Here is a 144,179-nt window from a genome sequence, read left to right on the forward strand (position 1 = left end):
GAACAAACAGTTTCCTGATACACTTTCAGTCACTCAGAAATTCGCTCCATAAGAATTGTAAACAGATATTGCTTTCATTTTCTAAAATTCACAGAGCTATTGAATTGACTTGCTTATTAATTTCGCCCCACGCACGCTTCCATAGAAGGAAGCTGCGTACTACGACAGAGCTCCCGTCACTCGCTTCCACGCAAGAACAGAAGTGTGGCTTCCAAACAAAGAAATTGACCGCACGTAAAAGATTGCGTCCCAACAAACTGCTCTTCAAAGCTTTATGTCTTCAACAGATAACCTATGTATGTGTCGAAACACTTGTCCACACTGTAAACTCAGTTTTCCCATTACCGCTGCTCACAAACTCCCAAGGGGATTAACGCTGCTCAAACAGTTCAAACAACAATGCGCGATAGTCGCATTAAGGCAGAAATGCTTTCCAAAGTCTAATTAGCACTGTTTTGGGTACTAAATACTACGTTTCCACTCTGTGCATAGAGACAGTTCTTGTTCCTAAAATCGATAAATTTCCAGACTAAAATCCAAATTCAGTGACTCAAAACAAATACATTAGACTTGCAGTAACTCGCAATAAGCTGCGCTCCTCCCAGATATTAGTAGACAGCTGTTCACTTCCAGCTTGATGAAATATTCAGGCTTCCAATGTTTAAAACGTGGGTATGCCTAAAGGAGTTAATTAAAACATGTCTGTACCCTCTAAGGAAATTGATGAAAGGCAGTTTAGAATGGAATTCCAGGACAATCTGCCCTCTACATTCTAAATTGGATCCCTACTTAGGGGATCCACCATCTTGGCCTGGGTTCGAGCCCAATCCACCATTTTGAATGATCAACTCTGTAGATCGCTGAGAAAAAGCATTAAGGAAAACAAACAGCCACTTAACATTGCACACAAAACTACAACCCTCATACTTATGCGCTATACTGCATGTCCTAGTTCTTTACCTAACCCTTCCCGCATGAACCCTGATGTCCCTGACATTGGTTGAGGCGTATTTTGAACTGCAGTGGCTCTCTCTGGCCTTACCTTCCTTCCTGAGGGCAATATTACTTGCCCCAAATAAATTACCTCTGTCTGACAGTATTGCAATGTTTCTCTGTCCACTTTATACCCCTTCTCTGCAAGCAGGGTGAGGAGAGTTATTGAGTCTCCTCGGCACTAGTGCTGCAGACTAATCATCCACGTACTTAATTACGGTACTGGACACATGTACATTCCCCAAATCCTCTGAACCACCCTGTTAAAAATACTCAAGAGATTCGCAGTACCCCTGGGGCAACGTTGTGTGCTCGAATCTCTGACCACAATACGTAAATGCCATGTCAAGGCCCACTAGGCTGATGACGGGGAATAGTCATGAGCATGTGAATCCATGCCAGACCCCATGCTGGAGAACCTACCTCTATCCCTGATGAGTACAGATTATTCTCGACGGGAGCTACTTTTTTTTTGCCTCACTTCTGTACCCAGGTGTCCAGCCCGCCACTAATGCAAAGTAGTTGCAGCTCACCAGATACGAGCTGCTACAGTTGGCAAACTCAATAGCAAAAGGTTTGAATCCAATTAAAGACGAGATGAGGGTGCTAGGCCTGTTGGCCCTCCAAAACAGGTATGTGTTGTACCTGTTAACGGCTATCGAGGGAGAGGTCTGTGCCAAGTTCGGGAGTGGCTGTTACAAAATGATACCTGGTGGAGAGGCTTTGAATGGACATTAAAAGCAGCCATTACAGAGATACGGTACGCCATGAAAAGATGGCCAGTGAAGTTAATGGAGTGTAATCAACTGGTTGGCTGGACAGCATTTCTGCATTCGTACCCACCTGGCATTAGGGACTGTTTTGAGTGACAGTCCCCGCGTTGGTACTCATTCTCATCACCTTCTGCATCATTAAGAACATTGTTAGATTACATAGTAAGAAAAAAGGACAGTTGATGTTTAAGTGTTGATAAAAAGGATACTGAAATGAAGGGTGGTAATAAAATAATTGGGGAAAATGAAGATGGGGATCCTGATCGGTGGGTCTTTACACAACCAGCAGACTTCAAGAATTATCAACAAGTGTGGATCTAATTCCTAAAGGATGGCACCGGGTGTATATGGGTGAGGGGAAACTCTGGATGTTTGGGAGGAGATTGGGGGAGATAGGACAAACTTGGAAAAAATGTGGATTCACAAAGATAAAGTAGCAGAGAGGGACGGGAGGCACAAAAAGAGTTAGTTATTGATAGATCAATAAAATGGGGAATAATGTAACAAAAATGCCATGTTCTGCGCAGTGAAAAGGTGCGCACGTATCAATTGTGAGAGTAGCACTGTTAAAAGGGAGTGTGCTCCTTGTCGTTACATAAGTCAAACCCAAAATAAAAGTAATTTACATATAACAGAACTGTAGGGACACAGGTAAGTATAACTAAACTTAGAGGCAGATTAAAATGCTGTAAACAGGCTGTGTTGCCTGCCTCTGCAGCCAACATGTATTAGCTTTTATTAATCTGCAACAAAGCCGCAATGGCTTGTAACACATCGGGGGTCCCACAATCCAAGGCTGGTATGGCAAGAAGCAAAACAACAGTTATTTTTTGAGGTCACAGATTAGAACCCAGGGGTCTCGGCAACAGGCATGGAGAGCATAACCATTTAATAATTCAAAATGATTTGTTAAACATGATTTTTAGATGGAGTCAAGAGAACCACAGAGGTTTCAAATTGCCCCTTAGCACATTTCACCTGGGAAGAAGGTCAAAGAGTTCTTAAATATGAAACATTTGTAGAGCAGTACCTCTGTGGTTCAAGGCTCTGGCAGCGTCGTGGTATGGAGCGCTTCTCACGAGAATTTAGATTAAATGACCAGGGCAGATGATAGATTAAATGACCAGGGCAGATGATTAAAGTTCTGCTGGTCATCCCAAAATGTTTCAATGAATTGTCATTATGATGTGGGAAAGGGGGGTTGGATTGGACGTCACATTTTTTAATTGAGGGCGGTGTGGGAATGTTTGTGGACCTAATTACAGAGCATAATGTATGTTTTTCTATAAGGGTCTGATGTACGAGCACCAATCAGCTTGGTGTGGGGAGATTTTTTCATGTTGCAAAGTTACTAATGCTAATCAGCTTTATTGTTATAAAAGTCTTAGATTTAGGGGTGTTTCTTTAACAGTGCCTTTTCATGCAGTTCTGTTCCGCGCTCTGTTTGAATATAGCTGTCCCAGCTGTGTCTGGGCCCTGAATAAACATGCGTTACCTCTTGCCAGCGTACACTCCTTTTTTGATTACTTTTGTAATTTTGTATTGGTGATTTCCGAGGCGACCCCCGAAACAATAGTGTTTGGCAGAAACCTGTGCAGTTCACTCTGGGACCACTGCAAAAGATTTAAGACTACAGGTGTTTGACAGTAAACCCACTTGGTAGCAGTCTGTACCACACAGATTATCTTGGTAGCTGTGGCTGAGCAGTCAGACTTCCCTCAAGAAGAGTTAGGCAGTATACAGAGTATTCACAATAGGTCAAAAGAACACAGTAGAACAAGCAAACACTGACCAGAGCTTGGTGTAAAAGAGATATAAGTATTTATTTAAAACCACATCTAATAAAACACACAGGCACGAATATTAAGCAATTCAAAAACACGGTCACTAAAAGATATGCACTCCCTTAAAAGGATATTAGACAAGTCTTAAGTAAAGCCCGACTTATTTTCAGACAGCGGTGAGCGCTTAACGCAGATGGCACTCTAATAATTCGATTTAAAAGGGAGAGAAAGGCAGAGCATAAATTGAAACAGATCCCAACGCTTTCAAAAGAACACAGCAAGAGAGGAAGGCAGAGTCAAACCGTGAAGTTAGAGTTCAGAAAGCTGGATCCACTTTAAGAGGATCAGAACGAAATGTGTCCCAGGTCACATGGTTGAAAAGTGCACAAAAGTCTCGAAAAGGTTCAGAAAGAAGTTGGACCAAAAGAAAGGGACCAGTTAGATGGTCAAGGCGGCCAGCCCAGTCCAGAAGGTTAAGTGATTATTATTACCTTGTAGCAATCTTTAGAAAGGGAGGCCTGGTGGACACGGTACCTTAAAGTGGTGAGAATACTCCAGCGAGGGCAGTTGTTCCTGGCAGCGGATGCAAGTCAGTGCTTCGTCCGGGGGAAGAGAGGATCTCGTCAGGGAGGAAGACGAGATCCGTTGCACTGCCAGGGAAGAAACCAGCCGCGGAGTTCTCAGTTAAAAGGAGCGGTCCTCTTATTCGCGGTCCAGTGGTAAGTGGCTATCCGGTTGCCGGGGTGCTTGGCATGGGCAATTCGACCACAAGACGTCCTGGGATGCGAGAAAAAGAAGGTAAACTGGTTGTGCCCACCAGTCAGGGGAAGAAGACTCTCCAGCCAGGAGATCTTCTCTGTCGTCGGGAAGTGGTGAGTCGGTTCTGCAGGGCTCCACCGGTGGTGTCGTCGTAGCAGGTCGGCTCAGCTTCTCCCTCGTCGGATTCTCAGGTCCTGTGGCGACTTCTGAAGTTCCAGTCCCAAAAGCCCTGCTTTTATGCAGCACACCCCCATTCACTCAGCCTAGCTGTCAATCAAACATGCTAAGTGGTGAGCCGGCCGGCTCACCACTTGGGCCAATCACACAAGAGCGCGACTTGAGTTACCAAGGTAACTCAGTCCAGGATGCCTAAACCTCCTCCCACACCCCCTGTGGTACCCAGACAGACTGGCACCACTTTGGAAGGCTTCTGTGGTGAAGCCCGCCAAAAAGTGGAACAAAGGGCTCGACTTGAGTTGGAGTCACAGAAGAGAACACAAACGCCATTTTAGAATCGAGTTCTGGCAAAAAAATACCAACCGGCGAATTAATATTAAATAAATAAACCGGCGGTCTGTTCGAGGCTATGAGAATTAAATAATTAAAGTTGGTAGCCTCGAACTATAGGAAAATCCCATAGAGATATATTGGCGGTCGAATATAAAAAGTAGTATCCACTGCCACCAGCCAAAACTCGATCAGGGGGGACGGAGACGTGCCCCCTCGACTAACAGACCCCGGAGCAATCGAATTGCCCCGACCAGTACGTCCACAATATGAGGGTTTGTACTGGTTTCTGTTCATAATTTGGGACTAGTAAAGCCAATGGTGACTTTACATGCCCTGGGAGACAGGAGTCAGTCCCAAGGTATGGAGTCTATGGTGGGGTGTCACTATGACACCCCTGTGTCACTGCACTGAGGGTGCTGTGTAACACACATAGTAAAAACACATGAGATCCTGTGGAGTAAAAGACCCCATAGCCCATAAAACACATTAACAGTCAAAGGAACCCCTCAAATCATGTCCAAGAGTGTGAAGAAGAGAGACTCACTCTTGGCAGGAGAAGAAAACAAACTCCAGAAATCCAGCAAAGCTGCTGGGGGACTCACTAGGTTAGGAAATTCAGCCTAAACAGAGAATTCTCCCTAACAAATAGCATAGACCACAAATATGGATCTACAAACGACACATGGAGCAAGGGAACACTGGGGCCTAGGCAAGGCCACTTGCCTTATGAAGACAACGCCAGAGGCAGTACAAAGAGGATCTCCCAGGTTCCCACTCTCTCCAGCCTTGTGTCTATAGTCACTCCTAAAATTGAAAAACATTGTTACTGCTTTGGAAATACAGGTTTATTAGGAAAGAAAAACTATAAAGTTATGAAGAAGAAACAGGTCAACCTCACACCCATATCCATGAGCCAAACGATAAAATAGTCAGAGCCAGTTACCAAGAAACCCAGGATTGCAAGTGCTCGGGGCAAGATGGTCCATAGACCTTGCACGCCTCTGTTCACACAGGTGCATGCATTTTGATTAATTCACAAACAGCAACTGAGAAAGACACAGCCCATGTAACAAGTTGATGGGGCATAAGCAACAAACTTATGGATTCCAAGAGAATATAAACTTTCTGTCCTTGGTCTTCGAGTGGGGCCTCACTGGCTAATACATTACAGCTGGTGAACTTGTAGACCGCTGGCGTCGCACCCAATAACAGATATGTTGACATTAGTTACATAATTGTTCCTACTCAGGGAATTATATAGACTCCAACACTGCAGAACTATAGAAGAAACACTGGAAAGAGGGGCCATTGGTGCTAGAAGATGAGGCACAGAGTTGCAGAGTAAAGCAGGGTGCGGCAAGGAGGAGAGAGAGAGAAGTGGAGGAAGTGGAGAGAAAAGCAGAAGAGGTCGGAGAGAAAAGAATGGGGGAAGTGTAAGAAGGGACAAGGTGAATAGTGGAGCTGACAAATGTGACGAGAGCAGAGGAAGTGAAGAGGGAATGGAGGAGGTGAAGAAATGGACAGAGGGGCAAGAAGACTGGATTGGGAGGAAAGAAAAAGATGACAAGTAAAAGGTGAGAATTGTGGAGGGCGAGGAGGGAGAGATTAAAGGATTAAGGGCTTGCAGTCAACAGGAGGTCTTGAGAAGTCCCAGATGCTGATGTATCTTAACCAAGTTTGTTTTTTGTGTGAAAAAGAAATCTACTCAACTTTTACTTGGATTTCAAGTCTTCCTCTGAAGTGGCTTATATTAAAGGCATTTTAAATCAGGGTCAAGGAGGGTCAGAAGCCACTGCTGGTGGTGAACGAGGGTCAGAAGCCACTGCTGGTGGTGAAGGAGGGTCAGAAGCCACTGCTGATGGGTCTGTTGTCTCCTGTGGTAGGATGACCCCTGGCTCTCTGGTTGAATGATAATGATTTTTTATATAGTATTTTCACTAACACGCTTTACAAAGAACATAATTACATACAATATCACCCAAGCGAAGTTGGTAATCGTTTATTGACCTTGGGAGGAGGAAAGGCTGAGCTGGCTTTGTGGGATTCGAATCTGCGACCTGCAGGTCACAGACAGATTGCAGCAGCTAATGCTTAACCCACTGAGCTATCTTACCAGCAAGAGGTGTGGGGGATGAGGAACACAGGCCAAACAATAGTCAGAGATCGGTTGCATGGCTGTTATAATGGATTTCGAGAATCTGGCCTGGTGGGCAGATTTTAGGAGGCCACGCTAGTTATAGTGAACAGGGAATTCTGAGAGATTCAATCAAGGCAGCAATGGAGAGCAGTCCAGGCTATTCTCAGGAGAGAGTGAGGGGAGGCAGAGGCCCTCAATGAGCCCACACAATATAAGAGACAATAATTCAAGTTAGACAGGAATATATAAAAAATACAAATATTTATTCCAGGTCGTCTACACACACTGAAAAACTAAACTAGCAGATGACACTATCGCAAAATACTCAATATAGTAGACTCTATAGTAGACTCTGACCTCCCCAACGGCACACTGGTCAACTCCGGCTCCAAACCTCCAATAAACCAACCTGCAAAAAAACCAACGCATAGGAACAAAAGCAAACTGTCACATAAGCCTATGACGGCGGTAGTCACATCCGCCAAAACGATCTCGTCAAAGAAACATCAAAACCCAGCGTCTGGCTCTTACAAAATTAACAATCAGCACAAAAGGGGCATTTCACAGCAGACACAAAGAAAAAAGGGCCACGCAAAACTCGCTCTATCCACCCCGCGTCTGTCCAATGTTCTAATGAATTTTTTCAAAACACAAGGAAAAAGAAAACCGTCTGCTGACTCTGAACTATCAGACGCGGAACTCCTGGAAGCTTTTGACGAGACTTCCCCATTGCTCAAATCCATGGAAAGCCCAGCTCCCACTGTGCCTTACTCATTCTCAGTCGAGCAAACTCTGCCTCTAAGTCCTCCACTGCTTGGTCTCGCACTGGACGCACAGACTGTGCCTCATCCGGGCTCTGACGGCCCGTCTGCTGACACTCTGGTCGACCCTTCAGACCTGCTGGCGAGGTCTCAACCACCACCCTCCCCGGGGCGGTTGGTGTCCGCGAGCGCAGACCCCTTAAACACCACCAGATCGTCACTTAAGGGCTTCACGGACATTCTAGAGCTACTACAACCAATAGCAGGGTCACATAGAGAAGTGCTTCCCCACCTGCAGGCAAAGCCCGTTCTATCTCTTGCCTCGCCCAAGCCCAGCTATCCAGTCCCTGCATCCCAATCCTTCTGCCGGGATGTCCCCATCTTCGAACCAAGACTGCCAGCTGCAAGACCATCGTCTACGCAGGACGTCGGATCCATCAATTCCACTCGTAGACACTCTCTGGCGAACCCCATATCTTTGGGAATTAGAGACACACCACTGAGGACGGGAAGAAGACAGGACCTTCCTCCATCGCCCCATAAAGAGTCCCCTAACAATAGAAAGGATCTGACCACGATCATGTCAGCCATAACCATCGCCATGGCCCCGTTCTGCAAGCTGTACGAAACGCTAAGTGATGTTTCAAAAGACAACACGGCCATTTTGGCGAATATTCAGTCCAAACTTACCTTCTTAGAAGGATACATAACAGCTATCGATTTGAAGTACGACCTAACGCATTCAACAAGTCAGGAGGCAGGTTCTGGGCCGCCCATGACCACAGCCCCCTCATGTTTGAAAAAAGGTTTCGCCCAAAACATACGACCAGACAAATCAACTCAGACCTCTCCTCTGATAAACTTCAACGAATTGGTCACAAAACCTGTGAACAAGCGACAATCATCGTCAAGCTCAAATACGACCATACCTAAGAAAGTGCTAAAATTAGCCTCGTCGGATCAACCACTTGGCCTAGCCCACAAACGGACCCAACGAAAGGATGAGTTGGGAGTGTTGCCGATCAATCCCACTCCAGACGTGGGACCCTCTGTTTGCGGTTTCACTAGCGCGACCTGCGTAACGGCCCTACCCAAGGCCCTGGCCCCAACAGAAGACCCCTCAGACTCAAGTCTTATACTGATGGAATCATCTGACGACGTTCAAGCAGTGCCTGAGGCGGCCATCTCCAAAGGCATTCCACAATCATCACCGCTTGCCGCAACCCGTAAGCACTCAGAGGGCCTCCACCTCCAACCAGTGACGACTCAGAGTCCCATTAAGCCCACTCAGGGCGTCGACAATGTGGACCTCCCAAGACACTCGATTGTCACACAAAGAAGTCCAAGTTCAAGAACTAGATCAGCAAGATCGCCTGTGTCAGGCACCTGCCCATCCCGACAGCAACCACCAAAACAAGCTGATAACACGAGGGCCAACTCCACCCGCATCTTCAAGCTAGAACAAATCTCTAGCAAAGACAAATACATCATCCTGAACAGAAGAACTGTACTAAGGATAATATCGTCTTTACCTTCCCTAAAGACTCTAAACTCGGCTGATTTCAAGTGGATTGAGCCCTACCACAGAGACAACAAGGCTAAAGCCTACCTCCACATTTATTCCTCCGCAATACAAGACATCTGTCGTCAAGCCGGGGAAGACCTAAAAGCCCAAGGCTTGTGGATTTCGGAACTACCAACTAGGGATCCCAAGCTCTTCAACAGAGAAACACATTATAACAAAGGAAGGTCAGGTGCCGTCACTCCATCTACTCGACACGACAACCGTAGAACTGAACTGAAATCTCACTTTATACTCTCACCCGGGCCATCGAAAACGTGCCTAGACCCACCTGCTCGCTCGACACGACCAGTCTCTGAACATCCCGAGCCAAACTGGTCACCACAGAAAAGTCAAGATACCAGAAAACAAGACTCCGCTAAAACGCGTCCGTCCTATTCTCAAGCCCTCAGACCACGCCGGGAGTACAGAAAGCCTAGCTGGAGAGACCAGTCCCCGCGAAGAGTCCGGCTCACTTACAGTCCCCGAGCCCAACGCAAACCCTCCTCGTCGACGGCTAGTGCAAACTCGACAACTGCACCTGGCCCATGGGAACGGATAAAAGAGGCCCTATCATTAAAACGTTCCAGATAGCAATCATCAAAAGAACCCGATACTCAACTCTACCAAAAGCCCTTATCTTTGGCCTCTTGGAACACCAGAGGGCACTCCCATCTAACCGATCACAACGCTGTAGACCTGGGTCAATTTGACATATTTTGCCTCCAAGAAACATGGCTCCAGGACAAACCATCTATGGACGGTTACGACATCGTGATTTCACCAGCCGTCAAAGGCCGACTAGGTCGTCCATCAGCAGGCCTCCTGATTGGGATTCGGTCAGATCATAATCTGAAACTCATTAAAACAACGGCAAGATCCTATGAGGTGTTGGCGGTCTTAATTGAATGGAACCCGGCATACGATTCCTTGACATCACAAGCTAAGCCGCCTTCATCCTTACAGCTCGCTCTGCTCACCACCTACTGGAATCCACAAAGGTCTTCGACATTGCTTTTTTGTCAAGCTATTGCTGAGGCAATTGATGAGATTCTTAACGAATGGAACACCCCCTATGTACTTATTTGCGGGGACCTTAATGCGAAATGCAGTCTACCACAAAACATTCCCCGAAACTCAACCACTGTTACAGCAGCGGAGCTCAGGGGCCAAGCCTGGATGACCCTGATGACATCAAGAAACCTGCACAACGCAGCTTGGATCTTAAAAGACCAACCACAGCTACCGACCTGGGAGAGAAATCGTTCTACAGCCACTTTAGACTACATCTTTGCCTCCCAAGCACTGTGTGCAATTATTCAAGATTTTCGTGTAGTCAAAACCCTACCAAGTGACCATAATATGCTAACAGTATCCTGGCCTTCTACTGGCCGCATTGCACAGAGTTACTTGGCACAGGTCGAAACGAATCCCCAACTAACGCGCCTCCGCTTGACATCGTCTAGCATCAAAATGATTACGCAACAGCTTGTCTCAGACATCTCGTCAGTAACAGATTGCGCTTCATCACCAAGGCCAAACTATTTACCTATGCTTCTCAAACACACGCATCAGATGAAACAACGGCCGGTGTCCGCTATAACCCACACCCATCACTATGACAAACAAATAGCATTCAGGAAAAAAGCACTGAGATTACTCAGAAGACGCGCCAAGGCGGACAACACCACCGCTGCATGGGCTCGATGGAAAGACGAAAATACAATCTACAAATCATGGATAAGAGCGCGTCGAGCGGCACTCTACCAGCACGACGCTGAATCCATGACGAGAGTTTTAATGTCGAAAAAAACCGCAGACTTCTGGTCCCTGGTAAACGCCTCCCATGGCAGTACAACCTCTACCTTGATCAACGCTGTCCCGGAACAAGTCTGGGTCACATTTTTCACCAATCTTTTTGCCAGCCCGCCCTCCGACATCAATACGTCTTTTGATACTACGGCCGCCCCTTGGATTGACCTGTCTATTCCAGCAGACATAAGTGCGGCCATTCTAAAATTAAAATCGTCACGAGCCCCGGGCCCAGACGGATTGACGAACGTAGACCTAAAGAAACACCATCTGGAATGGTCCAGCTTTATCAGTATTCTGTTTGACCACTGCCGATCCACTAGAATGATTCCAGTATCGTGGTCCAAAGCAATCATCATCCCAATTTTTAAGCAAGGAAGCAGGGAAGCGCCTGAAAATTATCGTCCAATCGCCTTACTGGATATAATAGGCAAACTTTTTGCGTCTCTCCTCCTGATCCATTTCAACCGATGGGCGAAACAGGCCCCCTGCAGTGACCCGTTCCAACTAGGCTTTAAGAAAAACAGCGGTACAGCATTAAACATCCTTATACTCACCATTCTGAAAGCCAAAATAAAACAAGGGTCCCCCACAGTCTACGTGGCTTTCATTGACCTCTCTCAGGCATTCGACAAAGTGGAGAGATGCAGACTGTGGAGAAAGTTGGAAAACTGGAACTGCCCAAAAGATGTGCTACTACCAATAATAGCCCTTCATACCAACAACAGACTCAGCGTCCGATTGAACAGACAGGGAGCACTGTCTAAAGAAATCCCCGCTCATAGAGGAGTCAAACAAGGCTGTCCACTAGCCCCGGCCTTGTTTGTGGCTTTCCTGGGGGACTTTAAAGACGCGGAAGCTCACGTCCGAAGCTTCCCGCCAAAGTTTGGCAAAAGTTCACTTTCACGCCTTCTCTACGCGGACGACATGATTCTGTTCGACCAGACCCCGATCGGCCTCCAGCGTCAGTTGGACAATCTAGAAACCTACATGACCACCAATAATCTCCAGATTAATCAGTCGAAAACGAAAATTATGATCCTCTCCAGATCGGGCCGCTCCAAGAAAAAAACACATCCCTGGTCAATCTGCAAAACCAATATTGAAGTGGTCTCGCACTTCAAATATCTAGGAGTGACTTTCGATGGCTCTTCGCAGGAACTCACAATGCAACAGCGTCTGTGGTCTAAAACCAAACAACTTACATCACAACTAAGAGCGATTGACAGAAAATATGGCAAATTCTCGCTAGTACCGGCCATTAATTTCTACAAAGGTAAAATGGTACCAACCCTGACCTATGGCATGGACGCTATGTTCACTGTTCCACCCACACTGTGGCGGTCTTTGGAAGCCTATATTTGGAAATCACTCCTAGGCCTACCCACCGCCATTCCAATCGAAGCTATCAGACGGGACCTGGGTCTGGTATCACTAAGCGCCACCGTCAGTGGGTCCTCATTGGCCCTCTTCAGGAAGACTCTTATTAAGGACGACCTGCCTATCGTCAGCTTCATCGCCCAAGAACTTGAGTTATCGAACTGCAAGGCCGTCAAAAAATGGACCCTTCTTCAAAAAACCAAACTCGAAGATCTGCACTGCACTTTAGACGACCTGATTCTAAACCCGCAAAGAGTCAGTGAAAAATTGAAGCTACAAGACTGGATCAACACTTCTGATAAAGCGGCGGCAACTAAGTTTCTCAATCATCTTCCTCCGACCTTTAACAAACTGAAACTCCCAATGGCATACTGTTTGAGATTTCCGGACAAAAAGCTGCGCACTATATTTCTAAGAGCGCGCTTAAACCTGCTTCACACGCGGGAAATCTTAGCAATGAGAAGGTTGGCGTCCGAGACTACATGTAGACTGTGCAAACTTCCGGACTCTACTGAGACCGTGCGCCACCTGCTCCTAAATTGCTCTGCTTTATCCCAAATTCGCACAGCGTTTCTATCTCCCCTATGGCTTGACTCGATACTGATTGATGAGCAAACATGGTGGTATCGCTTGATATCTGGCGAAAAATCCCGCTGGGCGGTTGCGACAGCCAAAATATTGGAGGCTGCCTTCAACAAAATCAACGCGGCAATCTAGGCCGTTAAGACTAATACTGCACACGACACGCTCTGATCTCTTTGACGTTCTTGTAAAAATCTTTCTCTTTGATTACATACAAGTAAATAAAAAAAAAAAAAAAAAATACTCAATATTAAACATACACATACATTCACCATAGGTTCATAAATGCATTAAAAGTCACTTCATCAACAGGTAAGTAGATGAAATGCAGTAATGATGGAACCAAGTCACAAGTGAATGTCTCTAACTTCAGCAGCCCAATCCCCAAGAAGAATGGGGCCTTATGTACAAATGTCGCAGGAGCCACAATGCTTTTCACCAGAATGAGTTTTTGCAGGTAAGTTTTAATTTACTTGTGTTGGTAATAGTAACCTTAATATTACCCAGGTTTGACAGCCAAAAGGCAGTGGAATGGAAGATTAGGGTACACAGGGACGTATTCCCAATGTTATGTATGGAGGACACGGCGCCCCCCACACCCTCTCCCCTAGCCTGTAACAGCAGCAGCTTGGCATGGCATGGCATGGCCTCCTATGCGATTCCCTGGCCTGGCAGGGCAGGAAGATGGCCAAACTACATTAGGCCAAAGAACAAGCAACATCTTTGTGGCACAGCCATTTAAGGGCACTGGCTGTGTTTAGTATCCATACATGGTAAACGCGAATGTGCAAACTAGCAATACACTGCAGTGCACACTGGGAACAATGTATCTGCTGCCACCAGCTTGTCTTCAGGCATATAAAAGTAACCAGAACTCCCAAGTGCAAAAAGTATCCCCATTGCACTGCATTGTAAGATGCTGTTTGCAATGCTAAAGTCACAAAAATGTAAAAAGGAAAACAGTTTCCCCAGTACTGGCAGTCTGAAGAATTGAACAGTTTCCCCATAAAAGGAATTAGCGAAAGGCCAGGGAAGTGAAGCAGAGGGCTTCACTGCCCTGTAAAAAATCAGGACGGGTTAAAAAATAAAGCAAAAAGAATAGGGGCGGGGGGGCGACCACAGACACTACAGAGGGAAAGTTTCCAGAAGATAAATCTTTCCTAACAATGGCAAGATAATAAACTTTGCTGTGGCGTTGGATGCCTTGAAATTCTCCAAGCATTCACCCAACATTTGAGCTATATACGGATTGGCCCGATCAAAGTAAATGTCCAGTCCTTTGGTTTGGATGTCGGGAGAAAATCTAGGAGGTTTGCATGGAAGCGTTTTAGGACCATTGGCCGTATCTTGGCCAGCCTTGAACAATCTGCTTAGCTGCTCCTTCATCCAAAGGCAGGTGGTCTGAAAAGAGTAAATCTCTGGGAGCAAGTGGACCATGACTTCTCTTACCAAGTCAGAAAAGGTGTGGGAAGAAGGGGTCCGAGTACCAGAGGTGTACTGTTATCAAAGCCATGCTCCCTGAAGCAGTAACAATGTGAATGAAGGCAGCCAATTTCTTACGGTCTCTGGCAAGAGGGAGGTTCAGAAAGGACAGCGTGGCACATCAGGGATAGGCGAGCAGAAAGAAAGCTCAGTCTGGCGGGTGAAGCTCGGGGTTCCTCTGCTTGGTGTCGCATAAATCTGGGATCGAGAATGGCTTCTCCCAAAGTGCCAGAACCAGTTCAAGAGAGTGAAGCTCAAAGACAAAATGTATTCTTCTGGGAGGCCCTCTTGGAGAATATCACTTACTGCTCATAGGCAGATGGGGCAAGTAAAGGAAGGATACCCAAACAATGTAGGTACTGACTGCCCACCGGACTCCACCTCCAGTGATGGGGAGTGGTGTCCGTGTTCAGAGGAAGGAGAGCTCTTGGACTGGGTCCTATGCCTCATCTTTTGTCCTTCTCCCATTCCCCCAGCGTCAGAGACTTCTCTGGGGCTCTGGGAGTAGCGGCACCGAGAGAGGCCTTGCTGTTTCTGTGGAGGACTGAATACTTTGGTCAACTTTACCCTCACTACCGTATGATACCTACTCTGACATGGGCCACAATGACTGCTGTAATTATCCACTCTCATTCACCAGGCACATCGCCTATGAGGAGCCAATACACATATTTGCTTCTTCCAGTCCTTGTAGGCTTTGTAGCTCGAGACCTTGTGGAAGACATGGTACAGCAATAATGTGATTGGTATTTTTCCGAGTGTAGCGCCTGAGAGCAATGAATAATGGAAATGAGGCAATGGGATATAGGTGGCACCATAAATACCACTCGTGATGTCACCTGTGGAGAAATAGGCATCCAACCAGATTTCGTGGAACTACAGTGTGACCCCTGTTGGCTGTGAAAAAGCTTCAGATTCCAGTCTGTGCCTAGCAAGCTAGATCTCATCACTTATTAAGGTGCTCATCACATTACATAAATCCATCAGGCTTCCCTCCTGTACGGGTCCTTCGATGTTTGCTCAAAGATGAGAAGTCAACAAAGCTCTTCTTCATCTCCGCATTCACAAGGCTTCTCTGTGAAATGAAACAGATTATATTTTGTCGGCTTTGACTTCCGAGTGAAGCTGTTCTATTTCTGCACACTGATGGGGTTTGGAGCAATGGTGAAAGCTCCAATACCTACTCAAAGAGGATTCATACAATCTATTTTTGCATCCCTTGCAGCCATAGGGCTTCACCTCTGTATGGATTCTCTGGTGTATAAGGAGATCTGGTGTTGTATGGAATATTTTCTCACTATCAGTAACACTGCTATGGTCGCTCCACAGCATGGGTCTTCTGATGTCTGTGAAGACTTGAGTCATAACTGAAGGTTTTCTCACATTTGGTACACTTGTATGGTCGCTCCCCAGCATGGATCTTCTGATGGTTGTGCAGATGCGTCTTTCGAGTGAAACTTTTCTCACACTCTGTACACTGGTATGGTCGCTCCCCAGTATGGCTCTTTTGGTGGGAGTATAGATTAGACCTTCGAGAAAAGCTTTTCTTACACTCAGTGCACTGATATGGTCGGACCCCAGTATGTATCTTCTGATGGCTGTAAAGATGTGAGCTATACATGAAGCTTTTCTGACACTCTGTACACTTGTACGGTCGCTCCCCAGTATGGGTTCTCTGATGGCGGTACATACTTGGGATAGTAGCAAAGGCTTCCCCACACACTGTACAGTCATAGTGCGCCTTCCCTATGTGTCGTTTTGTGTGTACAATTAGACTGGATCTGTGTGAGAAGCATTTCCCACAGATGGTGCAGGTAAAAGGTTTCTCCTTTGTGTGGATCCTCAAATGTGCAAGGAGTTGGGAGCGCTCGGTGAAGGTCTGATCACAGAAGCTGCATTTAGCGGGGTTCATATGTAGGCTCTTGGCTCCATTTCCTATACAAGAAGCGGAAATTACAAGTATTAGTTTATGTCATTGTACAACCTAAAACGCTGTAAATACCCCGACAAGTCTAGACTCGGTGGCCAATTCCTCAGGCAGGTATGCTCTACTGGTTTACAGCTATAAAGAAATAAACATGTCTCTGTTGTCTGCTGCTACAGTGGACTGAGTAAAGGATTTATTTGCAGTTCTGCCGAAGTCATCTCACAATGGAAATAGAAACAAATGCCACTTAACTTCAAATGGTAAAATCTTTATTCTGAAATAATTGAACATGCCTCAAAATAAAATGACTAAAGTTACACCTTGTACTAACAAAGCATTTGTTGCTAATTCTACTTTCCTGGTAAGAATTGTGACACAAGTGAGTTAATCTGCAGTAAGGAATGTGCGTGTGCGCCCTGGGCCAAGACACTGCTGAATTCACATGTTTTTTGTGACAGAAGCTGGACAATGTACTTTCCTTCAAGGAGCGCCACCGGATGCGCCATTTTCGTCTGAAGCTGGGAAAAGCGGAGATGATAGCATTCTGTACAGAGAGATTTTCCAATATGCTGGAAATGACAATGCATTACTTACCGTAAAAGCATTTCTGATGGTTGTATCTGCTTAGATTCACATGCTGTGCATAGGTCCGACATCCAGTGGTCACTGCGGAGTATTGCATTTTGTTTTTCGTAGTCGAAAAGGGGACGTCGACAAGGCGTGTCTGTAACACTATCCCTATAGTGACGTGCGTTGTACCCACAATCCCTCACGCGTCGAGGTCCCTCTGTTTGTATTTTTCTGCCCTGAGGGAGCCTTATAGACGTGAGTGAGTACAGAAAAGAGAGATATAAAGGAAGTCTATGTTCCTTCCATCCGAGCGGGGAGGAAGGGTGGGCGCATGTGAATCTAAGCAGATACAACCATCAGAAATGCTTTTACGGTAAGTAATGCATTGTCTTCTGATGTTTGTTAATCTGCTTAGAATCACATGCTGTGCATAGACTAGCGAGCAGTACCCGGAGTTGGCGGTGGGTTATGAGAAGGAACAGTAGAGAAAAGATGTCTTAATACTGCCTGTCCCACCTGGGAGTCAGATCTAGAGTGTGCATCTAGACAGTAGTGTTTTGTAAAGGTGTGCACAGAACTCCAGGTAGCCGCTTTGCAGATGGACTCAAGGGGAACATTTGCAATGAATGCTATGGAAGCCCCAGTGCCTCGAGTGGAATGTGCTCTTGGCTTGAAGGGTAGTTCTCTCTTAGCAAGAGTGTAACAGAGAGTGATGCATTGAACAATCCATCTAGATATAGTGGATTTTGAGACCGCATCTCCTTCTCTTCCTGCTGCCACCGAGACAAAGAACTGATTAGTCTTTCTCAGTGGTCTGGTTCTTTCCATGTAGAACATGACAGCTCTGCGTACATCTAGTGTATGCAGACTTTTTTCTCCCGAGCTGGAAGGGTTTTGAAAGAACGTTGGTAGTTCTATAGTTTGGTTTACATGAAATTTCGAGATGAATTTAGGTGCAAACCTTGGGTGTGTGCGTAGAACCACTTTATTTTTGTGAACTGTTACAAAGGGGTCTAGTACAGAAAGAGCCTGTAGTTCACTTACTCTCCTAATGGAGGTGATAGCTATTAGGAAAGCAGTCTTAAGGGTGATATCTTTAAGAGTTGCCTTGTGCATGGGTTCGAAGGGAGGGCCCATGAGTCTGGAAAGTACCACATTTAAGTCCCATCCGGGAGCTGGGTTAGCTATCGGAGGGTGTATCCTTTTTACCCCCTCCATGAAGGCTTTGATAACTGGTATCTTCCACCACGACACTTTAAGTTGGGAAGTGGTGTATGCAGAAAGTGCCGCTAGGTGGACTTTAATGGAATTGAATACTAAACCTGAATCCAGTAAATGGGTCAAGTATAGAATAATGTCAGTAGGAGAGCAGTCAACTGGGTTGATGCTAGTACCTCTACACCAGATAACGAATCTTTTCCATTTGCTAGAATAGCAGTGTCGAGTATTAGGTTTTCTGGCTTCCCTGAGGATGTCCATACATCTCTGTGGGAGTTGTAAATGTCCAAATTCTATGATTTCAGGAGCCAGGCTGCTAAGTTCATGGTCTGAGGGCATGGATGCAGTGTCCTGCCCTTGTCTTGTGACAGCATGTTGTACGGGCAGGGAAGTTTCACTGGGGGAGATAGGGACATCTCCATCAAGTGAGCGAACCAAGGTTGCCGTGCCCACATTGGGGCCACTAGTATCATGGTAACCTGCTCCTGGTGCATCTTGTGCACCACTTTGTTGAGAAGGGGAGTCGGGGGAAAGGCGTAAACAAATTTCCCTGACCATTGAATCAACAGACCGTTCCCCTTGGACTGGTTCTGGGGGTACCTGGAGGCGTAACTTTGGCATTGTGAGTTCTCCAGGGTTGCGAACAGGTCTATTTCCGGGAATCCCCATTGCGTGAAGATGTCTAAGACGATGTCTTCGTGCAATTGCCATTCGTACTCTTCGGGCAGGGGGAAGTCTCTGCTGAGTTTGTCTGCTAGCAGATTGAGTTCCCCTGGTACATGTTGTGCTAGTAGGAACATGTTGTGTTTGAGAGCCCACTTCCATATATTCTGGGACAGCTTGGACAGTCCTGGAGAGTGAGTGCCCCCTTGCTTGTTGAGGTAGTACATGGCTGTGGTGCTGTCTGTGAGGACCATCACTGTCTTTCCTTGTAAGTGTTCCTGAAAGGCTTTCAGTGCTTTGAACACCGCTAGTAGTTCCAGCAGGTTTATATGCTTGGATGCTAAACTCGGAGTCCACACTCCGTGTGCCGTTTGATGGGATAGGTGAGCCCCCCATCCTGTAAGGGATGCGTCTGTGGTTAGAGTGGCTTCCACTGCGGGTGTGGCAAAAGTTTTCCCTAATAACAGGTTTTCTTTTGTCCACCACCGTAGCGAGAGAACCAAGGCCTGCGAGACCACCACTAGATCGTCCCATTGTCCGCTGGCCTGACACCACTGGCTGTAGAGCCACTCTTGCATTGGGCGCATGCGCAGGCGCGCGTGAGGTACCAAATAAATACATGACGCCATCATCCCTAGCAAGCGCATTGCTTTGCGTACCGTCACCTCTCGGCCTGCTACATAATGGGGAATTTGAAACAGCATGTTTTGGACCCTCTCGTTGGAGGGGAATACGAGGCCGTCCCTTGTTCGAATTAGAGCCCCTAGGAATTGTTTGGTTTGGCTGGGGTCTAAGCTGGACTTCTTTTCGTTGATGGAGAAGCCCAGTTGGGACAAAAGGTCTACGGTCTTTTGGGTATTGGAGAAGCATGTTTCGTAAGAATCCCCTGTTATGAGCCAGTCGTCGAGGTAAGGGTATACCGGGATGGATAATCTGCGCAGGTGGGCCGCTGCCACTGCCAGTACTTTCGTGAATACCCTTGGTGCAGATGCTATCCCGAAGGGTAGTACTCTGAACTGGTAGTGTTTGTCCTCTATTTTGAACCTGAGGTATTTTCTGTGCGATGGCAACATTAAAATATGAAAGTATGCATCTTTCATGTCCAGTGTTGTCATGTAATCCCCTTGTGATAACAGTGGGATTACCTCCTGTAAGGTCACCATACGAAACTTTTGGGGTTTGACAAATATAGTTTTTAACGATGCCCTGGTTTACCAGTGTGCCCTCTGATATTATAGCTAGCAGGCGAGAACGCAGAGGTTCAGGTGCTTCCTCTGCTTCACTGCGCAGCTTGTTCCACTGTGCATCTGCGTAGCTAGCTAAAAGTGAGTTGTTATTAGCAATTCTAGTGGAGAAGGCGGCGGAGGTCGTGATTCTCTTCCCCAGTGCGTAGAGTTTTTTGCCTTCTTTGTCTGGAGGTGCTTCACTAGTGGATAGTGGCACCCCTGCTCTTTTTCTTGTGTTGGTAACCACAAGGGAGTCTGGAATAGAGTGTCCTCTGATGTATAAAGGGTCAGAGGATGAAGGGCTGAAGAGCTTTTCTATTCTAGGGTTGACCCCTCTTACTAGAGCTGGGTTAGTAAGGGAAGGAGAAATTCTTCTTTTAATAGAAGCCAGGAGAGGAATAGATTGGCTAACAGGGGCTTTTTCTTTGATGACTTTTTCTACAAAGTCGATGTCTGGAAGAGTTTCCCCTGTATCAATCTCAAAATGCGCTGCTGCCTTGCGCAATAGTGCATTGAGGGAAGGTTGGTCATCTATGGGAGAGGAGTTCCCGTGTGAATCCTTGAGAGGAGAAGGGAGAAAGGCATCAGGGTCTGAATGTACTGATGGGGATTGCCAAGGCTGCACTGACGGTGAATGCCAGGGCTGCGAGGTAGCTGTATCCTCTTCAAACCCTGTAGGAGTGGTGTAAGGATCTTCTTCGAAGCCCTCTTCCTCAAGTTCTACCTCTTCTTCTCCACCCAAACACTCCTCATCTTCTTGGAGGTATTGCTCCTCCTCAGTGAGGTCAACCAGCCTAGGAAGCTTGACTATAGGGTCATCCTGTGGCCATTCTCTTTGTCTTTTGTGAGTGGGTGGGTCTTGGTTTCCTAGAAACCTTTCCATTTTCTCCATGCAAGAATGGAGTCTTTCAAGGGTCTCATGGGGTACCCCTGAATAGTCTAGAGGGGGAAAATTAGTGTTTTCGCCTTCGAATCGTTTCGAACGCTCCCACAGCGTCGACGAGAGGTTCCCGTCTCCTTCTGAAAAGCCTTCAGGTAGTTCGGAAGCGTCCTTTGGAGAAAGGGGCAGTTCCTGGCTACTTTTGTGTTTTTTCGACGCGGTATTCGACGTTTGTTTCGTCGTCCGCGTACGTTCGTCTTCGGCGACAATTCTCGCTAGGCTCTCGGCCACGATTTTGTCCGTTGAGGGCTTTGGTGTCGACGTTGTGTGCGTTGCGCGTTGTACCTCGACGGTCGCTCTATGGAGCGTTGCGTCGGATGTTTTTGGGGTAGCGCCCGTGTTAGATGGAAGCCCAATCGCTGGTCGCGGCTGCGTTTGCGGGTGGGGCTTGTGACCTTTACGGTCTGCGGTAGACGCCGGAGTGCCCTGCGTCCCCTTCGGCGCTGATGGATCCTTCGTTCTAGACGAAGAAGAGCCGTGGGTAGTGTGTTTAGCCTTATGGGGTTTGTGTGCGTCCTTGTCGCCGGGGTGTTCATCCCCATAAGCAGGGCGTGAGCCGAGCCCGTCGGGGCCGGGGACGGACGACGAGGAGCGTGAGCGCTCCTTCTGGGGGTTCATGACTTCCGTAACGGACGTCGAGTTATCGCACTCCTCGTCACTTTCAGTAACAGCGGCAGCGGGTGAGGAAACTGACTTCGACATCGCGTAGTCTGCCCACCTCTTAACCCTACGTTCTTTAAGAGTCCTGGGTTTTAAGAGCTTGCAGGCTGCGCAGCTGTTCTCTATGTGATCGAGGGGTAAGCAACGATTACAGAGCTTGTGCTTATCTTTCCAAGTATATTTGCCCCTGCAGCGTGGGCAAAACTTAAATGGTGTCCTCTCCATAGCTGAGGCAATAATAGCTGGCGATAACAACCCCAAGGGAAAGAAAAGGGAGAAAGAAAGACATTCTCAAAGAGAAGAGACAAAGTTCTAACCCCCACTCTCCCTACTGTAAGTTGGCCGTCGAGGCCAGGCCACGTGTTCGGCAGCGCCGAAGGATCTCCTCCGCTCTTCCTCTCCGTCGAAAAAAGTTCGGCGGAGAAACAGCTTCACAGCTAACGTCGAGGGGGAGGGATCGTTACCAGTATATTAAGTTATGACAAAAGGACCGAGGTCCGTGGTAAGTATAGCAATGTCTCTCTAGGAGCTCCGCGAAAGGCGACCAGAAACTGGGCGGAAAAAAACAATCTGAGGGACCTCGACGCGTGAGGGATTGTGGGTACAACGCACGTCACTATAGGGATAGTGTTACAGACACGCCTTGTCGACGTCCCCTTTTCGACTACGAAAAACAAAATGCAATACTCCGCAGTGACCACTGGATGTCGGACCTATGCACAGCATGTGATTCTAAGCAGATTAACAAACATCAGAAGTTATGTTTCTCTCAGAAGGCTCTGGAAAGATGGCAGAGGTCTGTCAGAGGAGACGCTGCGCACCCGGGTAGGATTGGGGTGCTCTGCTGATGTATGGGGATAGGGAAGTGCATACAGCAAGATGGTAAACGAGAAGGAAGAACAGACCAGGTAAATCAGAACAAAGGAAGAAAGGGCAGACCCCAATGGTGAGCCAGAAGGGATGGGAAACATGCACTGGACAATCAATGAGGAATCCCATTAGGGGTGTATACACAGGTTGGACCAGAGACTTCCCACAGAAAGAAGGGAAGGTTTAAGTTACGTACCTGTAACTATTGTTCTCCAACATGGGTCTGGCATGGATTCACATGTTCATCAATATCCCTGTCATTAGGCTGGGAATCCTCGGTAAAAGAAAAAACTGTTTTACTTTCACTTTAAAACTGTATTTCTCCTCCAACTAATCACTGTCCTCTGGGTCTTAGTGCCCTCAACCAATGACAGTCCTCTCCCAAACCCCGCTGCTGGCAGCCAATCTCAGATTTGGTAGCACATAAAGTGGCAGTATGACCAAGAAGAGCCGCAGAGGGGTTGGAGGGAGGGTTCGCATGTGAATCCATGCCAGACCCATGCTGGAGAACAATAGTTACAGGTAAGTAACTTGTTCCTTCTCCAGCATGGGGTCTGGCATGGATTCACATGCTCATGAATACAAGAATACATAGCAGTACACATTGCACAACCATGGGAGGTGGCAAGGCTCACCCGAACAATAACGCTCACCCCTGGAACAGACTCACCTCAAACATACCCGTGATACCCGAGGGTCTGGGCGTATAACAAATGGAATAAATAAATAAACAAACAAACAGGTTGTGTAGCACAGCTTGGCCGACTCAATACTTCTCCCTGGAATCCCTGTCGACGCAGTAGATTCTTGTGAAGGTGTGCTTAGACCTCCACGTAGCAGCCCTGCAGATGTCGAGCAAGAGCACAATAGAGAGAAACACTGTTGTTGCTGCAATGGCTCTGGTGGAGTGGGCTCTCAGCTGGCCTGGAAGGGGTCTGTTAGCCAGACAATTACAGTGCATGATGCAGCAGAGAGCCACCTGAAGATGGAAGCCTTCGACAAGGCCTTTCCGTGATTCACGGGACCAAAATTGACAAACAGCTGAGAAGTCTTTTGTAAACTCTTTGTGCGTGCCACATAAAACTTCAAGGCATGAGCAACGTCCAGCGAATGCAAGGCCCTCTATGCTGGCAAAGACGGATTCGCGAAGACTGGTAACGCCAAAGGCTCATTGAGGTGGAGCTCCGATGGCACCTTTGGAATAAAGGTGGGGTGAGTACGCAGTACTACCCTTGAAGCGTGGAAGGACAGGCATGGCTTTTTGCAAGAGAGTACCTGGATCTCCTCGACCCGCCTTGCCAAGGTGATCGCCACAAGGAAAGCCGTCTTCCACAATAGGAACTTGAGCGGAGCCTGATGCGTCGGCTCAAAAGGTGCCCCCATAAGTTTAATCAAAACCACACTCAGTTCCCAAGCCGGGGCAGGAGCCTTCACCGGCGGAAAAGTCTTGAAGAGCCCTTTGAGGAACTCCTTGACGAGTCGGTGTAACCAAGGGGAAGGCCTACCCGGCGCCCTGGTGTAACAGGATATGGCGGCTGTGTGCACCTTGATAGAGGCATGAGCCAGTCCAGCCTTGGCCAATGAAATTAGGCATGGCAGGAGCCGCAGGGCTTTGACACGCAGAGGGGTGATCTTCTGAACCCAGCACCAAACGGAGAAACGCTTCCACTTATGGCATAGCAAGTCAACGTTGAAGAGGCCCTGGCGAGAATGTCCTACACTCTGCAGACAAAGCATAATGTCCAAACTCTAGGGCTGCAGAAGCCAAGCCCTGAGGCTCAGCACAGCTGGGTCCTGGTGCAGAATCTCTCCTCCCTCTCTGGACAGAAGGTCCGGAAGTCGTGGCATCTTTAGAGAAAGCCGCTGACAGACTTTGACGGTGTGGATACCAGATTTGTCGCAGCCATGCCAGAGCGGCGAGTATCATCCTGCAGTGACACGGTCTGAGTGCGCTGGTCACTCGTAGCAGGAGTGGGAGCGGAAGGAAAAGCGTATAGGAACAGTCCCTCGCAAGGGAACGAGAACGCATCACCCATGCTCCTTGGTCCTGGCAAAGCTCCCACTCACAGCAAGAACATAGTTCCCTGCTGAGTGAGTCTGCAATCATGTGCTTTGTGCCGGCCAGGTGAAAGGGGACGAGAAACATGTCCTGATGAATGGTCCAGTGCCACCGATCCTGGACCTCTGGAGAGAGCTGGAGAGCACGTCCCACCCTGCTTCTGGATGTAGAACATGGTGGTGGTGTTGTCCGTTAAGATTCTCACCACCTTGTCCCTCATCAACGGAAGGAAAGATTTGAAGGCCCAGAAGATGGCCCAAAGCTCCAGGATGTTGATGTGAAGAGTCTTTTCTTCTGGCAGCCAGAGTCCTCTGGCGTGCAACTGTCTGGTATGAGCTCCACAACCTTCCAGTGTAGCATCTGGGGTGACTGTCTCCAGGTAAGGAGGGACTTGGAAAGGGGCCCCTTGCGTGAGATGAGAGTGCACGCCCCATCATTGTATCGCTCCTCGGAACTCCTCGTTGAGAGGGATTTTGTCCGTCCAGGATCCTGAAACTTGCAGCCATTTCGCATCCAGAAACTCCTCGAGAGGCTCCATCTGTAGTCTGCAAAGTGGGACGAGGTTGATGCAGGAAGACAGCATGATCAACACTGACCTGGCAGCTTGCACCACAGCTGACTGCACTGATAATAGGTGCTGCACCTTTCTTCAGGATCGCTACCACACTCTCCTCCGAGGGGGCTGCTAGGCAAGCCACCGTGTTGAGTTGTGCCCCCAAAAACAGTGTGTTCTGAGATGGCTCCAAGCAAGACTTTGGATAATTTATGGAGAATCCCAGGTCCCTAAGCAGACAGACAGTTCTTGCCGTGTGCTGGGACCTCAGGCTTGAGAAGTGCCCCAAAGTGCCTCAGGTGCCAGCCTTCACCTGACTCTGACTGTGGTCTCAGCCACAGCCAGGAAACACTCTTTGAATCCATCATGGAAGGAAAGAAACTGGACGCTCTGGGGAAGAGAATTATGTATACGGCGGCCAGCACCATTAAAGCTCCTAGTGTGCTGACCATTTTGTTCGCTACGAGCGGGAGCTTTGGTATAAGCTGTGCCTGATTCTTGAATTCCTGCCTGTTCCAGGAGGGGGGAGGTGGCCTCGGACCATGCCATCAAAGTGGCGTGGACATCGCTGACACTGGATTTCATCAGATGGGTAATGGGGTGTCCCTTTGTCGGCAGGGATGGTTGAAAGCCACCAACTTCAGGCCGGACGATCAGTCTAAGGTGTTGGACATGCCATTCGACGGGGAGTACCTGTTTGGCAAGGTGATCGACAAGTCTCTTGAACTCATCAAGACTGACACAGACGGCTCATTCACTGGGTACCCTGCAGCAACATCAGTTGCCGTCCTTTTGTTCTTCGAGGGGAAAACCTGGCAGGTCCTGCAAGGGCTACTCTGCCCCTTATCGGCAGCCTTCCTGTTACAGAACGCAGGAGGCATACAGAGGCCGCTTGCAGGCATACGGCAGCGGAGTACAGCGCTGGTGCCACCCGCAGGGCAGGACCCCAGCACCTAAGCGCCTCTGAACTGGCCATGGACTCGGGCCCCCACTCGTGCTCCCCAGTGGGAGGCCGGCTGACTAGGTTTGTCAGTGCATGGAAGACCATCACCACCGACAGATGGGTGCTGGATGCTCTTGGACAGGGGCATACCTTGGAGATCCAGCGCAGGTGTCCCCGTATTTCCCCTGTAGTGCATCAAGAAGAACACGCGGTGCAGCTGCTACAGGAGGTCCAAGCCATGTTAAAGAAGTGGGCGATAGAGCCCGTCCCGAAACACATCCAGGGCTATGGGGTGTACTCTAGATAATTTCTGGTTCAATAAAACACAGGAGGGTGGAGGCCGATCCTGGACCTACGACACCTCAACAAGTACCTGATGGCCTAGAAGTTCAGGATGGTTTCGTTGAAGCACGTAATCAACCAATTGGAGGCATGCGACTTCCTGGCGTCTCTGGACTTGGAGGACGCATACTTCCACATCACCATCCATCAGAAACACTGCAAGTTCCTGCGGTTCAAGGCTCTTCCCTTCTGCCTGAAATTGGCCCGAGGGTCTTCACGAAGTGCTTTTCTCCAGTGGCGGTGCATCTTCATCTCAAAAGGCATCCACGTCTACCCTTACATGGACGATTGGCTGATTCGAACTCACTCCCATGCTCCAGCGAGCTTCTCAGCTCTTCTCAAGCCTGTCTCGCTTGGCTGATGCAGTGCTTGGGTTCTTCAACACTGCTAGGCCTTCCTCCCAGATATCGTCCAGCAAAGGAACGGACATGATGGTCCTCCTGGACTTGCGTCGTTGATAAAGGAACCCTTCCTTTTTTCTCGTCTCCTCAGGCATTGGTTGAAAGTGATCGGATGCCATTGATATCATCCAATGGAAGGAGCCATCCTCGTCCGGAGGAGAGGCCCTGTGCGGGTCATCCACGCCTGCTGGCATGAAGTCATCGGCCTCGTCGGTGTCCGTCGCTGTGTTCGCTGTATTTGTGCCCATGTGAGTGGCAGGATCCCCTGTTGGAGTCAAGTCCTGAGGTGGAGGAGGTGGTGTTGGCTGGCACCTTGGACCAGCAGGTTCCTTTGACTGGTGTTTGAGCAGTCCTGGAGGACTTCCAGACAGAGCCGGGCCTGGTGTGCCTTCTTTTGGACCCCCGCAGGTGGGGCGTCCTCAAAGGACCTTGACTTCTTATCCGAGGGAGTTCCATTGTGGGACCGGCCGTCCCTGGGGGAAGCCTGATCATGCCCAGAGGCCGAGTCAGAGGCCTGACCCATTTTCTAAAGATTTTTGTAAAATGTATTTGTAAGACAGTCAAAACATGGAGATCAATGCAACTTGGTCAATTCATTACATGCCAATGGTACATTTGTTAATATAGTGGTATCGGAATAATTAGTCACATTACATAGTTCTCAGATGGTATATGGGGACATGGTCTCAATAGTAGCAATGTAAAAAATAAGCAATATTATGTCTTTTAGTCGGTTTGTGGGAGAAACATTTTGGACAAAGCTCTCTTCACATTCGTTCACATATATCATGTATTTGATCCAGCAGTTCAAAGTGGGAGCAGTTTTAGCTTTCCAGCATTTAAGTATATTTCTTTTTACCACCGCACAGGCCACATTGAATAGTCTGCGTGTTTTAACGCGGACCTTTCCAATGTTTCCAAGTAGGTATTTGATTTGGGAAAGGGGAATGGGGATATCAAGGATGTCCTCTACAGTCCTGGCCACCTCGCTCCAGAATTCAAGTATATGAGGCATGCCCAATACATATGAAAATAGTCTGTCTGCTCAGCCGAACACGTGCAGTCAGGTGATATGTTGGACGAGAATTTGGCAATTCTTTTGGTAGTGAGGTGTAGGTGGTTCAGGATTTTGAATTGGATCAATCTTAAATTGGCAAAGATTGACACTGTTTTGGTAAATTGACAGTATTTTGCCCACTGCATTTCGTCAATGGTCAAGCCCAGGCCTTGTTCCCATACACCTTTCAAGGAATTGCGAGAGATTGTGTATGGGTCTGTATTGTATTGTACAATTTAGAGGTTCCCCAATTAATCCCGTTAGGTGTCATAATATTGGTCATAAATGGGTGCATCTCTGGTCGTCCCGAAAGGAGGGCCATCGTCCACGGAATGCTGCCCTCATTCTGTAGAAGGGACCGCAATGGCCCGTGTCCTAGCTTTGTCATAAGTCTGCTAGTGACACAAACTTCCCTTCGGGGAACATGCCACCTATTGTTTAGCTGCCCGGGTCACATGTAGGGGCTATCCCTGGGTAACACCATAAGGGGAAGTGCTACTTTAGGGTAAACTGATGTTAAGCCTTTTAAATATTCTGGCCCACACATTTACAGTGGTCTTAACAGGGTCGAAAGAACTAGTATCCGAATAGCGGACAGAAAATAAGGCAGAGCAAAGGTCGGTAGGGGATGCAGCATACCTTTCTAGCCGGAGACGAGCGAGGTCATCCGTATCGGAGAACTAGTGTCCCACATATTAGGCTTGCACGGCCAAGTAGCAAACCTCAAAGTCAGTTGCAGAGAGGCCACCAGTATTGTATTGTTCGGTTATTTTTGCCCACTCATTCTGGACGTCCCTCCGCTCCAGACAAACGAGAAGACCATGTATTGTAATGTGGAGAAGAAAACCTTCCCAGGCCATGTGGGTATGTTGTTGAACAGGTATAACAGTTTGGGTAGAACAATAATTTTCAACAATGATATGCGCCCATAGATTGATATTGGGAGGTTGTTCCAGAGTTTAAGCTTGGCTTCTAGTTGATATGAATATAGTTTGTGATTTTTTGCATACAGAGATCGGTGAGCAATGGATACTAGATAGCGGATAGATGCCGGGGACCAGTGGAAACCCATTAAGTCTTCAGGGTGTGTCATGGCTGGTGTGAGTGGTAATAATTCAGATTTGGTGTGGTTTATTCTATATCCGGAGTATACTGAGAATTCGGGGACATCTTTCATGACGGGGGCCAGGTTGATTTCAGGATCACAAATGTACAATAGGGTATCATCAGCATACAATGAGATCAGCTATGGGGGGCGATCAATACAAACTCCTCTATGTAAGTGTTTGGAACGAACCAGTGCGGCAAGGTATACAAGTGTGAGGGCATAAAATAGGGGGGAAAGAGGGCATCCCTGTCGTGTACCTCTACTCAGGGGGAATTTATTCAAACAGATATAGTTAGTCCAGACCGCAACCCTGGGATCGGTGTAAACGATTTTAATATAGCTCAGGAATCATGGGCCGAACCCAAAGCATTTGAGAATGGTGAACATATATTGCCATGACACTGTGCCAAACGCTTTCTTGGCATCTAATGATGCCACCACGACTTTGGCCTGGGGGTCTAATTGGGCTATGCTGGCGAAAAGTCTACATAAGATTAAGGAGGACGATCTGGTAGGTATAAATCCTGATTGATCAGGGTGTATCAGAAGGGTTGTAGGTGGTTAGCAATGACTTTGGCAAATATTTTGGCATCCCAATTAAATAGAGTGGGTTGTATGAAGCAACTTCCTGTGGGGGCCTATGGGGTTTGAGTAAAACAGATGACTGCTTCTTGAAATCATGGGGCAAGGGCCCCTGTTTTTAGAGCCTCGTTCCATAATGCTAGGAGTTTAGAGGCGAGCTCATGCATGTAGCATTTGTATAAATCAATCCCCAATCCATCTGGCCTGGAAGCCTTCTCTGCAGCTAGACCTTTGATAGCAGATGTGATTTCAACAGTGGTAAATGTGGCAGCTAGGGTTTCAGATGTCTCTGATGACAAAGAGGGAAGGGGAATCACAAATAAGTAATTGGTGAGATCACAAACCGACATGGTGTCAATATTGGTATACAGTGAAGAATAGTATTAAAAACACTTTGTTAATTGCAGTTTCTCCCACACATATTTCCCCATGTTGGTCACATATGCTAACGATTGGTCTTCAGCTTTGATTAGTCTCGTCAATTACTTACTGGTCTTATCTCCCTCGCCATATTTCCTTGCCTTGATGGGTTTAGTGACATATAGGATCTCTGTCTGCTAGGTTATAAAACTTGTCAAGGTGCATGTGAATTTGAGCCAGTGTTGATGCCTCAGACGCCAGTTCATAGTCATTTTTCAATGTGTGTATTTTAGATTCGGTCATTTGGAGGTCTTGGCGGATGGTGCGAAGAGAGCCATGTGTCTTGGATATAATCTGACCTCGCAGCCAGACTTTAAAAGTCTCCCATACTGAGGACAGAGAATTCACTGTACCCTCATTGCATTCAAAAACATCTATTATCTCTACCCTCATTGGGACCACCACAGTCGTATCCCAAAGGAAGGCCGTGGGCATTTTCCAGAGTAGTGGGCTCTTACTTAAGTGTATTTGCTTAATTTCAAGGAGTACAGGGGAGTGATCAGAGATTGTGCGTGGGAAGATGGTACAGTTGGTAATGTGTGGGGTCCAGTTGGATGTGATTAACCAGAAATCATTAGGCGATCCAGAGTTATGTACGGATGTGTGGTAAGTAAACTCCTCTCCGCGAGGGTGTAATTCCCACCATGCGTATATCAGGGGTAGGTATCTCATTGACCGCGTAATAGCCAGAGCCGATTTGGTTAGAGCACGGGGGATCCTGGAAGTTCTGTCACAAAATGGGTCCAGGATGGTGTTGAAGTCACCACCCCACAGTACCCAGGTATTGTCTATGAGGGATATGACATTTATAATGTTAAGATAAAACCCTGGATGTCTATGTTTGGACCACATGAGTTAATAAGTACCGTAGGATGTCCATGCAAGTCACCCCAGACAAGGACATATCTGCCTAGCGGATCCACTGTAGTTTTAAGGACACGATAACCCAACGTATGGTGGATCAGAATGAGAACCCTCCTTAACTGACAGGAGTAATCGATTGTGAATTTCTGGGGCCCCAGCTGCGCGCAAAGGAGTTGACCACTCTGCTCAAAGCATGGGTCTCTTGTAGCATCAAGATTTGTATTCTGTGTCTTTTGGCGTATAATTGTATTTTCCTGGATTTAAATGGGATTATTTAGACTGCGAATATTCCATGTAAGCATCATAATGGACTGACTACCGGCCCCCATTACGTAATAAAAAGGAGTCTATTTCCCCGGTGGCCATGCAACAGCTGACCAACAAATGCTCCCCACGTGTGACCGCCAATTCTTGTGCTTTAAACCCTTCAACATTCCAACCCCCACCCCACCCTCACTGTACTTCAAACATGACAGTGTTGCCCCATAACCAAAAAACCCATCTTTAAACAGTGGGAGATGTCCTGCGAACATCAGCAAGAACTTTGGAACATTGTTTGGTGCTCTCGCACACCACAAAAGGGGGAAATCCCAAGTCATAGCTTGTGGTATAGTGGTAATATGAAAGCAGCACTCCAGTGTTTCATCCTGGTAGCAATCATGGAACTGCCGATAATGACTGACAGACAATAGTTCATGTGGTCAGGTAACGAAATGCCATGCAGATCAAGTCAATTCGTGTCGGGAGGCATCAGAATGGTTTGTTCGATGTAGGATGAGGCGTCCTCTGAAGTTTCGAAGAAGTGGGATCTGCCTGCATGTTGTATTCAGAGTTTGGCGGGGAAGATCATGGCATTTGTTATTTTCCTGTCTCGTACAGTGCACTTGACTTGGTCAAAGTTATGTCGGGCCATCTGGACTCCAGATGAAAAATATAGGGTATATATACGGATCCTGGTAGAATCGAATAGTAGTGAGCCCATTTCTCATGATAGTCGCAGTATCAAGTCACGGTCAAGGTAGTTGAGGAGTCGGGCAATAATTGTGGGGCGGGGGCTCTAGGTTTGGGGGCCACAGCCAAGGAGTGGTGTGCCCTTTCCACTAGGAATTGCGCAGAGAATTGTGCCTCTGGGAACAGGGAGTGTAGCATGTCTTCAGCAAAAGTCTCCATGGGGACATTCAGTTGTTTCTCCGACACGCCCACTATCCTAATGTTATTGTGGTGCGACTGCGATTCTAGGTCATCACATTTCAGCCTTACCATTTTCAGTTCTTTTTTTATCTGTTCAATGTCCTTTCGGTGTTTGATAACCATGTCTTCTGGGTCTCCACCCGGTTTTCTGCCTGTGTGATGTGTCCACTCTCTTTTTCGAGTTTTGCCTTTAGTGAATTCACTGTCAAACCAATATCGTCCAACTTGGCGTTCACTGCCGCGAAGCCAGCCTGCATTACGGTCATATATGGATCCATGGGCGAATTAGTGGGAGAACTGGCGGAGGGCTGCTTCTGTGGGCAGGCGCAGTTGGTGCCTTGCCGGGATGTGCCTGCAAACGCATCTATGGGTCCCTTCTTGCTCCCCTTGTCTCCTCCTCGGGTCATTACCAACAGGATATCTCAGAGAGTAGGTGCTTCGTATGTTGGTGGAGTGCAGTGTTGTTGGGGCACTACTGTTGGCTGGGATTAATATGAACTTCCCATACAATGGGCAATGCAGATAGAAAGTAAATTGTTAGGGTGTTGGGCCCGCTTGCCGGGGCTGTGGTATTCTCTGGGTGACTGACCTGTACTCCGCCAATGTTATGCTTAGCTGCTTTCAGCTTTTGGTCTGTCTGTAGTAACCGGGTTCTGCTGGCCTTGCTTATTGTAACTGATAGGGCAGTTAGATGGCCATGTCTGTTGCCGGTCATACAGAAAGAACCTGACCCAATGCAGGGCCTCGAGTATGCCTGGGCCATAGAGGAGAGGAGACAGGAACGAGCCCTGGGGCACTGCAGTTAGATGGCCAGGTCGGTTGCCCGTCAATCAGAAAGAACCTGACCCAATTCAGGGCGTCTTTCCGTATGCCTGGGCCATAGAGGAGAGGAGACAGGAACGAGTCCTGGGGGAGTATGCAGTTGCATGGCCAGGTCTGTTGCCAGTCATATAGAAAGAACCAGATACAATGCAGGGCAACATCCCATATGCCTGGGTCATAGAGGAAAGGAGACAGGAACGAGCCCTGGGAGACTCCGCAGTTGCATGGCCAGGTCTGTTGCCGGTCGTACAGAAAGAACCTGATAATGCAGGGCAACATCCCGTATGCCTGGGTCATAGTGGAAAGGAGACAGGAACAAGCCCTGGGGGGCTCCGCAGTTAGATGGCCAGGTCTGTTGCCGGTCATACAGAAAAAACCTGACCCAATGCAGGGCAACGTCCCATATGCCTGGGTCATAGCGGAAGGCGAGTGGAGCGCTGAGAAGAACAAAGCGACTGGGAGTGTTGAATGCCACTTTGAGCTATGAATGACGAGTGCACGAACATGCCTGTGGGGGTTGCAAATTCTCCATTCGATGTTTCAACGTACATCTCATACTGGGCAGTATGCCGGTGCTAGTTGCACCGGGATACCGCCCAACGCTATTAGCGTTACTGCAGCTCGTAGCCGTAATTCTTCATTCCCCATTGGGTCCATCGTACCCAAAGGGGGTTGCGCGGCGCTAATAGCGCCAAAATGGGCGGTAAGTGGAGATTTATACCACCAGCTAAAAGCTGGAGGTAAAACTCACACTTACCACCCAACTCGTGATTGGTCCAACCCTTAAAAGCGGCCGGAATACTGTTACTGCTGCATTTATGGGATAATGTTCCTTTAATCATCTTTGTGGGGCAAATGAGAGATTATTTTTAAAAATGATATTGTGAAGATCAGTTTATGGATTTTTCATAAGGTAGCATAAGGTTAATAGGAACAGTCCAATAATCTTCGGAACTTGTGAGCTAGTCAGGGGGATTTACCAGCTCCCATGAGCATGTAAAGGGTCCTCTTGCAAACACCAAGCACTCCCGATTCACAGTCATTAAGCTCTATTGACTCCCCTAAGGGATTGCTAGTGCTTGGGTTTCTCTTACAGTCGTGATCGGCATTGCGATGGGACACTTCATTCCCTTTTATGCTGTACCCAGTTACACAAGTGAACAAATACTAAATAAGATATGAAGCCATGCACAGTGAGGAGTATTGTATAACCTCAGGCACTGCCTGGAGCAAGTGAGGGGGGGGGGGGGGGCTTTTGGGTGTTGAGAGATAAAAGAAAGCATGTTCTACCAAAGTAACTCCTCCTTCCCAGCAGTCAGGCACCATTCACGCACCTGTGGATGTGTTGGTGGTTGCTGGTCTCTCAGTGTCCTGATAGTCGCTGCTAGAGGTCGCTTCTTCCTCTTTTATGCTGAATGAAATTATTTCATATCCTGTCACACAGAAAATAAACAGAAACATATGACACGATGACAAAGACATTTATTAATATGGATTTCTAGAATCTAGCCGGTGGACAGGTTTTAGGAGGCCACGCTAGTTATAGTGAACAGGCAACTCTGAGAGGGTAGCCAAAACCCAATCAAGGTAACCATGGAGAGCAGTCAAGGCTATTCTCAGGAGAGTGTGAGTGGGGCCAGGGTCCATCAATGAGTCCACACAATAATTCAATTTAGACAGGAATGTATAAAGGCCTTCTACATACACTAGCAGGTGATCATATCACACAATGATCAATATTCAACATATAAACAGTCACTAAAGGTTCATAAAATGCATTCAAATGCCTTAATCAACACAGGAGGCAAGTATAACAATGCAGTATATGATGGAACCAATTCACAAGTGATTTACCCAGCTTAAGCAGTTCTTGGGAAAGATTCCTCTTCACTGAACCTTTCCTTCCATTTTTATGGAACCCCCAAACCTTTTGCTTTTATTTTTGAATTTCACCTGTACTTTCTGCAGTGTAGTGAAGCCTTCAGCTTCACTACACTGGCTTTTGCTCATATGTCATGGGGAAACGGATATGTGCTTCAGGCTATCAGTACTGGGAAACATTGTTTCCCTTAATCGTGTTACTGTGTTACTACCTTTGGTTACTTTTGTATCTAACTTTTTATCATTGTACAATGCAGCTTACAGCGCAGTACAATGGGCTACACTTTTGGTTTTGCCCTAGACTAACACTCAGAGGATTTGTGGTTGCTCTAGCTGTGCTAAAAGGACAGGCTGGTGGCAGCAGTGACTTTACCCCACTTTTTGAGAATGTTCGTTTTGGCCTTACCGCGTTTGGCTACTAACTGTGGCACTGGTCAAACATGGCTGTGCTACGAGGTTTCCTTTGTCCTTCTGCCATCTTTTTCTTTAGCCTTCTTCCTGGTCTGAGAGCCCAGGAAAATCCTTATAAAGACTTCGAGTGCCAGGGAAAGCAGAAGCATTTGGCGGGGCTACAAGAGGGCTGTGTGTGTTTGCTGGCAGAATGTGGGCTGGGACTGTCTGGTGCCAATCCACAAACTGGTGCATGAATGGATCACTGCTGAGGTGTGTGTGGGGGGTAGTCGTGCTATTGGCTAGTGAGGACAGCAGCTCTTACCTGGCTTATAGGATAAGAAGGGGACCACGCTCTTGGGTCTCTAGTCATTCTACAGGCCCTAAAAACTTTTGATGAATTTATAACGAACTGTGCAAGTATGTCACGGACGGGACTGGTGGCAGCGATCGTTTCTTTGTGTTTTGAACTCCCTTTTGCCCCGTTAACCGTGCTTCTCGCGTTTGGCCAAAATGGGTGGCCTGGCTTCCAAAATGGCCATGCCACGAGGTTCTTTGTCCTGTCTGCTGACCGTCTTGCCCCTTCACCTTCCCCAGGCCGAGCCGACCCGGGGCCATCCTTATTTGGGCATATACTTTCCCGCGAAACACAGATGCTTTTGCGGGCTTCTGCATGCCTTGTGTGTGCCTCCAGGATGTGGGCTGGGATGTCTGTTACCAATACACATCCTGGGTGCCAGAGAGTCTAGTGTGTCTTGAATGCCTGAGACCACCGTGGTCCGTGATAGGTCCACGTACGGTGTGAGTGTTTTGTGAGCAGATCTCCCATTGGGTCCTCTCCGTTTTGACGCAAAGGGAACTCTGGATAAGAGGAGGCTGGAAACACCACTACCATATCGATCTCCTGAGTTCTCACGAACGACGGATAAAGGAGCCAAGTGTCCTGCAACTAAGAGGCTGAACCGAGGAATCGCTGGTGACCCGGTGAAGGACTGCTCCTCTGCACTGCTGTCGCCCTGTGAGACCATTCTGCCTCTGATTGAACGAGAAGGCCTGTACTGGTACTTCGACCCTTTGGAATAGTGGGAACACTATTCTCGGCATCTTCATCATCTCCTGCACGTAAGCCTTCGGAAGCGTCCCTGGGCCATCCAGTGGACTGACCAGCCTACCCAGGAGCCTTGCTCTGTCACTGCCGTCAGGTTGCTGTTGTATTCTGAGTCCTTGGCACTCTCACACGATTCGTACACTTGGCATTCCCAGGTCTGAAGTGAGACGTGTGCATTAGGCTGAAATACACATGGCCTCTGCGTGCGGGTTCACTGCGTTTGGGACATCCTCAACTCTAACTGCTGCTGCTGTGGAATCTACACAACGACGAGACGTCCCCTGCTCGTATCTGAACCTGCCAGCACTGAAACTGACGCAGAGAAGCCTGGGTCTGCCTGCATCGGGGACCGGTGAGTAGCAACGCTAGGAACCGGTCACCCTCCTGCAGTAGCCTGTAGCTTTTCCTCGCTGTGTTAAAAAGCACGCCTTTTTTGCACTCGCGCCCTGCTACTGCCCACAAGTGGAGGCTGCGCTTGAGTAGCGGAGATCTGTTCGTCCTCATTTGTTCACCGCTCTGAACTGCCTGATTTCCTTGAAGAGACTCCCCTTGGCCCGTTGGCACCAGCGTGTGCAGGTACTTTTGAGCACATGGCTCCACTCTTCGTAGGGCTCCGACTTCATTCTAGTTAGGTGTCCTCTGAAGGTGAACTGGGTCTAACGATTACTTGCACTGCCTGTTTTCCTCCTCATCTAGGTGGTCTGCATATTCCGTGCTTCTAACTCTTTAGACCCTTCGGTAATTGTATATATATTGTATTTTATTGTGATGTGTTGGTTTACTTGAGTTTTACTGTGATTCTTTACTATGGTCAATGTTACAGATGCCTTGTAATAAATGTGTCTATATTTTTAATGTAACACCTGCTTGGAGTAATTTGTAAGTGTCCTTGCTTTGTGTGCTCATTGCGGGCTTTCAGTCACCCTCACCCCTCTTGAGACCTAGTCTTGACCACCGCCATCGCTACCCTGATTGGTCTGGCTTGTCCAGAGGTTACCCTGTTCCAAGAAACTAGGCTGGCCTTCTGAACCTCTGCCCCTCCAGGACAGAGTTCAGAAATCCATCTTAACATCGACATTGATACATTCTGATTTATTCCACTGAACTTGAAACAACATCACAATCCTGTAAAGTTAGTTCTCAAGAGGTTGAGGGAGAATCATTTGTTCACTAAATTGGAAAAGAGCCAGTTCCATACAAAGACAGTGGAGTTTCTTGGATTCGTAATTTCACTAAGGGGTCTGGAGATGGATTCAAAGAAGATTCAGGCAGTTAAGGATTGGCCATCTCCAACGAGTGTAAAGGAGGTGCAGAGTTTTCTAGGTTTTGCCAATTTCTATAGAAGATTTATTGATGGCTTCTCACAAATCATATCTCTGATTACTAAACTTCTCAGGAAAGGAGAAACATTGTTTTTAGGTTCCGAGGAGGAGTCATTGGAATGCAACCAGTTCATGGTATTGGTATTGTGCCTAAAGCTAAGGTAGGATTGGTCAGCTCAGAGCTAGAGGTAGTGTGTTCCAGGACTGGGCAGCTTTTACAGGGAAGGTATTACCTCCAGATTTTTTTTAGCTTGAATCTGGGTATGTTCAGACAGAAGGAGTTAGCCACTCTAGAGGGATGGGTGGATGTTTTTCTAACAATTCTCTCTGTAAGGTATGGGGGTGCTGCATTGTTTAGGCATTTGAAAGTCAGGGAGACTGTTTTAAGCAGGATTCTGTCATTTATCTTCAGCCAGTGGTGTTCTCCTCTGATAGCTGAGACATGTTCTCTATTCGGTATATTCAGGGCCGTTCTTGGGGCATTGTTCTGTAAGATTTGGATTTTGTCTAGGATATATTTGTTAGCACCTAGGTATAGGGCATTGCAATAATCCCATTTTGATAGTATGAGTGCCTTGGCGAGGATGATGCAGCTCGCTTTGGCTAAGAATGGCCTATGTGCCCTGATGAGCTTGCAGGAGTAGGCGGATGATGACGCCAAGGAATTTACCTGTGTACTTAGGGTTAGGGTGGAATCGAGGTAGAAACCTCAAGTTTTCACTTCTTTAACTACCTTAATTGTGTTTCGGTTTATGTTACAGGCAGAATAGCTTGAGTTCAGTTTTTTTAGGTTAGCAGCTGATCCAAGAATCAGGAACTCAGTTTTGTCGTCATTCAGGCAGAGGCCATGGGATGCCATCCATGCCTGAATGAGGAGGTAGATTTTATTTGCCAGAGCCATATCTTTGTCGAAATTGCTTGTGTGCCTTGTGTTTATAGAAATACATAATTATTTTAATATACCTTTACGTGAGCAAGTGTTTCCGTGGATCTCTGTATGAACTGGTTTCTTTGTACTGCTCTACAGCTCACATAACTTCCTCCTAAAATAAGCCTGACTGCTCAGCCACTCAACCGACTTGTGTAATACAGGCCATATTAAGAGTTGGGTCCCTCATACTTAGAGATAGGTCTTATGAAGTCTCACACCAGTTGGACTTTAGAAACACTTACCCAATAGTCATACAGTATCTTTTGAAGGTAAGATGGTACTGTTCTGTGGCAAAACCAACCAAGAATTTTCTAGCGGAAATGTGAATACATATAGAAACAGCATCTTTGCTGTTGCATCTCTAGAGGAGATCCATATGCTCACATCTCTACAAAGGACGTGTGTGCACACAGGCATGCCACAGGACTGGTGCGAGTCAACAAGTGATACATTTGCTCATAAGTTCACAAGGAATCTGGGCACAACATGAGATCTGTGGGAGTCGCATCTCTAGAAGTCATCTGTATGTTCACATCTGTGTGCTCAGATACTCGCACAGTATCTTTGCAGGAACATCGCTAAAGGGGTCCATTGGCTTACATCTCTGCAAGGCATCAGTGCTGTACGTAACAGGCTAATACAATACCCATTCATCTTTATGATGGCCAAAGTACCCAACATTTTAAATATTAGATTGGGTGGATTTCCTATTTTTGACAGAATTTCATTTAGCAAACTATTTACAATCAGACTAGTGGAGAGATCACCTCCTTCGCCTTGACCTGTGCCGAGATGGTCATTTCCTTCTTGTCTTTCAGATTTCTGGGGATTCTTCAATTTCAGGGTTTCTTCAACTTTTATGCTGAATAACTCTTGATTACTGATCCTGCCAACTGCATTAAAAAGACAAAAATACATTATTTCCACTAACAGGAAATAAAGTGCCTTCTGCTTTTAGGGTCCTGTTCCACTTAAGCAACCCTCACCCCAATGCCACTTAAACAACCCCCACCCCCAATGCCAACTCTCCACTCCCTCCCACTCCTTCTACCTAAATATCTAAGGATTTTGTGTTGGGGAATAATACATAAGATTACCCTCCCGGTGTGTTAAAAGGGTCCCAAGACATGAACACATGAAAGTGACACACCAATGAAAGACCAAAGCGAAACAAAATAGGGAAATCAAACAGTACCACTGTCTTATGCTAGGGAACCACAGGTAATTAATACACTAGAACATGCACTGCTTTTATATACACTGTGATGAACCAGTAATGAGACTAGGACACAGAGGAGTCAAGTTGGGTATTATAGTTATTGTTATTTTTATTTTGCATTTATATAGCACCTTATATACCATTATAGACTTTTATTCAAATAAGAGGGTTGGAAATGCCTCGCTGTTCCTGCTCTCTGAGGTATTTCCTCACCTCAACCAAAACTAAGGGTCTATCCGATGTGAAGATGTTCAAAGCAAAATGTCCCGTTTCCGAAATCCTATTCTGGCCCTCAGATTTGAAAAGTAACTCTAAGGTGCTAATGGAAACGTGCACAAACGTTCACATTCAACATAACGTACAACGTCAACAAAAAGGCTTACACTTAGATGGTGCTCACAGTTCCTGGGAAAGTTTCCCTTCCCCAGGATTCTTCCCCACAAAATAAAAGGTTCCAAAAGTTCTTTGTAGCTCAAAAAGATAGTTCCCTCTTCCTGATATTTGCAATTGAATTCAGGCTTGTCTCTGCCTGGTATAGTTCCCTGCCAGGACTTTCTTACACTGTACACTCAATTCACAATTTATTAATTTTTTTATTTATGGTTTTTGTTTGTATAAACCTTTACAAAATTAAGCAAAAATTTCAATATCATCACCATACATTCAAAAACAGTTAATATATACAAAGCTAAAAACAGCTTAACTTTATTTACAAGGATTTACACTTATTACAGATGCCTTGCTAGAAGATCAGCTTATCATAACTATGAAAACTTTATCGCTGCTTATCAATTGAGTTACCTCTAGTAAGAAAAAAAAAAGCACCCATCAAGTTCTTCAAATTCATTTGCTTCTTAGTGCTGGACTTAGCTTTGCATCCCAATTTGCATAATGCTTTTGCATTCTCACTTCTACGTATTATCCTAGTTGTTCACAATTTTCAAGAATTTCACATCTGATGTCATACATTAAATCATTCACAGTTACATTTCATTCTATTCCAACCTCTATTATTACAGATCTCATTTAGGTCTCCCATTTTACGTGAGAGAGCATACATTTGCTAGATAATCGATGACTATTATTTTTAACGAGACTGTGTTCTCATGGAGCATTAATCCCCAAAGCTTTTCTCTATCCACTTCTGATTGATCTTCAACAAATTTTGCAAAATGTTTTATTCTCTCCTGTAAAAGGTTTGGACAAACTAAGATCAAATGTAATAAGGATTCTATTGCGTCTACTTCTTTGCAAAAACGGCACGTATTCAACATCTTAACATTATGGATGCTCAGAATCTGATTTGTATTTAAAACATTGAATCTAAAACGCATCATCCAGTTTCTGTATCGTCTAGACGGATATTTCAGTAAGTATGCTTCCTGCCTTGGGCACCATGTCCAAAAGGATATAGCTTGACTGTATATTTGACCATTCATATCCTTTCATTATTTCTTTCATCTTTGTTGGATTGCTAATCAGGGTTTGCAAAGATAGGCCCATATCTGATAGGATTTTCATGCAATTTATCTTCAAAGAGGCCACAAATGTATCCTTTGACTCAACATTTAAATGATGGTACAGAGTATCCTTTTTGGCCAATAAACATTTTCTCAACAGATTTAATTTCTTCATATACATTATGCTGAGCAATGAGTATAACCCCAATTCGTATCTTATTAGTTCTAATGGTACACATTTCGGTATAAAATACAATACTTTCCGCCAAAACATTGATTCCATTTTTCTCATATAAGGGCTAAGTTCAATAGGCCAAAATTATATACCATATGTCAGTCTAGGAATCACCTTTAGCCTATAAAACTTGATACACGGTTCCAGGGTACATTTCCCAAATTTTCTTTCAATACCTCTTATTTGATTAGTCGATTCCGTGGCTTTTGACATTTCATTTTTGTGGATCATAAATGTGTTCCCACTAGTAAAGACATAACCCAAAGAGCGCACTTGTTTGTGCATTAATTCTCTCGCTGCAACATACCCAGGACATTGAAGATTGCTTTGCTCTTATATTACTAACAGAGAAGATAGTGGTTTTACTTGGGTCAATTGCTAATTTTCTTTCTGAGATAAAGTCCTCGAAAGCTCTAATCATTCTCTGTAGCCCAATCTTAGTACAGTCCAACAGGAGAAAGTCATCTGCGTAGGCTACTCACTGTATCGCTTCTCCTCCGATTTTTTAGCTACTAACCCTTGTTGGTTTAATGACTTTCCTGCTTGTGAAACATAGATGTTGAAAAGGATTGCAGCTAGTCTGCAACCTTGTTTCAGCCATTTTGGGTTTCAGTTTCATTTGACATCATTCCCCTGTTGTTCAATCTGACTCGCATGACTGTATCAGTATATAGAGCAATTATTATATTAAGTAAGCCGTCTTCAATGCCTAGGTCGGTAAGAGACGGCCATAATTTAGGTCGATCCACCAGATCAAAGGCTTTATTAAGATTAATTGCTGCAATATATAAGTTGTTCATGGTTTTTATTCTAATATAACTCAAAAGTTGCATCATTAAGAGCCCACCTGCATCTGTGCACTCCTGAAACCAATCTGTCTACTATCTAGTATTGCACTTTCATCGATCCATGCTGTTAGCTTATCCATCACCAAAGCAGCAAATATTTTGGACTCAGTATTCATAGGGCTGATGGGTCTATAATTATTTGGACATAATCTGTTCACTTTTTTATATATCAGCAACACATACAACATTTTCCAAAAAAACAGAATCTTCTTTTTCACACATATATCAGCAAATAATGTATTGAGTATTATGGACCAAATCTTCACATTACTTTTCAGAGTTGCAAAGGAAAGTAAATTAGGACCTGGAGTAGTTGCTGGTTTCGCTTTCCTAATAACTTTCCCTGTTTTTTCAGTCGATATATCCAAAGACCATATCAATACTAAACCATTCTGAGGGACCCATGCTTCAATAGGTTTTTTGTAAAGGTTGCCAAAAAAAAATGCATCCAAACTGAGCCATCTATAGGGTTTGATTGGACTTGCGTTTGGGTAACTTGCATCCCATTTATGATCGACCAATAAATCCTAGAGTTACTCTCATTCATGGCCATAAGCATCTTTTCACCAACTTTTTGAAACATCAATGATCTATGTGCTATGTTCCAATTTCTGCATGTTTGTTTACGTGTTTTATCAGGGATTTTTTTGTCTCTATAGCAGCTTCGCTATTTTTTAGAACACGTAGATCTTTTTTTAAATTTGTTTTGGCAACCTTTACTTCCTGGTCATAACTATGTATGTGGGTTTTTTAATGATGTTAGATTGCCCATTACTCAGTACCTTACTTCTTTGGAATGCTATGTCGATGTATTCTGTGAATGCCGCTACAGAGTACATATTTATTTTACTATCATAGTTTGAGCAGTCATAGTCATGGATCAACACTGTATTAAATTGAGCGATTCTTTTTTCAGTCCATTTCACCCTCTTACAATAATTCGTAACTTCAACCACTTCTTTAAAATACACCAGTTCCGTTTGCACTAAATTACAAGGCAAAGTCAAACTCAGCATTACATGGTCACTAGATGATTGTTCAACCACCTCTAAGTTGTTACTTAACAATATTACTTTGTCACTAGCAAAAATATAATCTATGATAGACTGAGCTCCACTGGCTTTCCAGGTGGGCTTACTATTGAACATTGGAGACAAACCCTAGCATAGACCAAATTCAACCCACAAACAACCTCTTATTTTTTTTTACTAGATTCCGTTTGATTACCCAAACGAAAATGTGTCAATACCGTTTTCATCTCATGTTTACCTATATTGCAGTCAGCATTCATATCTCCTGCTATAATAATTTCTGATGAAGGATTCTCATCCAACCTTAATCCAATCCTCTTATTTAAATCCAACAAGAAAACTACCAGGTGTTCATCTTTGGATATGTAGATATTAATCAATAATAATTGAGTCGTGCATTCAGTTTCAACAAGCTTAAGACTAGACAAGATTGCACTCTCCATGACCAATTCAGAGGACACTAGGATTATTTCGGGGGTGTTTCTCTAGGCTAATGCGAGGCCTCCTCTTGGACGTCCCCAGATACCCTTATTCCCTGGTAAGCATATAGTACAAAATCCATCTAGGGAGAGGCATCCTAACGCCCAGGTCTCCTGAAGCATAATAAAGTCAAACGTACTTAGTAATGTGCATGCACCATGTTCTGTTGTGATATGCTTATACCCCCTTATAGTCCACGACACTAAATTCAGATGATGGTCTTCGCTAAAGTGGCTTTTGGACCTGCTGAAGTTGTTCTATTGAGTCCCGTAAAGATATTGCCAACCATCTCCATTCATGCATGTCCTTGAGTTGGTTCTTAAACACTTCACCATACTTATGTTCTTCTGACTGAATAGATACAGGATAGACACTTTTGCTTTTCATGTCAGTTTCCTTTGACTTACTAGTTTTTTCATGATTGGTAGAATAGTGGTCTATATATGGCATAATATTAAATCCATTTTTCTGCAATGACCCAGCCTCTTTTAGGAGTAAACATCTTAGTAACGGGGATTGTATTATCAGCCTGACATAGTCATAACGGTAGTTATGTATGTAATCCACTAATTCACAATTCACTTAATTCACATTCCCAAGAGCATGGGTCTTCCTTAAGATTTGTTAGGCAAGATTTGGTGCAGTACCCTCTGGGTGCACTACAACAACCTTGACCTATTGGCAATAAGAACCCAACCTTTGGTATAAGTCTGTACTACACAGGTTGCTAGTGTGACTGAGCAGCCAAGCGTATCTCAAGAGGGGTCAATGTGAGCAGTAGGGTGGTTACAGAGAGATTCACATTGACAAGTATCCTAATAAACACTCACACTCAAGGTTTCTTGATTAATCAATTATTAATTTATTTAACAGTCAGTTTGAATAAGCCTTCTTCAGAAGGGGCAATATAACAGTAACACTCCAAAATACACACTCTTGGTTTCTCCAAATCAGCAAGTACCCATTTGGGATGGAACACAGACACTTAAATAGCTAGGACACTGTGGACATAAATATATCACTGGTACATTCGGAGCAATACTTAGACTGGTGTCAAATAATAGGGTTATAGATTAAAGCAAGAGATCACACAAATATTCTGAAGCAGGTAAGTACTTTTGAACCCCCAATGCAAAGTAAGTTAACCCCTTCCTGGAAGGAAAGGTAAAGCACAATGTCAGAGGTAAGAAGAGTTATTCAAGGAGCCAGGCCAGCCAATGTCAATTGGGCACAAGTCTAGGTGAGCTGAAGCACTTCTTGCAGGTAAGTAAAAGTCTTGCACAATGTTTTAGAAATCTTTGTAGAAAAAGTAGAATCAATGTAGGGCCACAAGCTGTTAGGCTTGTGGGGGGGGTAGAAGATGAAAGCAACTCTACAGACGCAACCAAGACAAGTTTCAACTGAGAAGTAAGTAAGTAAGGCTACACAATAAGAGGTAAGTCCCCTTAGTTTCACAGTACCTTTGGTTAGAAGAAATGGGTCTAGCTGGCTTCTGTTCCTGTGCAGCTCTGCAGATTCTGTTGTTCCTGCGCCTCAGTCGCGGGGACAAGAGGGAGGACTTCTGGGGACTCCTGCACTACAATGGGACGGGCAGCAGCAGCCAAAGGCAAACTTCAATTCAGCGGCACTTCACGGTTTCAGCTCCTCGCATCTCAGCAAATAGCACCACCACGGTTCTCGGCTACCACTTTGGACTTTCCTCGCATCTGGGGTCCAGCACTCTGTTGAGGTGGCTCAGGCTTGGGCCGTCCTGCTTCCTGGGAGTCCAAAGGATCTTCCTGGAGCTCGGATCTGACTTAAAAGTGATGCACTCATTTGGTGTTCCTCTCCCTGGCACTTCGGTTGCAGCAGCAGCAGCAGCAGTGGTAGTAAAGCCAGCTCCGAGAGGATGTCCAAACAAGTTCTCTTTGGAGTTGATTGGTCACACCAACTCAAGGGGAGAAGTCATCCTTGCAGGGCTTCTCTAGTTGAGGCGAATTCGGAGCTTCAGCACAACAGCGGGGCTTCACCGGGCAAACCAACGGTCCAGGAGTTGCAGCATGCGTCTTTTCCAAGTTCTTCTTCGGATTCCTTCGTCCCATGGTCCACTCTGCCTTCCAAGCCAAAAAGCCTTGCCTTTTATGCAGGTTTCTCCCATTCATTCCAGCTTAGCTGTCAATCACACAGCAGGGTGGCTGTCCTTGCCGGACAGCCAGCCGGCCAATCACCTTTGGGTGGATTCCTGTAACCAAGGGGATTAAGCACATGGAGTTTCGGGCACTTGCCTTACTTCCTGCCCCTGCCAGACACTCTGGAGCCAAAGGGGGGCTTCACTCGTGAATCCCGCCAAAGACAAAATCAACAAAAGAGACCAAAACTGGTTTGGTGCGCAGAGTAAATCTCAAGAAGGACCTTTCGAGCCAGAAAAGGTGAAAAAAGAAGACCGGGGAAATTTTGACAAAATTAGCACCCATGGGTGCCTTACTGCAACTGTGAACGCAGCCCATCGTAAAAACACACAACGGTAGTGAAAAGTAAACCACTGCCTCCAGCCATTACTTATAGAAAAGGTAACATAAAAATGTTAAATGAGAAATTAGACAAAGGTGATGCTAAGTAACCGCTGCAGCACCCTATTGTAAGATAGTGTGTGCTGGCTCTAGAAGGATACAAATGTAAGTAAAGTCAATTTCACTTCAATGCTCATGGAAACAGTAGTTATCCAAGAGAAAGGTATTTAAACCCTTTGGGAAATCTGAAAGACTTCCATGTGCCACTGCACTGAAGGTGCTCTGTGCCACAATGTAAAAAGATGGTGCCTATGGAGTTTGTCAGACTCCACAACCAGAAGAAACACAGAGTTCAAATCACAGAAAAATACATGAGAGAGTAGGAAAAAGGTCTCACTCTCTCCAGGTAAAAAATTAAAGGTCCTAGAGTCCAACAAAAGAGCTGGGGGTGTCTAAGGTAGAGAGGAATTAGCATATTTCTGAGCATTCTCCCTAACAAGATTATTTTCACACAATAGGCTTTGCCTGGTATACTCTCCTGTGCGAGAAACATGAAGGTGTCTCACTCGCTAGTCCCCGGGGATCTGTCATCCAGGTGGCCAGGACACAGCCATCGCTTAGGATCCAGTTCCTATCGGTGGAGCAGTGCGGGAGGATCACCCGGATGAGGGGTCTTCGGGGAGTGGAAGTGGGACACCGGAAGTGGGACACCGGAAGTTGAGACGCAGTATCCCCTTCCCTGTAACTCTCTTTCTCCATCCTACCAGGTAGGATACCTAGGAACTGAACCCCCCCAGCCCCCTTTTTCAGACACAAACACTTTCTCACAGAGAGCTCACCATGACCAATAACGGACTAACACCAGACCCATATGCCCAACATGTCCCAACTGTATTGAACTATAGGCCCCATCGGCCGGTGGGATCTTTTTTGGAGGGACTTGATTTTCCTATCACATCTGGCACTAAATACAAGGAATTACTGCTTATTGGCGATTTAAACATCTGGGTGGAGGATTCCTCCAAACCAGACTCAAAAACAACTATCTGAACTTTTGTGTTAGCATGAGTTGTCAATACTTGCTCAAACACCTTCACATAAGCATGGACACTGTCTTGACGTAGTTCTGAGCAGTGAAGGGGGTCATTATGACCGACACACTCCCTATTCGGTGGACAGACCACTATCTCAGATTGTTTCTTGTTAGGGCAACTAAACATGAAACTACTATCCCAGTGCAGTGCGGGGGACTAGGTTTGCCCGAAAGAGGAAGACTGATTGCATACCTGGACTAGACTTAGGCATCGCACTGAGCAAATGTGCTTTGACATCAGAGTGCGATGCCCTATTCCAACAAGAGACCCAAATTAGGAGTAATGTATGTACACACTATGCCCCGTTGAGGACTATTGTCCCTTAAACCACATCCAAGGCCTGGTATACCACGCAACTCTGAACTAAAAGAGGAACGTAAATACCACGAGAATAGATGGTAATTACTGAAATCATCAGAACATGCTTTGTTAGCAAAAACAGCATTGACCAACTATAAAAAAGCAGTTTTTAGTGCCAAATCTAATTTCTTGTCCAGGAATATTACAGCAGCAGCAAATCACCCGCAGGAGCTATTCAAAACAATCGTCAATTTGGTTAACCCTATTATAAACACTCCTGAAAAGATATCTTCAGTAAATTATGCCAATGGGCGGAATATGTTCTTTAGAGACAAAATTACAAACATTCAAAACAATATTAGGCTTGGTAGGGATCCAGACTTTATGCCCTATCCGGATGCTGTAAATACAAATAATCAATTATCTGGAGCACTGGAGAAGGGAGTGACTGGGATTGCTCAGTTCAGTTTTAAATTGCTGACAGAGGACAATATTTATAACCATCTGTCGCAATTGAAACCTACAAATTATTCTCTCTTCCCAATTCCTACATTAGTTGCTAGGCGACTCTCCTCAGAACGTATCCCATTTATGACTAAATTCATAAATGCTTCACCAAGGAGTAGTTCCTGATTCTTTGAAGCTGTCAGTTGTTTCGCCACTATTTAAGAAGGCTAGCCTTGAACTAGAGACTATCGTCCCATTGCCGGTCTGCCTTGGCCAGGAAAACTTCTGGAAAAAGTGGTTACAAGCCAGCTTCAGAATTTTGTTGAAGATACTGGCCTTCTCCATCCGTTGCAGTCCGGCTTTCGCCCTAAGCATGGGACAGAGACAGCATTGATGGCGGTATGGGACGAGATGTTGCAGGCTGGGGATGCAGGCATGCTCTCTCTGCTTATAATGCTTGACCTATCCACCTCCTTTGATACAGTGGACCACAGTATTCTGCTAGGTCATATAAAGGACTTTGTGAATGCAGATTCCTGTGCCTTGGATTGGTTTACTTCTTTCCTCACTGGGCGTAAACAATGTGTACAGGTGGAAGGTTTGTTGTCTGAAATCCTCCAACAGTGTTGCGGCGTACCACATGGATCGGCACTCTCCACTCTTTTATTCAATATCTATCTTCGGTCATTAATGGCCATTTTGGAGAAATACCATCTCAGATTCCATTTGTACGCCATTGATACACAACTGTATATCAGTTTTAGATGATGCGGAGGACACCCTGGCTTCGGTAGCTAAGTGTCTGTAGGAAATGGGGTCCTGTATCGTAAAGAATTGGCTGCAACTTAACCCCAAGAAAACAGAGGTTATTCTAGTTGGACCTAAACATCTGTGCAAAGGAAAAGTAGTCCCCCCAGTTTTTGGTGTCTAGCCTCAAATATGCCACTAAGGTTAGAAATCTTGGCTGTATCTGGCAGAGGAACTTAGGTTGTAACGGCCAGGTATCAGCTAAAGTTCAGCCAATTTTCTATAATATTCGCCTTCTTCGTCAAGCACTACCATATGTACTCGACACCGATTAGGCTCTGGTGGTGGGAGCTCTGGTCAATTCCAAATTAGATTACTGTAATGAACTTCTGGCCAGAGCCCTAGCTAAACAGATCCATCTTCTACAAAAGGCGCAGAATGCCAGAGTAAGATTGGCGTTTGGAGCCTCTAGAAACACTCCAACTTCAGATCTCTGTCGCTCTTCAGATTGGCTAGCGGTGGAAGACCGTATTAAATTTAAACTTGGGTTTTTGGTGTTTAAATGCCGAAATGGATTGGCACCAATTCACTTAACGAATAAACTGAGGCGGTATCATCCCACACAGGCCTTAAGGTCAGAAGACCAATGCCTGCTCATTATTCCGAGGTCAAATTGTGTTACAAGAGGAAATTGCAGCTTCTCAGTTGCTGGACCCAGATTATGGAACAGTCTTCCTCTTAATTTAAGAAGGGCAAATTCTTTACTGACCTTTAAAGCAGGGTTAAAGACCTATCTATTCAAATAGACACCGTCTTCACGTGACCCTTCGGTGAATTTTACTGGCACCAACAATCATCTGGCTGATTGTCTATACTATTCAGCCAGTGTTGCATCTGCGCCAGGATTCAATTTAGTTTGTGTGCGCAATATAAATACCTCAAAATCAAAATAAATACAATGATCAGAAAACGTCAGGGCAATTATTGATCATTAAACACACCTGAATTCAATCACACGTCCCCACACGGATAAAAGGCAGAGGACGAAAGCACACTCGGAGCGAGGCAAAGCACACAACCAAACAGTGGTTCCAAGATGGCAGTTTAATATGAGGAGAAAGATGGCGAGACCACAGAGGGTTATAAGGAGGGAAGTACCCTTGAACTTTTCAGACCATTACTTTCACGAACCTTGAAAGTAAGAATCCCAGGAACGGTAATTAAAGCTGAAGAAACATCCATTTTGTGTCAGAGGTATCCGGGGGTCTACCACATCGATAACCAAGGTGGGGAGGAGCGGCTGCCATCGTGGTACGTCCCTTGGCTCCTGCAACAAAGCAGCACCAGTAAAGACAGCACAGCCGGTGAGTCAGAGACTGATACCAAACCAGCCTGTGTTAGAACCAAGGTTGCAAGAAGCAACATTATATAAAGAAATCTAAAGAGAATAGAGTGTGAAACGTATGTGACGAACGACGCAAATATAATTGAAAACTAGAGGAGTGATTGAACTTTGGGACGGCAAATAAGATACCATAGACCGAGTGGTCCAGCACCACGTGTGTGCTCACTTGAAGGACTCCGTCACGTATCCAATTCATTGGCAACTATTGAAAGGGGAGTTTTGAGATCAAAGTGGTCCTGCAACGGGTCAAGCTAAATCCTGTGGTCTTGTGCACATTCGAAAATCTTCGATAGTTGAATGTGTGCTACAATTGATCAGAGCCCGGCTGAGGGAGACTAATTGTGACGGAGAAAGAATCGGAGCACGGCTGAGGGGGATCCGGGGTGAACCGTGAGTCAACCGAGAAAGAGTAGCCTCTAAACATTGGAAAAGGAGGATCTGAGCCCTTTACTAAGAGTGCTTGTGAAGCCAGGGAGTTAGTTTAGTTACACTTTGTGGATAAGTCTAGGGCTGAGCTGATAGCTGCCCTGGTGGACTACCAGACTGATTGTGAAACTCTTGAAAGGGGGGATGCAACCAATGAGGACTCTACCCCGAGGGTTGTTACCGAATCTGATTCTGGGAATGCCACCATTCCTGCTGCCTCGGTTCCAAACCCCAGCACTTCCTTGGAGCTTATGTTTTTAAGGATGAAATTTGCCTTTGAATATCGCAAGTTGGAAATAGATGCTGGGCTTAAGAAAGAGGTGTTGGCACAGCAAGTGGAGCTCAAGAATCGGGATCTTGAACTCAAAGATAAGGACCTTGAACTCAAGAACTGGGACACTGAATGTCAGCGAATCTAGTTAGAGAAAGCTCGAGTGGAGACTTCAGCTAAACCAGTCAAGAGTGTCAGGTCCCCAGCAACCAAGTTTATGAAAGATTTGGTTGGTGTGTATGCGGAGGGTTCTTCAGGGGCTTATGATCTGTTTTGACCATGAAGGTAGACCCCGTAAGTTAGGGCCTAAATGCCTAAGGCTCCAAACTATACTAAAACATTCCTTTTCAACAGTAGCCCACCTAAGTTCCGTACCCTTAAGTTGTCTACTGATGAATATGATCGGATGTTCTCTTCCTTTGTCATCTAACTGAGACAATACAGCTCCAATTCCGGTGTCGCAGGCGTCAGTTTGAACGATAAGGGGCTTGCAGTAATCGGGCGCACACAACACAGATGCCCTACACAGACTTTCTTTCAAGCCATCAAAGGCCCTCTGACAGTGTTCAGTCTAATTAACCTTCCTAGGCTGTTTGGGTGAAGTCAGAGCTGTTAGGGGTGCAGCTATGGTTCCATAGTCTGCCATGAAATTTCGATAATACCCAGTGAGACCCAAAGGCTCTCACATGGGTTTGAGTAGTGGGAGTCTCCCAGTCATGTACATCCTGTACTTCACTGGGGAGAGGTTGGATTTGACCCCCTCCTACCTCATGACCAAAATACGTGACTTTCCCCTGAGCTATCTGGCACTTGGTGGCCTTGATAGTGAGGTTAGCCCTTTTCAAGGCCTGCAGCACCTTATCCAGATGTGTCAAATGCTCTTCCCAGGTGGAACTGTAGACGGCAATTCCGTCTAAGTAAGCCACACAAAAGGCTTCCAGCCCACTGAGCGCATGATTGACCAATCTCTGGAAGGTGGCAGGGGCATTCTTCAACCCAAAAGGCATGACCCTAAACTGGTAGAGTCCATCTGGTGTTGAGAATGCCATCTTTTCCTTGGCATGGTCCGTCAGAGCTATTTGCCAATAGCCTGAGGTAAGGTCAAAGGTGCTCACAAATATGGCAGCACCTATGGTGTCCACGAGCTCATCAGCCCGGGGCAATGGGTGCGTGTCAGCATTGACTCCTCGGTAGTCCACACAGAACCTCCAATCCATCCTTGGTACCTGCCTGGGAACTTGCCTTGGGGACAAGGACCACGGACTGGTTGAGGGTTCAATAACACCCAGATCCAACATCTTGGCGACCTCAGCCTGGATGTGGTTCTTAACTGTATCTGACATACGGTAGCACCTGCTTTTCACAGGCACACTGTCACCAGTGTCAATCTCGTGCCTACACCACGGTGTAATGCCTGGCGTCAGTGAAAACAGAGAGGCATACTGCCGGAGCAAAGCCCTGCAGGCCTTCTGCTGCTCTGTCGTCAGATCGGGAGAGAGAGATGTACTCCCTCCACTGAGCCATCCTGAGGGTTGCTATGCAGCAAATCAGGAAGGGGCTCACTCTCATCTTGCTCTGAAGCTAGCAAGAGACATGAGACTTCTGCTCGCCTGTGGAAAGTCTTGAGCCTGTTAACATGGAATACCTGAGAGGCCGCCCCAGGGGCTCCCATGTCAACCAGATAATTGACTTTGCCCATCTTGGAGATAATCCGGAAGGGTCCAGTCCACTTGTCTGCCAAAGCTCGAGGCTTGGTAAGCTCCATCACGAGGACTTCCTGTCCCGGAGTCCAATCCACTTGCGAGGCTTTAAGGTCATGCCAGTACTTATTCAGTTCCTGGCTGGCCTTGAGATTTGCTGTTGCCTGACCCATCATCTGTGTCATCCTCCGTCTGAGGCCTAACACATAGTCCCCCACTTGCTTGGTGGGACCTGGAGGGGTGGCCTCCAAACCTTCTCTGATTAAGGCAAGGGGCCCCCTCACGGGATGTCCAAAGAGTAACTCAAAGGGGCTGAAACAAACACCCTCTTGAGGTACCTCTCTGTGAGCAAACAGCAGGCATGGCAGGAGGAGATCCCATTTCCTCCTTAAGGGCTCTTCCAAAGCGCCTAGCATGCCCTTGAGAGTTTGATTAAATCTCTCAACCAGACCATTGGTCTGGGGATGGTAAGAGGTGGAGAACTTGGCATGATCGACCAAGACCAGGATGAACCGATGTCCACCTGAAGTGGGAGGGTCAAGGGGACTGACAATGTCGATGCCCACCCTCTCAAACGGTGTCCCAACCACTGGCAATGGCTGCAGTGGGGCAATGACACTTCCTCCAATCTTGCCAGACAACTGACAAGTTGGGCAGGTCCTGCAGTGGGACTCCACTTCTACTCCCATCCGGGGCCAATAGAAATGGGCAGAGAGCCTCTGCTTAGTCTTCTTGGTACCAAGATGACCAGCTAAGGGCACCTCATGCGCCAACTGCAGCAGGAAGGGCCTGTAAACCTGGGGTACCACCAACCTCTTAAGGGCACCAGTTTCAGGCTTAACAAGGAGCTCACCCTCCCAATAAATCCGGAATGTCCTAGACACTTCTCCTTGTGCATGGGACAGGGCCTGTTTCCTCAGACCCGCGAGAGAGTGGCACTCTCTCTGTCCCTTACAGAAGTCCGCCCGGGAGGGTCCCCCTTCAGCTAACAAGCATTGAAGGATGGGATGATCCTCCGGGTTGAGAGCTTCTCCCACAGGAAAGTCTTCTGGCGCTTCTCCCACAGGAGTTGAGACAGGATTTACCACTGGACCCAGCCCAATCCGGAGCATGGATCCCAATGGGTGCTGTTGGAACAGCAGGAGGAGCAGGGGCTCCCCTCCAGAGAGGTGGCCTTCTTACTCTTCTGTTTCCTTCACACCTTGGGTTGCCCCGTTGGCGAGGGTACCGGGCTCGCAGCCGGACCCTGTGTGGCCTGCGATCGGGTGACTGCCACAGCAGCCATGGGTAGACCATCCATGATCATCCCCAACTCGACCAAATTGTTTCCCAACAAAATGTATGTTCGCAGGCACGTTGTCCTGAACCAGGACCAGAAGCTTCGCTGTCTTGTCTCCAATCGTAATGTTGACTAAGGCTACAGGTGATAATTTGGGAGGCCCACCAGCTAACTTGGTGGTTCTCAGAGGAGCACCAACATAGCCCTCTGGCTTGAGCAGGGTCCTGTCCACCACTGGCATGCTTGCCCCAGCGTCTCTCAGACCAGTAGAAGGCTGGCCATTCAAGAGGACACTTCTCAAAAACCTACGCGTGTTCTGTGGGATAGTCGCCAGTACTTCTGCGTACTGGTCCCAGGCCCCAAGGGACACTAAGGAAATCTCTACGGGAGCACCAAAGTTGATTGCAGTAGAGGAGGGGAGGACAGTGGCCTCCACCTAAGGTACGGAGTAGGGATAGGTCAGGCTGACAGCCTGGACTCCAAGTGCCTTTCCCTTACACTAGGGATCACCCCTTCAGTGATCCATAGCCCTACAATCCCAACAAGTGCCAGGAGTGCGGGGTACGGTACTGGAACCACTGGGAGCCTGCTTTGCAGCAGGAGGAGCACTACTCTTACTCCCACCCACAAGAGACTTATCCCCACTAGGCTTTTGGGTCGTAGGAGAGGAAGGTTTTGGTTTACCCGACTGACTGCTTTTGAGAGGTCCCCTTTTCTTTGTCCTTGTCCTTCCCACTGGAGTCCTCAGAGGACACCCGGTGGGAGACCCACTTGTCAGCCAACCTAGCCAGCTTGAAGGGGTCCAAAATGTTCTGGTCAGCAACATAGTGACGCAGCACTGGTGAACAGACTTCCGAAAAATGCTCAAAAAACAAAAAGGTGGCACAATTCAACAACGTTTTCACTTTGTAACCATCAATCCACCCCATTATGTTAATGTGCGCAGCACTCACCCAGTCCTCACCCAGTCCTCTTCTTATCCAAGATTCTGGCTAGAAGTAAGTCCAAGCTCACCAATGGTAAGGATCTGCACCATTAAAACAGCCAGCAGTGGTCCAATCAGGGTCGACTGTCGGTTTCACTCATGTCCCACACGCAGACTCTCAGGTGCCACGGATGTGGCGTGAAACCAGACAGCCACACCGACTTCCTGGGACACACGCTCACAAAGGCATCACTAGCCTGTGAAAGCTGGGGCTTTCCTGTGCAAGTGCATGACCACAGATGGGATTTCCTGACCTGACAAGGCAGGATGAAGGCCAGAAAACAATATGGCCAAAGAACAAGCGAAAATGTTGTGGCCATTTTAGGGCACTAGCTATGTTTTGTAGTCATACGTGGTAAACATGAATGCGCGGTAAACACAAATGCGCAAACTAGAAAGAACACAAAAATTGCAAAATATCATTACAGCCACCAGCTTGTCTTTAGGCACATATAAAAGTAGACAAAAATCCCCAGGATAAAAGATAGGGTGATACCAAACCATCCCCACAGCAGTGCATTGTAAGATGCGGTGTGCAATGCTAAAAAGTTACCAAAAAAGTAAAAGGGAAACAGTTTCTCAGTACTGACAGTCTGAAGGACTGATCAGTTTCCTCATCAAGAAGGTTCAAAAGTAAAATGTTTAGGGAGGAGGGGATCGATAGAACTATGGAGTGAAAATTGCCAAAAGAGAAATCGTTCCTAACAGCTACTAAACGTGGGGGGTGCTTTATAAAGCTATCAAACCTGGAGGGTATTTAAATAAAGCTGTGAGTCATTAAACCTTCCTTGAGGAAACAACTGCGTGACTAGAGACATGCAAAAAATAATAGCATCTAAAGCGTGGTGAGAAGAGATAGTCAGCTTAGTGAGACTAGCAATTTCTCTATTCAATACTAGAATCAACTTTCTGCCCAATAGACTCTGCTCCTCCTCTCAAAGTAATTCTCAAGGACATTGTTTACTCACCCGACTCTGGGTCCAGGGTCCTTCCTTCCACTTCTGCTCCACAAGGACCCATTAAAGCAGTGTCTTCATCTTTCATCAAATACATCATGAAGAACAGGTTAGTAAAGGTTCAGTGTTTCAGAAAGTAGATTCTTAACCACTGTAAAATACATGTTTAAATCCAAAATCACCCTCCAAAAGTGATTAAATGTTAGGAGTTCAAATGTATAGTTTACAGAATGGGAAACCTAGCATGAACGGAAAATCCGAATTTCATAGCAAAGAATGCACAGAAATCTACTTGTAACTTTGTGTGAAGAAGATGCTTAAGGTACGGTTCCTTAGTTTCTTTTCGTTATTCATATTTGTATGATATTTTGCCTTGTCTTCCAGGGGAAACTTGAAAGACCAGCTCCAAAATCATCCTTCAGGTATTGCCGCCTGAAGCTAAAAGAGGTATTACTTGGAAGACCAGGCTACAAGCACGCATGTATCAGATATGCTAATGAGGTCAAATAAGACTGAGTAAATTAGAATGATAAATATTCCAGGATTGCATACTGGAGTAGAACATGTAGCCTTCTCTTGGACAGTGGATCACAGCAGGATGGAGGGGCTTTGAATGTATTTTGAATAGGACTAGCACATACACCGTACCTTTGCATTCGCCTGCGTGGAGGGAGTCTTTCTTTCTCTCTCTTCCTTCTGCACCTGGAGATTGGATCAAGTGTAGTTTATCCTCGCTCTTTAGAATGACTGACTCTTCAGGATCAGTAATCAGGTCACCTGTTGGATTAAGAAAATATCCATGACTCCCACTCCCTGGGCGAGACTATACCTCTGATGTTAGACCCATGTAGCGCTTGATTCCCCAATCCTACTTGCTTCTGGTTGCTAGAATAACTTGTATTCAGAGACCAGGCTTCTCTGAACATTCAGAGAAGTAACTTGCAATATCGCTTTCTGAATTGTGAGATTTCACAGGTTCAGGAGTTTGCCCCATCTGTGGCTGAGAGGGCAGATCCTTTCTCAAACTGGGGTCGGGGTCCTACTAGAAAGTAAGCCAGAGCCAGTCCTAACCCAGGGAAGGCGAAGTTGGAAGAGCTGTCCTTTGTTAGCACCCATTCTGCTCTCCAAGGTAGGGAAGCAATATTGATACCATGACATGCAAGAATGCCCATCATATAAGCAAACTAGCACGTGCCTTGATGCTATTAAATGAGTAATGTGCTATGCGCTTAAAGAACAGTATAACAAGATGTATTTGGAATAGCATTATAGTGCACACTAAAAAACGCTAGACGCCTGAATTAAAATGTATTATATTTTATTTGCAAAACAACCTCTCAAGTGAGATGTGTGTTTTAGGGCACTTTTTCACTTATGAATGATTGAGTTATACACACATATTTATTCCTGCATAATTGATATGATATGATATGGCATTTATAACACACCTATACACAAGTGTTTCAAGGCATGGCGAGGCCAGGGATCGGGAACAGAGGGAAGACAGACAACGATCCTACTAGGCCAAGTGTCATTCAGATCGCACAAGTGCATGGGAAGGAGGGAAGTGCAGGTGCAGGGGGGGGGGAGGGGACAGTACAATACATGGGAAAATAGAATAAATAAAGTAAAGTATGGCCAGCAGGTGGCAAGTGCAAGGGAGAAGGGTAAGTGCAGGCATCAGGTGTCAAGTGCTAGTGGTAGGACTGTAGGGATACAGAGAACAGTCCCCAAGTGTGGGGGTTTCCAGGAGGGCAGTGCAGGTGTGCGACTGGCGGAGGGGGGGGGGAGGACCTGGGCCCGAGATCAGAGGGTGGCCAGGTAAACCAGTGCAGTTTCAGTATAAGCCAGGAAATCAGCAGGGGAGAGGAGGAGGGAGAGGAGGAGAAAAAGCAGAAGCAAAGAGAAAGGTTTTGAGGTGCTTCCGGAACCGGAGGTGGTGCTCTTCAAGTTTCAGGTGGGCAGGAAGGTTGTTCCAGAGGGAAGCCCCGGCCGAAGAAAGTGATCTACCACCAACTCGTTGCTTAGAGAAGCGACTGACCCTGAGGGGTTGGAGGTGGATGAGCGAAGAGCTCGAGAAGGAAGATATTTAGGAAGAGAGAGTTGAAGGTATTGAGGCCCTTGGCCCCAGAAGGTCTTGTGCCCGATGCAGAGGGTTTTGAACTTAATCCTTGCAGCCACTGGGAGCCAGGGCAGAGATTTCAGTCCTGGAGAGATACGATCCCTGGGCTTGAGGCCAAGGACAGGTCTCGCAGTCCGGTTCTGGATGAGCTGCAGAGGGAGGAGGGTAGAAGCAGGCAGATCTAGAAAGAGGCTGTTGTAATTGTCCAGCTTAGAGAGAACCAGGGCTCTGGAGACAGTGAGATTCTGGGGGACGGATAGGAAAGGTAGAATACCTCTGAGGAGGTGCAGCTGGTAGTGTGACTTCTTAGAGACGTCAGAGATGTGAGGGGAGAAGGAGAGTGTGGAGTCGAAGACGACCCTGAGGTTTTTAGCCTCACAGGTGGGAGCAGGAAGAGGGCCAAGAGAGGCCGGCCAGAGAGTGTCAAGCATTTGCCTGTGCTATGATAACATGATGATGGTACTAGTCGCCAGGGGCACAGATCTAGGGACTGCTATAGAAAAGAGAGTTGCTTTGGAGCGTCCTGCCCCAGAAATAGTAGACTGGCACAGAGAACGTGGCCTCAGACACGTTGGGCACTTTTTTGCTGCCGATTGATAACCAGGCAGACAATGCAAGCATTTTGCACGTGACCGATATGCCAGCGGGCATTACGCTGAAGGGGGCGAACTAACTAGAATGTTAATGCACATCACAGCTTAGAGCAAGACTAAGGTCCCTGCAACATAGATCTGCATCAAGTGACATGCCAGTATAATAATTAGGGGGGTCTATATAGAGTGCATATACATGCCATGCAATCCTTTAAAGGGATCAGATGGGACAAGCGGAGGAGTTGCGGTCAGATGGTTCTGTCACAACTGACCGGTCACAGCCACAGGGGATGCCCTGAAGGACTTGGAAAGCAGGCATCCTATAGGTTACTTTGCTAGGGAATATCTTAAATGTGCGCTCTTGCTAGTCATTACATTTTTTAGATGAATGATGGATTATTGTGTTTTCATTACTGCATTTTGCAATTATGGGATATGAATGATTTACTTAACACCGTTTCATTGCACTTTTGTATTTCACTCTATGCTTTTGTTTGCACGGGCAGGGTTTCTTTTCACTTAGTTGCTGTAAAACCTTTTGTCTTTTGAGGAAGTGTGATGTGCCCACAGCTGTGGTTTCTTGCAGGCCCTGCATGTGATGTGATAGAAACGTGGCCTAGAGCCTGTAAGAGGGTTGATTTGTCGTGTTGGCGATTCAGTAGACAGCAAACTGAGGGATATAATATCTTGTAACATGCACTGGTTTCTTTTATACAATAATCGTCATGTTTGACTCAATGGGCTAATGTGGTTCTCATGTGCAATGCCTTTCCGTTTGTTTTTCTGTACCCCTTTCTAAAATGCGTGTGAGGTAACACTTTCCTCAATAAGGTGTAAGGGTTGGAGTTCCCATGAGGCAAACTAACAAACCCAATCAGGAAATACCGCTGTAGCAGGGCACGCATTGCTGGTGGAATCAGACGTCTGGAATCATTTGCTACTGCGTTGCGTGAAAAGGTGCTAGGCTTTTGCTGGTGGGGGTAGGGGGGCGCTTCATCCCCTTTAATAAAGGGCAGCATTCTTAGTCTAGCCCGGTAGTTCCAAGGACAGAGCCCCAGCTCCTGAACATGATCTGATTGTGCATCTTGGCGCTACTGTCACTCACTGAATGCTGTGCACCCGTAATGTGCGCAAGAAGCACAATGCAAGGTGGCGACAGAGAAAAATCAGCCAAAAGCTGAACAAAGATACCTTCCAAACTCCAGCAGAAGCAAAAGCAATGCAACTAGGCGCATCTCAAGAGAAAGCAGCGTGGCAAGCAAGCAACCCTCGCAGCAAAGCCAGATGAATCCCAATGCCACACGTGACGAGGGGGCATTGGCATATTGGCCCATAGCGTCAGGTGAGACACAGAACCAAAAGAGCACGTCAGCGGCAAGTGCGCGCGTGAGGTCACGTGGTGTGGAAGGTGACCGAGACCAGGCAGGCGGGGGATGGAAGGTGGATGCCTTGAAGAGTTCAGGAGAGTTAGTGTGTGCCTGAGAGAGTGCTACCAAGAAGTAAGAATGGAGCTGTGGTTATGATGGTGGATGGCATGCCCTGGTATTGCAGATGGAGAGAGCAGAAAGAGATGGTAGAGGGTGACAGTGATACAGAGAAAGTGAGAGGCAGAAGAGAAGGAGGGTGAGAAAGAGAGAGAGGCTTGCACAGAGAATATAGGCACCACCTGTAATATCACTGATAACATCCTTATTTATTTATTTATTGGTTGATATAGCGCCGAAAAGCTGGCGGGCGTCAGGGCGCTCACATAAAGACAAGGGGCTTCATTACGACCCTGGCAGTAGCCGTGCCAGTAGAAACAGCATGGCTGGCGCCAGGGTAGGTTTTTTTCCGGCGCTTGGCAATGGGGAATTACTGGCGCATTACAGACCCGGCGTTCCCGGTAATTCCCCATTGCCAGATGCTGGAAACAATTACTCTCCATTCCCATTCAAGTCCCATTGGACTCAATGGGAATGGGGAGGACGGTAGCATTCATGATGGTGCCCGTGCTACCGTCAATGTCTGCGAGCGGGTGCCGTTCCGCCCGCCAGGTCAGAACTCAGAGTATGCCAGTCCGGTAATAACAGTGCCGGTAGTTTACGGTCACTGTTACCGGGCAGGCACACTCATAATGAGGCCCAAGGACTTTAACAAAACTAAGTCGTGACAGTGGTAGGCCTAAACATGAATTGCATAAGTCGGCAGGTCATCTGAACATACTTGTTTTCAGTACCTTTCTAAGTACATAATGGTTCTTCTCCAGTCTAATCTGCACTGGCAGCTTATTCCAACTCTGGGCTACTTTGATCGGGAAGGCTCGGACCAGTCCGTTGGTCTTTTTGAACTTTGGGCAGTTGATCAGCCCTTGATTCTCTGACCTTCATGGTGTACAAGGGGAAATTATTTCTTTTAAGTATCCTGGTGCGTTCCCCAAGATGCACCTATGTACCAATGTCAGGGTTTTGAATTAAATTCTGTCCTCCATTTTTAGCCAGTGCAAATCCTTCCTGTCCTTGGTTATATGATCCCTTCCGCTTTTCTTTTTTACGATTTTCACTGTGTTGTGGGAACAGTATAATAGGGAGCCCGTAGGAAGCACTGGCGGGAGTAGGATATATAAGGCATTGGCCTTTGGCCTCCCACGGTAGATAGGCCAGATTAGACAGTAGGGATTATCAACCCCTAGCCTTCCACACTAACCTTGGGTGAGAGGAAGCCTATACACAGTTGGGATTATGAAGCCCTAGGGGGTCATTCCGAGTTGGGCGGTAAGGGTTAACTGGCACCGGTAAGGATGCCGGTGCCGGTAAACCCTTAACTCCCAATTCCGAGGTCCCTTAGCGGGAACCGCAAAGGACGTGTGGTCAGAACACACGTCCTTAGCGGGCCCGTAATAAGCACCTTCCCCATTCCCATTGAGCCCTATGGGAGCTCAAATGGAAATGGGAATGGTTTATTGAATGGGGATTTACCGGGTCCTCCAAGGTCAGAATGATCCGGTAAGTCCCCATTCAGCCAGACCCGGTTTTGGAGGCAGCCATGGTGCTAACAGCACCATGGCTGCCTCCAAACTCGAATGACCCCCCTAGTCTTCCACACTAACCTTGGGTGAGAGGGAAGCGTATATACAGTAGGGATTATGAACACCTAGGCCCTCATTACAACACTGGAGGTAACCAAGGGCGCTATTAGCACCATGGTTGCTGCCGGTACTGTAACAAGTCCGCCAATGTTAAATGGGGAATTACCACCCCATTCCAAGGTTGGCGGGGCGGTAATTCCCCATTTAACATTGGCCCTTCCCCATTCCCATTTTTGCCCCATAGGGCTCAATGGGACTGAGGAAGGTGGTAATTACGGTACCTCAAATTGCGGTACCGTAATTACCATCAAGGTCCCTTTGCGGGTCCCTACTTTAACGGCTGGTCCAGACCAGCCATTAAGGTCGGGTCCTGCAAAGGGACCTCGTAATTAGGCGCTAAGGGGTTAACGGCGCCGCAGCCTTTTACGGCGCCGTTAACCACTTAGCGCCAGGGTCGTAATGACCCCCCTAGTCTTCCACACTAGCCTTGGGGGAGAGGGAAGCGTATACACAGTAGGGATTATCAACCCCTAGTCTTTCACACTAACCTTGGGTGAGAGGGAAGCGTATACACAGTAGGGATTATCAACCCCTAGTCTTCCACACGAACCTTGGGTGAGAGGGGAGCCTATACAGAGTATGGATTATCAAGCCCTAGTCTTCCACACTAACCTTGGGTGAGAGGGAAGCCTATACACAGTAAGGATTATCAAGCCCTAGTCTTCCACACTAACCTTGGGTGAGAGGGAAGCCTATACACAGTAGGGATTATCAACCCCTAGTCTTCTACACTAACCTTGGGTGAGAGGGAAGCATATACACAGTAGGGATTATCAAGCCCTAGTCTTTCACCCTAACCTTGGGTGAGAGGGAAGCGTATACACAGCAGGGTTTATCAAGCCCTAGTCTTTCACCCTAACCTTGGGTGAGAGGGAAGCCTATAGACAGCAGGGATTATCAAGCCCTAGTCTTCTACACTAACCGTGGGTGAGAGGGAAGCCTATAGACAGCAGGGATCATCAAGCCCTAGTCTTCCACACTAACCTTGGGTGAGAGGGAAGCCTATACAGAGTAGGGATCATCAAGCCCTAGTCTTCCACACTAACCTTGGGTGAGATGGAAGCGTATACACAGCAGGGTTTATCAAGCCCTAGTCTTTCACCCTAACCTTGGGTGAGAGGGAAGCCTATAGACAGCAGGGATTATCAAGCCCTAGTCTTCTACACTAACCTTGGGTGAGAGGGAAGCCTATAGACAGCAGGGATTATCAAGCCCTAGTCTTCCACACTAACCTTGGGTGAGAGGGAAGCCTATACACCGCAGGAATCATCAACCCCTAGTCTTCCACACTAACCTTGGGTGAGAGGGAAGCCTATACAGAGTAGGGATCATCAAGCCCTAGTCTTCCACACTAACCTTGGGTGAGAGGGAAGCCTATACAGAGTAGGGATTATCAAGCCCTAGTCTTCCACACTAACCTTGGGAGACATTTCTAAGGAGATGACAACCGACAGCCCAAAAGAGCAAATGGAAAGCCTCTATAAAGAAATAGGCTGTACTCCAAAACCGTGGGCAAATGATGACTCAATGAAAATAACCTTGTTTAAATGGATTGATCTATGAGACTGGCTGGAAAATTATGAGCACCTGGGTAAACTTAAAAAGTACCAATTTGTACACTACATGCTATATTCATTCAAGAACCCACAGAAATATATGAACTTGTGCCCATCCAGTAGACTCAGAAGATTTCTCCTCCTTTTGAGAATCGACCATTTACCGGTTCTAACGAATAAGGGAACCTGCAGCCAATTGTCCTCATCAGAAAGATACTGTTGTATGTGTAAAAACTTAGCCGTTAGTGAAACAGCAAAGCATCTACTCACTGATTGCCCATCTTTGAAACAAATCTATCTGTTGTAATATGGAAATCATGTTCATGATTTGGAATTTATAGGGGAACTTATGTTTTGGTATTGCTGTGTAAATTCTTTAAGCATAAAGATACATATAGCAATGTATAGCATATGGCTTATGATTGAAAATACCCCTAGGTATGACCATCTAGATTAATTAATCTGATAAAGGTATTATTATGATCTATATCCAATCTTGTTGCAAATGAATGTGGGATCGCTATTTGACTATGTGCGCTATTTTCCACTCTAAAAAGCTTTTCACAAATGGGTCGGCAGCAAGTGATATCTTGCCCTAAAACTTCCCACAAAGTTTTTAACAAGTATACAAAAGAAAAATCTGGTTCGGGAAGATATCTCGCGCTCACACCACACAGTTGATCACAAGTTCTAATCAGATAAAACCACGTCTATTCAAGAAGTCCATCAATGTAGTGATTCTCAAAGAAAAATGTCTAATTGATCAGAGAAAAACAGTCGACACGTGTTTCGACTAACGGTCGTTTTCAAGGCTGTGTAAGAGTAAACAATCAATCAATGTATACAAATTTAGAAAAAATTGTTAAAGAAAAACCATACCATGTAGTTCCCCAGATCAGGTCAGGATGGGAGAAAAATTTGTGTCATAATCAAAGATTTGAATCGATATAAAAGAGAAAACATAAATTCAAGACCACAAATTAGTGTCTCCCTCAAAATCGGTCACTAATGCAAATAAAGAGACTTTATTCATCTAAATTATTACAATAAAACCCATTAATTATCACTGCTTCAAATTAGACTGAATTTACAAGAAGCAGCATTCAAGATACCAGAAATAGCTTCATGCATAGTTAGTCGTCTCAAAATAGTGTGTATTGAGAAAGTCCCAAGATTTCCACCTCGTGAAGCCATTCTAACTAGACCAAAATATGAATGTTCAAGATTGCAATTATGAATTGGTGTCTATAACTGTATCCCCCTAGTAGTACTTTATCATGCAGTTTTACTATAGCTGATGCTTACCCCATATATAGATCACTGAAATTCATAAGTTTGAAGTGTGGAAGATAGTTCAATGTGCTTGATCTTGAGTTGACAATTTAATTTTCCAGATCTGTATAAGAAATTCATTTTAATTTTTTAAAATATTTTTTATGACTAATTTAAACATGTTCCTCAATGGAATAACTAAAATCCATGGTGTAAATATAATATAATAGTTGTAAATGATCACTCACTTTTATACGGATGAATCCGTTGAGACAAGAATATGTAGCTGAATACTATAAAGTTCCATTCATTTTAACACATAAAAAATGTGTGTGGTTCAGGAATTCACCTACAAGAATAATAAACTGAAATTGGTACATGTCACTTCAATTTGATCACCTCCTTAAAGCATTAATTGCTAAAATTATCAAATTTAAATACTATGTTGTTGATACATATCTGAAAGAACTCTCATCTCTACTACCTCACTTAATTGGATATTGTGTTAAATAGTGGGTTAAATAATGGGTTAAACTGCATATCAGTAACGACATATATTTTTATTATTCTATCGGTAAAGGATATTGGGTCCATCTCAAATATTAATTTATTATCAAATAAATGTGCCATATTCTTTATAGTTCAAAGTTTTAAAAACTCACCATTTAAAGGGTTTGATCCCAGCGCCTCTATTCTTCTCCAAAAGAGATCATGCTGCTTTTTCATGGTTTTATATACATTAGACCCGCGAAAACACGGGCTGCATTGCAACGACGTCACGCGCACACGAGAATTTCTTATACAGATCTGGAAAATTAAATTGTCAACTCAAGATCAAGCACACTGAACTATCTTCCACACTTCAAACTTATGAATTTCAGTGATCTATATATGGGGTAAGCATCAGCTATAGTAAAACTGCATGATAAAGTACTACTAGGGGGATACAGTTATAGACACCAATTCATAATTGCAATCTTGAACATTCATATTTTGGTCTAGTTAGAATGGCTTCACGAGGTGGAAATCTTGGGACTTTCTCAATACACACTATTTTGAGACGACTAACTATGCATGAAGCTATTTCTGGTATCTTGAATGCTGCTTCTTTTAAATTCAGTCTAATTTGAAGTAGTGATAATGAATGGGTTTTATTGTAATAATTTAGTTGAATAATGTCTCTTTATTTGCATTAGTGACCGATTTTGAGGGAGACACTAATTTGTGGTCTTGAATTTATGTTTTCTCTTTTATATCGATTCAAATCTTTGATTATGGCACGAATTTTTCTCCCATCCTGACCTGATCTGGGGAACAACATGGTATGGTTTTTCTTTAACAATTTTTTCTAAATTTGTATACATTGATTGATTGTTTACTCTTACACAGCCTTGAAAACGACCGTTGGTCGAAACACGTGTCGGCTGTTTTTCTCTGATCAATTAAAGACATTTTTCTTTGAGAATCACTACATTGATGGACTTCTTGAATAGACGTGGTTTTATCTGATTAGAACTTCTGATCAACTGTGTGGTGTGAGCACTAGATATCTTCCCGAACCAGATTTTTCTTTTATATCCAATCTTGGATTGGCCTTAAAAGTAGTTGCTTGCTAGTGCGTATAACCTATACTCAGGATTGATTGAGCATTAATCAAGCTCTAATATAATTAATGCCATTGACCTAGGATTAGAAGCGTGGTAACAATGTCGTCTTTGGATGACTATACTGTGAACTGTTTGATGATATTTTCATTATTACTATTTTTCTTTCTATAGAATTATATATCTATTTTGTTTTCTCTTTATAACCTCTGTGAGATGTGAAATTAATTCTAAGTGGAGAAGTTCATCTTATTAATGATACTATTTATTTTTGTCTTCTTTTTTATATTGAATACGTGATAATTTATTTTGACAATTTTTGATAAATTTGTTTTTATAATGTGTAAAGTTTATATCTAAACTGTATCACATTATTAAATAAATTAAAGTCTACTGAAACTCTGCTATTCTCTTAAATAGCTTTTAATCTGATTTTTTATATTAGGATTTCCTCTTGTAGTACTTTGCCTGTTTGATAGTCTGTGTTTTTCATGTGCGCTCTTAAGCTTATGGGTCATTGGTTGCGTGTTACAAATTAACTAAAGTAAGTAAAAGACAGACAGGGCCTGTCTTCTGTTTTTTTCCTTCCTGCAACGGGGGAGTTTAAGTCTGCACGTGTCCTTACTTCTAGTGGATTGTAGGCCTCTGGAGATTCTGGGTTTCTCAGTGAGATAGGTTGGGGAATTTCAGGGTGACAGCCTTGTAAATGATGCAGCACACAACCAAACAAGCATGCCCACACCATGGACGGAAAAGAGAACATACTGTCTGCCCAAAGACACACAACAAACCAGGAGCACAAACACCACGTGGAAAAGAGATCACCAGCTGAACCAACACAAGACATGCAACAAACCAGGAGCACCAACACCACATGGAAAAGAGATACACATTTTCATTGATGATGGTTATTTACAAACTAAAACGTATCGAAAGCCTACTGAAGTGAATTCTATTCTTTCAGCTCGAAGTAATCCTCAATGCCACAGCATTGACAATATACCAGATTGAGAGTTGCATAGGGCTAGACGTAATTGCAGTCACTCTAGTGACTATCACAGGGAATGCAATATCCTCAACCAACGGTTTCTCAATCGAGGATACCAATTCCATATCATCGACAAAGCATGCGCTAAATTTATACATACTATGCAATCTGATCTCTTGGTTGATCGAACTAAGTCCAAGGATCCACCTCAACATATTTTACTTATTACTCAGTTTTCCAATGACTCTTCGATGTTATATAGATTGGTCCAGAAACATTGGCACATTTTGAGACTTGATAAAAATCTTGCACCATTTTTGTCTTTAAAACCTAAATTCATCTTTACTAGGGCGCCCACGATAAAACAGAAAGTGAGCCCATCTTATTCTCAAAATAAAATCTCTGGCTCTCAGACTGAATGGTTACAGAAACCAGTGGGTTTTTACAAATGTGGGAATTGCAATCAATGCCCATGGGCTCATGAGAATTGTAAATCTTTTGTTGATAATTTTGGCTCTGAGATTACCATACAAGACTTTATCAACTGCAAAAGTACCTTTGTAGTCTATGCCATAATTTGTGTCTGTAGCAAGCTATATATTGGCAGGACCATTCGTCAATTAAGAATCAGAATAAGAGAACACCTGTCAAGTCTCAAAATGTGTGAACCCAAATCTCCTCTAGATTCACATTGGAAATTAGAACGTCAGCGAGATAACATAGCTGATCTTCGATTGTACTTATGAAAGTGCAAAGGGGGAAGGAGGCAATTTTCAATTGAAACTAAGGCAAATGGAGGCCAAACTAATTTATTTCTTGCGTTGTACCACCAGAGGTTTAAACACGGTTCATGAGATGACCGTGTTCCTATAATAATTGATTTAGAATTCTTACACGCAGGTCGAGTTAACCTGCACTTCTCATTCACCAACAGCCCATCCTGTTCTCATGGGGGGCACTACCATTTAGGTCTGCAGATTTACCTTACTTTGCAACCAGTTCTCCTAAGAATCTTGCTTGATTCCACCCCGTCATAACTCTTGGCTTTGATGGTGTATTGCAGATAATTATGTGCACTTTGATCACCATCATAGTAATTGGTATTTGGTCATTTTGGTGAGTTTTGCACTCAATACTCATAGTTGTCAGACCAACTCCTTGCTTGGCAAGGCACTTTTTTACTACCACAATTGCTATAATCTCTCGAGGTCCATATGATTCATTTGGCAACTTTATGGAGTACGGCATTTATCATTTTCTAACTTGCTTACTCCCACTCTACTAACTTTGCCAACCCTTGGTAGTATTCATTCATTTGTCAGCCAAACTGCATGATTATTAAACATAACCCTCACAATCCTAATTGTTTTACTTTAATCATTAATTATCAGGTCACATTACCAATAATGAAATTGATGGCTGCAGCTAACATCAATGGCCGCGTTTGTTTACCGTTATGTCATATACGCTACTGCGTATGACGTCATCGTGACGCCTTATGTCACTTTCGCAGATGAATGGGACAGCGTTTCTCAGCCGTGCTGTTCCCGTTTGATGTGGATCTGTCACGCTCACCTGATTCCCACGGAGGCGCAGGTCTGGCTTCGAGTGCTGATGCTTCTTCAATGGTGAAGCGCAGGACTCTGATGATGGACAGGAAGGGCCCCTCTACTCTGGCTTTTCTGGCTCGCAGGAATATTCCCCTGTGCGTGAAAAGGGAGTATTACCTACTGACGGAATAATGCTCAAGCCTCCCACTCCCTTCCAACCCTCCTCGATACCCTTCCACGATTCCCCGTGAAGTCTCACCTTAGGGTCTGGAAGGATGAGTTCTCCATCCTGCTTCTGATGCAGGGGCGCGTTGAAACCCAGTTACTTCACTGGATTGAGGTTTGATGGGAGTTCAAAATAAGCTTGACTATTCAGGTGAGGCGCTGTAAGAGTTCTGTTGCAAGTTCAAAAGTTCAAGCTTAATAATAATGTTCATTGTCTTATTGCAGTAAGCGCTAATGCTTATGTCTTTTTCCCCTTAGGGGCCGGGGTTCGGAATGCCGGAGATATGGCGCCGACCCGAAGTGTAAGTTCTGGATGAGCGTTCAGGTAATGTCTTTGCATTCGCTCATTCAATGTCTTTGTCTTTTTTCCACATTGGGGGCCGGGGTCCGGAATGCCAGGAAGCGGCAGGACCCGAAATGAAATGGGAATGACCCAACAGGTAAGTCTTAGAAGGAAACTGAGCATTTCCTATTTCCCTTCCTTCTCTCACCTTGTTTTCTTGTCTTTTCTCTCTAGGATCTGGGAAGTGGGTGCGGATCCGGATGATCGCTGCTGAAGATGGAGGCGCCCAGGAAAGGTGAGTGAAATGCAGCGCTGCAGCAATCGAAGCGAAATGCTTTTAAAATGATGTCTTCCCTTTCAGGATCGTCGGTGTGATGTCCCTGTGATGCAGCTTTAGCAGGTAATGTCTTCTTTCTCCCCAATTCTCTCTTATCTGCCTTTGCAGGCGACCCAGAATGCTGACAGGCGTGGCTGAAGTCCAGATGCAGGAGCTGACACGGTGAGCGTCCAGCTGCGAGGAGGAGAACAACGCAAAGCGTGAGTTGCTGATCGGGCGTGGTTTAAATAGCTTTGGAAGAAGTTCCAGGCATGTATCCTTCCACCGATCAGGTATGTATCCTTCCCCGACCACACCCAGGTGGAAAGTAGTCCCACAGGTAAAGTAGTTCCATTCAGGCCTCAAGAGGGCCTGGATATAGCAGCATGGTCTGCATCAGGTAAGTGCACATTAAAACACTTGAACACATGTCTAGCTTTATGAACCTGGCGCCTAAGGCGCCAGGACAGGGGTCCAACATGAGCCTGGCGCCTAAGGCGCCAGGACTGTGTCCAAAGGGCCCCAGCTTCGGCCCGCTGGCACTTCCCTGGGGGGAATGATGCCTGCCTCTGGGGTTGCTGGGTCGGACCTGGCTCCTTGGAGGTAGGCATCATGACAGTACCCCCCCCCCCCTCAAGGCCCCTCCCAAGTTTGTTCCCTCCGGGGGTTTTGGCTTGTTTGGAAATCTCCGGTGGAACCTTTGTATTAATCGAGGTGCGTGAACATGGTTACTAGGCTCCCACGATCTCTTCTGAGGTCCATATCCCTTCCAGTCAACAAGATAGAAGAGTTTTGACTTTAACACCTTGGAGTCTAAAATGTCTTTAACTTCGACTTCTAATTCCCCTTCAATTTGAACTGGGTCTGGAGGCTTGGACAGTCGGGTCCCTGGTTGTACTGGCTTCAAAAGTGATGCATGAAAAACTGGATGAATACGCATGTTAGACGGTAAATCCAGTTTCAAGGCCACGGGATTGATTATAGCCTTGATGGGATAAGGTCCTATGAATCTGGGATTGAAGGTTCGCGGGCCCTTGAGGGGTAAATGTTTCGTTGCTAGCCATACCTGGTCTCCTACTTGGTAAGGAGGAGTTTTACTTCGGTGCAAATCAGCATTTTCTTTATACTTTTTCTTGGCTTGCTGTAAATGAGTTGCAGCTTCTTTGAAGGCTCGGGTTATTGTGGAATGCAGATGATTTACTGCGGGCATTTCCAGGGTCAGAGGTGGATCTAGGTCAGAGGTCCGAGGATGGTGACCATACAAAGTATAAAAAGGAGTTTGTCCGGTTCTAGAATGCACTGAATTGTTGTATGCATATTCTGCGATCCAAAGGATGTCTTTCCAATTTAACTCGGATTGGTGTAACATGCACCGAAGATATTTCTCGAGAGTCTGATTGGTTCTCTCGGTTTGTCCGTCGGTCTGGGGGTGGTGGCTGGTGGATAACCGCACATCTATTTGTGCTAGTTGGCAACATTTCTTCCAAAAATGGGAGATAAACTGACTTCCACGATCCGAGACTAATATGGAAGGAAAACCATGTATGCGAACTATATTCTCCAGAAATTCCTTGGCCAAGGTGGAAGCTGAAGGCAAACCTTTCAAAGGGATAAAGTGGGCCATTTTGGAGAATAGATCCACAATTACAAGGATAGTGTTGTAACCAGCACAAGGAGGCAGGTCAGTTATAAAGTCCATTGACAAGGTGTGCCATGGTGCCGGTGGAATATCCAAGGGTTGAAGTAGGCCGGCTGGCCTTTTCTTTTGACCCTTGTTTTGGGCGCAAATTCCGCAAGACAATACAAAAGACTTTATGTCTTTTCTCCAAGAAGGCCACCAGAAGTGGCGTTTGATTTTTTCCTCCGTTTTAGCGATACCAGGGTGTCCTTCCATTAAAGATTCATGATGATGGGCAATAACAAGTTCTTGTAATTCTTTACTTGGCAGAAACAACCGCTCCTGGAAGTAGGGTAAATCATCCTTAACGGTGTAATGAGGACCCTTTTGACTCCATTCCAGTAAGGCTGAAGAGTCTAGAAGTTGTTTTACTTGCGTTTGGATGTCCTCAATAGTTTGCAATGAAGTTAGGCCTAAGATTCTTTGTTCAGGTATGATTGGCACAGGTTCTAAACTCGAATTGGGTTCTTCCATGCCAATCCGGGATAAGGCGTCCGCTTTACCATTCTTGCAGCCAGGCCGATAGGTAATTACAAAATCAAATTCCGCAAAGAATAGAGCCCATCGGAGTTGTCGTGAAGATTGAGCTTTGGCCGTTTTAAATATTGTAAATTTCTGTGGTCCGTAATTACGGTGATGGTGTGTCTTGCCCCGAGAAGGTAGTGACGCCAAGCCTTGAAAGCAGATTTAATAGCCAGTAACTCCTTGTCGGTAATTGCGTAGTTGATTTCAGGAGGAGAAAATTTCCTGGACCAAAAGGCCACAGGGTGTAGTTGGTTAGTTTCTGGGTCTCTTTGCGACAGGACAGCTCCCATGGCCGAACTGGATGCGTCGGTTTCCACAATGTAAGGGAGATCTGGGTGCGGGTGCTTCAATACAGGTGCAGAGGTGAATTTGGTTTTCAGGTCCTGAAAGGCTTGTTCAGCCTCAAGAGTCCATTCAAAGCGTTTGTTTTTCTTTAGGAGAGCTGTGATGGGTTGGACAGTTCGGGAAAATTCCGGAATGAATCTTCGATAGAAACTGGCGAAGCCGAGCATGCTCTGAACTCCCTTCACCGAGCTAGGAGATGGCCATTTGAGGATGGCGTCCACCTTTCGCGAGTCCATTCGGACTCCTTGAGGTGTCAGGATGAATCCGAGAAACTCAACTTCTGTGGTATGAAAAACACATTTTTCGAGCTTTGCAAATAGTCTGTGCTGGCGCAATTTCTCAAGAACTGCCCTAACATGTTTTCTGTGATCGGATTCTGAAGAAGAGTACACCAGGATGTCGTCAATATAAACAATGACACAGACATCGATAAGTTCCCGAAGAACATCATTCATAAAGTACTGAAAGGCGGCAGGTGCATTGCACAAACCGAAGGGCATCACCTGATATTCGAAGAGCCCAAATTTGGTGCGGAATGCAGTCTTCCATTCGTCGCCTTCTTTTATACGCACCAGGTGATAAGCTCCTCAGAGATCTAACTTGGTGTACACACAAGTGTCTTTCACCTGGTCGATAAGCTCAGGGATCAGGGGCAGAGGATAACGATTCTTAATCGCCATTTGATTTAGGGCGCGATAGTCTATACATGTTCTAAGGTCGCCCTCTTTTTTCGGCACGAAAAACAGAGCTGAGGAGACAGGAGACTTGGACGGGCAAATAAAACCATTGGCTAGGTACTGATCTAAATACTGACGCAAATGCAGGTTCTAAGGTTCTGTAAGAGCATAAATCCTACTACAAGGTAGTTGAGCATTGGGTACCAGATCGATTTGGCAATCATAAGACCGATGGGGAGGTAACGTGTTAGCCTGTTCCTTCTGAAAAACGTCTTGGAATTCTTGGTATTCTGACGGTAGCTGTACAGGGGTGGAAGTTGCTGAGGCTAGACCCATAACTGGATTTCTTGGATAACAAGTTGGTTCACAATCAGGAAAACTTATCTTCTTTGCTCGCCAGTCGATTCTGGGATTATGTGTTTCTAACCAAGGAATTCCAAGAATTACTTGAAATTTTGGGGCCTTGATCACATCAAACACGATTGCTTCCCGATGTCCATCCTGACCCATCAGTGTCATTTCAACAGTGGAATGCGTTACAGGCCCTGAGGCTATTTCGGTTCCATCTACTGTAGTAATGACATCTTGGGTTACTTTCGGGCGGAGAGGGAGCTTAATCCTGGAAGCCAATTCACGGTCTATGTAGTTTCCAATAGCTCCACTGTCGATGTATGCTTTTACAGCATGCAACTGCTGAGGCTGTTTTGGGTCCACGAGCACCATTGGCATGACAAAATGCGAGGTCAAAGAGTTTGTTTTCAAGCTCGGCAAGCGGACCCCTACGCTTGTCGGGCTAGGTCGTTTCCCGAATCAGGTGTCAATAAATCGTTATCAGTGGCTCCAACCACCTTCTTAGGTGGTTTAACCGGACAATTTCGAAAGAAAGTGACCGAAGTCCCGCATACAGACAAAGTTGCATTTGCCGCCTTCTCTCTCGTTCCTTCTGCGTTAATGTTCCTTTAACACCGCCGATTTGCATAGGTTCGGATACGTCGGTACTCTTGGAGTTAGCGTGGGTTTTGATCGGTACTCGGGTTTTGTACTTGAACCGATCTGCTTTTCTATTTTGAAGTCTGTGATCAAGTTGAACGACCAAATCTATGTAGTCTGCGCAGACCTGGGGTGGATCTACTATCTGAGCTAGAACATCCTTAAGCTCTCCGCGCAGGCCTCGATGAAACAATGTGATCCTTTTGTTTTCTGGCCATCCAGTTTCCACAGCCAGTCTATTAAAGGTGGCAACGTAGGACAGGAGATCCCGATTACCTTGTCGTAAGGATAGCAGTTCGTTATCAAGGGCCTGTCCTTGAGAGTGTCGAGCAAACAATCTTTCCATGCTGGCCTGGAAGCCCTGAAAAACCTAGAGAATGGGATCATCCTGATTTACCAATGGAATAGACCAATCGGCAGCACTGCCACTGAGGTAAAATAGTATAAAGGCTACCTTGGTCTGGTCGTTAGGGAAGGCCCCGGGTCTGAATAGAAAGTGTAAACGACATTGGTTCATAAAGACGGCATATTTCTTGGGATCCCCCGCAAAGCGTTCAGGCGGGGCCAAAGGCATGTGTCCAGGTAGATTGATTTGTACCAGGTCATTCAAACCCATTGATGTGGAAGTACCTCCGGAATTAGGTAAAGGAGTGTGCCCTGCCTGGGCCTGCAATAACCTTTTGGCCAGGTCATCAGTTCTTTCCTTGGATAGGATCAGTTCTCTTTTGAGAGCGTTAGTCTCCTGGCGGGCTAAGTGCACTTCTGCCCGAAATTCCCCCAAAAGCTGGGCCAGCTGATCTGTCTCGGAAGTCTCCATAGCGCCCGGGTGGGAAATTATGGGTAGGCTTCGCGTTCTGTCACGCTCACCTGATTCCCACGGAGGCGCAGGTCTGGCTTCGAGTCCTGATGCTTCTTCAATGGTGAAGCGCAGGACTCTGATGATGGACAGGAAGGGCCCCTCTACTCTGGCTTTTCTGGCTCGCAGGAATATTCCCCTGTGCGTGAAAAGGGAGTATTACCTACTGACGGAATAATGCTCAAGCCTCCCACTCCCTTCCAACCCTCCTCGATACCCTTCCACGATTCCCTGTGAAGTCTCACCTTAGGGTCTGGAAGGATGAGTTCTCCATCCTGCTTCTGATGCAGGGGCGCGTTGAAACCCAGTTACTTCACTGGATTGAGGTTTGATGGGAGTTCAAAATAAGCTTGACTATTCAGGTGAGGCGCTGTAAGAGTTCTGTTGCAAGTTCAAAAGTTCAAGCTTAATAATAATGTTCATTGTCTTATTGCAGTAAGCGCTAATGCTTATGTCTTTTTCCCCTTAGGGGCCGTGGTTCGGAATGCCGGAGATATGGTGCCGACCCGAAGTGTAAGTTCTGGATGAGCGTTCAGGTAATGTCTTTGCATTTGCTCATTCAATGTCTTTGTCTTTTTTCCCCATTGGGGGCCGGGGTCCGGAATGCCTGGAAGCGGCAGGACCCGAAATGAAATGGGAATAACCCAAAAGGTAAGTCTTAGAAGGAAACTGAGCTTTTCCTATTCCCTTCCTTCTCTCACCTTGTTTTCTTGTCTTTTCTCTCTAGGATCTGGGAAGTGGGTGCGGATCCGGATGATTGCTGCTGAAGATGGAGGCGCCCAGGAAAGGTGAGTGAAATGCAGCGCTGCAGCGATCGAAGCGAAATGCTTTTAAAATGATGTCTTCCCTTTCAGGATCGTCGGTGTGATGTCCCCGTGATGCAGCTTTAGCAGGTAAGGTCTTCTTTCTCTCCAATTCTCTCTTATCTCCCTTTGCAGGCGACCCAGGATGCTGACAGGCGTGGCTGAAGTCCAGATGCAGGAGCTGACACGGTGAGCGTCCAGCTGCGAGGAGCAGAACAACGCGAAGCGTGAGTTGCTGATCGGGCGTGGTTTAAATAGCTTTGGAAGAAGTTCCAGGCATGTATCCTTCGACCGATCAGGTATGTATCCTTCCCCGACCACACCCAGGTGGAAAGTAGTCCCACAGGTAAAGTAGTTCCATTCAGGCCTCAAGAGGGCCTGGATGTAGCAGCATGGTCTGCATCAGGTAAGTGCACATTAAAACACTTGAACACATGTCTAGCTTTATGAGCCTGGCGCCTAAGGCGCCAGGACAGGGGTTCAACATGAGCCTGGTGCCTAAGGCGCCAGGACTGTGTCCAAAGGGCCCCAGCTTGGGCCCGCTGGCACTTCCCTGGGGGGAATGATGCCTGCCTCTGGGGTTGCTGGGTCGGACCTGGCTCCTTGGAGGTAGGCATCATGACAGGATCTGGAATTTGTCCCTGGAATTCTGCTCTCTGCTCGAGTGAACGAGTAAGTTACTTGTGCAGGCAACATTACCAGCATACTCTAATCCTTGCAGCCCCCAGTCTACTGTGCCTGTCAGTAGATTGTGTTAGCAGTTTATCATTCTAATTTACACTCCTTAACCTTTTGCAGGCTATGTACTGTTACTTGTCATTTCGGCGTACTTGGAAATTTGAAGCTTGCGCTACATACACCCATATCGTGCGGTGATCTCCACTTACATTTTACCGATTTTCAGGTATGTTGGTATTTTTCACCTGGCATATTCAGGTTGTATGCACATTTGATCACTGTATATAGTGAATTTTTTCCTACCCATTTTCTTGCTCTCACAGGATGATATAGTGGGAACAATCACCTCATTTTCTGGTAAGTTGGATTCAGGATACCAATCCTGCTTCCACAAGAATGACTTCCTTTCATAATTACATTAATAGTGCATGTCACCACTCTTTAGTTTTAATTCACACTTTGGTTAGTCAAAACCCTACTTATTCACCAGGTGGTCGCTGCCAGGAGTTTTGTTGGTGAACTGTGGTGTACTTAGTTTTTCAACCTGCCTGTAATATTTGAATCATGTACACTACTTATGATTTCCACTGCATTGGTTCATCAGGGGTTCCCATTTCCCTGTTTTGTAATGATTAAGTTGTCATATAATTTTCAACAATTTAATTGTCTTTTCATATGACTTAGTTCTGCAATTTCTGACCAACATTAAATCAATTGTTTCCCCTACCCTCAACCTGAAATGTGGTATGGTTTTTTAAACATTTTTATATTGAATTTGCTCATTTGATTGCATATCCATTGCTTGTATTATTTATCTACAGAATTCTTGAATTGCGCTTGTTTTAATTTGGCGTTGTAAAACATCTATTTCATTGTGATGTCATATTTAATTCGAACACCCATTCTTGCTGTGTACAACATTGCAAAACATTTTTTGCTTAATTATTCAGCCTTGAAAACGATCAGCATGTCGAAACACGTGTTGGCTGTTCGCAACTTGAATTAAAGCAATCATTTACTTTTCGCCATTCAGTGATTGTAATCAATTTTGCTGTACTACTGGTGCTGAGCGCATCACCATCCCATATCCCCATTTCTACAACTCTATTAGGAGAGACTTACTAGTAGGAAGCCAAGACTCTGTGCTTTTTATGGTCCAGGCTTAAATGTTTGAGAGACTCATAACTGTGCATTCCTTCAATCATGGCAATCCATTCCTTTTCGTACAAGTACTTCACTTTCCCGGTATTACCCATCAGATCATCCTCAGTTTGTTTGACAATCCTTAGTAGGTGATTGCATAAGACCTAAAATGGTTTCAAATTATGTTCAAGTTTGAGAAAAGGGAATCATGAGGAGGACTGAGTATCTTATGGTAAAAGGATAACATTCTCGAGTGAGCTCCATTAACCAAGGAACTAATCCGTAGCTCATATCTTACGGCTACTGAAAGAAGCAAATTGAGAACCATCACGGCCCTACACCAGATGAGACCTTCCAATCTCGGCAGAAAGTCCGAGACCCACAATTGCAGAGCCTCACTACTGTATAAGAGCTTGTGAAAAATGTTCTCCTCATAACATTTTAGAAGCGAAATGAGGGAAACGTCCAGTGCTTTGAATCAATTTTACGTAATTGGTTGGCTAAAGCTCCAGCCTTACACTTAAGCCAGTGCCTTAATTTTTACTTGTGAGGTTTAGAAGTGATGGGAAAGCCAAGATATATACACATAATGTTCCACCTTGTCCAACAAATAAGAGGAGATACGCCATTGGGAGGTGGCCAGCATGTATTTGGTAGTGTACTGCATTACCCTCGTCTTCACTGAATTTATTATCAAAGAGTTAAGGGAAACAAACCTAGCAAATGCATCAACCAATTGTTGCAAACCTTTCTGGGTGCAATCAAAGAATACTAAATCATTGGCATAAGCCAGCCAGAAGATGTTAAGATGACACAGTTTAGGGGAAGCATAAAGATTAAAACACAGCCTAAATATGGAGATGTTACGCTAAAGCATCCCAGAGTTGTCAAGTCTTACTTCAACATTAGAATGATGGTGAAGCCCGATTATCAGGTGCAGGAGACCTGCCGGTATCCCACATTGCTTCAATTTGGCCCATAATAGTCCCTGATTAACAGCATCAAAGGCAGAGGAAAAATGTATTGTAAATATGAAAAATGTGTATTTCTTTGTCCATGCCATAGACTGTACACAATGTAAAAGAAAACCATTGAGGCTAGTGCTAAGATTTTTCCTGAACCTAATTTGTAATTTTTGCAGGATACCCTTTTCCTGCGCCCAACATTCTAGATTGGAGAACAAGAGGGATGCAAAGACCTTGCTGTCAGCATCTCGAAAGGGTATGGGGGTGTCATTTTTTGGGTCTGACCTGGAGTTCTTCTTAAAAATAGGTACTACGAATGCTGTTCTCCGTGCAAGAGTATACATTTCAGAGGAGGCCACCTGTTGTAGAAGGAATGTCAAAATAGTAGACCATACGGCTGGATCACTTGTAAATAAGACATACGACAGTTAGTTTGGCCAGTGCACGAAAATTGATACTTCAATACGCGATAAGTAGTTGTCAACTATCACTCAGCTATGAGAAATCTGAATAATCGATCAATTCACTGAGACTTGGAACAGCGCAGATCACCTCGAAGTACTCTACCCAATCTTTTTCATAGACTACATTAAATTGAATATCCGATTGGGGTGCACACACTTCATTAATCATCTGCCAGAAGGAGCAAGTGTTCTTATTGTGTAAAATCGAAAGCATCGTTTCTGCAGAAACGAGAGGCAAACACAAGGTTATAATGTTCTCAGAGTCAGACATTTTATTCAAAATAAAATGGGTTGGAATAACTCCTCTCTAGCCCTATCCTCAAAAAAGAGGTGCCCTGTCTAGGAAATTCAAACTAAGAATCAGCTGTGTCATGCAATTAGCAACTTAGAAACCGTCCTTGTGTCCAAAACATTCTAAACTGACCCTCACACTAGAAAAAACAATTAAGGGTGTAAGGAGATGTCTCAGACTTATGTTCAATGTAAAGTATACATAAAGAAAACAAGGATAAATCCAAAAGTGTTTTCGAAGGAGAAACCCTTTGATCCATAGGGTGGTTGCCTTCCCCTGGATTGTTAGGTGGGATGGTAAAGAGTCTTTTTCCAGAGGGTGGTTCCTTTCCCCTGGATCAATAGGTGGGATGGCAAAGAGCCTTTTTCCATAGGTTGGTTCCCTTCCCCTGTATCGTTAGGCTGGATGGCAAAGAGCCTTTCTTCAGAGGATGGTTCCCTTCCCCTGGATTGTTAGGTGGGATGGCAAAGAGTCTCTTTTTTCAGAGGGTGGTTCACTTCCCCTGGATCGTTAGGCTGGATGGCAAAGAGCCTTTTTCCATAGGGTGGTTCCCTTCCCCTGGATTGTTAGGTGGGATGGCAAAGAGCCTTTTTCCATAGGGCGGTTCTCTTCCCCTGGATTGTTAGGTGGGATGGCAAAGAGCCTTTTTCCAGAGAGTGGTTCCCTTCCCCTGGATCGTTAGGTTGGGTTGCAAAGAGTCTCTTTTTTCAGAGGGTGGTTCCCTTACCCTGGATCGTTAGGCTGGATGGCAAAGAGCCTTTTTCTATAGGGCGGTTCTCTTCCCCTGGATTGTTAGGTGGGATGGCAAAGAGCCTTTTTCCAGAGAGTGGTTCCCTTCCCCTGGATCGTTAGGTTGGGTTGCAAAGAGTCTCTTTTTTCAGAGGGTGGTTCCCTTACCCTGGATCGTTAAGAGCCTTTTTCTATAGGGTGGTTCCCTTCCCCTGGATTGTTAGGTGGGATGGCAAAGAGCCTTTTTCCATAGGGCGGTTCTCTTCCCCTGGATTGTTAGGTGGGATGGCAAAGAGCCTTTTTCCAGAGAGTGGTTCCCTTCCCCTGGATCGTTAGGTTGGGTTGCAAAGAGTCTCTTTTTTCAGAGAGTGGTTCCCTTCCCCTGGATCGTTAGGCTGGATGGCAAAGAGCCTTTTTCTATAGGGTGGTTCCCTTCCCCTGGATTGTTAGGTGGGATGGCAAAGAGCCTTTTTCCATAGGGCGGTTCTCTTCCCCTGGATTGTTAGGTGGGATGGCAAAGAGCCTTTTTCCAGAGAGTGGTTCCCTTCCCCTGGATCGTTAGGTTGGGTTGCAAAGAGTCTCTTTTTTCAGAGAGTGGTTCCCTTCCCCTGGATCGTTAGGCTGGATGGCAAAGACCCTTTTTCTATAGGGTGGTTCCCTTCCCCTGGATTGTTAGGTGGGATGGCAAAGAGCCTTTTTCCATAGGGCGGTTCTCTTCCCCTGGATTGTTAGGTGGGATGGCAAAGAGCCTTTTTCCAGAGGGCGGTTCTCTTCCCCTGGATTGTTCCGTAGAATGGAAAAGAGTCTCTTTTTCCTTTCCATTCTGCCCACTTGCTGATTCCTGTTCTGTTTCAGACCTCCATTTCTTAATGTTTTTCTCTTCCCAACCTCCCTCCTTTCCTTTTTATTTTTCTCCACTGCTCCCTCTCACCTCTCTTTCTTCCACCCATGGTACCTTTGTAATATTCTGATTTGTACCAGCCCACTCATTATCACCAAACCATCACTCACATTCTCATCAGACTTTCTCCTCCTCCCACTAGGTTGGTTAGAGGTGATGGAGTAGAGGGAGGGCCTCAGTTATCAGGTTTTTATTGTGGAAGTATAATCATGAGCATCACTGCCCAGTCACAGATAATGCACCATACATACCATGAATTATCTCCACCGCCTGGCTGTCCTCATCTTGCTTTTCTTTGGTTCTCAGTGAAAAGACAGTGGTGACAATAAGTGGACCTGTTAATAAAATGTAAAAAATATATATTAGTCTTGTACTTTATCTCGAGTAAAGGGAATGCGCCCTTATTTACCCTGTGGCATATGTTGGACGATAGAAATTAACAACGCAGCACAATTATTTAATGAAGGGTCTTCTGCCCCTGAAGGTGCTCACAAACTATTTTCCAAACAGCATCACGGAAATCATATTAAGGGAAGTGAGAGCAAGACCCCAGACGCTACAGGGTGTAGTGAGACACGAACACTGGGGACTCATAGTTTAAGCTATAAACATTTATTCATAATCAAAAGGGTTGGGGAAATGCCTTCCTATCCCTATCCTGGGAGTTATGTCCCTAGCTCACCCAAAAACGAAAGGGTCTGTGTTCTCAAGATGTCCACATTAAAAACACATCCTGTGTCCAAATTCCTACTCTGGCCCTTAACTCTAAGGTTCAAAGGATTTTCTCTATGGATCTCAAGGTGCACAAATGTTCCAATCCACCGAAAAGATATAACTCCAACCAAATGCTCCAAGTGGACAATGTTCTCAGTTCCAGTGAATGACTCCATTCTCCAGGTTCCTGTTACCAATATGCAAGTTCCTTGGAGCTCAAGACGATGGCTTTTCCCTTTTGGCGCGCACACACAGTTCTCAGGGAAATAGTTCTGTTCCCCAAGTTCCTTTTAGCAGGTAAGTTCAAAACAAAGAATCGCATTTTAAACAGTACAAGAACCTAAGGCATGTGACTTCCTTAGGATTCTCTTGAAATTTAGCCCACCCTTGATTTGGCCTGGTATATTCTCCTGTCACAACTTCTTTATGGTCTTGTACACATTTTATCTTCACCTGGTATACTCTCCTGCCAGGACTTTCATATCATATCTTTATTACAATTCCCTTTTATTCATCAAACAATACCAGCTCATCATTTCTTGAATGGTTCTCTCTTTCATATATAGGGCTTTTGCCCCTCTCTCAAAGTTGTTCACCTATACCCAGTTTTCTCTTTCTGTCCCTTTAAGAAGCGGGTTCAATATCCAGTTTGTGGAATAGCGTATGGGTCTTGTAGCGTCTTCACATACTTCACTTTGTTCACTCGTGGTATAGCTTTTAGATTTATTAGCTACTTCATATATTTCACTTTGCTTACGGATAGCGACTTCAAAGCAGCACATACTTTCAGGCAACCCGGTAACCCTCTCCACTTCCCTGGGTTTATCGAGTGCTCCAAGTGTCTCTCGTGCCTCTCTGCCTCGGTTCTCATTGTCTCTCGCACCTCTCCGTTTCTGTTCTCATCAGATGTGGGCTCAGCATGCAACTTGTCATCTGTGGCGCCTCTGCCGTGCCAGTCTTCAGTTTCTGCTGCCTTTCTCTCTCAGGCAGTGCATCCTCTGCACTTCGGTTCCTTCTCCTGCTGGGCTGATTAGCTTTGGTAGCATTTCCGGCGTTGTCTTCTCCCCCAAGGTTCTGGCCGGTGCTCATGCAAGTAGCCGTGCAGCTCAGCGTCTGCAGCGCTCTCTCATTGCTGTCGGCTTTGTGGGTTATAAACCTCCCGGTATGATTAAGGAGTTTCCCCAAAACTAGACTGCAGCATATGTTTCCTGCCTTAGTCATCTTTACTCTCTGTTTCTTCCTCGCCTCAGTAGTTGATGGATGATTCTTTGTGTTGTCGAGGAGGCTGGTATGGGATTCTTTCAGGAGTACTCATTGCTGCCTCTTGCTTGTCTCAATAACTAATGTATTACTCTGGTTATCATGTCGGGGAATATTAACACTGTACTCAGTACATGGATGTGGATGAGTGGTGCAATAAGCCATTAAGCCTGAGGAATGGAGGAAACAACCCCAAAGGGAAATGGGGGATATGTATCATTCCCCAAAGATATCACATCTCTCCTAAGAGCTCGCCTCTCCCCAGGAGGTCCTCCCTCATATAGCCGCCCCCAGGACAGATCTGTACATGGTCTGTTGCTGCATGAGTGAGGGCTGTGCTTCCTTTGGGACTGCTCTTCGCTGTGGTAAAGAAGGACAGCTCTATGGATAGTCCGCTGCAGCATGCGTGAGGGCTGCGCTTCCTTCAGGACTGCTCTTCAGTGTAGTAAAGGTAGCTCTATACATATTTTGTTCCTGCAATGATGAGGGCTGCAAGTTCCTTCTGTACTGCTCTTCAGGGGGTAAAGAAGGGCAGCTCGATACATGGTCTGTTGCTGCACGGGTGAGGGCTGGACTTCCTTCTGGACTGCTCTTCAGTGTCGTAAAGAAGGGCTGCTCTATACATAGTCTGTTGCTGCACGGGTGAGGGCTGCGCTTCCCTCTGGACTGCGCTTCAGTGTGGCAAAGAAGGATGGTTCTATATATGGTCTGCTGCTGCATGGGTGAGGGCTGCGCTTCCTTCTGGACTGCTCTTCACTGTGGTAAAGAAGGACAGCTCTATACATGGACTGTTGCTGCATGGGTGAGGGATGTGCTTCTTTCTGGACTGCTCTTCAGTGTGGTAAAGAAGGACAGCTCTAAACATGATTTGTTGCTGCATGGGTGAGGGCTGCGCTTCCTTCTGGACTACTCTTCAGTGTGGTAAAGAAGGACAGCTCTAAACATGGTTTGTTGCTGCAAGGGTGAGGGCTGCACTTCCTTCGGGCCCTCTGAGTATTAACATGGAGACAGGGATGCAGGTTTCCAAGGATGTCTGCTGTGGGTGTTCAAAGGTACACCATTGGAGTTGCTCAATCATTCCCATAGTCCTCCTGAACCCCAAGTTAGTGAGCATGGTTCCCTACTCTGATTCAGGTTTTCCTTTGGCAGGAGAGGGGCATTATGGGAAACGTAGTACTGCTCTTCCAGGCCTGTTGGTCGAGTCTGGGAACCCAGGGTTAGGGATATGTTTTCTAATGGCCTTCTGTGCATCTAGGACCTGGTTAGGAGTCCCCCCAATCCTCATCGTGAATCCCTATTGGACTCTCTGGATTTCAATCCAGGTTTTCCATCTGACCAATGGGGCAATTATGGGAGTTGTAGTACTAGACTTCTGACCTTTCCACAGTGGAGTGTGTGACTTGACCTGATGAAACAGCCTGGGGATTTCGCTATCGGGTCCTTGTGGTGTCAAAACACGGCTTATGCATTTAAGCGGCATCTACTGCAGCGATGTGCTGGTTGTGACTGTGCTTCCTAGAAATTGAAGATAAACCATCTCTGTATGGCAGTACCATTACAAGAGACGAACAATAATATGCAATGCTGTCTGACCCGCCCTGATCTTCTAGGCCTTACATAGGACACGCAGCAAACAACACGTTTCTGTGTCGCTCCGGGATTCATCAGTATAATGATTTGCTGTGCACAATGAGCAGAAACGGGTCTTCTCCACTCCTGCAAGTAAGGGATGCCAAACTGAATAAAAGAGGTTATATGAATACCGTTGACTTTTGTACCAAGCCCTTTATGGCATACTCCCTGGAGCAAAACTGAAGGGTTATAGCTATGCTGTAGCCTTAAGCGAGAGGTACAACTATATGAACATTAGAAGTCACACGAGCCGACATGGCAGTCAGAAGATTTCACAAAATGTGAAAACTCCACTTGTTTGAGCCAATATTCACTCATTCCCATCCCGACCTCAATAAACATGGCTGATATGGAAAGGTGAGACAAGGGAGGGTAAAACCAATGGGAAAAGGGAAGAGGAGAGCGGAAGGGGCAGTAAGGTGTGGGGTAGGTGCAAACAAGGCTATGATTGGTGGTGCTGCCCATTTAAGAATAGATCGACGCTTACTCTTTTTGGGGAAATCGAAAAGAAAAACAAAAAACACGACAGGTCACCAAGCTGACGCACAACTCCTAACCACACTGATGGGCTTTGCCACTGGACACAAAGCCACCAAGCACCGTTCATTGCACCCTGAACCCTCCAAGCAACAGTAGACTCTGGGATGTGTTTAGGAATTGTTTCCGTTTGCCTCGTGCCTTCTTCCAACTGCCCCAGGGGTGGCCACTGCTAAAGCTCCTCTCCCACACAATGCTGACAGTGGTGCAACATAACTGCCCTGCACAGCTCCACTGCCACCTGTCCAGAGCTAACATGCAATAGACCTTGAAGCCACTTGTTAAAGATCAGGGGTGTAACTTTACCCAGAGAGAGCAGCGCCTGGTGAACTTCCTTCATCACATTCCTGTAAAGGTCCTTCTGCCACTCCTTCAAAACCTTCCAATCCTCGTCAGAGAAACAGGCAGGGGCATCATGGAAGGTGACCTGTGCCTGGAACAGAACATGTGACATCAATTATTTACTATTTCTATTTATTGAAAAAACAGAATCCAATGGATGTCTAAGCAAACCTTTGTCCTCTTTTAGTACCCTGCTTCACCCAACCCTCATACCTTTACCCAACTCTCACCCCCTCGCTCAACCCTCATCCTCTCACAAGACAATGCAAGTATATATAATATTTTCTATAACAAGATATGGTGACTTATTTCAAGATAAGGTGAAAGGCTGTGATAGGCTAGTATTGCAGAACGTGGAACCTTTAGGATTTTGCAATTAAACTCCTGGAATCCAGATGGGCGCGCCTCCCCAATGAGATCATGGTGGCAAGATGGGAGGCCATTTGCAGGAATATTGCCCGGATATGGATTAACATTGCAGAGAGGGCTGGACAGGTGAAGTTGCTGAGATGGGTTTTGTGGATCCCTGAACGGATGGACAAGCAAGGTTTGAGTCTGTCGGGCACCTGCTGGGGATGTGGCCCGTCAGTAGGAACTCTGGAGCATACGCTGCGGGATTAATAGAGAGTCACATTTCTCTGGAGTGGAGCGACGTGTGATGAACACTGTCCTTGGTGTGGACAGAGAGTAGAAGTTTGGAACTTTGATTTTGGGTGAGGACACGGATCTGGAGGAGCTGATATACCATAAAGTGACTTGTAATCTAAGGGCTTCAATGGTTGCCAAGAGAATCATTTTATGGAATTGGAAATCTGCAGTCTTGCCAGGGATGGGGGGGTTGGCGTTTAGAGATGTGGGTTATTTGTTTGGTTTTCTTCTTCCACGGTTTGCCCATTTTCTTCTTTTTAATTGTGTATTGTTTTGTTTGATTATTGGCATTGTGTATGTGGTATACTGATGTTCTCGTTTATGCCTATACCAAAAATTGCTAATAAAAAAATAAAATTACAAAAAAATAAAAAAGATTTTGCCACCAAATGTTCCAGGTGAGGAAGAAGTTTTGCTACGGGTACGATCGGCTGGCTTTGGTGGCTTTTGAGTGTTGACAGTAAATGTACTTTAAAATCTGATCAGTCTCTTATTGTGGCTACACCAGTGCCCTATGTAGGCTTTACAGGCAATATTATCTGGCGAGCAATGGAGCGATGTGAAAGAGCCATGGATATGTTCAAAGCCATTAACATTAAGCGCTGGTCAGTGGGAGGGAAGCTACTGGGTGATAGTTAGAGCTTGCATGAGTAAGCAGGGAGCAGGGGCGAGGAGAGATGCAGAAGGGCTATCAATGACACATCACATGTAGTGGAGTCTTAGCTCCTTCCGGTATTTCAGGAGTGTTGGGGAGGAGTCTGATGAGTGTTGTGGTATAGTTCCAGATACTCGGATCGTAGCTAGAGAAGGCTTGTCTTTTCTTGGTTACCATTTAGAGAGTTTGAAGTCAGTCTATAACATGGGAGTGGGAATTGTGGGCTTCTAAGCCACTCTCCCTGGCTGCTCATTGTGATGCTAGAAATGCATCGGAGGGACAGGGCCTCCGTATCCTTGTCCTTTACTGCTTTTTATCATGTGTTCTGTCGTGTTTTCCACGCAGGAGTTCATGTGGGACTCGTGGCGGTGCAGCTCTCTTTTGGTTTGGTGAACAGACCCGTGGGATACCCTTATGGCACCCATGGGTGGGGGTACAACCCTGTGCCCCTAGTGTATGTTTTTGGGCACCTGTGGGTGGCCCGCAGAGCAGGGTATGGGCTGGTGGCAGCTCCATGCTGAGTTTGACAGGTGTGCGGAGTATCCTCCATTTTGGGATACCCCGGCCCTGCCATTGGGATCAGTTGATTCCTGATGGAAAACAAGATGGCCCCGGTGGCCTCTTGCTTTCTATTACCCATTACCTTGTTTTCCCAAAGTCCTGGGAAGCCCTGACTCTGTCCCTTCCCCCTGACTGGCTGTTGGGTGGAAATGCCATATATGGTGTGTTTGTGAAGGCCCGGCCAGACTAGCTGGAGCCTTCCCGGTGATGTATGTTGTGGGTACCTCCTGTGGGTGGGACCTGGGTGAATGGAGTGTGTGACGAATATGCATTCTGTGTTGTGGGTGTCTAGTATCTGGTGGTTGACACAATGACTGAGACAACCCTGCCCGAAACCGGTATGAATGCAGCTTGGAGTGTTGAATGGCTCGGTACTTGTCTCAATACACATAACTTATTATGAGTGTCTGGAGAGAAGTGAATGGCCTGAATATCGCGTGTGCCTGATTGGCGGCCTGCCTGCATGAATGAATGCCCGTAGTCGTGATTGGATGCTTGAGTGTGACCCAGCGGAATGAATGGGAGATCAACAGTATATCTGGGGACCTCTCACTGCTAGGAATCGTGTTCAGAAGCTGAAGTCCACTACGACGAGTAACTGGAGTAACTTACGCTTGACCTTGAAACCCCTGCTGGACGAGAAGGAGTGCTGTGGCTCTCCCTCGCAATCTGAAGGCTGTTGTGTTTCCAAGGACTGACCCAGAGAGGACCTGGTAAGGCAACCTCTTCCCGAGCTACGAGGGACCATCGTGGACCTTCGACAGGCTGCCGACACGGGGACTGCTGCGGAACTCCAAGGAGAAGCCCTCGGATTGTTGTCCGCCACTGTCGACGACCACCGCCCCCGACCGGAGCCGCCGTGCTCCCGTTTGCCTAAGAACTTCCATTGATCATCGGACGCTCTCGTCTGCATCGTCATCCGATTGTCTCCCGCTGGAGAAGGCCCGACCATCGACGCGCCAAGGAGCATCCAGTGGTGGGTTTCCCGCCACCTAAAGACCACAGAGACGCCGACAACTCGACGCCCTTGCTAGGCCACAGTTCTTCCTCATCTCTTTGCGGTCAAGAACTATCGTCAGCGAGGTGCCCCGCATGCCTCTTCCTTGCAGGACGCCAACACTCTGTCGTCGACGAGCACCGCTCGGAACGAAGCTGTCACTTCCCTGCCGTAGTTCGACCTGTTCACCATCGGACGTTCGACAACCCGTGACTCCCGCCTTAAAGGGAGGGCACTCAAGAAGGGCCGTCGATTCCCCGACACCGAACGCCAAGTTCCTCGACACCTCTCGACGATCCGTGGCTCCCGCCTGAAAGGGAGGCACTCAAGAAGGATCGTTCGACGCATCGTCGGAGAACTCTACTCCACCAGGTACATTGGGGGGGTAAAACCTTAATAGGAGGAAGTAAGACTATCGAACGTTATATGGACTGGGCTTGTGCTAAATATCTAGGGTTTCCTGTTTTAGGGGTTTATTTTTTTTTATTTCCGGGGGTGTTTTTCCAGTGTTTTCAAAAACTTTCGGAATCTGTGTTTATCAGTGTTTTCCCATTTGCCCCTTTCAAAAAATCACGGACATTTTCTTTTATTGCTTCATTGCGTGCATATGTAGGGTAATCTCTCAGTGCAAAATGTTCTAAACAATTTCATGTTAATCAAGTAATATGTTGCATTCCTACAAGTCAAAATGGTTGTAATAAATCATACAATATTTCTTCAAGAACTCTTTGCCCATCCGTGCCCTTTCTTTTCTTCCCATAAAGACTTTTATTTGGGAAAACGGCCTTTCCACATTGGCACTGGACACGGGCAGGGCCAAAATATCCAACACACAAGCTGATAAATCTGGCCACTGTTGGTGCTTTCCCATCTAATACTCATGCACCCGAAGCTGCAGATTCTCAGGCACAGGCTCTGCCAAATAGGCATTAAACTGGCTGTACACAGTCTCAGTGTCTTTAAAATGGTTAAAAATAAATGCATATTTTTCAAAGTTTTGACTAAATTATTTTTTGCGGAAGGGATCTAGTACTTGCATGGCATACCACAAAGAGGCTTCACTCACTTCGAATGACATGGTGGCTGATGGAATGTTTCGACACAGCATTGCTTGCCATTTTACATGCATTGTTGCGTAGAGTTCAGTTACTCATTTAGCGCTGCGTCACACATTTACACCCAACGTGGAATAAATACGTTTACATTGCGTGTCTCATTAAATAAAAATTGTTCAATTAGTTGGAGGGGTTCTACGCACGCGTCAACCTATGCAATGAAAACACAAAGTGTACTACTACTAATAATAAATAAATAAATACACTAATTCGTAGCGCTTCCCCAAAAGGTTACCGATTTCGAAGCGCGGATCTGCTTCTAGGCTGTCAATTTCATAGACTGTTCCTCTGCTCTTTGGTGCTATTTTGTGCGCACGGAACATCATGAAGCTGGTTTCTGGTTCTGTGTGCTTAAAGTACTCATGTTGTAATATGCATGTGCAGGCGTGGTGCTTTTAAAGTGACATCTTGTTATGCAAACGCTTGCACCGACCTATATGCAGCTTTGAGGGGATGAGTTTGAGTGACTTGTCAAAACAGAAAGGCAATGGTTTTAGAGCCTCAGCAGCACTCCATAAAATATCCTGACGTGTTATTTAAGACAGGTGCCCAATGGAATCTTACTTCTTGAAATCAGGCAGCCCTGTGGGGCACCCCTCCAAGGTAAAGGGTAATTATGGCACCTCGGCTCAGGGGCACGGGTTGTGCCAGTTCTGAGCTCGCTAGAAATGGCCCAGGAGTCCTTGTGTTTAAAATGTATGTAAATCAAACTCCCACAACGTCGGCATCACACAAAAAAATACATACAACTTACCTTACAAAGGGTCCAACACGTCCAGCAGAGCAAAAGCGAAGGAAACACTGGAAAATACCGTTCAGCAGGTTCAGGGAGCAGTGAATGGCTCGAACAAGTGACGCTGCTTATATGGAGCGAGATTTCCCGGGCAAACATGTACGTGCAGCCTAATGACCCATGCAGGCCTCAAAGGTCATGACTGGAGGGGGTGCTTTAGCCCTCCCCCCCGGCAGAGATGCACACATCATCAACAGGAGCATGCCCCCTGCAGTCCTGCTAATGTTTCCCTCCCAAGAACAATGCCACAGCTGGGAGAGGCACAAAGAGCTTAACGCTCAACCGAAACCAGAGTTTTCCAGATTGTCCAGCATTGCAGTTTGCAATCTGAGGTCCTTATGACCAGGCAGTCAAATCGGCATTTGGCCACAAGGTGGCAATATGGGATAATAAGTTATCATTGCAGCGTTAGTAGCAATGTCAGTTCCAATAGACAATGCTTTAACAGAGCTGCTAGGATAGCTCACTGGCAACGTGCGTGTCTTGGAAACAAGACACCATGGTTTCGAATCCCGTTCCCAGCACTATGAAATACAGGGTTTATCAGATAACCCTGAGAATTTTTACATTTTAACGGGGGTCACATATCAGGCACTTTCCGGTTATCCCCGAAAACCGGACACCCTATATATATATATATCTTTATTTACAGGTTGCCCAGGTGGGGGGGGGGGATCTCCACACAGAACTGCGCCTAGTGGTAGGGGTCAGTATTCTGCCTATTGTTACAACCACCTTGCGTTCCTTCCTATCTCTATTGCCGGTTTCCTCGTTATTAATCTGTGTGACATTTTAACCGTACAGTTGATGCACTTTAATGAGATTCGATAACATTAGTGGTACCACTTTAGAATTGTATATATTTATCATTATTGACTTCCGAGTACAAAGTGCGTTATTGTGATCGTGTACATACCTTTGAATATTAATTATATAAAGACTGTGTTTTCAGTAATACAGTGTGTGGACATTCCTTTGTGGGGGTTCGGGGTCTACACTGTACTTAAGAACCATCCCGCATCACCTCCTGAGAAGCTAGGCCTTGATTGCTCGTCCATTGCTACCTTATAGAGAATCTTGGCTGGGGTCTTCTGTGCCTCTCCTCTACCATATAGAGACCAGAAGTACAGACACCCCCTACCAGTCTTTACACTCATTAACTTGCATTTTTAGAAGCAGGAAACAGTCCTGACACAAGACTCCATGGCCCTCATTAGGACCCTGGTGCTAAGTGTTTAACGGCGCCGTAAAAGGCTGCGGTGCCATTAAACACTTAAGCAATTTGCAGTACCGTACTTAGCGCCTTCCCCAGTCCCATTGAGCCCTATGGGGCAAAAATGGGAATGGGGAAGGGCCATGGAGGAATCGGGAATTACCGCCCGCCAACCTCGGAATAGGGTGGTAATTCCCCATTCCGCCATGGCGGACTCCAGCATCGACCATGGTGCTAAGAGCAGCATGGTTTTCCGCCGGAGTCCTAATGCGGGCCCATATGTATGGCCATCAGTCATTGTTGAATGCCTATGGCAAGTTGAGCGATTGCTCGCGCAGTAAACTATAGTTGAGTAAAGCCGATGGAAATGTGAGAAATAGGAGTCCTGTGCTAAAGGAACTGTGAGAGTGTAACAAGAGAGATCTGCCAGCGTGTCCGCCACAGGGCCTGAAGGCGACAGAAGGTGCTGTTTGTCTTGGGCCTCTCAGTATACACAGGGCCTCGCAGGCAGCGGTAGAGAGCATGCATCTGTGGTTCCCTTTTGGTGGCAGGTCTATCGAATCAGACAGGATACCAGGTGCTGCTCAAATTCTGAACCCACTGCCTCCCCTTCATTCTGTCTACTGAAATCTGGAAGTAACATTTTGCAACTTCTCAAATCCTAATTCATAGCATGGGCCCTTGCTTGCATAGGGCATTCCACAGGGCCTGAAATTAAGATTCAAAGAGCAGGAGTGTCGGGCAGGAGCTCTCTATCCAGAGAGACTACTTTAACTTTTCTACCCTTATTACGGAAGATCCATTGGGTTTAAAAGTGTGTTCTACGCTTCTTTATTAATATTCTCAAATGCTCAAAGATAATGGCACATATACATGTTTGCAAAGCACCAGTTGGCCTGAGAAGCCAAAAGAAGCGCCCGGTAGCTGATGGTTTCAATCTATCCAGGCACTCTCAGGCTAGAACCCTTTTCTACTTCGTAGAATAACAACAGATGAACTCAAGTTTTATTGCATTAACTTTTGAAGATAAACATTCCCTGCTGCGGTCACTGCTCCCCTGCAAGTGAGCTATGCTGGTTTTGCCGAACACGTTTCTAGAACCTCATATTCTCAGGTTCACCTTGGAGCCCCGGCGGCTCCAAGGAAAAGTCTAAGAGGCGATCCTGTGAGATGTGTCTCCAAAAGAGAACACAGATCAATTAAAGAGGTGCTGCACCCTGTCCCCAGGTTCGACAATCAGAATTATGCAAATCCTTTCTGCTGAACGCTCCGTCAATATTTGGTGGAGAGCTTGGAAAACGTGCTTGATATGATAAACCATATGCCCTACAACGTTTAAGCCACAGGTGGAATCATTCGGAAACAGGAAACTTACATTACCTCCACGTCCACTCTTCCTCGTCCCAGTACTCAAAAATAAGGTGGCCCATCTCCCACAGGAACCCCTTTTCTATTTCTATTTCCCATAGCCATGACCCCTCCTCCACGAGCCTCTGGCTGTGACAGCCCGCCTCCCCCAAGCCACAACATTTCTTTTTGTTCCTGCCTCCGTGGCAGGGACGTTTACTCTGGGGACAGGGACCCTCTGTTGAGATGGGCAGGGTGCACAGATCCGCCCACCGTCTCCAGCATAGCCAGGGGTGGTGGTTGATGAGGCCTGCCCTGGCCAGGGGCGGGCCCCAGCTGTTCCCGATCGCAGGCGGTTTGGCTTCCAGCATCCGCTGGCCAGGAGTGCTCACTCCCCGGGTAAAGGTAAAGGGGTTCCTGTGGGAGGAGGGTCACCTCATTCTTGATCACTGGGACAGGGAAGCGTAAGACTAGGAGTAATGAAGATTACCGGTAAGTAATCCAGGCATTCCCCACAATACCAACATTGTGTGATCCTGGGCAAAGCACCTTTGCTCTCTGAATGTTGAGGCACAGAGTGCAAAAAGCAGTCATCACCTTAGGAAGTGCTATCTAGACACTATACACAGCAGTCGCAAGGCCACTAGTTTTGGCTTCGGTATAGGCATCGCAAAGAGGGCCTGTGAGGAGAACGGGAAAAAGGGATGCTGATCAGCAAGGGGGTTGGAAGAGTGCAGGTTTTTATGGCACGGTTTGCATATGTGTGGGCAGGCAGAGGAAGGGTGGCACAGTGCAGTGGGAGGAACACAAATCACCACTGAAAGCTTTCTTCAAAGCGCTTTGCAAGATGCACAAGTAAATAACCTGAGAGAGCAGAGGCAGGTTACCACGAGGTCAGGGTATGGCAAGTGGTTGCAGGTCGGCTCATGCTAGCAAACTCCCAAATAACAGGTACAAAATAGTTCCTATTGTGTCCAGCTGAAATTATGTGGGTTTAAATAATGGAGTTCTCCTGATCAAATAAACTCTCCCCTGGAGCTTTCTTATTGGCAGTTCAGGAGAAGTAAAGACGCCCATCTGTGAGCTGTTAGAAACGATGTGCTGCTGTCTGTCTTCTTCTTGCTGATAGATTTTATCCATCAGCTGTGATTTTTGGATACCGGGGCTTGAGCCTCATTACTCCATCTTCTCGGGTTGTTTGGATTCTTCTTGGTCTGTGTGGTCTTGACACAGTAGTGTTGGTTTCACAGGGTCTTCGCAGTGAAACGATGTGCCAGTAGTTAACTACAATTTATACCAGTATCCCTGCCTTCAGGCGACGAGCACAAGACAGCAAAGTCCAGCGACAGCGCGGCCGGGATATGTCGCGCGCGTGGCTCTGACAGGATTAAGTTGCCTTTGACCATCACATATCCTACACATGGAGGAAAATCGTTTTTTTTGGCAATATGTAACATTCACAATTCAGTTTGTTTAATTAAACATAGGGGACATAAATGGTCACGTCCTTAAATGGATGTGTCCAGAGTAAAAGTCTCTGCTGTTGATACTGTGAATATCAATAGGTAACTTTCAATTTCCATGCACCTTCGAAACGCACTGAGCAGAAGGCATAACGCTGCACCCGTGTTCATGGCGCACATCTTTGCAGCTTTGTTCTGGCGATAATAAAGGTTTCTTGCAGCTATTCTGTGCGATATGCAGCAGGGGGAGGGGGGGCAAAGTCAAGCACCAGGGGTTGTCTTGCATGTAATCAGTAGAATTCCCCCAGTTCCTCCGTTTTGGCGCATTGCTTCCATAGGGTCTGGCCCCGCAAGGTTGCGCCGAGGGCAGAGCGGTGCCTTTATTGAGCGGTCTCGGGGTGACTCGGGTCACAGCACTGCGCTTCAGGAAAGCTTGGATACAGCACGGAGACCCCCGCGCCCCTGGGAATTGGGAGACTTGATGACCGGCACCTTAGCAAGTCTTCTGTTCTGTGTCAGAATGGCATGTTCAGAGTAGGCATGCAACCTCCGCCTCCATGTGTAAGCATCCTTCACACACAGCACAGCCCCTTGCTTTAGTCCGCCCTGCGGGCACTTCCCAGACTCCGCCCATAAGCTGCTCCACACAGCACAACTCCTTGCTTTAGGCCGCTCTTCGGGCACTGCCCAGACTCCGTCCATAAGCAGATGCACAGAGCACAGCTCCTTGCTTTAGGCCGCCCTGCGGGCACTTCCCAGACTCCGTCCATAAGCAGATGCACAGAGCACAGCTCCTTGCTTTAGGCCGCCCTGCGGGCACTTCCCAGACTCCGTCCATAAGCTGCTCCACACAGCACAGCTCCTTGCTTTAGGCCGCTCTGCGGGCACTGCCCAGACTCCGTCCATAAGCAGATGCACAGAGCACAGCTCCTTGCTTTAGGCCGCCCTGCGGGCACTTCCCAGACTCCGTCCATAAGCCACTCCACAGAGCACAGCTCCTTGCTTTAGGCCGCTCTGCGGGCACTTCCCAGACTCGGTCCATAAGCAGATGCACAGAGCACAGCTCCTTGCTTTAGGCCGCCCTGCGGGCACTTCCCAGACTCCGTCCATAAGCTGCTCCACACAGCACAGCTCCTTGCTTTAGGCTGCTCTGCGAGCACTGCCCAGACTCCGTCCATAAGCCACTCCACAGAGCACAGCTCCTTGCTTTAGGCCGCTCTGCGGGCACTTCCCAGACTCCGTCCATAAGCTGCTCCACACAGCACAGCTCCTTGCTTTAGGCTGCTCTGCGAGCACTGCCCAGACTCCGTCCATAAGCCACTCCACAGAGCACAGCTCCTTGCTTTAGGCCGCTCTGCGGGCACTTCCCAGACTCCGTCCATAAGCAGATGCACAGAGCACAGCTCCTTGCTTTAGGCCGCCCTGCGGGCACTTCCCAGACTCCGTCCATAAGCAGATGCACAGAGCACAGCTCCTTGCTTTAGGCCGCCCTGCGGGCACTTCCCAGACTCCGTCCATAAGCTGCTCCACACAGCACAGCTCCTTGCTTTAGGCTGCTCTGCGAGCACTGCCCAGACTCCGTCCATAAGCCGCTCCACAGAGCACAGCTCCTTGCTTTAGGCCGCCCTGCGGGCACTTCCCAGACTCCGTCCATAAGCCGCTCCACACAGCACAGCTCCTTGCTTTAGGCCGCCCTGCGGGCACTTCCCAGACTCCGTCCATAAGCTGCTCCACACAGTACAGCTCCTTGCTTTAGGCTGCTCTGCGAGCACTGCCCAGACTCCGTCCATAAGCCGCTCCACAGAGCACAGCTCCTTGCTTTAGGCCGCTCTGCGGGCACTTCCCAGACTCCGTCCATAAGCAGATGCACAGAGCACAGCTCCTTGCTTTAGGCTGCTCTTCGGGCACTTCCCAGACTCCGTCCATAAGCCACTCCACAGAGCACAGCTCCTTGCTTTAGGCCGCTTTGCGGGCACTTCCCAGACTCCGTCCATAAGCTGCTCCACACAGCACAGCTCCTTGCTGTAGGACGATCTGCGGGCACTTCCCAGACTCCGTCCATAAGCAGATGCACAGAGCACAGCTCCTTGCTTTAGGCCGCTCTGCGGGCACTTCCCAGACTCCGTCCATAAGCAGATGCACAGAGCACAGCTCCTTGCTTTAGGTCGCCCTGCAGGCACTTCCCAGACTCCGTCCATAAGCTGCTCCACACAGCACAGCTCCTTGCTTTAGGCTGCTCTGCGAGCACTGCCCAGACTCCGTCCATAAGCCACTCCACAGAGCACAGCTCCTTGCTTTAGGCCGCTCTGCGGGCACTTCCCAGACTCCGTCCATAAGCAGATGCACAGAGCACAGCTCCTTGCTTTAGGCCGCCCTGCGGGCACTTCCCAGACTCCGTCCATAAGCAGATGCACAGAGCACAGCTCCTTGCTGTAGGCCGCCCTGCGGGCACTTCCCAGACTCCGTCCATAAGCTGCTCCACACAGCACAGCTCCTTGCTTTAGGCTGCTCTGCGAGCACTTCCCAGACTCCGTCCATAAGCCGCTCCACAGAGCGCAGCTCCTTACTTCAGGCCTCTCTGCGGGCACTTCCCAGACTCCATCCATAAGCCGCTCCACACAGCACAGCTCCTTGCTTTAGGCCGCTCTGCGGGTACTTCCCAGACTCCGTCCATAAGCCGCTCCACAGAGCACAGCTCCTTGCTTTATGCTGCTCTGCGAGCACTTCCCAGACTCTGTCCGTCCATAAGCCGCTCCACAGAGCGCAGCTCCTTGCTTTAGGCCGCTCTGCGGGCACTTCCCAGACTCCGTCCATAAGCCGCTCCACAGAGCACATGCCGGAGGGTTTATTGCAGAGGATGTTACTTGAAAAGCCTTTACCCTCGGGTGTTATCCCAGAGTAGCATAAAATACAGGAAGGCTTGTTCTAGGACGCCTGCTTCCATGAGCTCATTATTTTCAATTAGAAATACGACCCTTAACTCCATATCAGAAGTTTCCAAACCAGGTAAGCGAGCCACTCCAGCAAGAATAAGGACACCACCAGCAGGAATCTGCCAAACACATTGGGCGACCAATCCTTAAATGTGCTAACAAAGCTTCCTCTGCATGGCCAATAGCATTACATCTCAGTTTGATATAGTGCCAGAACAATCAACCCAAGACAGCAGCTTCAGGGGACTTCAGAGTCAAAAGGAGGGATGCTTACAGTTAGCATTGCGGTTAAAATGGGCAGATAATTGGGGTGCGCAAAGGGAAGGAGGATGCCTTGGAAATGGAGATTTATGTGGAAAGGGAGGGTCTGCTGTAGGCTTAGAAAGGGTATATGACACAACTTCTAGACCCAGGGTCTCCAACCTGAGGCTTCGCAGTAGCTCTTTGCATCATACCCCAAAATGAGCACTGAGTATTTATTTTGGTGTCTGAAGTCCCTGGAACTTTTATCCTTTCCCCCCTCCCACTCCTCTTCCTGTAAAGCAGTCAAAAGCTGTGTGCACAATAGGGGATGCATTTGGGCTTGAAGGGCTCGCGTAGTGTCCCAACAAGGGGTTAACTATCAATAACAACAGTAAACGGGAAATGTGTGTTGTGGCCATTGTCACCAAGAGGTGCAAATGATGGCGGATTAGAATGAGCATGGGTGCACAAATCTGTATGCTCTGTAAAAATAAGCTGGGGCTGTGATCGTTTCAGTCTGACTGTGTTTCTTTAGGTTTATTTTGGTGAGCATTACTTTGCATGCTGGTAATTGTAGGCTTTCAATAAGAATGGGGAAAATAAAGCTACAGCTGTAATCGTTTGCTCAGCGTGTGTGTAAATGTGTCTGTATAGAAAAATGACAATCCATGCGAGTCCCAGCTTGCAAGAAAAAAGGTACATCTAGCGTTGCGTATTTATGGTAAAACAGTGAAAGAAATGTTATATATTCAGATATTGAGTTCCCTGTTTTAAGGCAGTAGTAAACATGGAAAACTACTAGCTGCACTGCATTCTGGTGCTTGTCCACTTACATTTATAAAACTAAACAGGAATGTAAAGTGACATGTCTATCAATACCAGGACTTAAAAAAGCATAATGTGAGAGTTCTGTTTTAGCCCATGTTTTATGGAACGATAGTAGGAATAAAGTAATTAGGTGGGAAAAGTGAACAATGGTTTGTATGTAGATATTTTGTTATGTATATGATCAATATAGCTGAAACCTAGTTACTAAGTAACCAAGCACTGCACAAAACAGGTTGGTGAATACAGGGAGAGAACACTGAGGAGAGCCATGGGATAGGAGAACAATTAACAGGGTTGATCCCCATTGGCTATGTGCACAAACCGGGAGATCTACAGAGATCTGTGGGAAAAAGGTATGCATATGTTCAAATTCTGGCTGGGGATTTTCAGCCTCTAAATGCTGAGCTGAAATGGTTCCATTTATGAGCATTGTTCATGCTAATAACTCGACAAAACATACAATTTACAAGTAATTCTCTGATACATTAAAAATTCAAATATGTCTGAGGGAGCTGCACATTCAAGCCAAGCATGCCCAATTGGTCATAGGTTATGAACCAGAATAACAACATTACCCTGCAGGGAGAGTTAAGTATCCTGTGAGCTGTTGCCTTTGATACTGCACCCTTCATAAAAGGGAGCCTGGTGGCAGGTCGCCATCCATTATGAATAAGTCACCCCTCGTTACAACCATAATCTCTTTGCTAAAAATGTTAAGTTAAAGGCTCACATGGGTCATTACGAGGTTGGAGGTAATCATGGCACTAATAGCGCCATGATTACCTCCAAACTCGTTCCGACTCTGCCCTGGTGAATGAAGCAATTACCGGCCCATTCCAAGATTGGCGGGACCGGTAATTGCCCATTCACCAGGGCCCTTCCCCATTCCCATTGACTGGGAATGGGGAAGGCGCTAATAACGGTACCGCAAATTGTGGTACCGTTATTAGATCCAAGGTCCCTTTGCGGGTCCCGTCCTTAACATCTGGAAAAAACAGGCATTAAGGGAGGACCCACAAAGGGACCTCGTAGTAGGGCGGTAATGGATTACCGGCACCGGTGCCCTTACCAGTGCCGATAATCCCTTACCGCCCACCTTGTAATGAGGCCCATTGTCTCATTGCGTTGTTATATGATTCGTACACACTTCAAGTCATCAATGTAACACTGAATGTTATTTTAGCCCTGCCATTTACACTTTTATTTGCATATAGCTTGATCACATGGTCTCCATAGGTTCATTTTTTTCAATCTTGCCAACTATTTTGACCTAAAAAATGTAAGGGTAACCAAGACAGTAGGCTTTGGCTTATTTTCCTTGGCTGTATTCTGTGACCTGGCATGTGAAGAATTTGTATGAATTGGGGATATGCTAAACTGGCAGAGGATTTTATTTTTTGACAAAGCAGAATGTGGTATGTGCTGGATTTTGTTTTAAAAATGTATACCACATTTATTGAAAAACTGGTCAGATTGTCTTTGCACATGCAGCCCCAAAAGAAACAAACTACGCTTGTTGAAATCCTGGATGCAGATGTAGACAAACCATCCAACAAAATGCAAAAGATGTGCAATTTCTATCTAGAGTGGGAAATCCATTTTTTTCTTCCGGTGTTAAAAACAAAATGTGCATCTTTAATTAACGGTGCCCAAGTTAAAGGGGGAAAAAAATAGTAGCGTTGATAGGAATTTTGCAATAATATACACAAATTATGAACATTTTCCAAAAGGAATTTGTCTGCGATTATAAAAAGTAGGTAAGCTAAATGCTGCGATGTCGTTAAAGAGGGGCCCTTCAAAGGTGCTAATTATTTGATTAAATCAAATGCACTATTCCAGGTGGTGCAACTGTGAAGGGTGCAGTGACTCCCATGGCCGAGTCTGTTGTAAGCGATTTAAAAATCTATCCTGAAGTCATGTCTGCCATGTCGGGTGTGCAATTAGGTGCAGAAACTATGTCAAGAAAGATATCTCCACTATCAGCCAATATGATTGCCTAGCTCTGCAAATCTGCCTTTTTCAGACGAACCTCCTGAATTCAAGACGTAGATCCCGTCTGACAGCATCTGAGCAATGTTGCTGTTTCAAGCTACGCACCAGAATACTGAGCACTGATGGATAGCCTGCAGCGTCAGCCTTCACATTGAATCACACAATGAGTTTCCTACTTCTATTATGCTTAACAATTCTTAGGGGACAGATCTAATACAACATAATGAAATAAAGATGTTTTTGAAGTTATTGATATATTAATATCATGGTAAATACAGGTTATTCCTTTTTTATGTAAAGAGCAAATCTTTGTCGAAATGTGCATAATCGTGGGTATAACCACTCAGTAGCTCTCACCAGCAGCTCCCGCCTATTGGCCATTAACTACAAGTAGCTCTTGCCAACATAAAGGTTGAAGACCCCCTGTTCTAGACAGTGTGGGCGCCCATCCCATTAGTGACCTACTCATGGCTCTCAAGTGAACCTCTATTCGAGGAGCTTTGTCCTCATTTACCATTATGGACATTTAAGCTAACCAGTTGTAAATGTTTTTTACAGAATGCTTTTGATTGCAAAGCGCTTTAGGTCATCTCTGCTACCCTGTAGACAGAGTGCATTCAAACTCCACCTAGAACTGGTTGGTGGTGTGGACTAATATTTCTGTGCAATTGTTGGCAGTCCCTTGATTAATGACTTGAATATGGCTTTATCATTTGCAGTGATCAGAACAAAGCAAATTCCCATTCTTCCATTGGCAAACATAAAGTAGAGTTCTTGTGCCTCCTGCTGGTAACACCGAGTCACTACAGGGCCAGTGCAAAAACAGCCCTCCCTGCCAGTGCCCATCTTCACGTCCTACCTATGGAAAACATGTGAGCTTGTGGCAACTCTAAACTTCACAAAGACTGAGCCTTAAAGGGCTCTTGTGTTCCTGTAATCCACAAAGATCGCCAAAGTATGTTCAACATGTGTGCATTTATGTGCATCCAAGCCTCCCTACGTACTATGTGCAGAGCTGTGCATGTTCAGTATATTGGTGTGTGCGATTCTATATATAAGCGTGTCCATATGCCTTTGTGGTTTGCTACACCTGTTTTTTGTATTGTGTGTAATATGGAGGTGCCCCGTTGTGTGTCAATAAGTTTTGTGTACATGCTGGTAGGTTTCCCAGAGACCTCCTTCGGCGAGTGAGTCACTATGGTCGCTTGTGCTTACATGTTTTTGTTGTGGCACTGCATGACCTCCATGACAATCCGTCTGGCTTCAGAGCAGCCAGAAGCACGGAAACTGCTCTCCTCCTCGGGCAGGAGGGGTCGACTGAGGGTTTCTTAAGAAGAGGATGCACAAGGGAGTGCTTCAGGGGGGAAGGGAAGACGCATAATCAATCAAGCATTCCACCCCGCAGGCATTTGCTTGCTCGGCTGTAAATACACTTAAATGTTCTTCCGTCTGCACACAGACGTGTGTATGTTACTTAGCGTTCACTTTGAAAAAGGCAGTTAAACTCCCACGGGAGGACCGGAGTTCCCTGCTGTAAGGCACAGTGTCTAGGTGAAGGGCCTCATTGAATGAGCCGGACATTAAGCTATCTTTCCAATCAGTGTCAAGCATGTTGGTGTGCTATGTAGGATGCATGGCATTGGGTTAGTGAACCCACAGTCAAAATGGGGACAGCATGTGTAGTACCAGTGCAGTACTGTCACCACCAGGAACCATCCGGGCTCACAACACGTGTGGCATATCCAAAAGCCAGGTAATCCCCGCCCACACTGAAGAACCAAAGACATGCGAGGCTGCGACCAACTCGACGAAGTGGGCTGGTTGGGCATCAGGCCGCACCACTGCCCACATGCCTGTACAGCACAGGAAAAAACTAGAGCTGCGGTGCGGGGGGGCAGAAAATCCCAACCGGTCCCGGGCCAAGAACACCAACAAAGGATGAGACCCACACCACAACAAGTAGAACAGAACTGACACCACAGTAAGTAGACACCATAAAAACAGCACCACAGACCAGTTGAGACTCGAACAGGAGGGCCAGAGGACTGGACACAGCCTAAGTAACTCCACCTCCTTGGCTCTCAACACGCATTTTTCATATTTCAGCGGAACTCCTGCCTCTTGAAGTTTGTCCAAGACTTTCCTCAGCATATACCAGGATGCCATCTTAGAAGTATGACACGTTTCCCACACCATGCAACAGTTCTTTGGAACACTGAGGCAGCTGAAGACAGTCCCAATGGCATTTGTGTATACTCATACATGCCGAAAGGTGTTATAAAAGCCGTGAGCGGACGTGATTCTTTGTGCAAGCTTATCTGATGGTATGCATCGAGCATGTCCAATTTGAGAAGATTGTAGCCTCCTTCATCATAAGCATCAGCTTGTTGATGCTGGATAGTGGTAGTCGGTAGCTATCTGTTATCACTTCTGTATTGAGGCTACGCAGGTCAATGCACACTCTTATATCGTTAGTCTGATTTTTTTTTTTTTTTTTTAATCAGAGCTACCGGGCTCAATCACCCCGAGGACTCCACAGTTTCGATAGTACCGTCCTTGACCATCTTTTGTAGCTGGAATTCCAAGCCTTCTCGTGTGGTTGCTGGCACCGGTCTCACCTTAAGCTTAACTGGAACTGCATTTGGCTTGAGCCAAATTTTGTGGACATAGTTTTTTATCCTCTATGGTTATTCAGAAAACAATTCAAAGAATTCTTCTCCCAAGCTTGACGCTCCTCCTAGCACTTGATCGTCAGTGCTGGGGTCCAGACGTATGCTTAACTTGTGTCGGTCGTCACAAACCAAAACTGCTGGAACTTCTTCTGAGAAATATACTTTAGTTGTTGTTTGTCTGTCCTTAAACTCTGTCTTGGCATTAATGTAGCCTATAAGAGCCACTGACGCTCCCCCAAAGACTGTCGGCTTGTGCTTGATTCTTTTGACTTCCACGGTTTGTTGTCCACCATGCCCTTATCCGTCTGGATGGGAATGATAGGTCAGAGCCTGAATCAGCCATTACTCGGGTCTCATTTCCATCCACTTTTATCACGCAATGGGGTTTCTCCCTTCTCACCCGGTTAAAGTTCACCATGATGACAGTAGGTCTGTAGTTTTCCTTTTCATCATCGCTTGTGCAACCATCACCTCCGATGATCGTGACGTTCTTCCCCTTCCATCTGCATGCAAATGCGATGTCGCCCAACATCTTGCAATTTGAGCACCCTTAGTTTCTTGTGTGACAGTCCTTGTCGTTCACTAGATGTTTCATGCAGGTGCACCTATGGCACTTCAGGGGCTCTCTCTTTCTCACTCCTCCATCATTGGGAGCATCTCTCTTCGGCCTGTCACGGTGTCCCTTCAACTGCAGTGTCGCCATTTCGGCAGCGAGCGTGATTCCCGCCATTTCTTTGCATCTGCTTAAAGGTTTCTTCTTCCGCCCTTGCTATCTGGATGGCTTTGTCTAAGTCTAGCTCCTTTTCCAGGATAAACTTATCCTGGACTTTTCTGCAATTTGCGAGTACCATCAACATGTCACAAATGACATTTTCCACATCGTCACCAAAACCACACTGAGCAGCCAGCTCCTTCATGCGGGTGATGTAGTCATCAACAGGCTCACCATTCTCCTGCTTCCTGGTGTAAAACTTCAATCAGTGAAATTTTCCTTGTTAGAAAACCAGTTCATGATGCGGCAGATCACCTCCTTCAACACGTCCTCCCCTTCACCTCATGCTGTCTCTGGTTTGAGGCCTGGAAATATCTGCTACCCATCTACACCCAAGGCGTTGAGTAACATGGCCTTTTTTCTGCTTCTGGAGTTCCCCATGCCTCTCAAGGCTTCCAGGTAAGTATTGAACATTGGTTCCCATTATAGCCAAGGTCTCCCAGGCCTACCTGGGGACTGGAGAAACGGTGGAGGCAGTGTAGCTCCTTGCATGACGGCTACGTGGGACGTTTTCCCTGGTCCTCGTCGCCAATTATGTTGTGGCTTAAGGATAGCTAGACGCTTGATTGATGTAGGTAAAACTTTATTGGCAGTGGACACACTGAACATAAGCAATTCTTTAAAGAACAATATACGTCTCTTGAGCAACCACTGCAGTTGCTTGCGTAGTCTCTCACGAGATGTGATCTCACAAGACTGCTTCCCCACATAGTTCTCCAGTGCCCCCCACCGAAAACAGTCCTGAGCGGAGGACTGGAAAATTTGAACTGGGGCTTGTGGGTAAGGAGGTGGTATTATGGATGAAAAGAAAGTGAAAAGGCGTTCCTGGGTCGGAGTGGGACCTCAGAGCAAAGGAATGTGACGAGGAAGAGTAGGACTAGGAGTAATTAAGATTACCGGTAAGTAAACATAGCATTGCAATGGGAAATGCTCTGCTGCCTCACAGAAGCCTCCATTCTGGGTACAGGCACTACATTAGTTTGCATCTTCAGTATCCATATCTCACAGGGCAGCTGAAGAAGAGCTGCCAACCTTTCCAACCAGGGCCCATCACAGGGGAACTCCCTTCCTTGCAGGGCTGCACATATAGCAAGTTTCTAACGCACAGTCTAGTGCGAAACAGACACCAGAGCTAATGGGATGTGCTCAACTACAGCTCCCAGAAATCTAAGATTGGCTTTAGGAGAGCCTCGTGATGCAGGAGGCAGCAACGACTTCCTCCTTGCAAAAAACAACACAGGGGGGGCAACTCACCGCGTCTGAGCCCCGTCCAGACATTTCTTGCGCTGATTAACGGAGGATTTATTTTCACGAACGCTTGAGTCTCGAAGCAAGACCAGCAGCGAGGGATGAGACAAAGGATGTGAACTGCGGCTGCGCAGAAGAATGAACTGCCGGTCTGCGGCTGCGCAAAATATGGCCCGCCTGCTGAAGATGGCCCGTACGTTCTGCGGCTGCGCACACCACTAGGCCCGGTAAAGAACCGCTCCTTCCAAGCACTGCTGCGTACAACACGAGACTGCCGACTGAAAATGAACTGGCCGCTCTTGCGGCTGCGCAGTACACGAGGCCTGGTCCCGTCTGATGATTGCCACTGCGGCTGCGCAGAGGACGAAACACATCATTCCGGCAAGAGACACTAATCACTGACTGCGAGAGAATTTGTGCCACTCGTTCAGATTTGACATCAGTGTTTGAGATGGTTCAAGAAAAACACTATTCATGAAACAAAATAACATTTCCTTCTGTGTGCGCTTGTTTAATGTGGATATGTATATATTTTAAATAAATAATTTAACGTGCCATAAGCAGAGCAATGTCAGCTTTTTCACACAACATGCGCATTAATAGTAAAAAGAGCAAGAAAAAAGAGAGAAGAAAACGAAACGTGCAGCATCAAAGTTACATCCCGCCAGCCTATACCTTCATACTTGCCAACATTCGGTGAGCAAAAAAATGTAGGATGTAAGATTTCAAAAATAATAATTCCCATAACAGTGACATCACAGGAAAATACAAAACATACATTGTTGGCACAATTGAAACATTCTAAAATACACAACCCATCAAACAGCAGCACAATGTTACATGTGTAATCGTAGAATTCAGCGTGTCATGCCCTGTGGGTGAGCGTTTCGTTTTCCTCCATTCGAGAACCTGAGTGGAGGAGAGCGAGACGTGAGCCGACAGAGAGAGAGAGAGAAGTGGTTGGTCGGGAGCAGCCCGCCGGAGATTCATTGATTAAATACGAAATCAGATATTTCGTCTCCTCGTATTATTGAACTCTACAATGGCGACGAGGATAATCGTTTAATGAGAATCTCCGACTTGAAGCGCACTTTCACAGCAAACAGACCAAGCTGTGCAAACGAGCTCGGACCCACTAAGCTCGCAGCTTACTTGGAAAAAGGTCCTTACTTGGAAACAGGTACCGGCTGTAGGAAGAAATAATACTTACAGGGGCATAAAAATAAAAAGGGCATTATTTGAATGTGCGCGCGGGCTCCCAAACGATGTGTAACAGTATGATTAACACGTCCAACCTACGTGAGCCGGAATGTAAATTTTAAAGGAAAGGACCCTGTAACATGTTCAACGTGCCTCCATTTTGTGCTACTGGCAGCATCACCATAGCAACAGACAACAATTTATATGCTAAGAGTACGAACATATGCAGTTTGTTCAGTAGAAAGCAACACTGTGGGTGACCGCATTACAAGTTAAAAGGGAAAGTAAACTTTTAAACGCTCCAACGACACAAGTAATGAGAGTGAGCAGAGTCCACACAAGCAAATAAGTGACTGCAGAACATATCATGTACAATTAGAGGCCTCATGTTTTGAATGTTATAAAATATATAAAAAAAAAAAAAAAAACAATGCGGAGTGTTGTGGCTCCAATGAAGTTCCTGCCTCTACCTGGCAATCCAACCAGCCCGTGGGAGCAATGGCTGGACAGCTTTCAAGTTTACTTAAGGGCAGTTGGGGGAGCAAAATATAATGATGACGTCAAAGAAGCCACCTTATTGAATTGCATAGGAGCAGAAGCATTGAGGATTTTTAGGAATATGCCAGAACCCAGTATTATAGAGTTAGGGGCTGGGGATTCCTCCACCAGTTCAAGAAAATACGAGATTGCCCTAGTAAAACTGAATAAACATTTTGGCAACAAAACGAATATTGTTCTTGAGAGGTACAGATTTTTTACCAGGAAACAAGGCAAGAATGAAAATGTGGATGATTACATCGCAGCTTTGAGGGGTCTCATATCGACATGTGAATTTACAGGAGTGGCAGAGGAGTATATGAGAGATCAACTGGTATTACATGTAGCTGATCCTCGAATTCAGCAGCGCCTGTGGCAAGCAAAGAACCCGTCTTTAGAGCAAGCTATTGAAATAGCAAGAACATTTGAATTAGGAGAGAAGTGCATGAAGGAACTTCATGATAAGGCTGAAAGTATTGACATCAAATCCATACAAGCTACCAATGAAAGCAATAGTGACAAGGAGGAGGAAGCACTGATTGCTATGGTGAAGAGAATAGTGAAGTCAGATTTCGGCCCAAACCTGAGACAAAATAGAGAGACATTCCAAAAGTCACAGAATAGATGCTTCAAATGTGGATGGTCGAAACATGCAAATAATGAAAGAGATTGCCCGGCTCAATCGGCGGAATGCTATAAGTGCGGACAAATAGGTCACTTTGGGAAAGTATGCCGAAATGTAAGGGGCAGAGGCAGATTCAATCCTCGCTATAACAACATGAGGAGTAATGGCCAATTGAACAGAGGACCCATGACAAGTGTGAGATCGCTTGAAGAATCAGTTGAAGTGAAGGACCTAGTGGCAAACACCAGCTGCTTTGAAGATGAGGTGTGCATACTCACTGTTGCAACAACTGGGAACTCTCTGGGCTCATGGGTGTCCATGGAAATAAATGGTATTACGTTGCAAGTAATGGTTGACACAGGTTCGCCATACACCATGGTAGATATGAACACATATGTAAATGTGCTGAACATGGACATAAAGGATCTTCAAACCTCCAATGTCAAGGTGACATGGTATGGGAAAACACCCATTAATATTATTGGATATACTTGGGTGCAATTGTACTTTGAGGGAAGGAAGACTTTTTGCAGACTGTATGTGGCAAAAGATGGCTTCTCAATTGTTGGTTGGTGGGAGCAAGCTTCATTAAAAATCAGAATACACCCAGGTGAAGATGTACCGATAATGAGCATCTTGTGCAACACTTGTGACTCGGCTGAAAATCTAGCAAAGAGTTTTCCCAAAGTGTTTAATGACAATATAGGAGCCCTTAAAGGTTTCAGACACCGCATAATACTGAGAAGAGGAGCAAGACCGGTAGTGCACAGAGTGAGGAACATTCCGATTGGTACGAGAGAGGCTCTACAGAAAGAGCTAGAGAAATTATGTTCTCAGGATATCATCGAACCAATTGAGAGCTCTGAATGGCTTTCCCCGATTGTCATTGTGAGAAAACCTGAAGGGTCAATCAGGATGTGTGTAGATTTAAGAGATCTTAATAACAACATATGGATTGATCGCCATCCGTTGCCTAACATAGGGGAAATGTTGACCACCATGGAACCAGCTAAATTTTTCTCCACGCTTGATCTATCATCCGCTTATCATCAGGTTGTGCTAGCTGAAGAGTCAAGGCATCTTACATCCTTTATAACACCATTGGGAGCCTTTCGTTATAAAAGGATGCCATTCGGATTGGCATCAGCAGCAGCGGTGTTCCAAAGACTTATGCAACATCTTTTCTCTGGCCTAAAAGGAGTACATTATTTTCAAGATGACATCCTTGTGTCTGCTATGACTGAAGAAGATCATGATGCAAAACTACTAGGTGTGTTGCAAGTGATACAACAAAATGGTTTAACTCTTAAAATAGAGAAATGCAAAATAAAGAAAAGTGAAGTTTCATATTTAGGCCACTGCATCAGTGGAAAGGGATTAAGGCCAAAGGAAGCCCTGATAAATACTATTCTAAAAGTTCCTGATCCCACAAATAAAGACCAACTCAGGAGTTTATTAGGTCTCACAGAATATTATTCTAAATTTATTGACCATTATGCAGACAAAACCATCCACATGAGAAGTCTGATGACCAAGGGCACGAGATTCGAATGGTCGGCTGAGTGCGAAGAGGAATGGAAGGAAATCAAAAATTTGATTAATAAAGCACCTGCACTCAAGATGTTTAATTGTGGTGCTAAGACCATAATATCTGTTGATGCTAGTAATGAAGGATTAGGTGGTGTTTTGGAACAGATTCATGATGGTTTGCTTGTTCCAATTGCTTTTGCCTCAAGGACTTTAAAGGGGTCAGAGAGGAACTACTCTACCATTGAGAAGGAAGCTTTAGCCGTCAAGTGGATTCTGGAACATTTTAAAGGACTGATTTGGGGTATCCCGATTGAATTAAAAACAGATCACAAACCACTTGTTCATGTGCTGAACCCCAAAAATTCTCATCTAATGTCCCCTCGTATTAGACGATGGACATTAATCATTATGCAGTACAATGTTGTCATAAAATATATACCGGGCAGAACAAATAAGGCTGCTGACTGTTTTTCCCGCTTCCATGTGTTGATGGGGACACGGATTTGTCAGGTGATGAGAGACTAATAGAAGATCAAGATGTAGATTCTATTATTGCACAAATACATCCCAGTTTCGGAAAAGAGGAATGGGTAGCAGCCACTAAATCAGACATGGAACAAGATTTGTTGAGAAAGGCGGTTGTGGATGGTTGGAAAAATGTTCAGGATGAGATTAGACTGTGGGAAAGAATCAAAGATGAGTTGTCATGTGATGACTTGTGTGTTTATCGAGGTGATCGGATAGTTCCTCCCACTACATTGAGGAAAAAAATTATGGACATTGCTCATGAAGGGCATATTGGCAGAAACTTAACAAAGAGAAGAATTAGAGGGACATACTGGTGGCCTAATATGTGGAGCGATATGGAATCATTAGTCAAGGAGTGCTCGGCCTGTGCAGTAAGTGACAAAAGTAGACTGACAAGAGTCACACCACTTCATCCAGTAAGTGTACCTGACACAGTATGGTCTAAATTAGCTATCGACATTGCTGGTCCTTATGAAGTTTTGGAACCCATGAAGATATATCTTATAGTGTTGGTTGATTATACATCAAAGTGGGTGGAGTGTGGAGTCATAGAGAATTCAGTCTCTGCATGCAAGGTTACCAAATTTTTGGAAGAAATATTTAGTAGAGAAGGTGATCCTCAAGAATTGATTTCGGATAATGGAGCCCAGTTTGTGTCAAATGAAGTACAGAGTTTTTTAAAGGATCGAGCCATCAAGCACAATACCACAGCTTTGTATCATCCCATGAGTAATGGACTTGTGGAGAGAATGAATCGCTTTATAAAAGGAACGATTCAATTGGCGGTTGTAAATAATCTGCCATGGAAAGATACTCTAAAAGAAGCACTAAATACTTATAAAGTCACCACCCATTCTGTTACGGGTGTGGAACCGTTTACATTAATGAGAGGCAGGTTTGCTAATAATAGACTCAAGCCGGCTTGGTTGAGCACTAAGAAGAGTGCATGCCTGGATATGGACGAGATCATGGAGAGAGTCAAGAAAAGACAAGAACAATATAAGAAGTACTATGATCAACATAAGGGTGTGAAGGAGAGCAGTGTGAGAGTAGGGGACTGGGTCAGAATAAAAGAGCCTAGAAGAATGTTGAAAGGAGAGTCCAAATCCCGCACTCCCCAGAAAGTAATTAAGCGTCTGGAGAAATCAGTCGTATTAGACAATGGGGAGAAGTGGTCTTGTGATGACATCACGTCAGCAAGGAAAATTGGCTTGGAGGACATTAACAGTACCCCCGATGTAACAAAACAAAAAGTGAATGAGAGAGAATTAGGAAGTAAAACAGTGAAGGAGTCAACCGCTGCGGAGTACCAAAGGGTTCCATGCAGAAATGTTGGACAATCCACAAGACCGAGGAGAGTCATACCCAATTACAGAAAAGACTTCATTTATTATTAAAACATCAAATTGTATACGACAGACATTTACACAAATTGCATTTGCATATTTCTGTGGTGTCGGAGATCTCAAAGCGTATCCTTTTTCCTTGTATTTTATTTATTTTTCATCATTTTCCTTCTTCTTCTTTTGTTTCCGGTTTGCATTGTTCATGTACATAGTTGTTTTTTTTTCTTGTATTTTGGGATTCTGGAAAGGGAGATGTTACATGTGTAATCGTAGAATTCAGCGTGTCATGCCCTGTGGGTGAGCGTTTCGTTTTCCTCCATTCGAGAACCTGAGTGGAGGAGAGCGAGACGTGAGCCGACAGAGAGAGAGAGAAGTGGTTGGTCGGGAGCAGCCCGCCGGAGATTCATTGATTAAATACGAAATCAGATATTTCGTCTCCTCGTATTATTGAACTCTACACACAACATGGAAAGATGTTAAAAATGTATAATTCTGAATGGTAACTTAACACCAAATTCAATTACCTAACTTCACAGAAGGTAATCACACATAGCTAGTTGGCAACATTTGACACTGTTCTGTAGCAGCAGCCCAGACAATAAATATTTATTGCAAGTTGAACACTGAATAACATGGCGACTGATACCCCCTCAGTCTGAAAGGCAGATACTGTGTAATGGTGTTACACTCTGCCACTTGCCTTCACTGGTGGTTCACGTAAGGGTTGTCCCGGCAAGAGTGCAGGACAGAGTCATGTAGCTGTCAGGTCAGTGGATTGGTCTGAGCCCATTCAAAGTAATCACCTACCAGTCCACTGTATAGACAGACTAATTAATGCTTTGTCCTGGAGCCTGCCTTAAAGTCACAAAAATTACTTGCCACTGTAAAAAGAAGTAGGATCTGTCACTGAAATCTGTAGGCAATAGGACTGCTTAAAAAGCAGTAGCCTAATGCCTAAATCTGTAGGGCTGGCAAGTATGTACCTTACCAGGGTCAGATTGGCCCCTCGGCCTTTCTGCCCGTGGCCGGGCCGAAACCGTCCATGTGGAGTGGGGGCCGGTTTCTGGCCATGCCTGGGCCAGTTTGGAAGAAAATAAATGTAAAATAAATATATATATATTTTTTCAAATATATTTTTATTTTATTTTTTCAAAAATCCTTTCATCCTTCTTAGGTCGACAAATGAGTACCAACACAGGTTGTGTGATGTTGTATGCATATTTATTCTATGAAAAAGAGCTTAAGCGTAAGTGCTATACAATAACATATTATCATTTGGCCTTGGACGTCTGCTTGGATTCACAGTAATTTAGTGTACTTAGGAACAATGCTATTTGATTCCACTTCCTGTTTTGTCAAGGGGTGAAACGTCGTGTTTCATCGCTTCCCCGGATGCCACTTTGGGGTGGGGTCAAATTACATGACTTCTGGTGATGTCTTCAGAGGTCAAGGTTCGTGAGGCGAGGGGTGGGCCACTTTTTTGATGCGATGGGTGGGCCACTTTTCTTTGGGTGACCTGGCCTATTTCTTGTCCCAGTCCGACCCTGTAACTTACCCCACATATGTTCTTAGCTTCCTAACTCTTCCAGGAGCTGAACACAGTTACCTGCCTATCTGGCAGTACTCAATCTCATGGCTGACAAGGTTACACACTCCATCAGTAGGTGTTTCACTGTTTCCAACTCTGCATTCCAAGAGAGATGACAGGGACGTCATTTAGGGGTCACCAGAGGTCGCAATTGCGACCTCTAGAAAAAAAAGAAAAAAAAAACTTTTTTTTTTTATTTCTTTTTTTTTGTAATGTAAGCTCATGGGCTGTGGCCAGCACCATGTGGCTCTTTAGTTCTGGAGTGGCTGGCTTTCTTGTTAAAGCCCCTTAAAAAAAGAAGAAAAAGAAGAAAAGGAGTGACACAACTCTAACACTTTCAGCACTGACCCTAAATAAGAAAGATTAGGAATACCAAATAATGTGTCTTTCTGGAATTCTATACAGTAATTGCTAGACTCATTAAAGGTTTATTTCAGGCACACTTCAGGGGGTGAGTCACTGATTTAGTCTGTTCTGAAACGCCTCAACTCAGCCTTTCATCCTTCTCAGGTCGATAAATGAGTACCAACACAGGTTGAGTGATATTGGGTGTATATTTTTTCTGTATAGAGCGCTTAAGCGTAAGTGCTATATAATAACACATCATTATCATTTGGTCATGCTTGCATTCAAAGTAATTTGGTAATATGGGCCTATATACACTGATCTTAACGATACATATGGCGATCCATTCTTGTATTAAATCTACATCACATTATAGCGATATCGTAACCATATTTTTTGTAGTGTACAATGCTATGTGATAGCACTTCCTGTTTTGTCAACGGGTGAAAGGTCGTGTTCCATCACATTTTGCGATATCACTTCGGGGTGGGGTCAAATGACATCACTTCCTGTGATGTCACCAGGGGTCAAGGATCATGTGATGTCACTTCCGCTACCCCAGGCATTTTGGTGAAATGACGTCCCTGAGAGATGACAAGTTATTTCATTTCTCAGGATGTTAATCCATGTCCCCATGGTTTCAAATATACTGACTGCATTGGTTTTTAGTTTTAGGTAGTCCCAGACTAGCTTAGGATGGCCAACTCTTTGATAGTCTATCGTGGGACACTTGCCCACAAGGTGGTGATGACGTCACAACGTCATTCACGTTTGGCCCGCCTCTTTTTTAAATTGAATTTTTTTTAATGGCTCTTAATTCATGGCTTAATTGAAATGCAAATGGTTTGTCCTTGGGAGGTGATGGTCACGTTTTTTTAACTGCAAACATGACCATCACGTCCCCAGGAACAAAGCATTAGCATTTCAATTAAGCCAGGTGTCAGAGCGTTACAGCTCGACCTGGAGGCTCAAAAGGAGCCAGGGCTTCAGAGCTGCCTGAGAAAGAAAGCAGCAGGCGGCAGCGCCATGCTGTGTAGATGCCCACTTCAGTTTGCAGAGTGGGTGTTCTGCGTCCTGCACAGCCACTCTGCAAACTGTAGGACAGAGTCCCTAATTGCGGGACAATTCCGCGAAATCCGGGACAGTTGGCCACCCTAGACTAGCTGGTTTCCCACAGATTGCTGGATAGAAGCAGGAACCCCCGGCCTGTTAGTAATGTATTCCAAAGTGTAGACTGTTACTCTTGGAGCAGAGTTTACTTATGTATAACTCTTGAAGGCAAGGGACAGCCTTAGATTTCATTTCCAATTTATAGTGAGAGTGGCTGTTAATCAATGGATCCTCAAGAAATCCAAAGGTCCAGTTGAGAGACCCAGAGAGGATATTAGTCAGGCTACTGTTCTTAACAAATGCACCTTTAATTCGAGCAGCCTCCAGTATAGATTGATTGAGGCTTCTGACTTGTGCATTGGCCAATTTCCAGTGCGTGTATGTTTTGGACAATTGAACTTGCGCTGTGCAGCCCTAATTCCAAATAACCCCTTTGACCAGTTTGCGCGCTGGAAGGCGAAACAATTTCTTTAGAAGGCTTCCCTCTAGGCAGTTCATTTATATTTCTGTTGGCCCAACACTCTGCGCCATACACAAGAATGGGAAGAAGTTCAGCAGAGTATAGTTGTGCAAGTATTCCCAGCGAGAAGCCTCCACCCTTGGAAGCTAGCTTTTTAGGTGGCCTATAACCTGGGCACTCAATTTCAGAGCCTCCATATGTTTCTGCCCTCTTAATGAATGGTCAAATAGAATGCCTAAATCTTTGTACTCACCTACCACCTCCAATTCCCTCCCTCCAAGGCGCCTGTTAGGGAGAATTCTCTGTAAAGGCTAATTTCCCAAACCTAGTGAGTCCCCCAGCAGCTTTGCTGGATTTTGGGGGTTTATTTTTTCTCCTGCTAAGAGTGAGACTCTTTTACTCCCACTCTTAGACATGATTTGAGGTGTTCCTTTGACTTTGTATGTGTTTATGGGCTATGGGGTCTTTTACTCCATAGGGTCTCATGTATTTTTGGTATGCGTGTTACCCAGCACCCTCCGTGCAGTAACACAGGGGTGTCATAGTGACCCCCAAACATAGACTCCATACCCTGGGACTGACTACTGTCTCCCAGGGCATGTAAAGTCACCATTGGCTTTACTAGTCTGAAATTGTGAACAGAACCAGTACAAACCATAATATTGTGGACGTACTGGTAGAGGCAATTCGATTGACCGTGGGTCTGTTGTTCGAGGGGCCGCAGTCCCGGCCCCCCTGATCGAGTTTTGGCTGGTGGCAGTGGATACTACTTTTTATATTCAACCGCAAATATATTCCTATGGGATTTTCCCATTGTTCGAGACTACCACTTATTAATATAGCCTCGAACATACCACCGGTTTATTAAATTAATATAAATTCACCGGTTGGGATTTTTTGCCAAACCTCGGTGCCAAAATAGCGTCTGTGTTCACTTTTGTAACTCTAACCCAAGTTGAGCCCTTTGTTCCACTTTTTTGGCGGGCTTCTCCACAGAAGTCCTCCAAAGTGGTGGGTCTACAGGATGTGTGGGAGTGGGGGTTTAGGCACCCTGGACTGAGTTGCCTTGGCAACTCAAGTCGCACTCTTGTGTGATTGGCCCAGTGGTGAGCCGCCCGGCTCACCACTTAGCATGTTTGATGGACAGCTAGGCTGAATGAATGGGGGTTTTCTGCATGAAAGCAGGGCTTTGGGGACTGGAACTTCAGAAGTCTCCACAGGACCTAAAGAATCCGAAGAGGGAGAAGCTGAGCCAACCTGCAACGACGACACCATCGGTGGAGCCCTGCTGAACCATCTCGCCACTTTTCCCGACGACAGAGAAGATCTTCATCCCGGAGAGTCTTCTTCCCCTGAGGTGTGGGGATAACCAGTTCACCCTCTTTTTCACCTTCCCGGACCATCTCATGGTCGACTCGCCTGTGCCAAGCACCCCGGCGGCCAGATAACCACGTTTTACCACTACCGCGAATAAAAGGGTAGTACATTTTAACCGAGAAATTCTGCGGCTGGTTTCTTCCCTGGCAGTGCAATGACCTCCAGCTTTCCTCGACGACGAGACCTCCTCTTCCTCTGGACGAAGCACCAACTTGCACCCGCTGCCAGGAACAACTGCCCCCGCTGGAGCGTTCTCACCATTTCAGGTACTGTGCCCTGCCTGTCCTCCCTTGCAACAGACTGTTCGAGGTGACCGGTAAATCCTTGACTCTCTATCCTGGGGTGGCCTGGGGCCTGTTAACTAACTTTATCTGAACTGATCCTACTCTTTTTGAATAATCTGCAAAGACTCTAAAGTGTACTTTACCTGTGTGATCTTGGGCACATACCGCCTTGCTCTCTCCAAGAGTGGGCCTGGCCTATGGACTTCCTTGCTCTACAGTAGACTCTGCCTTTTCTGACTTGCTTGGTTCCCCAAAAAGTGTTGGTATTGTGTATTTCTAATTCTGCCTTTTCCCTCCCTTTTTAAATAACTTATTGGAGTGCCACTTGCCGGCGACGCAAGGCCCAGTCACCCTCCCAGGAAATTCCATCATCCGGGAGCGAGGGGACTGGTGCAGGGTCTGCCACTACGGCTGCAGTGGAAGGGGCGGATGAGCCCCACAGGGGCTTGCAACGGCGGAAGACGGTGTAGAGCCATCCACGGTGGTGGTGTCTATAGAGGAGGAGCAGGAGGAGGCCACTACAGACCCGCACATGGGGCCTGGTGGGGGTGGTACCACTGGTGCAAGTAGTGCAGTCCAGGGGCAGGAGGCAGCACAGGTCGCCGCGGAGGTGCCTGTGCATGTCTCTGTCCCGGACACTGTGACTGCATCATCATGGACCAGCAGGGATGCCCGTCCCAGGCCCGTCCTCAGGTAGGAGGGAGGTCCATGTCATATGGCACTCCTCTACCTGCGGACGAGGGGACACGTGACCGGATGGAGTCCATCCTGATTGGTGTTGCGTTGTGCACACGTGTCATTCGTGATGACGTGCGTGCTTCCTGGGGGGACCACGCACGTCATCACGAAGAGCTGTGTGCCAACGTGACCCAATTGGGAGGGTCCATGGTCGGGGGTTTCCTCCATGTGTTGGCCAGTCTTGCGGCCCTCTCCTCCTCTGTGCACACTATACGCCAATCATTCTCCGTGCCGTCTTGCGGCCCAGATGCCACCAGGGCCCCCTGTGGATCTGCCCCAACCAACACAGCCAGCCAGGTGGCAATCCCATCCCTGCCGCAGTCTGGGGTCGGAGGTCCAGCAGGGGTGGCCACCCCACCAACTGGACCCCAGCGGATGGAGGATGTGCCGGCATCATCGGGCAGGGCACGTGCACGACGGCACCGGGGGATTCCATCAGCCCGGATAATGTTGTGATGGCAGAGGCATTTGCGTCGGAGGCAGCAGCAGGCTCAGCGTGGGAGGCATCATGGCTCGGGGCCATCAACAACCCGGGGGCAGGCAATCGCCAAGGGGCAGGAGGACCCCGGACTGGGAGTGTCTTCCGTGTGGCAGCGGTTGGGCCGGCAAATAGATGCGGAGAAGCGGCGGGTGGAGAGGGCACGGCTCAGGATGGTCAGGGCGGAGAACTCCATGCACCGGGCTTTGAGGTGGGCGGAGGGCCTCGAGGAAACTCGCAGGGAGTTGAGGGATTCCATGGCTGCATCCCTGCGAGACCTCGATTCCAGGGAACAGGCCCGCCTCCGGAACATCGACATGGAGTTCAATGATGCCCTGGGCCGGAACATCAAACAATGAACCGTGGGACTAGCCCACCGCCTTTGTAAATAGTTATGTAGTTGTAGGTTTCCTTTATTTATTTTTTCCTTTGGGGCACATGGACTATGCCCTACCTTTTTGTTAATAGTTATTCATTAGGTAGGTTTTTTCTTAGGTTTCCTTTGGATTGTTGGGACATGGACCCTTGAATTTTAGTTTCCATGTGATTTCATCGCAGGTTTTTTTACTGTGGATTCTGTTAGAAAAAAATCGATTTTTTTGTTTTTGTTGGGGGGGCTACCCCCCATGTCCCCATCGCCTTTAATTATTTTTATATCCCCGGACACACACACCCAATTTATATAATTTTATTAACCCCGCCAAAAAATACAATGATTTTTTTCGAAAAAAAATCTGCTACAAAAAACCCACAAAAAAACATCCGGCGATGAAATGACGTACCGATTTTTATATTGTATATAGTTATGGACCTGATTTTACATATTTTGTTTACCATGGAGGAATGGTTTTGTTTTTATTTTGACTTTGGATTTGGTGTTATGGACTGACACTTTGGAGGCATTTTTCTTTGCATTTTATTCATTTCACCATTAATAATTTATCCTTGATTTCGGACATCCTTTTATTTATAATTTTATTCTTGTGTAATTTCATTTCATTCATTCATTCATTCATTTTTGTATATAATACATATCTATTTTTTACTTCATTTGTGTGCTCTTCTCTCATTGGTTTCGTGCATGTCACAATGTGGGTGTTCTCAGTCATGTGTCGCCATTGTGTGGGTCTGACGGACTTGTACTCATGCGCATACTGGTTATTTGGGATCTATCATGACATGGGGATTTCAATTTGGAGTAGATGGAATGCTTGGTTGGGTGTTTGGACTGGGGTGGCGTGGGATTTGGGTGGCTATAAGGGCCATGGATCTGGATTGTGATGACGTGTTGGGTGGGAGACATAAGTCGGGGCCTCCTGGCAGGTGCCCGTCACTGGGGGTGGGTGGGGGACATGAGTCGGGGCCTGCTGGCAGGTGGCCGTCACTGGGGGTGGGTGGGGGGACATGAGTCGGAGCTCCCAAGTGCATGGTGCCATGTGGCCTGCCTGTGGGGCATGCCCAGGGGTGATGGGCTACCTGTGGGGCATGCCCAGGGGTGTGGGGTGGTCCCCTCTGGTGTTGGCTGTCTGAGGGATATGGGGGGGCCCACCTGTGAGGGAACACACTGCCAAATAGCGTGTAAAACTCCCAGCGCACCCCTCGGAATACACGTACCCCGCTCATGCCAGGCCAATAGCGTGTAAAACTAAACGCGCACCCCTCAGAATACACGTACCCCGCTCGCGCAAGGCCAATAGCATGTGAAAATCCACGTGCATCCCCAGAATACACGCAGACAGCCCATCCACCCTCACCATGCCCCGCAGCCAGCCCATTACCCCAGTCCATAGCCCGCAGATGGCCCATCACCCCAGGCCATGCCCCGTAGGCAGCCCATCAACCTTGGGCATGCCCCGCAGGCAGCCCACTTCACAGGGTGGACTTTTCCCACATTTTCCACGTGTTTTCACTAGCGCGAGCGGGGTACTTGTATTCCGAGGGGTGCGTGGGAAGTTTAACATGCGATAGGCCTGGTGCGAGCGGGGTACGTGTATTCTGAGGGGTGCGTGGGAAGTTTAACACGCGATAGGCCTGGCGCGAGCGGGGTACGTGTATTCCGAGGGTGCGTGTGAAGTTTAACACGCGATAGGCCTGGTGCGAGCGGGGTACGTGTACTCCAAGGGGTGCGCGTGTAGTTTTACATGGATTTTCGCTGGTGCAAGCGGGGTATGTGTATTCCGAGGGGTGCACGGGGAGTTTTACATGCATGTTCGTGGTTGGTGGGCTGTATGGTGGTCCACTGGCCTTTGCGCCATGTACTGGATTTGTGCGATGTTTTTGGCGCATGGGGCGGGGTTGGGGGCGTAACTGGCGCTGCTGCAGTGTCGCTGCGCCACTCTGCTCCACGGCTGCTTGTGGATGTATAAATCCATGAATACGCTGTGCGCCTAAATGGGTTTTGGTGCACACGGCTATAGTAGATTGCTGCACGCACACTCTGTGCGCCAACCGCGTGCACCACTTGTGCGCCGAATTCTATGAATTACCTTCATAGTCTATACTCAACTAGCCAAGAACACCAAAACACCCTGTTGACCGCCGGATTGAGTTAAGGTGCCTCCCAATTGGTAGCTACACGCTTTTGCAAAGCTGCATGGAATGGAACAATTGGGTCTTCCTGGGGTCCCCTGTCCAAAATGTCCGTCAGGTTTTCTTGTTCAAAAACTGGACTTGGTCTAGCCCATCCAATATATTAAACTACCCTTGACATCAACTGCCTGTAGGTAACCTCTGCATGATCAGATGGATCTGATCTGCCAAACTCTACCTCTGGTGAGGTGTCCAAACCACTGCCATCATGTAAGCACTCCTTAAGATCCTTTGTTCTGGATTCTTCAGAAATTAGGACCTCAGGGACTGATGGTGTACCATATTGGAGGCCAGAAGGCGTTGATTCATCTGATGATGGCTCTGCGTCCTCATAAATGGAGGAAAGAGACTTGAAAAAGTCAGCCCTAGGTAAAGGGGTATATGTTTTCTCCATAGTACCCGATGGTGTCATAATATTTGTCGACAAAGGTGCCGGAATTGTAGAAACTGTCGATGTCAAGGGCTTTGATGGATGCGTCGACGACTTTGGCACTTGTAGCACCGAGGAGCTCGAAGCCAGATGCGTTTATGGCTTTTCATGGGTTTTTGGCATCAATGAATCAACTTTCGGCACCAATGGCATCGATGAAGAGTCTCTCGGCGCCGATGGCATCGACGACACAGTCCTCAAAGGGACTTTTCCTTGACTCGAGGGATCCTTAGACTGCTCTCTAGGAGTTTTGGCTGCCGGGCCCGAAGGCGCACGGGACTTATGCTTATCGGGTCTTTCGACCGGAGCATGGCTTCCGACAGTCCTCGAGGGGGGAACTCGTAGACGTCGAAGATGGCGCCATTTCTTCAAATGTCTAGATGATGACAAATGCTGTGAACCACTTCGCGATCGGGATTGCTTTTTTTCCAAACAGTTCTCGACTCGTCCGAAGTCTGTCTTTTCGATGGAGTTGATGGGGATTCATGGGTCCTACATCTGCCCGCCGCAAGTTTCCCTCTGCGCTCTCTAAGGGCTTTCAACATCATGGACAGGCAGTCCTCACACTCCGATGAAGGATGAGCGGATCCCAGACACCACAAGCATATTCTGTGGGGGTTCGTAACGAACATCTTTGAACCGCAGCCACAGCATTTGTTTTAAACCTGACTTCGGAGTAGAAGACGCTGATGACAGCCATTTTTCGAAGATTTCTTTTCACAAAGGAACGAAGCGTAACATATCGGAAGCGTTAGCATGGAAAAACTGAACTGAATCCAACGGACGCTGCGCTCCATATATACCTTCGGCGACATCAACATCGAGACGCAGGCCTCAGAGCGACATCGAGTCGACAGGCATTGACACGCAGGACCCTCTGCTGAAATTATTTTACAAAGCAGCTAAGCTGGATATTGGATATATCATAAGATCAGGATTACGTGGGAGGACACAATCAATTCGAATGGTGTTTATTGAGGCCTGTCTCAAGTTTATAGGCACAGGCTTTGTGACATGGCTGGGAGATTAGAGCTGTTCATAGTATAGGAATATAATGCAATTCATGACAAATTCAGGTGAAACCTGAATTTTGGGTGATTTACCAAACCTCAGACAAACTTTTTGATAACATGGTCTAAAGTTCATCCCCATACTTCAAAGTTGTAGATATGACTGACGCACCCATCCATTGCCAAGCAACTTTCAGAGAGGCAGGCGGTCATTGCTGGAGGCAGGTTTAGGCTATTTAGGCAAGTGTAGGAATATTTAGAGTAGTTGTAAGAGGAACGGTAGGGAGAGGCAGTGAGTGACTGGGACCCAGTCAGAGATTCAGGGTTGGTTTTGCTTACTCAGCACTGTCAGTGCATTGTAGTGGGCGAACAATAACATTGGCATCTAAAGAGATTTGGAGGAGGTGGCCGACACCAATCACTGCCTGTCTCTTCAAGTGACAAGACGAGACACGTACAATCTGGTGACACTGAGTAGGAGCAGCAGGAGGCACTGGGATCCCAAGAGGGTGGACTGTGGAAGAGCCACACCCACCTGATTTTGCTGGGAGGGAGAAGAAGAGATTCAGGGAGGTGGGTGACATGCCAATCAGTGTTAGTTGCTTGACGAGAGTAGACGAGGCATATGCCATTGGGTCACACTTGGCAGGAGTCGGGACGCCCTGAGGGTAGCTTGTGGAAGACTTGCATGTGCCTAATTTTGCTAGGAGGGAGAAGCAGTGCTCACACAGCCCGGGGGCATCGAGGTGCAGTTATAGGAGGAGCATGTCTTAGTTGCATATTTACTACTAGCCTGTGCCAGCAGTTGCTGCAGCGCCAAACATGTGGCATGGAGCAGCAGTAGTGTGATGGGCTGGTGGTGGGCCGATCTAGGTAGGTCTACCACTGAACTGGTGCGGCCGGCGCGCCCGCGCTAAGGTTGGCGCAGTGCCCGCGCTGAGGATGGCGCCGCACCCGGCATTATGGGGCCAATATTTTTTGGGCACTGGCACTGGCTGTGCTGACATTGACCCCTCGAGCCCTACCGAGCTGGAGCCGGGGACAGGGTAGCCGAAATCTCCCACCCTGACAGGCGGCTTGCATTAAGCAACTTTTCTACAACACTCAGGGCGGCCATACTCCACTTCCACCGGCAATTAGTTCTTGCCATACTTCACACTCCATACAGCCTCACACGCCAAACCTCCTCACCCCCACCCACTTCCCACTGGCACTAGCAGCCCTAACACGGTGAGTGCAGACACTGATCAATTAAAGGTCTTAAGGGAGGGGGCTGCAAATCATTCCAACCCCACCCCCTAGGAAATTTGACACTATTACTGGAGGAGTGTACCTCGGATCAGGACACTATCTTCGGACGACTCTACTAATGACAACATCCCCCCAAGCCCCAGCTGGAACTGCAAAGGGTGGGAACGAATTTGATACGCCCTTCTTTACCACTCCACCACCTTTTGAAGTATTGAGGCGCCCCTCACGCTCTACCTCCGGAACACATTTTTGTTGGCAAGCCCCCACAAATCAGACATTATTAGAAATTAATCAAGTTCTGTGTACTATCGTATCCCGATATGAAGGCATAAAAGAGGTCATAAAGGTCAACTTTACTGTCTTACAGTCCTTGGTTAATAATATTGATGAAATACGGTTGCAAACTATGGGGCCTAAAAGATGTTTTTCCGAAAGTGAGGCTAGGGGTCCGGATAATGAGTCCCTTTGGGTTTCTCGGTTAATGCCAGGACGGATTGTTGCGGTATACCTATTTTTACTCGTACTACGAAAAAAAGGAAGAAGCAGGCTATCTCTGACGCCCCTCAAATGTAGAAAAGAGCAAAAAAAAATGATAGAAATGTGAAAGCTTCGTTGGGGAACCCAGCAAATCTGTCTATTGCCCCGTCTCTCGCTCATCTGTAATCATCCAAGGTTTTAGTTCAGCATGGTAAAATCAAAGCAAAGAACATTGCCTGATTATTCCGGGAGGGACTCGAATAAGGGTAACGTACTTGAAGCAGAGGGATGGACTTCTGTCCCAAGTAGGGCTCCTGCTATGCCCCACCCTAATTTGCTCATCCAGAGAGGTGGTCAGAGGCATAGGGGTGATAGTGGGAGTAAATGTGCTTGCGACTGTCCTAGACTTAATAAGGAAAAGAGTTCCCGCGGACGCTGGGGACCAGCCCAATCTTTCCTGCCCTTACCTAAAACACTTGATCTTCAGGGGAGAGCCCAAATTAATACTGGAGTGACGGGAGATCGCTCGAAATCAGTGTCCACCATGCTGTAGTAAGGCTGCGAATGGCTGTTCACTGTGTTGTTGTCAATTTCTAAATGTTCCAAAATAATCAGAAATAGGGCTTCCCTTTAACTCAGGAGGGAAAGCCTTAAGCACTAATCAAGCGATCAGTGGGAGTATTGCTAATAATAAGCCTAGCTGGGCAAATCAGCCACTTGGACCCGGTCTACTTTTATACAAGAGACTAATGGGCCAATCAAGTCATACTCCCATTCAGAATCATGAGAACAGCAGGAATCTCATTAATAATGGGAAAGATCTAAAACGTACCTTGATCTTTGAAAGTGTCCTACCAGAGAACAAAGCTGTTGTTTTTGGCGCTCAACTATATTTTTTTTTTTTTTTTTTTTTTTATTTGCATTTAGTTCAATTACAGGAATAAATTCGAGTAGAACCTTTGCAAAACAAACATATTAAATCCATGTAAAAAAGGTTTAGAAACATACAATTACATCAATACATAATACTTTAAAATACAATTTAAAATACAGATGCGAAGTAAGATAGACTAAGCAATTTACCATCTAAGCATTTCATACACCTCTCAAAGTAAGTTCCTTTTCTATATGCTTACAGAAACTTACTAGTTCAAAAATTAGGGGATTGTGAGCTCCTTGCATCAAACGAGACCATAAAAACTCAAGGCAATCTTCAAACTCTATGTCAACAAATTTCATGAGTCTCGCTGTGCGCATTTTTTTAAAATGCGGACAATAGAGTACGAGATGCTTCAATGTTTCATATGGTTCGCAACATTCATCAAATCTACATCCTGCAACAAATGTGGTGGCATTTATTTGCCAATTCTTAATTCTGTCTCTCGTGTGATAGAGATTAAATCTAAATCGAATATACGCTTTCCTGGTGATTTCACAAGGAAATAAAGTGACATGTGCATAGCGGGGAATGCGCTGTTTAACATAGGCACCATATTCTTCATAAGAATTATATGTCCTAATCCGATCAATAGTTGCACACCAATCTAATTCAAAAAGTTTTTTTTTAGCATAACCAGGGCGATGATGTACATCATTCACTGTGATGTTGACTTCACATAAAAGTTGTTGCATTTTTAGTTGAAATTTATAAAAGGAAGTAGGACAATGAGAGCCCAACATCTTATTCAAATCCATATATAATGAATTAATCGGAGGATAATTCATTTTGGAAAAGTGAGATAGCTGTCTCCATTTCCATCTAAACGATAATGCCACCAACCCCAGTTCATGTCGGATGATGGCATTCGGAATGGACATTGGCAAAAACATTGCTGCTTTTAGAAGTGAGCCTTGTAAGCAATCCAACATATTAGACATGTCACACAGACAAATATCCAACGCATAGAGAATAACACTCTCAGTTTTCAAGGACATAAATTCAATTAACGGAGTTAAAGAAAATTTACAAAAGCGGGTATAAATCTTTTTCATTTGTGAGAGGAGTGGTCTGGTTTTGAATTTAATAATGTCTGTCCATGCTTTGATGGAATTCTGATCAGAAAGCTGGTACCCCAAATAAATAGCATTATTAATGCAAGATATCTGACTATCCATAATATGCCATCTAAATCTGCCTTTTTTCTGCTTTACGCCAAATTTCATAATGGCAGTCTTTGCCGGGTTAGGGGTCAAGTTGTGATCCTTTGCAAATTCCTCAAAGAGAGTTAATTTCATTTGTAAACCTGCAGGTGTAGGGTCAAACAAGATGATATCATCTGCAAAGGCAATCCATTGCAGAGATATACTCCCAACCTTCACAGAGAACATGTTCATTTTTTCCCAGTTCTTATCAAGATCTGCCATATATAAATTGAACAGGGTTGCTGCAAGATTGCAGCCCTGTTTCAAACCCAATGCTGTTCCTATTGGAGCTGTAGTGCCTCCCTCCTGTGATATTTTTACTCTATAAGTTGTTTTGGTGTGAAGTTTCATAATCCAATACATTATGTCATTTGGTATTCCAAAGGCCAACATTTTCGTCCACAACAAGTTGCGGACAACATTATCAAAGGCCGCACTCATGTCAATCATTGCGATATATACTGGATTCGCGTTCTTATTTTTGGTACCCGCAATAACATGCGCAAGAATAAATGCATTTAAGGTGGTACTCATATTTTTTCTGAAACCCGTTTGATATTTAGAATAAAGGCCCTTGGTCTCAATGATTCTCTCCAAATCGTAAAGAAGTAAAATCGCAAAGATTTTAGCCTCAGTATCGATTAGGGAAATCGGGCGATAGTTTTCAGGACGGGAAGGGTCACCCCTCTTGAATATGGGGACTATATTTGCAGTTAACCAAGATGGTGGAATTTCCCCAGAATTGAAGATGGTTTCAAATTTTGTACTTATAATTTCTGCCCACATAGCGGGATCTGCTTTGTAAAGACAAGGGGGGAGCCCATCCGGTCCTGGAGCCTTAGAGTACGACAGCCTCGAGATTGCCCAAATTATATCACTAGTACTCCAATTAAACCGAGGGATCTTGGTAAGATCTAGCAATATGTCAGGAAGAGATTGGAACTTATCAGGCAATTGGTATTTGGCAGTTATATACATCTGCCATGTCTGATTGGGAATGCAATTCAGCATAGGTAACGCAGCGTTTTTAGAATTGGCTTTTAAAGTACGCCATATTACTCGAGTGTCGTGCGATGTAATGGCGCGAATTAAAGTACAATTCTCCTCGTTATGTCTTAGAATCCGGGCAAACCTTAAGTTTTGTTTGTACTGAGACATGATTTGATTCCGCCTTTCCCTGATTCTTGCAGTACTCAATTCGTTATGTTTCAGTTGTCTAAGGGCTTTATTTTTTTCCCTTTTCAACAATTTACATTTCTGATCATAAACATGAATATGTTTCGCACTACTGCGTTTTTTGCAAAATTTAAGCAATACGGTATCGATTATTTTAGAGTACGTACTATCGGATAGTTTTATTTTTGAATCAATACCGTATTGATTAACTCGCAGAGTTTCCCGCGATATGTATTTGACAATCTGATCGCACAAGCCCTTGTTCCACTTGATTGAATGCTGTGGGCGGTCAATTTCTACTGCTGTAAGTGAATAATTTGCTCCTAACGAGTGACATTTCAATTTCAATGATGTTATAAGTTGAGCATGATCACCAAACATTATAGGATCTATTACCAATGGAGCCATGTAAGCTATAAGATTACGAGATACAAAAATAAAATCTATCATTGAGTTTTTGACTCCTCTTTCCCATGTAATTTTAGATTTCATATCATGTGTCACCAAAAGATCCATGTCCCAATCAGTTAGGAGTTCTCTAAACTTGGCACCTCTAATGCCTGCTAAAGTTATGGATTTAGATGGACTGTTTTCAGTCACATTTCTACAGTCACAATTAAAATCACCACCAAGAATGATCTCGTACTTCTGGTACATAGTAGCGGAAAATTCTAAGCATGCTTCAAGATCGTCAAGCATCTCATCGATAGTTAAATTGGCAGGATTCCAATATAATGAAATGACAATTAATGATGTGTATCTAATTGAGGGTATGTCAAGATGAATCCCTAATAAACTCTGAGAGGTCCAAAATACATTAGATTGAACTACAAGTGAAGTGTTTATTGCAATCGATAAGCCCCCAGATGGGCGGCCTAGTGAATGTCTCTTAGCTAATGAATTAAAGGTGAAGTACCCGGGAATGAGTAAAGGTTCAGTTTTCATCGTCTCTTGGATTATAATTATCATGGGTACTTCAACATCAATAACGTTGAGATGCCAGTTTATTAAATTCACAAAACCACATGAATTCCAAGAAATGATTTTAAGTTCTTTGTGATTCGATAGCTATGTGACTGATTTTGTAGGTAATAAGGTAGTTTTAGAGGACAAAATGGCCAAGAGCATAGGTTCCAACCAGGGAAGGCCATTTGGTTGAGCTACAGCTCTCAAAATCTCAGCTAAGTCAAGTTCCGAGGTCGTGTTTGTTTTAACACTGGGCAATGCCAAATCAGTGCGATTTCCGTCAAGCACCTTTGGCGGATCTAAGAAAAGAGCAGCATCGTCCTCGGATCCGAAGGTAAGTAAAACCAAACCTTCTCTTTTTATTTCCTCCCGATTAAACCAAATAAATTTCATTACTGCCTCAGAGGTAAGGTAACATAGAGCCCTGAAGTTATTGATGCTTGCCAGGGAAACTCTAGTGATATCGTTAGATTTCACCATTCTCAATTGAGGTATTTTTGAGAAAATGGAGAAGATAAATGAGCGATTAATACGTTGATCAACCAGTGCCGCAGCATTACCTTCAAATCCTATAATATATTCCCTTATCTCATTTGACTGCAAGGACCTATCTGGGATTGGCACTGAGACAGTTGGAGTTACAGCTTCCACATCAGTATTGTTTGATGGATTATTAAATTGTTTAAGTGAAATCTTATTATAGTTATTTGTGTTCTGATTATCCGCATAGGAGGTTTTGCTCAGAGCTACAGAGGATTCGTCATTGTTATGCAGGAAAGTATTGGAATACATATTTAGTGGTAGTGATCTGCTTTGCGCAGGACCATGAATAGATATACAGTTTGGAGTCATTGCATTACCAATTGCTCCAATTTGATCGAAGCCACTAGACTTAAAACTTTCCTTATGACACATGACCAGTGCCTCAACCAATGTAGATTTTTTCCCCATACCATTTGCTACCATTGGCGACTTGGTCATGTTCCCCTCCTCTTCAATGATATTAGTTATTTCATCTTCTTCAACCTTCCCTATTTTACCAATACCATTGACAGCAATTATGGATTTATTTTTGGGCTGTTTGGAGATAATGTCAACAAAGGGTTCGATAGTCGCATTCCTCAAACATACTTCGCTGTAGGTTTTCTTAGTTAGTGGAATCAAATGATCACTACCCTGAAAGCCCCGATGAGTAATGTTATTTTTCATCGTGCGAGATCTCCCTATAGTCGGGAAAAAATCCCTTAAGTTACTTTTTGCTGCGGAACCAATAATAGGTTCAGTTAAAATTGTAGCACATCCATTATCCTGATTTTCCAACACCTTTAAAGACCTTTCACATAATTTTGATTTAATCAGAGGTTTAGAATTCATAATTTCCTCAGATGGACACTTTACTAAATTAATAGTACCAGACTTAAGATTAGAACTATATTACATCTTCTTTCTGAGATACCAACTTTGGAAGGTACCTCGTCCTCCAATATACAGAGGGTTGAATTTCCTGATCGCTCACGATTAGAATATTCAACAGCAGTGTTTGATTCGAAATTTGTTATTGATGCCATCCTAAACTAAAGAGACAGCCTTAGAGCTCTGGGCTTCAATGTCTCTCTGTGCCAAGGAGGGGTGCATGAATCGGTGTGTTAACAGAATGTAGTGGGTGATTTCGCCACTTGTGCTGCGATTCAAATCTTGAAACAAAAGATGGCCCAATCTGAGTCATCAAATGATTGTTGCTGTTTCGTAAAGGGGCTGAATGATAAATGAATGGGTAGGGTGGGCCTTGAAAATGGCAATTGTACCTCACTGAAAAATAGTAATGTCCCCTTAACATACAAGCCGTTCAAGTTGGTTTGCTGCAATACCAGGGGACATAGCCATCTGTTTTTCTCCGTGGAGGCTTATTCAGTTATGGTTTTACAAGAAACATGGCTTATGCAGATTCCCACTTTGGCAGGGTATGTGGTACTGGGCAGCCAGCTACACGGGGGTCCATGGGTCGTCCCTCTGGGGGTCTACCTACAGGAATGAGGGCATCCAGCTTGCTTAAAGTAGTGAGCTTGTACAATCTATGTCGAGGAGCACTAGCCACCACTATCGAAGGTGTTAGCATGGAGGGCTCCTTGGATCTGTTAGTAATTAATGTGCATTGCAAACAAGCGCCCAGATGCCCCCGGTTTAGGCGTGCTCTACAAATGACAAATTAAACTAAATAAATGATGGGTTAGCAGAGTGGGAGTTGGATGAAATTCTGTTGAGTATTGAAGAGTGTATAGTGGCACGGTTTACCAGTCAGCGAAGGAGGCATGTTATTTTGGCAAGTGATCTAAATTTTGATTGCTCACACACAGAAGAATGGGAATTATTTGGCAAAAAACATTCTGGTGGCTTACGCGCCTCGAACATTTGGGCTTATCCCCGCTAAATGACCTTGCCACCTTGGCGGTACCCACTTGGTCAAACGGCCACTCAACGCCCAAATATGTTTTTACCGACAAGTGGTTTTCCTAGAGATGGCATGACTTCCAGGCCAATTTTACATCCTATAGCAATCATGCTAGGCTGGAAACAGTTTTCTCAATTACATTGCATGTGGGGCAGAGTCAACCCTAATTAGTTGTCTCTGAAGCACTCATTTCGAATACTAGTGGAAATAGGATCTCCTGGAATAGGCGTTCGGTGAGGAAGGAACATGTCACTTATCTGTAACTGTTCTCCAGCATGGGTCTGACATGGATTCACATGCTCATGTATAAAGAATACATAGCAGTACATCAATACACAACCACGGGAGGTGGCAAGGCTCAACAGAAGCAAATACTCTTACCTCCGGAACAGGCTCACTTTCAAGCAAACAGGGTGCGTAGCACGGCTTGGCTGACCCTGGACTCCTCCCCGGTATCGCTGTTGATGCAGTAGAATCTGGTGAAGGTGTGCATGGACCTCCACGTGGCAGCCCTGCAGATATCCAGCAGGGGCACACAGACAGGAACGCCATTGTTGCAGCGATCACTCTAGTAGAATGGGCTCTCGGACTGCTGGGCAGCGGTCAGTTTGCCAACTGGTGACACTGGGTGATACAGCCGGAGAGCCAACTGCCGATGGAAGCCTTAGACAAGGGCGTCCCATGGTTCACAAGACCAAAGTTTACGAAGAGCTGAGATGTCTTCCGGAAACTCTTCGTGCATGCCACATAGAACTTCAGAGCACGAGCCACATCCAGCGATTGCAAAGTCCTTTCAGCCGGTGATGAAGGTTTCGGAAAGAACACAGGCAACACCAAAGTCTTGTTGAGGTGGAAGTCTGACAGAACCTTTGGCATGAAAGAGGGGTGTGTCCACAGCACCACCCTTGTGTCGTGAAAAGTCAGATACGGCTGTTTGCAGGATAGGGCCTGGATCTCACCTACCCTTTGGACCGAGGTGATGGCCACTAGGAAAGCCGTTTTCCACGATAGGAACTTGAGGGCCCTGATGCATAGGCTCGAACAGGGGCACCCCATGAGCCTTGTCAGTACCATGTTGAGTTCCTACGCCGGGACAGGTGCCTTCACCAGCGGGAACGATCAAAATAGTCCTTTGAGGAACTCCTTGATGAGACAGTGGGGTAAAAGTGAAGACCGTTGTGGAGACCTGGTGTAGCAGGAGATAGCCACCAGATGCACCACGATGGAGGCATGCGCCAGCACTGTTGTGGCCAAGGACAAGAAGTATGGAAGAATCTGCGCAGCCGTGACCCTCAGAAGGTTGATCTTCTGCATCCGGCACCACGTCGCGAAATGCTTCCACTTGTGCCCATAGCACTTGAGTCGACGACACACTGGCAAGGAGTTCCCTGCAGCCCGCCGGCAGCTCATATTCTCTGAACTCTAAGTCTGCAGGAGCCAAGCCTTCAGGTTCAGCAATCCTGGGTAGTGGAGTAGGATTGCGCCTCTTTTTGCGAGCAGATCTGCAACGAGTGGCAGCTTGACCGGGGGCGATGCTGACATGCTGAGAAGATCTGAATACCAAATGTGCCTCGGCCATGCCGGGGCAATGAGGATCATCCTGCATCGGCACAGTTTGAGTTGATGACTCGCAGCAGGAGCGGTAACGAAGGGAACACTCAGCGGCAACATGTTTACCTTGGAAGCAAGTATTCACAACAAAACAAGGGTACTGGTACATCAAGGGTTGGCCCATGTGAAATGTAAATGAATTAGAATCATTCACCCAGTCCAAACCCATATAACCACACGGGTTATAAATGTTACATGCAATTATGTATATTAAGACACTCCTTCAAAGAAAACAAAGGATTGTTGAAATTGAAAATCAAACTTTATATCAAAAAAGTGGTGCATATGGTAAAATCCAACATGTAGGAACATATATAATCAATAACATAATTAACACATACAAAAATTGAATATAGAGTCCTCCAAATAATAAAAATAAAGAACAGTGCATGAAAGAAGAACTTAAACCAAATCTAAATATTAACAAAAAACAGTTATTTATCACTTTGGTGCTCAATTTAAACCAAAAGCAAGGAATAGGGTTGAACTGAAAATCAATTACAATAATAATGACAGTGTTCTTGCTGAAAATTCAAAAGCTAAGCAAGTAATCAATGTTCTTTTGCAATTATGATAAATTCCCAAAAATCGAGATTGTGTGTTGGGATTGGGTTTGCCAGCGCATCCGGGGGAACAGACAAAAAGGGATTGGAGGAGCTCCGGGATGAAGTATCCTAGCCCATCGGGGGGCAATGCCACACAAAGAAAGAGGTCCTAACTGGTGAAATGTTCTGTGGAGTACCTCGTGTCCCCTCAGAGTAGTAATGCGTTTTGGCGGAACAAGGTCAGTGGAGAAATACTCTTCGCTTTAGAGGAAAGTACTCCGCCTTCATCAGGGCAGTAGATAGCAGGACCCTGTGTTTGTGAAAGGGAGAAGAGGATAAATAAAGAGAAAAAGAGAATGAGTGATCAAAAGAGAGTGGGATCAACAAGGAGTGAAGAATAATCTATACATTCGAATCTGCATGTAAGCAAAATGCAATAGTCTGGGTTCAGAACACCGACCATAGTCATATCTGCAATGTATCTCATGGCCAAGTCTAAATATCCATAAAGATAGGGAGTCCTCTGGTGCACTGCCGATGGGTCTCCCCCTATTGGAAAAAAAAGATAATGGCATTGGGTCCCCTATGGGAAAGCAGCGCATGGGTCCCCGTGCAAATCAGGTCGTCTACGAATGATTTAGCACCAGGTTCCCCACGAACATGCGGTGCACTACGGGCGAGAGAGGTGGCCCCCTTCTGTCCATACTCGAGTCCCGAGGCGAGCGGCTCTACGCACCGGCCCAGAGGCCGGCTATCCTAGGCCAACCGAGGCTCCACAGTGCTGCGGTATCGTTACGGTTTAGGGGGGATTCTGACTTAGAGGCGTTCAGTCATAATCCCACAGATGGTAGCTTCGCCCCATTACCTTGGAAGCAAGACTACACAAAGCAACACAGGTTCGATCCCCGGGTCAGCACTTAGAAACCTCTGGGTATTTAAGCGTTATAAATACGCAACTAAGACTAAAACAATTACACAACTAAAAAAACAAACCATTCCTGTAACAGCGCCTCGATGCCCACGGGCTGTGTGAGCGCTTTCAAAATGCAAAATAAAATTAAAATTAAACACGTACAGAAAGAGGCCTTCCCACGGGAAGGAAGACACGTACCCCATATTCCTCGGCTGGTGGAACCTGCTGGCAAATTTCTGGCATATGGAATTTGTCGCCGTCGCAAACAGATCGATCTGGGGTCTGCCCCATTTGAGGAAGAGGCTGTCCACTTGATCCTGTCAAAGCCCCCACTTGTGGAAAGAGTGCAGTTCCCTGCTGATGGAGTCAGCAATGATGTTCTTGACAGTCGCTAGGCGGAAAGGAATGAGGAACATTTCTTGGGCGACGGCCCAGTGCCAAAAATCCTGCGCCTCTCTGGAGAGTGTCAGGGATCTGACCCCCTCACCCCCCCTGCTTCCTGATGTAAAACTTTGTGGTGGTATTGTCCGTGAAGCCCCTCACCACCTTGCCCTTGAGGGATGGCAGGAAAGATTTGAGGGCCCAGAACACTGCTTGCAGTTCCAGCACATTGATGTCGAGATCCCTCTCCTCCGGTAGCCAGAGGCCTCTGGCGGGGAGACCTCTGGTGTGGGCTCCCCAGACCTCCAGGGAAGCATCCGTGGGGACTGTCTCCTGGTTTGGAGGGCTCTGGAAATCCGTGCCCCCGGCGATGTTGGAGCGCATACCCCTCCACCTCATCACTCGACGGAACTCCTCGTTGAGAACAATCCTGTCAGCAAAGCTTCTGGAAACCCACCGAGTGTTCCAGGAATTCCTGAAGGGGTCACATCCACAACCTGCAGAGTCTGAGCAGGTAAATGCATGATGACATCATGCCAAGCAGCGACTTGATGGTCCGCATCGTGGAGATCTTCAGTGCCAACAGCCGTTGCACTTTGCCCAGCATGGCGGTGATTCTCTCTTCTGAGGAGACCGCCAGGCAGGAGACCGTGTTGAGCCTGGACCTCAGGAGCAGCGCATTCTGCAATGGAATCAAGCAGGACTTTGGATAGTTCATAGAGAACACCAGACCCGTCCGCAGTCGGATGGTCCTGTCCATGTGTTGGACTGCAATCTCTCTAGACTTGGCACGGATGAGCCAGTCGTCGAGATACGGGTACACATGTATCCCTTGAAGACGTAGATGGGCCGCCACTGGTGCCAGGCACTTTGTAAATGACCTGGGCTCTGACTTCAGTCCAAAGGGAAGGGCCTTGAATTGGAGTGTTTTCCCTGTACAACGAAGCACAGGAACTTCCGATGCTTCTCGTGAATGGGGACGTTGAAGTAAGCGTCCTCTAGATCCAGTGGCGTGCCCTTCCTCCAGTTGGCCGAGCACGTGCTGCAACGTGACCGTCCTGAATTTTTGGGACTTCAGGAACTTGTTTAGACGCTGCAGTTCAAGAATGGGCCTCCATCCCCTGGTCTTCTTTACCAAGACATATTTCGAGTAGACTCCAGCACCCCAGATTGGCTTTGGAACCAGCGCTATCGCCCCTTTTCTTAGCATGGCCCGTACTTCCTGCAGGCAGGAGCTGAGGGATGTGCTGCTCCTGCTGTGCCCCGGACACTTCTGCTGGAATTCTAGAGTGTGTCCATGGGCGAGAGCCGCTAGCACCCATCGGTCAATGGAGATCTTTTCCCACTCACCGACGAAGCCCGTCAGCTGGCCGCCCACTTGGGTGCATGGGTGGGAGCCCGATGTCCTGGCCGGTTCAAATCCTGCTTCGGGGCCTGCTTGCCGCTTGGGCGCAACGACGATGGCGGCCACATCCGAAAGCTTTGAAATTACTCCTGTGATGGGGCCCCTAGGAGACTCTCGCATATGGAATCAAGGCCCAATCACCACGCACGAACTGATACGCCAGACACAAGGTTAAATTCCCAAAATCTAGGGTTTATTGCAGAGTAAATAGTCTCAGTCAGCTGACTGGGTCTCACGTCCCGCAACGTGTGTCACCCAGACCCCGTGGGACGCAAGAGAGCGAGCATTTTACATCAGTTACATAGATACAAATGACCATCATATTATCAGTAGTGACACGTTCAAACCACCCATAATGTATCTTTCTTTGCAATGGTTTTGATGATTGGCAATTATGACGAATATGACACCTTTAAGACATTTATTCAGCAACAGTAGCAATTTGCAAAGATGAAGACACCATTCTTTGTTTTAGGGAACATAATACTCTTGTGCTTACAAGCAAGCTGCGTTCAGGGGAGAGACACATTCTAGGCCTCACTATCTTCAAGTTTCTATTCGTGAGCTAGAGGTCAGCTCGATCTACAGGGGCTCAGTGAAGGGGGGCTGCAGAAGAGAGCACAATTCAAGCCATTAACTGTTCATTTCTACAGTTTCTGCCGCTCCAGCGAGACTAGCTGGCACCTGCGTAGTGATTAAATGCCTTTCTGCTTACTTCCAAGGACTTGTGAGGGAGGGAACTGGGGCATTGCTGTCTGGGCTAATTTTTCAACATGTAACTTGTGGCCTTGCTCTGTGCATGAGCAAAACGTAATAGAATTCACATACAGCATAGCATTTTGAACAGAAAATCAAGGAAAGCGAAAATTACAAAAATTACTACACAATAGACGCTCTATGGGTATGCTGACGATTCTGTACTGACCATGCTAGATATATGATGCGGTTGGTTTTAGGCCAACATAATATACCACCTATGCCATGTAAGGGTATTTTCTAGACTCACACCTGTAGGCCTTCTAGGTCGTGGAATGGGAGGGCTGATGGTATGAGGATGATCCCGCGCTCAAACCCTTTGATGATCTTACGGATTTCCCTCCTGAGGCATGAAAGGAAGGGCGATGTTGCTGAAGATGGGCCGTCTCTGAGTCGGTCTTGATGGCTTGCAACAATTGACTACTCTTCCAAAGAGATGGTCCCCATAGAACATGTCCATGACCCTCGTCGGAAGGCAGACACTGTTCCCCATCTGATGGAACACTGTGTCCGCGATGCCCAGGGCCACATGAGGGCATGGACCGATGCTACCCCGCCCTCCTGGAGGATCTCCAGTGCCTCAACGTCCTTGTCGTCGTGGAGAAATTCGAGCAGCGGGGCCATCTTCTACCACAGCTCACTGCCTCGACCGTTGCTGCCGCCGACTACATCACCTTTATACCCATGGCGTCCAACTTCTTCCCCTTGTTGTCTGGGGGGGAAAAAGGCTGAACATGATGGATCTGAGGACTTATTCCTCGAACCCGCTGAGATCACCGAGTCTGGGGAAAGCTGCGACCGCAGGCATTTGGGTGCAGACTCCGACACCCGGGACTATCATTTCCAGCCCGTCTTTTTCCGCCAGGGCTTAGGCAGGATTTTTCATCAGCGCCAGGCCCCATCCCAAACGTCGTCCAGGAGTGTCACTGCCAGAATGGTCTTCCCCTTAGCCTCTCGGCACTGGTAAAGGAAACCCTTTTTGGTTTCTTCTGGCGTCAGCTGGAAGAGCTCAGATGCGGGTGCCCATGGAGTGGCACTACCCCACCTCGTCCAGGGGAGAAGCTCTCGGCAGCGGGGAAATGCTGCCGTTGTCGTCCGTGTCCGTCAATGCGTATCCGTCCCCAAGGGGGGGCGGGGGCATGTGCGCCGGCTGATGAGGTAGCGTAGGATGCCGTTTTCTCTTCTTTGCCGGCGGGGAACCTGGTGTCGCCAGGGGTTCCATCAGCATCCTCTGCTGGATTTGCGACACAAGCGTGTGGAGGGTGTAAAGAATGTCCAGAGATAAGTCCCTGGGAGGTATCGGGGGAGTAGGCTTGCTGGGCCCAGCGCCCACATAGTCATCAGCATTCCCACTGTTGTCGTTGTACCCCTGGAGGTTTCCACTGTCGTCCTCCTTGGCGTTTCCGCCGCCATTGTCATCGTCGTTCCCCACGTCCAACGCTCTGACACAATCTAGCCACAGCAGTAACCCATACAACCTGTATATAGACATGCATTAATGCAATACAGCTGGTTAGAAGCGTTCTGTAGCCCAGTTAATCAAATTAAAATGAACGCATAAGTCCATATGCTTTATGGTCTGACGAATCCTTCAGTTGTCCTTAGTCATTGATGCAAGACTGTTATTTCTTCCACTTGAAGCGTGACAGCACTGCTTCATAAAAAAATTCAAGCAAACACAGTCTGTTGCAGTATGGTGAACTGCTGCAAAGTGAGATACGGGTAAGAACAATAAAGTGTTTGTGTGTTATGCACGGTTTGCAGAATATTGTCTCCATGCTGAACTATTAGATTATATTTCTCCCCTTAGTTTTTCATATTTTTAGTTGTATAGAACAAAGCAAGTAACACTCGTTAAGGCTCTGTGCTACCAGAGCACGAAACTCTGATGAAACATGAATTTCATTAAACACATCAACTTCCTGGATTTAATTTTTGAGGTACGAGTATAAACAGAATGCCAGACTGATACTTGGTATGATAAACAAAACAGACAGACCTGGCTTCAATTGGACACATTGGAATGTGTATGTAGAGGAAGAGAACAGGCAAGAGTGGACCTTCAAACTGACTTTGGTACCAAAGGAAGAGTTACCCGAGAGCTGGAAAAGCAAGCTGAGCAGATCCCTTCCAAGTCTAACCTTGAGAGGGTCCAGAGGGAACTCTGTCACAAACATGTCCAAATTCAGTTGCCGAAAGATGCAGTGCCTGCGACTATGAGCGAGAGGCCAACTGTAACAAGGATAGCATTTGCTTAAAACAACTTCAGGATAGGGAGGCTAAATCCAAGAAAAAGCTGGTGGAGAAGATTGAGAACAGCATGGAATCCCAGAGCAAGAGAAGGGGAATGCTTTGGCTGAGGCTAACAAGACAATCGGTGAGTTGTGGGATAACATTTCTGCTCTGGAGATGCAAACCAAGACCTGCGAGACAGAGAAGGAGATGAACAGCTGCACGTGCTTGCTAGTTCTGCTTGCAAAGATAAGGCAAAAATGCCTTTAAATTGCATATTTGAATAGCCCATGATGAGCGCAACAATGGATGATGCACCCAAAATCTTTATTTTGTGTTTAAATGAAAAAACAGCCAACTTTGAAAGGCTGACATGCCCTGAAAAGCTTGCTCCTAAAGATGCTAAACTGGCCTCTGCTGTTTCTTCTGACTCTCTGGGCCCCAGAGCAACCACTGTGCTCCCGCCTTCCCAGCACCATGATTGGTCAGAAACCAGCCTATCCAGCCCTCTATGCAAGAGCCGGCACTTCCATACAAGGAAGGCCCACTAGCAAGGCCATGTCCTGTCAATGCCGTCAGGGCCTGGAGGCATGGCTTCCTGAGCCTTCCCCGTTTCTCTTACCCACAATTGTTAATATGTTCTTTAATCAGCCCCTGCAAAGGCTGGGCCTTGATTTGTGGCCTGCAATTGCCGATGTTCATTTGAACCATCTTATGCCATTGATTGCACCTGACCTGCTGCCTTTGATCATCGATATGCATGCACAACTGTGTATGCCTAAAGCTGCACCCGTCTTCTTGCCATTGACCATAGGCATGTCCTTCACCCATACCACTTCCGTGATTACTCCAGATCGAGGTCAGGCTTTCAACCAGTTTTTTTCCTAAAACTGAGCCTGCACTTCTGCCTCTGATTGTAATGAAATACGGGTAAGAATAATTAAGCATAGGCTGACCTGCATTCAAAAACATCCTCTTATCCAATGCCACCAATATGCATTCAACTCATGCTGTGCCACAGAGTGACACCAGCTGTTCACTTACAACTGCTAGCTTGCCTCCTACTCATCCCATCTCTACAGATCATCCCCTCAGAATCTTTACCTCAAAACCTATACACTCTATGCGCACCTCACCCGCTACCTCCTCTTGTTCCCTTCCTCCCTCGCCCAGCCACCAGCAATTGCCTGGAATGGCGCCCTCCACCCAGCAAAACGTCCCCCTAGTACACTGCCCCACCACCTCCCAAACATACGTTGTCCCCAGCCATTGAAACCCCCAAACCCCACTGGACAACCAGCCCTAACAATCATAGTGCAACCTCTAGACCACAAGCTTGCTCTGGTGGTGCACTATGTAAGGAACTCATGGTGGCAACAGTAAAGACAGACACATGATCACAGTTCAAGGGTGTTTATTAAACTTTTTAATGGGTGAGAAAATGCCTAATCTAAACCTAAATCTAAGATGGGAGCAAGCTACGACCATCAAAGGATAAAGCAGTCCTAGTGGCATCTTGTCAAATAAAAAGGGCCTATACTAAAAAAAATAAACATTGCCGATCCTTACAACTAAGTTACAAACTAGTGTGGTATACTTGTCTCAAGAAAAGAAAGAAGTGTTCACCAAATGATAAGTCAGGATGGTATGGCTGGGGTCACCCTTCCCCCATGTTTTTAGCACCGAACAAGGCAGGACCATTGAGCACAGCACACTTCTGGGCTTCGCCTGCGCAAGGTTACCATTCCTTTCAACGGTGCCAGGACCTTCCGGGGGCCAAGTCTCTTTCCTGCAAAAGTCTCTTGCATTAGAAGGCCGGCTGTACCTGTACCAAAAACAAACAAACGAAAGTTCCTTTGGAAATCTTTTCACGTTGGGCAACTGCTTTTCACCTCTTTGATCCCCATCAGCCAGGCTCTCATCCTTCTTACAACGAAAGCCTCCCTCAATCAGGTTCCCTACAGCCTTTCACTCAAAAACATATCACTGAACAGTCTCATTGTCCTTTTCACCAACTATTAATTGTGGACATTCCTCTGCCGGGTTCACATTTGTCGTTACAATGTTCCCGAGTATATCACCATTTACCCTCAATTTGCAGTTATCCCTCTTTCGGGTTCACATTTGGCAGTTTCACAGTTCAATCAGTTTTCTCCCATATGTCAGACTTTTAAGTGTATGAGGGGTTTTGCTCGACCATCGTAGGACCACTTTGATACTTTACACTAGCCTCTCCTAAGGCCTCTTGGTATTTGTAGTTTCAATAAAACTACATAACCCAAAAGGGCTTCAGAGTCCTTCGAATGAGCGCCACCAACCCGCCTGACCACTCTGCTTCTCAACCTTTTACTAGGGTTTCTTTAAAGTTCAATTTACACAAGTTCTTTGTTCAACAAGGTTGCCACCTGCAACCTTGGGCCCAGCACAGTTCGGTTTTACTATCTGTCTTCTCAGACTCACCGGCTGTGCTGAACTGTTGGAGTTTCTTGTCTCGGGAGTCAAGGACGGCACCAAGCGCAGCTCCCCGCTTTGGCTATCAGAGCGGGAGGGCATTGTGTGCCGTTGACACCTGTCACATCGCACGCCAGCTGGACTACCCGGTCTTAAAATGTCCCTTTCGGAGGCTTTGTGGGTCCGAGTTGAAAAGGGCAAGGGCAATTCCCTGCTCGTCGTCCCTCCAGGTCCCTCTGCCTTTTTCCTCCTTTTGAACTTCCAGTCCGGAATAGCCGCTTTCCCGTGCGCTCGGCCTTGCACAAAGTGTGCTTTCGTGCTACACCTTTTATCCCTGTGGGGAAGGGAAAGGGCCGTCAGGTGTGCATATGTTATGGTCCCATCTGGCCGTGTTCATTCTTCTGTTCCATCCTCTTCCTGGCAGACGCGTTCGCTCCGTTTTCTCCACTCTGCGGCCTCTCCCTTCTTCCGGCGTTGGAAATTAACATGGTGCTATGCCGCCCATAGAGCACGTACACGCTGCTCTGCAACGCTGCGTTTCACTGCAGCAAGGCTTGCGATTCGGAATGGTCATGTGACCATCCGCGACAATCCACAATGCAAGGTCTGCCCATTTTGCTCCCATAAAGCACTACCCATCATCAAGCAATGCACTTCTGATTGAAGTTAGTGCATTCGTAGAATTCCACACGATTTTCTAGTATCCGATCCTGCTCATCGTTTCACAGACTGCCTCTGCGATCTGCTTTGTTTGTTGACTGTACAATATTGAAACCTACTTGCCTGTCCCTCGGACTGCCTCTGCCTTCTGAATTAGCTTGGTTTGTTGATCGCACGGTATTGAAACCTAACTGCCTATCCATCGGATTGTCTCTGCCTTCCGAAATTGCTTCGTTTGTTGACTGCACAGTGTTGAATCTACCTGCCTGTCCCACGGATTGCCTTGACGTTCCGACGAGTGCTTTTCCTAAGTGCAAAGAACCATGGACGCCTTGCAGAAATCATCTTGTGCACCTTCCTGTTCCTAGTGCGTCCCTCGTGCCATCCAGTTTTCTAGTTCCTTATTGACCTTCCCTCCTTTCCTTACGTTTTCACTTACCTCTTGGACAACTGGACATCCTCCTCGGCACAGCCTTACCTTTGATTGCTCCTTCTACAAGACTCTCGGTAAGACCCCATGTTTGTCCAAGCCTCCCTTCCTTAATTGAGGTCATAGGTAATGCCTTCATTCCTTAATGGAGGTCATATGTAATCACATAATTTTCCTGTCCTTGGAATTCATAGTGGTGAGAACCGAGGTTGGAGATATGACTTAAATCATCCAGAAATAGACGAAGTCCAGTGCCTAGATTAGTAAAGTTAGTTCTCCTGCCAAGTATTCCAGGTTATTCTTGATTCTATGATTTAATTCTAAAACCTGTTCCTTTCCTTGCAGCCTGGCACACTTGTGGTGTTTGCTTTCTCCCGCTCATTCAATTGATTTACTTCTCTGTTCTTGTGTATTCCCATTGAATAGAGGGGAGTATCATTGGAAAGATCACCCTCAGTGAGGAGACTTGGGCCAGTTCTGGTCCAGGTTATACTACGCAGCAGTACCCAGTACACCTACCTCCTGCCCCAGTCGTGGTGAGTACTGACAGCGTAGTTATTGTCAATTGCCTGACTCTGCCTGACCATTGTGTTGGGACATGTCAGGTAAACGGCTTGGGTGTTAGTCCGTTGTCTATCACGGTGTAGGAAAGTGTTCGTTCAGAATATCCTACGTGGTACGATGGGGAAAAGGTGTTATAGGGTAGGGGATGCCGCGTCTCACCTGTTGGTGTCCCACTTCCATTCCCAGAGGAACCCTCAACCAGGTGATCCTCCTGTACTGGTCTACCCCCAAGAACTGGATACAATAGCAATGGCCATGTCCTGGCCCCGTGGATGACAGATCCCCGGGGACTAGCGGGTGAGACACCTTCAGGTTTCTCACAGCTCCCACACCTATGGCCTCAACACTCAGCTACACTCAAACTCCCCCCCCTTCACCTTCCTCATCGCTCATCTCATAAATACACGAAAACCACCCCAGGAGGCATGTGGCCCTCAACTAAAGCCCCCCAGCCCATGATGATCAACCCTGACACCTCACCATCGATAACCAGCCACCTGGCCTGTACAGGCACTGCTAGACTGGTGCGTTTCCACTCCAGCACACGCACCCAAATCAGCCCCCTGCTCTGATGCTTTATTCACTGCATCCACCCCCACAAAGCCACCCCCCTCCAAGGACACCATCACCTCTCCCATCACCCCTACCACCACGAGGCCTGAACGACTCGCATGTGCCCTCATTAGTGCACGATCCATCTGCACACATGCCCCGACATACAAGACCTCATACTAGACAACAACCTTGACCTGCTAGCTATTACTGAAACCTGGCTACATGAGCTCTGACAGAGATGCCCACCCGGGAGGAGGAGGCGTCGCGATTATCTCCAAATCATCGCTCCCCATTAGAGCCCCCTGCCCCTACCAGGTTATGAACTCCTTCTAGCCAAAATCTAATTCAATCCCCAGACCACTTTCAACATCCTACCCCTCTACCACCAACCCAATAACCTCAGCACCCCAGATGCTGACATCCCCTTGCTCATCACGCCTATCTTGAAGGCCAGTGCCAAAACTCTTCTCCTAGATGACTTCAACCTAGCATTCAATGACCCTCCCGACCTAAAGTCAACTGTCCTTAATACATTCCTGTATGAGATTAACTTTGCTCAAATTGTCTCTTCCCGCACACATTCTAAAGGCCGGATCCTTGACTGGATTCTAAGAATCACATTCCCATCAAGGCCACCTCCATCAACCCTCTTCCCTGGTCTAACCATTCTGTCAGCTGCTTTACCATATCCCTCGCGACCCACCCACTCCCTAAAACTGAAAAACACCAACCCATCACTGCGAGACACACCCGCAAACTGACTAAGGAATTACTGGAACCTACCACCTGTGTCTCTCTAGAGTTGCACCCCGATAGCTCCGACCCCCAAACCACCCTCAACTGCTACAATTCTGCTCTGCTCAGTGTATTAGACTTGCACGCCCCTCTCAAAACCATGACATGCAACAAAAACAAAAAAACAACCACCTCAACTGGTTCACAGATTAACTAAGCTCCCTCCGAAAACGTGCCCAGGAACATCTCTGGCAAAAGCTAGCCTCCCACTCCAACAAAGGCTTTTAGCACCCTCGCCAAAACTTATGAAACAGCAATAATCACCACCAAAGCCAGCATATACAACACCATGATTAACGAGGCATGCTCGAATACCAAAGACCGCTTCAAAATTCTCAAGGAGCTGGAAGCGCCTGCCCCGCCTATCACTAGCTTCCCCAAAGACAAACCTGGTAATCCCTTGTATAAGCAGCTTTGGCCAACAAAACCCATAACCAAAGAAACAAAACTATCCTCAAAAAAGCACTGCTCACCCCCCCATGAACTTGACCCCTCTCCCACTGCACCGCCATAGCCTCCTCTTCCCCCTTCCACTTCACCCCCGTTTCACCAACTGATGTGCTCACCACCATCCAATGACTCAAAGCCTCCAACTGCTCAGGCGACATCTGCCCGGCCCATATCATCAAGATGTGCGCTGTCGCCCTGCTCCCACCATTGCTAAATTCATCAAAGCCTCCTTTATTACCCGCTCATTGCCCAACTCGATAAAAGCAGCTTGGGTTACACGTCTCTAGAATAAAAGGTCTCTAGACCCCACCCTCCCCACCAACTACCGCCCTATCACGACAGTTTCCTACCTCCCGAAAATCCTCGACCGCACCGCCTATTCCCAACTGCAAGCCCACTTAGAAGCCAAAAATGTACAGGGTACTCGCCAATCTGGTTTAGGCTCAGACATAGCCCTGAATCGGCCCCCCTCGACCTTAAGATCCAACTGGATCAAAGTCGAGACGCAGGAGATCTCACTATCCTCTTCCTACTCATCCTTTCAGCGGCCTTTGATCTTGATCATCACATCTTATGTCACCACCTCGTTGCCACATTTAACCTCTCCATAGAAGCGTCCAACTGGATCAAATCCTTCCTGAGTGAAGGATCTTCCAGATTGTTCGCTGGTGATCAAGCAGTGGACCACATCCCTGTTTCATATGGGGTCCCCCAAAGATCCTGCCTCTCGCCCACATCGTGCAATATGTACACCAAACCCCTTTTTGATCACCTGGGCAGCATTAACATCCCTTACACAAACTTTGCTGATGACATGGAGGTCCTCCTGAAGCTCACTGGTAATCAAAAATTGGATTCTGCCAATATCAACCGTACCTACAGTCTTATGCAGGCCTGCATGGCTAATCACCATCTCTGCCTGAATGAGGTAAAAACGGAACTCCTCATTGTAGGTTCCCAGCACAGTCTTAAACGTCTTGACCCTGCTTTTGCCTCCTCATTGTATGGACGGGAATATCATCCCTGTATCGACCGACGTTAAAACCCTGTCAGTTTACCTAGATTGTGAACTAAACATGCACAAACAAGTTAAGGCTGTTGTCTCCTCTGCAGCCTACTCCACCAAATTAATCAACCTTTCCAGAAAAGTCCTTACCCCCAACAATTCCCTCACGTTAGCTAGGGCCATTATTG

The 144,179-nt window shown here is 46.3% G+C and overlaps 1 protein-coding gene across 1 annotated transcript; it reads right to left on the reverse strand.

Annotated features, from left to right (window-relative positions):
- Positions 1 to 7,198: 7,198 nt before the first annotated feature.
- LOC138489465 (zinc finger protein 2-like) lies at positions 7,199 to 104,736 on the reverse strand. The gene is made up of 8 exons (XM_069617192.1): positions 104,608 to 104,736; positions 85,086 to 85,212; positions 80,888 to 80,971; positions 56,603 to 56,731; positions 55,967 to 56,035; positions 39,350 to 39,475; positions 34,285 to 34,383; positions 7,199 to 16,469 (listed from the first exon to the last, which is right to left on the reverse strand). Exons 1-8 carry the CDS (start codon positions 104,629 to 104,631, stop codon positions 15,847 to 15,849), a joined length of 1,281 nt encoding a protein of 426 aa, XP_069473293.1. The 5' UTR covers positions 104,632 to 104,736; the 3' UTR covers positions 7,199 to 15,846.
- Positions 104,737 to 144,179: the final 39,443 nt, after the last annotated feature.

The sequence above is a fragment of the Ambystoma mexicanum genome, chromosome 9, assembly GCF_040938575.1.
Source record: "Ambystoma mexicanum isolate Mex_15411 chromosome 9, UKY_AmexF1_1, whole genome shotgun sequence".
In the NCBI taxonomy this organism is placed as follows: Eukaryota; Metazoa; Chordata; class Amphibia; order Caudata; family Ambystomatidae; genus Ambystoma; species Ambystoma mexicanum.

Bases quoted from the DNA above. Each gene is read 5' to 3' on its own strand.
- LOC138489465 (XM_069617192.1), bottom strand. From the start codon at position 104,631: ATGTCTGGACGGGGCTCAGACGCG. The intron at 80,972-85,085 runs GTAAAGTTACAC...TTTTATTAACAG, and splicing joins CCAGGCGCTGCTCTCTCTGG to GTCCACTTATTGTCACCACT. The intron at 34,384-39,349 runs GTGATCTCTCCA...TCTGTGTGACAG, and splicing joins CACAGGTCAAGGCGAAGGAG to GATATGAAATAATTTCATTC.